The following is a 126,299-nucleotide window of genomic DNA, read 5'->3' on the forward strand; positions in this document are numbered from 1 at the left end:
GGAAGCTCACATTCAGAGCTGGGCTGGGTGTTGTACACAGAAGTCTTGTAGATCAGATGGAAGTCAGCTTTGCTCATCCTTTTTGGGTAGTAATGTTCTAGGCCTAGACGCTGGAGTAATTCTAGGAAGGCTCCATTTTCTGTGACCTCTGATTTGTTATTTTCATTATCATGTGGTTCATGGGGCTGTTTTGTTTCATGGAGGAGACTTGGCAATTGTTTTATCACCTCATCCATTTGGATTGAAGAGACAAAGCCTTCATAATTCCCATCAATGAGCAACCTCAAGTTTTCCTCTAGGTTTTCCCAACCATGATCTACTTCAGATTTGGTGAGGACATGTACAACTTCTTTAGACAAAGATTGTCCCATGTGTTGTCTTATTAATGCCAAGCGTTGTGTTTTGTGCTCTGGAGAAACAGCTGTGTCTCCAACGGTAGCTGTCAGACCTGTGAGCACCAGGAATGCTTGAGCCCTGTAGCTGCAAATATTTTTAAGCTCCTGGTATTTATCTTGGGCAGTTTGCATTTCAATCAGTAAGAAATCTAACTCATCACAGCCCAGGAGATACTGAAAAGTATTGTTTAGAACATGATATCCTGCCCCAGCAGCAATGGAAAGTAGCAAGAGCTGTGTGTCTGGCTGCTCTGTTACTTGGAGGTAATTCAAGAAGCAGCCAAGAGATAAGCTGACCTCATAAGTGGCCTTCCTTTGAGCTTCCTTCACTATTTCTGAGGACTTGTATTTGGCCTTCACTGCCATGAGGTCATTCTGGGTTTCTTCTAAGATTTTAGTTAATTCAGAAAATTGGGAGATGTTGATGTGCTCCTGGTCAGATGCTGATTGGAAGGTCCACTGTATGATGGAATGAGCCTGAGTTTGTCACGCTGTAGATGTGAGGATCCAGAAGGCTGCGCAACTGACATTTGATAAAAGTAGTTTCATAAATGGAAGACTTTTTGCAGAAGTTGACAATGTTTACCGGAAAATTCTGCAGACCCCAATCTGTGAGGCATATGTTAATCCAAGTGTCATGACTTTTTATTTTTTGACTCAACATTTGCATGAAATTTATCAGTTTTTTAAGCTGCTCTTCAGGATCAGATACCTCCCAGGATTTCACATCCTCTAGGAAAACCCTAGCCTCGTTCTCAATCCTCTGTAAGTCTTCTCCATCCTGGATGTGGGCTCTGAGGCCAGTCAGAGCAGTGTAGCTTTCTTTCAGGCAGTTAGCTACCTGAAGAGGATCCTTAAAGTCATTTCTGTGGCTGGAGAGAATGATATCCCAAACGGGCACCAGTTGAAGTCCCCGGTCAATGACACACCAGGTTTGATTACAGGCAACTAGGCCAGCTTTCCACTGCAAAAAGCCATTTGCTTCTGGTGGGCCACCTGTCTGGGCCACAGATAATTGGACTTTGGTTGGGAGATTTTTGAAAGTTGTGCTCTGAGAAGCTGCTTCTGAATGAGAGCCTAATATGTCCACATCTGCAGCAAATTTCACTCCAAAGCCACTGTAGGTGCCCTTTATGTAAATATCCAGGGCCTCTGCTGACTGCTGCTTCACTTCTGCCATCTGCTCATTTTGGAAACCCTGTGAAATGGCTTTCCACCAGTAGATTCCTCCCAGGTGCAGAGGGCCCTGGTTAGCATGAGAGCCAAACCAGTGGAAGAAGGCTTCAGTCTTGCACCTCAGCAAGGAGAGTCTGTCTGGACCTGCAGGCTGACCCAGAAGGTCTTCAATGCATTTCAGTTCCTGGAGAGCAGACTTGGAGATCTGGAGTTGATCAATGGGAAAGTGGCAGGAGGCCAGTGGGACATAGCTGAACTTGACTGAGCAGAAATAAGAGGTCTCAGAATGTGATTGTTGAGTTTCCATGGATGTTGAATGTTCACTGTGGTCCATACCAGCTTCCAGGCTAAATCCCCAACCTCTGCTCTTGGCTGAGGTAGTTACACTGGAGCCCAGCTTCTCTATAGTCTGAGTGAACATAGATTCTGCTTGAGAAGATGTAAAGTCCTTTGTTTCCATTTGTGTGCCCTGCTGAGGGCCAAAGAGTGAGAACTCCTTGGGGACACTGAGTAGCTCCTCTCTCTTCTCTATTAGGTCCCTTCGATATCTGGTTTTATAAATTCCCTGCAGGGCCAGCCCTCCAGATGCCCATCTCACCAGATCTCTATCTGGGAGGTATTGCCTATAAGACAGTGTCCCCTCCATGAGGTTGAGTTGTCTCTGTATATTTTCCACGACTTCCCTTAGGGACTCTTTGGGGGGTGACCAGTACACTTTTGGGATCTCCATTGCCTGCCTCAGCTCTGCCTCTTTTTTCCTCACTGCCTTTTTATGCTCCTGCGTCTCTTCAGACAGCAAGTCTCTTAGCTCCTGCAGTGCCTCCTCTGCTTGGTTAAGCTTTTTCTGTATCATTTCCACCTGAGACTCCTGTAACTCTGAAAGACTATTTGATTGTGACAGATTAAGCAGCTTCTCCAGGGCCCTTTTCTCCCAGGGATGTCGAGCCTGGGATTTCAGCTTCTGGAGGTCTTTTTCTTCTAGGAGTTGTAAAGCCTGGGTACAGGTCACACCCAGTTCTTCCTGCAGCTTGGGCAACCAGTACTCAACTTCCAGTCCTATTTCTCTCAGCATCTCTTGTAGATCTTGCCTCCTATTTCCTGTGAGGAAGGGCTCATCAGGGGTGAACTCTGCTGTGCTCATGGCTGTGGGAAGAAAAGACGCATAGTTATCCTGTGTCATGACCTTAGGGAGTGTCAGTCCCATGGACAAAAAGGTGAGTGTACTAAAGAGGCAAGTCGTCAAGACTTTCTCATCCCCTCCTTTCATTGTTCCAACAAATATATTTTATTAACACTGTTTTTAAATTTTTTGTGTGCAAGACATCTTTGCGGGTGTTCTCAGAATGGATTACCTTTTTAGTTGGCAGGGTGAGTTGCAACTTAGTAGCCTGGCTTTTTGGCACTTCCTATTACACAGAATCAGTTGCATGGAGAGCATTAAGCTGAGGGTCGGAGTTTGAAAGTATGCATGAGTTTGATCCCTTGATGTATGTTTAAAAAATAAGAGGGTACCACCAATTATCTTTCTGTAAAACTTGTGTTGAATGATTTCCTTTCTGTCTCTCTGTCACTTTTCCTTAGGCCATTTCATGATATTTATCTATTCTCCTGTCCTTTAAAATGCTCTTCTAGGGGCTGGCCCCGTGGCGTAGCAGTTAAGTGCATGCGCTCCACTGCTGGCGGCCCGGGTTTGGATCCTGGGCGCGCACTGACGTACCGCTTGTCAGGCCACGTTGTGGCGGCGTCCCATATAAAGTGGAGGAAGATGGGCACGGATATTAGCTCAGGGCTGATCTTCCTCACACACACACACAAAATGCCCTTCTAGGTGTCAGCATCTTGGTGACATAAGATATTCCTCCTTATTGTCCCCCTTTTCAAACAACTAATTAGACATCTGTCCATGAACAAAAGTGCCTCTGTGGGAGTTGTGCTGTCTAGTACAGCGATGTGGGAAGAGTCTGATCCACCTGTGCATCTGATAATAGGCAGAAGAACTCAGTACAAGCTGTGGAAGCTGTGTAGGCAATGCACCTGCCCCAATCCCGCCTGCCATGGTCAGAAAAAAATACCTGTAATGTTCTGACTTTGGAAGATATCCACAGATGGGAGGGAATTTCCAAAAGTCCAGCCTTCCCGATGGGAGATTCGAGCACAAGTTTGGTGACATTGCACAGGGCTAAACTATCTCATGGCTGTGACTTCTCCAGTGGGGAAAAAGGAGAGTGGTGAGTGAATGTCTGGCCACCTCTGTTGTTTGGGACATGGCTAGAAAAACCCATTTCTTTCCAGCAGCACCCAGAGTACTGAGGCAGGACCTCCATGACTGGGAGAAGCGAAGAGATGGGGAAAGAGGCAGATAAGAATATCAAAGGGCATTAAAGGGACACAGTTCCTGCTGATTGTACTCAGGACTTCAGCAGGAGGTCTTCCCATGAGCCTCTGCGAGAACCTATCCCAGGGACATCCCCACATGTCTGTGGGCACCCCAAATGCCCTGACTGCTAAACTTACATCTCCCCTCACTCTGTAGCTGGCTCCTTTTGTGCACTGCTGATTTCAGTTGTGAGAGCCCATCTGGTAAGTGCAGTGCTTACCAGACCAGGATCTTTGAGCAAGAGAGAAACCACACACTTGAGGTATAGTGCCACCTTGCCATGAGAGAGCAAGAAGAGTGGGGCAGGTGTACCCATACAAGGGAAGAGAAACCTCCAGCACTAACAAACAGAATACCCCATGTAAGGCCACTAGTGAAGATTTAAGGAGGTGTCTGCTACTTCAAATGTGAAAGCAGCAATGCAAAACCACAAGGGCATGAAAAATCAGGGAAACATGTCATCACCAAAAGATAGTGATAATTATCCAATAACCTAGCTCAAAGGCATGGAATTCTGTGATGTGACTGATAAAGAATTCAAAATAGCTGAAGAAACTCAATGACCTACAAGAAAACTCAGTAAGAGAATTCAGTGAAATGAGGGAAAAAATACATGAACAAAATGAGATATTTACCAAAGAGATAGAAATCAAAAAAGAAACAGAAATTATGGAGCTGAAGAATTTAATGAATGAAATGGAAAATGCAATAGAGAGCATCTGAATCTGAGTAGGGAAAATAGAAGACAGAATAAGTGAGTTACAGGACAAGAATTTTGAAATAACCCAATTTGAAGAGAATAAAGAAAAAAGATTGAAAAAGTTCCAAGAAAGCCTACATCATCTATGAGATGAAAAGAACAAAAATTAGAATCATCAGCTTTCCAGAAGAGGAGGAGGAGAAAGATACAAAAAGTTTATTTAAGGAAATAATAGCTGAGAATTTCCCAAACCTGAGGAGATACTTGGATATCCAAGTTCGCAAAGCTAAAAGATCACCCTACTATCTCAATGTAAAAAGAGTTTCTACAAGACACATTATAATGAAACTGTCAAAAATCAAAGATACAGAGAGAATCCTAAAAGCAGCCAGGGAAGAAAAGATTGTAACCTATAAAGGAACCTCCATTATGCTATCAGTGCATTTCTCAGCAGAGACCCTACTGTATGGGTGAGAGTGGAATGACATGTTCAAAGTGTTGAAAGAAAAACATTGCCAGCCAAGAATATTCCTTCTGGCAAAGTTATCCTTTAGATAGTAAGGAGAAATAAAGACTTTCCCAGACAAACAGAAGCTGAGGGAGTTCATCACCACTAAATGTGCTTTGCAAGAAATGCTAAAAGGAGTTCTTCAAGCTGAAGTGAAAAGATGTGATGTGAAAACATATGAAAGTATACAACACACTGGTAAAAGTAAGTATTAAAAAAACTCTAATTCTGTAGTAGAATGGTGTGTTAACCATTTAACTATAGTATAAAGGTTGCAAGAAAAGGGTATTAAAAATAACTATAGCTACTATCACAATGAATGCACAATATAAAAAGAAGTAAATTATGACATTAAAAATATAAGGATGGGACAGTAAAATGGTGGAGCTCTTGTAGGTGATGAAACTTAAGTTTCTATCAACTTAAAATGGATTGTTTTATCTGTGAGATATTTTATGTATGTCTCATGATAGCTACAGAGCAGAAACCTAGAATAGATTCACAAAAGATAAAGAAAGGGGAAATAGTGTATACCACCACTGAAAATCACCAATTTACAAAGGTAGGTAGAAAAAAAAATAAAAATAAACAATAGAAATACAAAAGAAATGGAAAGCAATTAAGAAAATTGCATTAGGAATTCTGTACACATTAATAATTAATCTAAATATAAATGGATTGAATTCACCAATCAAAAGACAGGGTGGTTAGATTGATTAAAAAAAAGAGTCAACTATGTGATGCCTTCACATCAGTTTTAAGGAGACACATAGGCTCAAATTGAGGGGATGGAAAAGATATTCCATGCAAGTGGAAACCAAAAGAAAGTGGGGTGAGCTACACTTATATCAGACAAAATAAGCTTTAAGCCAAAAATGGTAATAAAAGACAAAGAAGATCAATATATAATAATACAATAATAGTGGGACTGCAATATTCCACTTTCAGCAATGGATAGATCATCCGGACAGAAAATCAATAAGGAAGCATTGGATTTGAAACAGACATTAGACCAAATAGTCCAAACAGACATTTATAGAACATTCTATGCAATAGCAGCAGAATACACATTCCTCTCAAATGCATATGCAATATTCTCCAAGATAGATCATGTGATAGAACACAAAACAAATCTAAGCAAAATTTAAGATTGAAATTATACCAAATATCTTTTCTGACCACAGGGTATGAAACTAGAAATCAACAACAAGAGTAAAGCTGGAAAATCTACAAATGTGTGGAAATTAAGCAACATACTCCTGAACAACCAATAGGTCAAAGAAAAATCAAAAGGGAAAACAAAAAATAACTTAAAACAAATGAAGTGGAAACACAACATACCAAAACCTATGCTTCAAAAGCAGTTCTGAGAGAGAAGTTTATAGTGAGAAATACATATATGATGAAATTAGAAAAATTTCAAATAGACAAACTAACTTTACACCTTAAGGAACTACAAAAAAGAAGAACAAACTAAGCCCAAAGTTAGCAGAAGGAAGGAAATAACAAAAATCAGATTGGAAATAAATGAAATAGACATCAGAAAAACAAAAGAGAAAAATCAATGAAATGAATAGCTACTTTTCCAAAAAGATACACAGCTTTGACAAATCTTTAGCATGTCTAAGAAAAAAACCACAGAAGACTCACATAAATAAATCGGAAATGAAAGAGGAGACATTAAAGCTAGTACCACAGAATTACAAAGAATCATGAGAGACTACTATAAACAATTATATGCCAATAAACGGATAACCTAGAAGAAATGGATATATTCTTAGAAACACACAACCTTCCAAGATTGAATCAGAGAGAAATAGAAAATCTGAACAGACCAATAACAAGTAAGGATACTGAATTGGTAATCAGAAATCTCTCAACACAGCAAACCCAAAGACCAGATGACTTCACAGGTAAATTCTACCAAATATTAAAGAAGAATTAACAATAACCTTTTCAAATTCTTGCAAAAGTTTGAAAACGAGGGAATGCTCTCAAACTCATTTTATGAGAACAGCACTACCCTGATACCAAAGCCAGATAAGCGCTACAAGAAAACTATAGAATAACATCCCTGGTGAATATAGATGGAAACGTTCTCAACAAAATATTAGCAAACTGAATTCAAGAATACATTAAAAGGATTACACAATGTGACCAAGTGAGATTTACCTCTGGGATGCAAGGATGGTTCAACATATAGAAATCAGTAAATGTAATATATCACCTTAATGGAATGAAAGATAAAAATCACATAATTGTTGCAATAGATGCAGGAAGAGCATTTGACAAAATACAACATCCTTTCATGATAAAAATCCTAAACAAATTGGGTATAGAAGTAACATACCTCAACATAGTAAAAGTCATATATGACAAACCCATAGCCAACATTATACTCAAGTGTGAAAAACTGAAAGCCTTTCCTCTAAGATCAGGAACAAGACAAGGGTGCCCATGCTCACCACTCTTATACAACATAGTACTGGAAGTCTGAGCTAGTGCAATTAGACAAGACAAAGAAATAAAAGACATCCAAATTGGAAAGGAAGAAGTAAAACTGTCGTTATTGCAGATGATAGACTAACCAAAAAACTATTGGAACTAATCAATAAATTTAGTAAATTTGCAGGATATAAAATCAGCATACAGAAATCAATTGAATTGCTATACATTAACAATGAAACATCAGAAAGATAAATAAAACTATTCCATTCACAGTAGCATCAAAAACAGTAAAATACTTAGGAATAAATTTAACCAAGAAAGTGAAAGATGTTTACCATAAAAACTACTAGACTTTGATGAAAGAAATTGAAGAAGACACAAACAAATGGAAAGGTATCCCATGTTCAGGGACCAGAAGAATTGTTAAAATGTCTATACCATCCAGAGCTATCTATAGGCTAAACATAATCCTTATCATAATTCCAATGGCATTTTTCATAGAAATAGAGAAAAACAATCCTAAAATTTGTATGAACCACAAAAGACCCCAAATAGACAAAGCAATCCTGAGAAAGGATAACAAAGCCAGGGGCATTACATTTTCTGAGTTAAAACAGTTCTACAAAGTTATAGTAATTAGAACAGTATGATACCTGCATAAAAATAGAAACATAGACCAATGAAACAGAAGAGACAGCCCAGAACTTAACCCCTGAATATACAGTCAACTAGCATTTGACCAAGGAGCCAAGAACACTCAACACACTCAATGTGGTAAGGATAGTCTCTTCAACAAATGGTGTTGGTAAAACTGAATAACTACATGCAGAAAAATGAAATTGGGCCCCTATCTTATACTACCTTCAAAAATTAACTCAAAATGGACTAAAGATGTAAATATAATACCTGATACTGTAAAAATTCTAGAAGTAAATATAGGGAAGAAGCGTCTTGACATTGTTCTTAGTAATGATGTTTTTTTTAACATGACACCAAAACACAAAAAAGTAAAGCAAAAATCTATAAGTGGGGCTACATCAAATTAAAATGCCTCTGCATAGCAAAAGAAATAATAAAAAAAATGAAAAGGTAACTTTCAGAATGGGAGAATATATTTGCAATATATATATTGGATAAGAGGTTAATATCCAAAATATATAAAAAACTCAGACACCTCAGTAACAAAAACCCCAAACAATCCAATTAAAAAATGGGCAGTGGAACTTAAATAGACACTTTCGAAAGAAGACATCCAAATGGCCAACAGGTACATGAAAAGATGTTCAACATCGCTAATCACCAGGGATATGAAAAATCAAAACCACAGTGAGATGTCACCTCATACCTGTTAGAATGGCTGTCATTAAGAAGAAAAGACACAACTAGTGCTGGTGAGGTGGAGAAAAATGAACCCTCTGCCCTATTGGTAGGTATGTAAATTTGTTCTGCTACTATGGAAAACAGTATGAAGGTTCCTCAAAAGATTAAAAATAGAACTACCATATGATCCAGCAATTGTCCTTCTCGGTATATATCCAAAGGAAGTGAAAACAGGATATCTAAGAGATATATACCATGTTTAAACATGGGATACATGAGATATATCCCATGGTTATTGCAGCATTATTCACAATAGGCAAGATATGGAAGCAGCTTAAGTGTTAGTCAATGGCTAAATGGGTAAAAAAGATGTTATATATATATGTAGACACACACACACACACAACAACAGAATATTATTCAGCCACGAGAAAGAAGAAAATCCTGCCATTTCTGACAACATGGATGGACCTGGAAGGTATTAAATAAGTAAGATAAGACAGACAGAGAAACAGAAATACTGTATGATATCCCTTGTGTGTAGAATTTAAAGCTGAACTTGTAAAAACAGTAGAAAGATGGCTACTAGGGCTGGCAGGTGGGGGAATTAGGGAGATGTTGTTTAAGGCTACAAACTTGCAATCAGTAGATAAATAAGTCCCGGACATCTAATGCTTAGCATGGTGATTATAAACAACACTATTGTATTGTAAATTTCAAAGTTGTTAAGAGACTAGATCTTAATTGTTCCCACCACAAAAAAGAAATGATAATTATGTGACATGATAGAGGTGTTACCACTCTATGGTGGTAATCATGTTGCAATATGTAAATGTGTTAAATCAACCTGCTGTACACCTTAGCCTTATACAGTGTTATATGTCAATTATATCTCAATAAAAATAAGTAAATAAATTGCACTTCTAACCTGCTGTAAGCTTGTCACTCACTTCTAACTCTTCATCTGCCCCTAGTTAATATCCTTTGTATTATGAATAACTGTGTATGTATTATGAACTCTGTATGTATTATGAACAACTGTCTATGTACTGATGTCATGCTAATCTGTTTATATAGACCCAAATGCTCTCTTGTATTCAATGTTTCACAAATGTTATGTTTTTTTCCCCCACTGCCTTCAGGATATATCCTTGGACAGCAGATGAGATGAGATTTCAACTTCATGAGATGATTCTCAACTTCACACATTGTTCAGGTTTCCCTTCTTCCTGTAATTCCTGTCCTACTGAATGGCAGTACTATTCTTTGAGGCCAGTGGATGTACTACTCATTATTCTTCTTCCTAACATGAATATAATTCACTATGTCTTTTCAATTTACTCATTTAAATGTCTCTTCAATCTCACTTCTTTTTCATCCCTCACCAGCTTTACCTTTGATTTTGCCTTCATTGTGTTTTTATTGGATTGCTATAATGGACATCTCATCTTACAGTCATTTTCATCGTGTGCTTTCCATCTTCCCCAATGTTACTAACATTTGAAATAGACTTTGATAGCAGACTCAGAAATTCAGGCCAACCTTTCCAACTGAAGATATCTAAAATAAGTAAATATAATTTTAAGGCAAATTCTTTAAAGCTTCAAGTAATTGACTAGAGAATGAAAAATATCTGATATAAGAGGTCAATAATGTGAAGTAATAATGACTGAAACATTTCTATTACCAATTAAAGACAAAATGTAAGGCCTTGCCAAACACCAAGCAGGACAAATAAAAGAAATTCACATTCAGACATGCCATCATGAAAATGCAGAAAAACAACAACAAAAAACCCAACAAAAACAAAGCATCCAGAGAAAACAAGAGTTTATCTTCAAAGAACTAACAATTAGAGAGACAGGTGACATTTCAACAGCATTGATGGAAGCCAGAAGAAAGTGGAGTGGAATCTTTACTCTATTGATAGAAAATAGCTGAGAAATGGGATTCTATACAGAGTGAGATATCCTGAAAGAATTATGCTGGAGAAACCATAATTAAAAACAACAAATTGACAGAATTTGCTACTAGGAACTTCACACTGAAGAAATTACTAAAGTGTGTTTTTAATGAGAAGGAAATGTCACCAACTGAAGGTGAAAGATGCAGGCAGAAATGATGAGCAACAAAACAAATAAATACATAGATGAATCTAAATAAATGCATAAAAGAGTGGGGTTTAAAATATATAATAACAATTGCATTAAGGCTGGAGTTTGTGGCCAAATGGATTAAGTGCCCCCAGGTCCTTGCAATATTTGGAGGCTGTGTCAAATGTTCTATTTATTTTGGTATCTTTGGTTAGGTCAAGGATGTATGTCGCAATTTCTAGTATAATCTCTAAATAGAAGATTAAAAGAATGTGTAACTGTCAAACTAACAGAAGAAAAATGAAATAATAAAAACTTGATTATACAACTTATCAAAATTTGTGGAATACAGTGAAAGTGGTGCTTAGAGGGAAATTTATAGCATTGAATGCATATATTAGAAAAGAATAAATGTCTGAAATCAATAATCTATGGAAACAAAGAAAAAATTAAATCCAAATAAGCAAGAGAAGAAATAATGAAAATTTAAGAGGAAAGCAATAAAATTGAAAAGAAAAAATCGTAGAGAAAATAAATGAAAGAGAAATTTGGTTTTAAAAAGATCAATAAAACTGATAAGCACTACTAACTAAGAAAAAAGGAGAAAAGACACAAACTACAAATATCAGAACTAAAATAGGGGTTGTGAATATTGATCTTATAGACATTAAGAGAATAGGAAATGAGTACTATGAACAACTCTATGCTCACAAATTTGATAACCTAGATGAAATGGACCAATTCTTTGAAAGACACAATCTACCAAAGTTTGCATGAGAAGAAATAAATAATCTGAATAGGCCTATGTCTATTAAAATATTGAATCAATAATTAAAAATCTTCCAAAACAGAAAGCACCAGGCCCTGATGGGATCACTGGTAAATTCTATCAAACATTTAAGGAAGAAATTGTACCAATTATCTACAATCTCTTTCAGAGAACAAAAGAAGAGGGAATACTTCCTAACTCATTCTATGAGGTCAGCATTACCATAATACCAATACCAGACAAAGACATTACAAGGAAGGAGAACTATAAACCTATATCTCTCATGAACAAAATATTAGCAAATCGAATCCAAAAACATTTAAAAGAATTATACACCACAACCAAGTGGGATTTATCTCAGGTATGCAAAGCTGGTTCAACAATCAAAATGCAAATTAATGTAATACATCCTAACAGACTAAGAAGAAAAGTCACATGGTTATATCAATAGATGGAGAAAAAGCATTTTACAAAATCTAACAAACATTCATTATAAAATGTCTCTGCAAACTAGGAATAGATCTTCCTAAACTTGATAAAGGGTATTTAAAAATACCCTATAACTAACATACTAATGGTGAGAAACTAGAAGCTTTCCCCACTAAAATTAGAAGCAGGCAAGTATATCCTCTGTCACCACTCCTATTCAGCATCCTACTGGAAGTCCTAGCTGATGCGTTAAGATAAGAAAAGGAAATAAGGAATATACCAATTGGAAAGGAAGGAATAAAACTGTTTTTGTTTGTAGGTGACATGACTGTCTATGTAGAAACCCCCCCAAAATGAACAACAAATCTCTTGGAATTAATAAGTGAATATGGCAAGGCTGCAACATACAAGGGTTAACATACAAACATCATTGTTTCCATATACCAGCAATAAACAATTGGAATTTGAGGTTACAAACACAATGTAATTTACATTGGGACCCCAAAAATCAAATATTTAGGTATAAACCGAGCAAAATATGCGCATTACCTACATAAGGAAAACTACAAAACTCTAGTGGAAGAAATCCAAGAAGATCTACATAATCGGAGAGATATTTTATGATCAATATTGTTAAGACTTCAGTTCTTTGCAACTTGATTTAGAGAGTCAATGTAATCTCAATCAAAACTCCAGGAAGTATTGTGTGTATATCAACAACTTGATTCTAAAGTGTACAAGGAAAGACAAAAGACCCAGAATAGCCAACACAATATTGATGGTGAAGAACAAAGTCAGAGTACTGACACACCTAGACTTCAAGACTTAGTATAAAGCTCTAAAGTAATCAAGACAGTGTGGTAGTGTTGAAAGAATAGACAAAAAGAATTGATGAACAGAATAGAGGATCCAGAAATAGACTCTCAAATATAGACAACTGATCTTAAAAGGAGTAAAGGCAATCCAATTGGGGAAAGGACAGTCTCTTTAACAAATGATGCTGGAATAACTGGACATGCACATGCAAAAAAAATAAATCTAGGGGCTGGCCCGGTGGTGCAAGTGGTTAAGTGCGTGCGCTCCGCTGCGGCGGCCTAGAGTTCACCGGTTTGGATCCTGGGCACACACTGATGCACCGCGTGGCAAGCCATGCTGTGGCAGCGTCCTGTATAGAGTGGAGGAATATGGGCATGGATATTAGCCCAGGGCCAGTCTTCCTGAGCAAAAAAAGGAGGATTGACAGATGTTAGCTCAGGGCCAATCTTTCTCACAAATAAATAAACAAACAAACAAGTAAATCTAGACAGAGACCCTAGACCCTTCATGAACTTAATTCAAAATGGATCATAGACTAAATATGAAATGCAAAACTATAGAAGTCTTAGAAGATAACATAGGAGAAAGCATAAGTGACATTGGGATTGACCAGGACTCTCTAGATACAACATCAAAAGCATGATTCATGAAAGAAAAAATTGATAAGTGGACTTCATTAAAATTAAAAATTTGTGATTAACAGACCTAAAAGGAGATATTAACAACAACACAATAATAGGAGGGGATCTTAACACCCCACTTACATCAATGGATAGGTCATCCAGACACAAAGTCAATAAGGAAATAGTGGACTTAAACAAAAATTTTGTTGAGATGAACCTAATAGATATATATAGAGCACTCCATCCAAACAGAGCAGATTACACATTCTTCTCAAGTGTGCATGGAACATTCTCAAGAATAGATCATATGTTGGGAAAAAGGCATGCCTCTATAAATTTAAGAAGATTGAAATCATAACAAGCATCTTTTCTGACCATAGTGCCGTGAAGCTAGAAATCACCTACAAGAAAAAAACCGGGAAAGTGACAAAGATATGGTGACTAAACAACGTGCTTCTGAGCAACCAATGGATCACTGATGAAATTAAAGGAGAAATCAAAACATATCTGAACACAAGTGAAAATGAAAATACACCATACCAACTCATATGGGATGCAGCAAAAGCGGTCCTGAGAGGGAAACATATAGCAATACAGGCCCACCTTAACAAACAAGAAAAAGCCCAAATAAGCAACCTCAAACTATGCCTAAGAATCAGAAAAAAAACAACAAACAAAACCCAAAGTCAGCAGAAGGAGGGAAATAATAAAAATCAGATCAGAAATAAATGAAATCAAAACCAAAAAAACAGTAGAAAGGATCAATGAAACAAAGAGGTGGTTCTTTGAGAAGATAAACAAAATTGACAAACAGCCATACCCAGCAAAAAACAAAACAAAACAAAACAAAACAAAACAAAACAGAGAAGGTTCAAATAAATAAAATTAGAAATGAAAAAGGAGAAATTACAATGGATACCACAGAAATACAAAGGATCATCAGAGAATACTATGAAAAACTGTATGCCAATAAATTGGGCAATCTAGAAGAAATAGATAAATTCTTAGACTAATACAACCTTCCAAAACTGAATCAAGAAGAAACAGAGAATCTGAATAGACCAATCACAAGTAAAGAGATTGAAACAGTAATCAAAAAGCTCCGCAAAAATAAAAGTCCAGGACCAGATGGCTTCTCTGGAGAATTTTATCAGGCATTCAAAGAAGATTTAATACCTATCCTTCTGAAACTATTCCAAAAATAGAGGAAGGTGGAACACTTCCCAACACATTCTATGAGGCCAACATTACCCTGATACCAAAACAAGACGAGGACAATACCAATGAGGAATACTATGGGCCAATATCACTGATGAACATAGATGCAAAAATCCTCAACAAAATATTGGCAAACTGAATACAGCAATACATTAAAAAGATCATACACCACGATCAAGTGAGATTCATACCAAGGACACAGGGATGGTTCAACATCCACAAATCAATCAGTGTGATACACCACATTAACAAAACAAGGAATAAAAACCTCATGATCATCTCAATAGATGCAGATTTGACAAGATCCAACATCCATTTATGATAAAAACTCTCAACAAAATGGGTATAGAAGGAAAGTACCTGTAACATAATATAGGCCATATATGACAAACCCACAGCCAACATTATACTCAGTGGGCAAAAACTGAAAGCTCTCCCTCTGAAAACAGGAACAAGACAAGGGTGCCCACTCTCACCACTCTTATTCAGCATAGTGCTGGAGGTTTTGGCCAAAGCAATTAGGCAAGAAAAAGGAATAAAAGGAAGACAAATAGGCAACAAAGAAGTGAAACTCTCGCTGTTTGTAGATATGATCTTATGTATAGAAAACCCTAAAGAATCCATTGGAAAACTATTAGAAATAATTGACAATTACAGCAAAGTTGCAGGGTAGAAAATCAACTTATGGAAATCAGTTGCATTTCTATATGCCAATAATGAACTAACAGAAAGAGAACTCAAGAAGACAATCCCATTTACAATTGCAACAAAAAGAATAAAATATCTGTGGATAAATTTAACCAAGGAGGTGAAAAACCTATAAAATAAAAACTATAAGACATCATTGAGTGAAATTAATCATGACATAAAGAAATGGAAAAATATTCCATGCACATGGATTGGAAGAATAAACACAGTTAAAATGTCCATACTACCTAAAGCAATCTACAGATTCAATGCAATCCTAATCAGAATCCCAATGACATTCTTCAGGGAAATAGAACAAAGAATACTAAAATTCATATGGGCCAAAAAAGACCCCAAATAGGCAAACCAATCTTGAGAAAAAAGAACAAAGCTGGATGCATCACAATCCTCAACCTCAAAATATACCACAAAGTGATAGTAATCCAAACAGCATGGTACTGGTACAAAAACAGACACACAGATAAATGGAACAGACTTGAAAGCCCAGAAATAAAACCTCTCATCTATGGGCAGCTAATCTTTGACAAAGGAGGAAAGAACAAACAACGGAGAAAGGAAAGTCTCTTCAATAAAAGGTGCTGGGAAAACTGGACAGCCACAGGCAAAAGAATGAAAGTAGATCATCTTCTTTCACCATACACAAAAATTAACTCAAAATGAATCAAAGACCTGAATGAGAGACCGGAAAGTATATAACTCCTGGAAGAAAATATAGGCTGTACACTGTTCATCATTGGTCATAAAGGGATATTTTCAAATGTCATGTCTACTTGGACAAGGGAAACAAAAGAAAAAATAAACAAGTGGGACTTCATCTGATTAAAGAGCTTCTACAAGGCAAAGGAAACCAGGATCAAAATGAACAGGCAACCCACCAACTGGGAAAAAATATTTGCAAACCATATATCTGACAAGGGATTAATCTCCATAATATATAAAGAACTCACACAACTGAACAACAAAAATCAACCCAATCAGAAAATAAGCAGAGGATATGAACAGACACTTCTCCAAAGAAGATCTACAGATGGCCAATAGGCACATGAAAAGATGTCAACATCACTAATCATCAGGGAAATGAAAATCAAAACTACACTAAGATATCACCCTATTAGAATGGTTATAAGCACCAAGACAATAAACAACAAATACTGGAGAGGTTGTGGAGAAATGGGAACCCTCATTCGCTGCTGGTGGGAATGCAAACTGTTGCAGCCTCTATGGAAAACAGTATGGAGATTCCTTGAAAAATTAAAAATTGAAATACCCTATGATCCAGCTATCCCACTACTGGGTATCTTTCCAAAGAACCTGAAATCAACAATCCAAAGAGGCTTATGCACCCCTATGTTCATTGCAGCATTATTCACTATAGCCAAGATGTGGAAGCAACCCAAGTGTCCCTCGACTGATGAGTGCATAAAGAAGATGTGGTATATATATACACAATGGAATACTACTTAGCCATAAAAAGACAAAATCATCCCATTTGCAACAACATGGATGGACCAAGAGGGTATTATGTTAAGCAAAATAAGCCATAAGGAGAAAGAAAAACACCACATGATTTCACTCATAAGTGGAAGATAAACTAACACAATGACAGAGGGAACTGTTTGGTGGTTACCAGGGTTAAGGGAGTTGGGGGGTGGGCACAAGGGGTGAAGGGAGACATTTATATGGTGACTGACAGACAATAATTACAAGAAAAATTTCACAATAAAGAAAAATAAAGAACAAAATTAAAAACGTGTTGTGTGAAAGATATGGTGAAAAGAGTGAAAAAATAAACCAACGATTGGGAGAAAATCTTTGCAAAATACATATCTGATAAAGGACGGTATCCAGAATGTACAAATAACCCTTAAAACTCAACAATAATAAAAGAAACAACCCAATTAAAAACTGAGCAAATTTTCTGAACAGATACCTCACCAAAAGCGTATACAAATGGCAAATATATGAAAAATTGCTCATGAACTTTGTCATTAGAGATTTGCAAATTAAAACAAGCTACCACTGCATACCTACTAGAATGGCTAAAATCCAAAACACTGACACCACTAAATGTTGGTGAGGGTGCAGAGCAATAAGAACTCTCATTCATTACTGGTGGGAATGCAAATGTTACAGCCACTGTGGAAGACAGGTTGGCAGCTTCTTACAAAACAAAAATACTGTTATTGTTTCATCCAGCAACTGCAATACTTAGTATTTACTCAAATGAGTTTAAAACTTATATCCACGCAAAAACTCCACCATTATGTCTATAGAAGCTTCATTCATAATTGCAAAGTTGGATGCAAACAAGATGCCCTTGGTGAATGGATAAAAAAACAAGACAAACAAACTGCAGTACATCCATACAATGGATTATCATTTAGTAAAAAAAAAATAAATTAACTATCAGTCCATGAAAAGACATGGAGGAGCCTTAAAAACGTATTGCTAAATGAAAGAAGCCAGTCTGTAAATGCTACATATTTATGATTCCAACTGTATGACATTCTGGAAAAGGGAAAACTATGGAGACTTTAAAAAGATCAGTGGAATCCAGGGGTTGGGGTGAGGAAGGGGAGAATAGGTATTGACAGGGATTTTTAGGTTAGTGACACTATTTTTTATGATCCTGTAATGGTGGATCATGTCATTATTTATTTGTCAAAACCTACAGAATGCGTAATAGGTAGAGTTAACTCTAGCAAATATATGACACTAATGTAAGATGTTGATAATAGAGGAAACTTTGTGTGGGGTGGGGGTATATGGAACTTTCGTACTTTCCACTCAATTTTTTTTGTAAATATAAAACTGCTCTAAAAATAAAATCTATTAATTAATACTTTATTAATTACTACTTTTAATACTTTATTAATCCAAAAGTTGGCAAGCAAGGAACACAGAACTGGTGGTTCAAATAGAAATCACATAGTAAGATTGCAAACACAAATATATTAGTAATTATATATAAGCACAAGAAGCTAAAGAAGAAAAATCACATGGTCATATCAATAGACGGAAAAAAAGCACTTGAGAAAAATCTAACACATTCATTATGAAAACTCTCAGCAAATTTGAAATAGAGGGGAACTTCCCAAACTTGACAAAGAACATGTATAAAAGCCTACAGCTAACATCATACTTAATGGTGAGAAACTATAAGCTTTCTCCCTAAAATGAGGAAGAGGCAAAGATGTCCCCTCTCACCACTCCTATTCGACAATGCTACTGGAAGTCCTAGCTAATGGATTAAGGAACGAAAAGAAAAGAAAAGGCAGAGATTGCGAAGGAAGAAATAAAACTGTCTTCATTTGCAGATGACATGATTTTCTGTGTGGGAAATCCATGAGCATTAACAACAAAAAACCCTGAAACTAATAAATAATTATACAAGGTTACAGGGTACAAGGGTTAATATACAAAAGTCAATTGTTTTCTCATATACCAGCAATGAACAATTGGAATTTGAATTAAGAAGACAATGTCATTTGCATTAGCAACCCCCAAGTGAAATACTTAGGTATAAATCTAATAAAATATGTACAAGATCTGTGTGAGGAAAACTAGAAGACTCAGATGAAAGAAGTCAAAGAACTAAATAAGTGGAGCACTAGTCCTTGCTCATTGATGGGAAGACTCAATATTGTCAAGATGTCAGTTCTTCCCAACTTTCTCTATAGATTCAATGCAATCACAATTAAAAATTAAAGTTATTTTAAGGATATTGACAAACTGATTCTAAAGTTTGTATGGAGAGGCAAGAGACCCAGAATAGCTAACACAATATTGACGGAGAACAAAGTTGGAGGACTGACACTACCTAAATGCTGGTCTTAATATAAAGAAACAGTAATCAAGACAGTGTGTATTGGTGAATGAAGAGATAAATAGATCAATGGAACAGAAAAGAGAGCTCAGAAATAGACACAGATAAGTATAGTCAACTGACTTTTGACAAAGGGGCAAAGGCAGTACAATAGAGCAAAGATAATCTTTGCAAGAAATGGTGCTGGAACAACTGGACATCGACATGGAAAAACAATGAACCTAGACACATATCTTACACCTTTAACTAAAACTAACTTAAAATGGATCATAGTCCTCAATGTAAATGCAAAACTATCAAACTCGTAGAAGATAACAGGAGAAAATCTAGATGACCTTAGGTGTGCCAGTGATTTTTTAGATATAACACCAATGACATGATACGTGATAGAAAGTATAGATAAAGTGGACTTTGTTAATTGAAATGTAAAATTTCTTCTCTGCAAGAGATGTTGTCAAGAGAATGGAAAGACAAGCCATAGATTGGGAGGAAATATTTACAATATCTGATAAAGGACTATTATCCAAAATATCTGAAGAATCCTTAAAATCCAACAACAAAAAAATTGAGCAACCCTATTAAAAATGGGCCAAATACCTTAACATACATCTCACCAAAGAAGATATACAGATGGAAAATAGGTATATGAAAAGATGTTCCACATCATATGTCATTAGGGAAATGGAAATTGAAGCAACAATGAGGTACCAGTACGCACCTATTATAATGGCCAAAATCCAGATAATTGACAACACCAAATGCTGGCAAGGATGTGGGTCAACAGGAACTCTCTTTTATGGCTGCCTGGAGTTCAAAATGGTACAGCCACTGTGAAAGACAGTTTGGTTGGTTCTTACAAAACTAAACATACTTTTACTACACAATCCAGCAATTGTGCTCCTCCTTGATTTTTACTCAAATGATTTGACAGCTTATGTCATCAGAAAAACCTACACATAGATGTCTATAACACCTTTATTCATAATTTTGAAAACTTGGAAGCAATCAAGATGAGCTTCTATAGGCGAATGGATAAATAAACTGTGGTACATCCAGACAATGAAATATTCAGTTCCAAAAGGAAAATAATGAAAGAAATGAAATGAAAAGACATGGAGGACACTTAAATGAGTGTTACTAAGTGTAAAAAGCCAGACTAAAAAGGCTAAATACTGTATAATTCCAACTTTATGACATTCTGGAAATGTCTAAACTATGGAGACAGCAGAAAGATGAGTGATTGCCAAGGGGTAAGGGAAGGAAGGGATGAGTAGGCAGAGCACAGAGGATTTTTAGGACAGTGAACCTATTCCATATATTATAAGATCAGTAACACTTCATTACACCTTTGTCAAAACCCGTAGAATGTGCAAGACCAAGAGTGAATCCCAATGTAAACTATGTACTTTGGGTAATATTGATGTGTCAACGTAGGTTCATCAATTGTAACAAGTGTACCACTTTGGCAGAGGATGTTGATAATGGGGCAGACTATGCATGTGAGGGGGGAGGAGGTATATGGACAATCCGTATACCTTCTACTCAATTTTGTGTAAACCTAAAACTGCGTTAAAAAAGAAAGTCAATTAAAAAACTAAAGTAAATTTTACAGAATTACTTGGTGAAATTGATAATCTACAATTACTTTAGGAAATGTTTAGTATGTCTTTTAGTACCTGATAAAACAATCTGACAGAAAATCAGTAAATATAAGGAGCATTTGAACAATATTATTAACAACTCAACCTAATGTCCACATGTAGAACACTGCACACAACATTGTTGTCATTGTGTCTCTAATGATTTATAGAAAACCTTTAGGCTGGGCACAAAGGAACTGTGCATCTGGGCAGGGGACAGTCAAGTGTTTGGTGATTGTTTCTAGACAGCTGAGGAGTGGGGAGAAGAGAACTGAATATCTGGGGTGAGGGCAGGAATACATGCATTTGGAGAGCCAATCTAGGAATCAGCTTAAGACAGAGATATGGTCTTCACCAGCCAGAACTAACCATGAGGGTGGATCAAGACAGGGTGTCCCAAATGCAGTCATCACCTGCTTTCCAAACCTCTTGCTCTTTTTGCTTTTCCATCACACTCATCCTATTCCAACCTTTCAGTGTCTCAGGCTCCAAGTAATCATCCTTGACTTCTGTCTCTCTTTCACTCCCTACAATCAAACATCGTATTCTCAAAATTTTTCATCCAGTTTAAACACATGTATTTATCATAGACTATATGCCTATCTGCTTAATCTGTACACAGAACATAGCATATGAAAAACTAGGCTAGACTCAGATGAAGGAGGTATGAAAATTGGTGGATGAAATATCAACAATCTAAGATATGCAGATGACACCATCTTACTGGCAGAAAGCAGCAATGACTTGAAATGTCTTCTGACAAAAGTGAAAGAAGAAAATGCCAAAGCAGGAACTGCATTTGAACACTAAGAACACAAAAAGCACGACTATAGAAAAACTACACAACTTTAGTGTAGACGATGAAGACATTGAAATGGTTAAAGATTTTGTTTACCTTGGTTCAGTCATTGATTTAAATGGAGTCTTCAGCCAAGAAATCAAGAGAAGACTGAGACTTGGAAGGGCAGCAATGAAGGAATTAGGAATGATCATCAACTGTATGGAACTGTCATTAGAGACTAAGGCCAAGATTATCCACATCCTCGTATTTCCATTACTATGTATGGGTGTCAAAGCTGGACAGTGAAGAAGGCTGACCAGAAAAAAAGTGATTCTTTTGAAATATTGTACTGGAGGAGAGCCCTACAGATACCCTGGACTGCCCGAAAGATGAACAAGTGGGCCCTAGAGCAAATTAAGCCTGAACTATCACTGGAGGCAAAAATGATAAAACGGAGTTTGTCCTACTTTGGGCACCTAATGAGAAGGCAGGATTCTTTGGAAAAGACAATACTGGGAAGAGTAGAAGGAAGCAGGAAAGAGGAAGACCAAATATGAGATGATTTGACTCCATAAAGGAAGGAAGCCATAGGCATGAGTCTACAGAAGCATAACAGGGCTGCTGAGGACAGGACATTGAGGATATCACTCATTCATAGGATCACTGAGATTCAGAGCTGACTTCACAGCTCATAACAAAAATAACACGTGCCAGGTGCTCTGTTAGAAAGTGGGGTTACAGGTGTGAATAAGACATGGTGAGAGATGGCCCTGGGCCAGTCTAGGAGGAAGGAAACACATAAGAGTAGTCTGGGAGGAGGGAGAAACAAAGCTGTAATTGGAGCTCTTCTAATCCTCACTAGATGACTTCACTTCTTGATTCTCTAGAGAATGCAGAAGCTCCATCCACCTTTCTTGCTCCCTCACTTATCCTTTCTTCCTTTTCTTGCATTTATCTTGTTCCCTTGGTTGCTTCACACCAGCCTCCAAACATGCTCAGGTATCCCCATTCTAAATAAATGCAGGCTAGAGTTTGTCGCCTCATTAAGCTTCCAATCTCCTTATTCCCTTCAGTGGAAGATTTATAAAAAATTGAAACATTTGGCTCAATAAATATGATGCTATTACTATAGTTTATAGTTTATTTAGGTAATGAATTTTCACCGTCTCTATTTCTTCATGAATTTTCATTGTGCAGTATGACTTCTGTTTCCATCTTCTCTAAAATGGCTTTCCACAATCCTGTCCTTCAAGTTCTAGTTATCAAGTTAACTAGGCTTTTCTTGGTACTCTGACTTCATCTTTCTAATGCTAAGACCAATGCAACCCTTTCCTCTTTTCTTGTGTTTATCATCATCTAAGCTCATCTGATACACTTAAGTATCATAGACCAGAATTAGCAAAAATAAAGTAAGGAGGTTCAAGCATTTATTCCACAGTATTTACCAATACTTGCCTTGTGCCGGCTAGTGTTCTAGGTGCTATGAATTTCTTGCTGAATGAGACAGAGGTGTTTCATACAGGGTGGGGGAGACAGACAATGCACACCTAAATAAAGAGATAAATACAGAAAAGAATTTGTCTGTGATTCATTCTATGAAGGAAGTCAAAAGAGTGATATGATGGATAACAACTTGAGAGGGAACGTGGTCACTGTAGATTAAGTGGTTAGGGAATGCCTGTTCAAGAACATGACTTTGGAGTCATGACCTGTAGTTCTGGTGCTGATCATGGGAATCTTTTGAGGCCTTCCACGTTTTTTCTAACTTTTCTAGTTTCTATTAGAATTTTGTCTGGTTTTTGATGCCCATTTTCTATCTGTGCTCCTATTCTTTCACTTTGGACTTGGTGTTGGTATTTGGTCTTATTGGATTGACTACCTTGAGTAGGATTGTTACCAAACCAAGTGGGTTCGCCTCCTGGGAGAGTTAAAATCAGACTCTCAACCAGAAGTAGTTGTCACACAAAGTAGAACTTATTTGTCACAAATAGGAGGCCACGTGGAATCATTTCCAAAGTTGTGGCTGTCCCTGAACAAAGGGAAACAAGGGCCTTTTATTTCAGATGGGGAATGAGTATTCAAAAGGGAGAGGTGGGTATTCCCTTGTGCAGGCTCAGATGGAAAACATGCTTCCACATACACTGCAGGTTATGGTAATAAGGTCTAAGCTCCTCCAGGAGAGGAGACGGTAACATTAAAGTTGAGGCAAAGGTCATAGGTGTCCCTTTTGTGGTGGGGCTTGGTCTGGTTGAAGGTGGTTGGTGATTGCATCTCTGAAACAGTTAAATGCTTCCGAACCCACCTTTGAGTTCGTTGGGGCCATTAGTCAGTGACAGAATGATGGCTCACTCTAGTTAGAGACTCATTCTCAATTCTGGCTCTAGACTCTTGCACAGATTCTCTTCTAGGACTGCATATATCCCCAAATATAATGGGGGGATGGTGATACAGGCACATTTGTTTTCTGGACATCTTATTTCTTAGTTCAACATCTATAACTTTTCTTGTTGGGCATCTACTACCTATTAGAGATAAGTTCTCCTATATATTTGACCTTATCAATTTGTTCTTGAATCTGTTACTATTCTATATCCACACTCTCATTGGACCCTCATGTTTTCTGCTTTGGTGTATTGAGTAATTTTGCTTTTTCTCTCTTGTAATTCCTTTTCCACATTGCATCCAGAGTCATCCTTCTGACATCCAAATTTAAATCATTTATTGCCGTGTTTACAAAACTTTGAAAACTCTACATTGCCCTGTGATACAATTAAAACTACTTACTCTGGCATTCAAGACCCTTATAATTGAATGACAATCAATCTTTACAATTTCTTTCACAACTACTCCTTTTCCTTTTCCTAATATTTACCTCACTCTCTTCCCTTAGAAACTGCACTCTGCCATCTTCCTTCATTCTGATGGCATTTCTTGACTGTAAATATTACATTGCATGAGGCTTTCCCCACTTTCCCTACCAGGGGCTCTGTATTTCTTTTGGCCTAGGTCAAATCTCACCTTATTAATCTTCTAGGTTGAGTTAGTAGCTCTCTTGTCTGTGCTATCAATAGTACCTTGTGCTTATATATATTATAGATTTTCAAACTGTTTCTTAAATATATGTTTAGATCATATACTACCCTTCTTCTCATACTTGTAGCTATTATGGTCAATTACCATGTCATATTCATATTTTGTCCTTAACAAGACTTACAGTCTGTCCTGGTGTCTCTGTTTTGGTCTCTGTTCCTTTTGACTTTTTTCATCACTGTTTCTTTTTCAGGTCTCTGTGTCAGTTCTTATACCTCTTTCTCTTCCATTTTCCTTCTTTCTCATCTATTTTCCTCCTTCAGACTAAGCTCTGGTCTTCAGGTTGCTTCAGAGATATGTGGGCATAGTGCGGGTTCCTTACCTGAGTCTCTTAGAGTTATGGCTTATGGTTTTAGTCCAGGCTCTTGCTTCCTGTGTGGCAGAGGGCATGAATTTATAGTATGGTCAGGAAGTAAAAAAACTGGTTTCACTGTGTTTTAACACTTATTATTATCTTGTTAAGGCCCAAGGATCTTGAATTATGTCTTTAATAATGACTTTTAGGCCGGCCCCGTAGCTTACCAGTTAAGTGCGCGCACTCCGCTACTGGCAGCCCAGGTTCGGATCCTGGGCGCGCACCGACGCATCGCTTCTCTGGCCATGCTAAGGCCGCGTCCCACATACAGCAACTAGAGGGATGTGCAACTATGACATACAACTATCTACTGGGGCTTTGGGGAGAGAAAAAAAAATAATGACTCATTTAAAAATCATCATAGGAAGAAGACTACTAATTATAAAGTGGGTTGTCTTGTGTGTCTATGTGTGTGTCTGTGTATTTGTGCCTATGCTCCTGGATGGGGCATCACACGTATAAGCCCATTCCATCACCCAGCTGTCTGTAGCTCCCTCTCCTTCTCTTCTACCCACTGCTGTGGAAAGGCTTTCTGTTTTAGTTCTCTATATCTCTCTCATTTTCCAGAAATAATACTTTTTTCTTCTTTTTAAGTCAGCAGTGCTTTGGCAAGGATAGAAAACTTTTCTTGATAGGGAAATATGGCAGTGGATTATGGATCCTGTCTGGCCTTCATTGTTGGAACAGAATTTCAAAGTTGTCTCTCTAAGTTTCTTTTAAGTTCCTAGAAATAAACATTTTTTCTTGTTTAGTACTGTTTCTACATAATATGACCCTAATTATAGCTATAATGACTCATGTCTAACATTACAATAGAACCTATGAAATTTTTGTGCTTGCATTTTCTTCCACAAAAGTTTGGTTTAGGATATTTTTTGAAATCTATTGTGAGAACACTGAAATCCTCTATTACTTCGCCTGTTAAAGGTGCCTAAGAACTTTAGGAGCTCTGATAACTGGGAGTTAGGGTGGGTGTGGGTCCATCTTCTGTGAGAAGCTATCATCAAGTTCAGAAATGGGTTAGGTGCAGGAGAGGAGAATAGTTGATAAGAGGGTTAGAAAAGAATCCGAGAGCATTTTTAGGGAGGAATAAAATCTCAATTGTGGGTCATCTTATGTGGGCTGAGTTGGGGGACCTTTCCTGTAGACACCCTCTCAATGCTTTCTCAGTGACCTCTGCAAACCTCTGTTATGCCCTCAGTGACCATACATTTCTGTGGTATGCTGGAAGCAGCTTGTACTGGCTCATGAGAACCAATTGTTATATTTTCAGGAATTTTGTAAGGCATTTATTAAGCTTAGCCCTTATGAAAAATAAATTATATGAGTCACATCAGCAAATATAAAGGGATAAATAACTCCAAGGCCCGTCCTTCCACTGAAACAGTAAACAAGCAAGAGAAAAGCCATCAGAAACAACGTTGTTGGAACTTTGGAAAATAGTCAAAGTTTTATAGCAACCAAATGAATGCTGAATCAAGAAAAAGACAACTGAGAAATGGGAGAGGAGTATTGTGGCCTTTTTACTTGCCCTGGGCCCTCCCTCTTCCCCTGCTTGATAGAGGTCTTGAAGATATCGGCCCACATTCCTAATGTGGGACCCTGGTCCCTGCTTCCAAAGGGAGAAGAACAGGTCTTGTTCTCAAAGAGATGTGTTTGTTTGGATCCCTCTGAGAGCTCTCTGAAAGACTTTGAAAGGCAGTTTTGCCTTTGTTTTGCCTAGCACAGAGCTTTCTCATGGCAGAAAAGTGGAAGTGGAGGGATTGCTTGAAAACAATGAAAGGTAAATAAATGAACAATCCCTACCGCCTGGAGGAAGTGATTAAGGTTAAGACAAACAATAGACATGCTGAAAACCTGGGAGAAAGGCTTGGGGAGAATGATTTAGTGTGGAAGTAGAATGTTAAAAAGCTCCCTGTGTATAGGAATTTAGAAAGCCACATGAAAACTCAGGACAGGATATAAGCTTAGAAAAGTCCTGAGAAGACCCTGTCTTTACCTCTAACTGACCCTTGGCTCAAGATAAGCAGAAAATGATGGGTAAGGCAGAGTTGTGAAGGGCTTAACTAAGCATGGAAGGAATGCTAAATACCTAGCTAATATGCAAAGAGAGGTTTTTCTTTTTTTTTGTCTTCAAGCATTCAAGAAAATCTATCAACACATGAGCTGATCATAAACTAAAGGAACACACTTCAGAGACCACACGCCACAAATACACTCTTTACAGAAAAAAGTAGAAAAGTCACTAAACAAACATCAACAACCCACAACAACCAACAAAAACAAACTTTGAGCATGAGGAAGAATATGACTTCAAGAATTACAACATAATAATGTTCAGAATGTCCATTTCCACAAAAATTAAAGAGCATGCAAAGAAACAAGAAAATATGGTGCATTCCGAGAAAAATTAACAGAAACTGTCCATGAGGAAGCAAGTCATAGGACTTATTTGACAAGGACTTTAAGTCAACTGGCTTAAATATGCTCAAAGAGCTAAAGGCAACCAGAGGCAGAGTTGAAAAACGCTAGGAGAACAATGTCCCCCAAATACTGAACATCAACAAACAGATACAAATACAAAAAGGGACCAAACAAATTCTGGAGTTAAAAATTACTTTACAATAAGTGAAATGAAGAACTCACTAAGGATTTCAACATCAGATTTGAGCAGGCAGAACTAAAAATCAGAGAACTTGAAGATAGGTCAATTGAAATTCTCCAATCTGAGGAGCAGAGAGACAAAAGAATGAAAAAAAAAAAAATGAAGAGAGCCTATGATACCTGTGGGACACCATCAATCATACAACATACATGTAACGGGAGTCCTGGAGGGAGAGGAGAGAGTGAAAGGGATGTAAAAGAATTCTGAAGCAATAATGGCCAAAAAAGCCATAATTTGATGAAATATATGAATCTAAACATTGAAGAAGCTCATTGAACTGAAAAAGGACAAACCCAAGAGGTCCACACTGAGATATTATAATAAAATTTTAAAATCCAGAGACAAATAAAGAATCTTGACATCAGCAAAAGAGAAGTGAGTCATCAAGTACAAGGGATCCTCAATAAGAATAAGAGCAGATTTCTCGGGAGAAACCATACAGGCCAGAAAGCAGTGGGATGACATATTTAATGTACTGAAAGAAAAAGGCTGTCAGCCAATGGTCCTATACCTGACAAAACTATCATTCAAAAATAAAGGAGAACTTAAGACATTCCCAGATAAGCAAATGCTGGGAGGGTTCATCAGTAGTAAATATACCCAACAGGAAATGGTAACGGGAGTCCTTCAGGTGTAAATGAAAGGACACTAGACTTGAAGACACTAGACTTCTTCATATGGCAACTTGAAGGCTAGTGAAGAAGTAACACAGGTAAAGACAACTATTTAGGAAAATATACGCCTGTATTACTGTATTTTTGGTTTGTGACTCCATTTTCTTTTCCAATTTGATTGAAAAGACAGACGCACAAAACAATAATTATAAATCTGTGTTAAATGGGCAAATGATATATGAAGATGTGATTTGTGACACAATAAACGTGGAGACATGGAGCAGTGTAGGATCAGAATCTCTGTATACCTATGGAACTTAATGTGGGATTAATTCAAAATAGATTGTTATAAGTTAAAGAGGTTGATTGTAAGCTCTAGCACACCCAATGCTAAAATAAGTAAAAAATAAGTAAAATAAGTAAAAAAAAAATATAGGAAAGTGTGGGAGATCAGAATTAGCCAGTCCAAAATGTGTCTCTTTGTCTTGATTATTTTTAAAAACAAAAGACTCTGAAAGAAACTTTGACCTTCCCCCTAACTGCCTAAAAGAATTTAAGATAAAAGGCCTGTCCCCAGGACAAGCCATCACCATAGATAGCTCTGTATCGGTAAACTGTGAGGGTCCTTGCTAAGCCCATTCTTATCAAAGTTCTGTTTACCAAATGTTTGTTTTTCCATTTCCATGTGAATTGCTTTCTTCCCCTTTGAAGTCCAAAACCACTCCCAACACCCTCCTTTGTCTTTAGCTGAAAATGATATTTAAGTTGGTGGCTTCGGCCATTCTGGCTGAGTTGCTCAGTTTTCCTGGGTTTCTCCCATGTATACATGTTATAAAGCTTTGCTTTATTTCTCCTGTTATTCTGTCTCATGTCAATTTAATTCATAGACCAGCCAGAAGGACCTAGAGGGTAGAGAAATTCTCTTCTTCCCCTGCAGTTTGGTGACTTGGAGAGGATATAATTTGACTAGCTGGACACTGCTTTCTCCTGGACTACTGCAGCTGGGTGATCCTGGACCTTTGACAAGAGCCAGCAGGAGGTAAGAGTTCTTACCACATTAGTCTCCTGCATCTCTGCCTGCAGGGTCCAATGGAAGTGAGAGTGGTGAGTTTTTTTTCCTTTTCTAAGTTTAAATTAGCAGGAGAAAATATTGGTGAAGCTAGCTTCTTGGACTCAGTGACTCTAGGATTTGGTTTGAGTACTCATTGGCTTATTGATCCTTTTCCTCCCAGAGATGTCACTATTTTTCCTTGTTCTGTCTTTTGTGTCATTTGCCATAAAAAGGAAAAACCATAGAGCAAGACACAGGCTTCTCTATAAGCCTGTTGGCTGGGCTGGTCCTGCAGTAAACTTTGCCATGGGTTATGAGGTTTTTTCTTTTGTCTTGTTCTATGTCTTGAGAGCTTGGCTTTGTGACCTCCCTGGTCTCTGCCATCTGGAGGATGCATGTACCTGCATGCATCTTGGCAGCCGGTCGAGTAGGCTGGGGTTCTGGGACACACTCTCTTTGTCCAGCTGTGTCAGCTCTCAGGGGAGTTTGTCGTAAAGGGCCCCAATTGTTTTCATAAGGAACCTTTGTCATCTCAACTGTCATTGCTTATTGTGCAACAATGGCCTTTGCTTTCTTAGACTATTTTTGGGAGAGAATCTGGATTTTGTGAGGGGTGCTCCTTTTGCACTTTCTTTTGGAGATGACTTTTACATCCATGATTAAGCTGTAAAATGCTTTTTGGTATGAGCTGCTATTAAGATCCTCCTCGTCAATGTGGCCAGATGATGGAACGTTTAAATTGGGAAAACTTCTAAATTAGGGAAAAAACTTTTGACAACTCTCATCATAATTGTTTTATTGGTACCTATGAAAAAGCCAAATTTAAAAAAAAGAAAAATAATGACCAGCCTTAAGTCCCTGACTCAGGTGACAATTAAACTGAGAAAATGTAATAGTGTGAGTGTACACAAGATTATGAAGGTTGGAATGTTTGAGCTAATTTTATATAAAGAGGTTATATCAACTTTGCCTGAGTCTGTTATAAAATTGGACAATTATATTTGGCTGGGAATGCTTCCCCTATCCAATATTATAAGGTGAAGACCTATGGATAAAATCCTAATGAAAACTATAATTAGAGGTATAAGAGTTGATGAAATTCAGATGATATTTTATAAGAAATTGATATATTTATGGGCTTTTATGTGAAGTGATTGTATCTCTTTTTGTCTAATTGTATTATAGATTGTATTGTGGGGATAGATATTGTGTCTCACTGGGGAAAGGGAACATTTCCCCTGCCTGATTGTCAGCATATAAATCTCCCTTCAGACAACGTTAATTAAACTTACAAAAGGGAAGTCAATAATGTCTGAGCCCACACAGTTGAGATAAAAACTAGAGGCTAACATCAGGTGCTAATAAAAAAGATAATAAAAAGCCCTCCCACAGGTAAGTTGGTCTAGGGTTAAATTGTACAAAAAAAGGCCTTTGTTAAATGCTTTATGAAGACTTTTAAAGGTGTGGTACCTTGTCCCAAAGTTTTAAAACAATAGCTATGGAGTCTTTGTTGTACATGTGTCTATGTGTATGTTATATATGTGTAATATTTTACCTCCAGATGGTATGCCCAAAATTAAGAGCTCTGTTTAATTGGCTTAAAGTAAGCACTTACCTAAACTATTTCTAAATATAATAGAAACTAACCCAAATTTCTCTTAAGTTAATGTGGTATAAAATAATCTTTGGTGAATAAAAGCTTGTTTAAGTTTGTCAGTTTGATTAAAATAGACATGTCTTCAGAGTTATTAGCATTGGATATGATATAGACATGCAGCCTGGGTTTACTAGTGAAATAAGCTCATGTTATCCCTGTTACAAATTTGTCAGCATAATAACTTAAAATGATAGCTGATTTTGTCTAATGTCTCATGAAGTTTTCTTGGGTAATCTAAACATAATTATTGTGAATAAGTGATTTAGAGTTTATAGATAAACTGTTAGTGATAATTATATTTTATGACATGTATTTAAAATAGCTTCCAAAATCTCTTTGGTAACTTGAAACTTTGAAGTTTTGCTAGGTTGAATTAAATGATAAAAATTCGTTGAATATCTAAATCATTTTCAAATAAGATAAAATATTGGATATTAATTATTAAATATAGGTTTACCTACTTTTGGCTTCTTATTACAGGAAAACTAAAAGGTCTATTGGTAAACAAGTCTTTTGTTTTATTAAAAGATTATAATATAAAGTAACATGTTTCTAAAAATTATAAAAAGTGTTTATAAAATTGTCAAGCCACAGAATGCTAATGTAAAATAAGTTTATAATTGCTTACTTCATTTTTACTTAGAAATTAAGGTTTCTAAGGGTTAAAAATTCTAATACATGATTAAAGCTACTAAAAATTAAGGAAAATGTGTTTGTACTCAAAGAAAATAAAATGTATGTTTTCAGTAAAGCAGGTATAAATAATAGAGATATTTTGTTTGTCTGGTTAAGAAAGATAAATTTGTCCTAAAGTACTAGAAGGGAAGAGAGAAGGCATGGGACAAATCTGAATGTAAAAAGAAAATTATGAAAGGTTTGTGAAAAAGGAATTCTGAAAAAAGAATTTTGTTGGCTAAGATTAAAAAGAATTTAGTTAAGTACGTAAGTTTTAACATCAAAAGTAAGCTAATGCAAAATTAGATTTTCCCTCTCTCTTAAAAGGATAATTTTCCTGGACTTTTAGTCTGCTCTTGATAAAGAGATTATAAAAGATTTTTTCTTTTAATAGTCTACCAGAAGGGTGGGAATTTGATGTTTTATCAAAATAAATTTCCTGTATTGTTTTTATCAGATGCTAAAAGTTTTCTAACAGCTCTTTAATCTTCTGCATTCACATAAAAATCTTTAATTGTCAGTTATTCATATGGTTAAATGGATAACTAAAAATTGTTTCATAGGGACCTATGATATTGTGTGGGTAAATGTATTGATATAAGTGTTTTAAAAATTATCAGTCATAATTCTAGTTATTATCTTGAAGTGTTATATGTCACAAAATAACCAAGTTTCTTTGTCAATTGACATTTTTAAGTCTTTTGTCATTTACAGACAGTTATTGTTTTACTCTGCTTATACAAATGGTCTCATCTTCAGAGAGATTCATGGAAAGGACTCTGACATTTACTCTGGAATTTAGATTTCTGATAAACTTTCAGATCATAAAACTGAACTGGGTAAGAAATTACAGAACTCTAACAGAGAAACTGATGACTTCATGAAACTGCTAACAAAAGATCAAGATCAAGAGTTGATTACATGGAACTGAATGAACTAATAAGGATGATTATAATTTTTATGGCTTTTTGTTTAAAATATTGCTGATTTTTTAAAAATATTTTTTTCAGATTTAAGGAAAACTTTCTCTCTTTTCTCTTAAGGTAACTATGACATAGCAATTTGGTAAATTATACTTTTGTAAACAGAATTGAAACATTTATTGTGTTCTCCCTACCTGATCCCTCCAGAATTTGAAAACTCTTAGTGAGCAAGTGAGTGAGTATTGTTATTTTCATGGCAATATAGTTATTTGCAGAAGTTTAATAAGAATCTGTTCTCCTTATAACAGGACACTATTGGAGACATTGGTTATATTTTCAAAGCTTTGACTGGGATATCATATTTGAGAGAAACATACATGGACTCAGATATGACCAGACAGCTTTTGAGAAACAAAGATTGGACTTTATGGAATAAAGCCACTTGGAAATCTTAGCCTACTATGTTGTTTACAGGGTTCCCAGCAACCTTACCAGGTAAGTAAGGAAGGTCACTTATCTGGCAGGTGCCTGGAACCTCAATAATTTTGGGAACCTCAAAAGAAGAGAAGAATTCACCTAAATCTGTATGTATTACAGGCTTTGTCTGATAAGTCCTTGGCTTTCCTGGCCTTGAGAGGCCTTTAAAGTTCGATCTGAGATTCCTTATAAAAAGCTTCAGCAAGACAGTTTTAAAAGAGCCTGTATGATCAACTGCTATTCTTGCTGTACTTAGGTAGATAATTGGGCCAAATTTATTGAAACTAGACTTACTTTACAGCCAGTTAGTCTTAATTTGGCCATCTTTGGTAAAAATGAGGGTGATTTTAGAGAGAAAAATTATGTTTCAGTAGAAATTATAGTCCACATTTGTGGATATTACATTCCAGTCCTGTTAACTGTCTTTGAAGTTTCTGTTTTGTACCTGTATGCTGAACTGGATCCTGAATTCTTCTAGTCTCCTGAAATATCTGGCTACAAGTCTTCAAACCAACATTTTCAATTTTTTCCATCATTTTTATTTGAAATAATTGAGAACTGAAACCACCCTTCTTCCTGAAGCCCTACCAACTGATTCAGGACAACTTGATATAAACTGAAGAGAGATCACGACAATAACATACCTGTTGCTATGTAAGCCACTCAAAAGGATACCTGAACACACACTGACATCCTCAGAGACATTTCAAACTGCAAAAGATGCTTTGACCCTGACATCTAGAAATCTTCTTGACTGGTTGTCCCCTGGATTCAGAAACTGGTTTATAATTTGGTCCAACCATTAACCTTGTTTTTCTTTTTGTTTCCATATCAATACTTCTTATTAAATACCTGATTGCTTGATTACACAATATAGGCCTAGTTTTGGGAGCCCACCTGCATCACCACCTCCTGAAATGAATTTAACTGGACTGATCTATTATCAGGACTAGAAAAACATGTTCAGTGAGATGGAACAGTCTGCCAATTCAGCTTTTGAACTATGAAACTTCTTAAGGTTTCAAAAAGACTGTGAAACTTCTTATAGTTTCAAAGGCGGAACTGTGGGGGATCAGAATTAGTTACCCCAAAATGTGTCTCTTTGGCTTGATTATTTTTAAGAACAAAAGACTCTGAAAGAAACTTTGACCTCCCTGCTAACTACCTAAAAGAATTTAAGATAAAACGCTTCTCCCCAGGACAGGGCATCACTATAGATAACTCGGTATCAGTAGACTGTAAGGGTCCTTGCTAAGCCAATTCTTATCAAAGTTCTGTTTACCAAACATTTGGTTTTCCATTTCCATGTGAATTGCCTTCCTCCCCATTGAAGACCCAAACCACTGCCCCCAACACTCTCCTTTATCTTTAGCTGAAGATGATATTTAAGTTGGCAACTCAGCCATTTTGGTGAGTTACCCAGTTTTCCTTGGTTTCTCCTGTGTATACATAATATAAAGCTTTGTTTCATTTTCTCCTGTTATTCTATCTCATGTCAATTGAATTCATAGCCCAGCCAGGAGGGCCTAGAGTGAGTAAAGGATTTGTCTTCCTCCCCTACAGCATCCTATCCTAGATCTTATTATTCCTTTTGTATTTGAAACTGCTCTTTGGACTTACTGGATTAACTATGTAGAATGGCTTCTCCTAAATTCCTGGCTCTAGCCATTTGCGTATATCCATCCAATTTTGATGAAGAAATGGTGATGTGGGCACCTTTTCTGTCTTGGAAGCCCATTTTTCCCATTTCTTCCCCTAAATTGTGGTCCCTGTTGGATACCTATCAAATGTTGGGTGTTAGTTTGCCCTATGTATTTTGCTGCTCTGTATGAGAAGCTCTTTATCTGTGATCTGTCTCCCTATTGTGATCCACCTTTCACACTGCATCCTGAAACTCATATTTAAATCATTTACTTATCTACAAAACTTTGAAACCTTTTCATTATTTTATGATACGATCAAATTGTTTGACCCTGGCATTCAAGACTCCTCCTAATTTGGCAACAATCAACCTAATTCCTTTCACAACCACTCTTTTTCCTTTTCTTACATTCTACTTAACTCTCTTTCCTTAGAAACTACACTATGACATCTTTCTTCAACCTCATAGTTTTCTTAACCCTGTATATTGAGGAGGAGTAGAGTACGCCACTCCAAAATGTGCCACTTTGTCATGTGGATTGTTTGGAGCGGAAGACAATTAAGACCTAACAGACTCAGGAAAAGCTTTTTACTTCTCCCTTAACTGCCTAAAAGAATTTATATATGGGGCCTCTACCAGGAAAAGAGTTATTACTGGAGATAAATTTTTATACCAGAATGACTTAACTGCATGGCATGGCAAACATTTGTTTACCAAACATTTGCTCTTCTCATCTTCCTCCCTTTTGAAATCCTGACCCCTACGCCCTTCTCCTTAGCTCAGGTTGGCATATAAGCTTCAGTTGCCTGACTGCCTTTGAGTCTTCATGTCTTTGTTGGGCTCCCATATGTACATAACTAAATTTGTTTTCTCCTGTTAATCTGTTTTATGTCAGTTTAATTATTAGACCAGCCAATTATTGCTCCTGACCCAGTTCAAGTTTCTCCTTATTTGTGAAGCTTTCCATTAATGTTCCAGGTCGAGTTAGTGCTTCCATTCTCTGTGCTTACAATAACACCTATTACTTATGTAAATCATAATAATAATGGTAGGCTTTTCCTGACTCTTTTACTCATGGGAAACAGTCATGGTTAAAGAAATCCACCCACCCTTATGTGTTCTGAGTATTGGCTGACTGCAAAGAACCACGATTTTCCATATGGCTGACTTTGGTAAGACTCACTCTTGTCTCCTTTTTAACTTATAATAAGGCCAGACACAGACCCTTTAAATCCCATTCTTTGCCTCATAAAATATTAGCTGAGCTGTTTGTCTCATTAATCAATTGAAACGAAGTGCTTATGACTTGACTGAAAATTAGTTAAGCTTCTCCTTTCTCTGGGCACCCTCCTCCTGACCCAGCACACAACCCCCCTTAATGATCCCTCCTAAGAATCCGCAGACCTCAGGGAAAAACATTCCCTGATTATCCCACTCCCTTTGCCTGTTCTTTCTAGCTTTGATGACATTTTCCATAAAAGGAAATTCCTTTTATGGAGAATTAAGAGAATTTCACTGTTCTCTATCTTTTATTTTAGAGCTTTTTAGTAATGTTATTTCTGACAGTGTTCCTTCGAACCTAAATCCCCTGTAAAGCATTTTGTTTTGTTAATTATTATCTTTCTCCATGATCTAATTCATTATAACATTGGTTGGACATTGGTACCTCCTGCCTCATTATTTTTCTTCTATTTCCAGCTTTCTATGTCTGACACACACATATTCTTCCAGGTGAACTTCATACTCATTTTTTCCAGTTCCTCCCCAAATCCTACCCACATTGTCCCATATTTCCACCTCCTCCTCCCAGTACACCTGCATGCCTCTACCTGCGTGGACTATACTGAGCTCTTCTGGGCTGTGCTCTCACAGCACTTACTTCATACTCTTGTGATGCTCCTATCACATTGTGCTGCATTATAGCTGTTTGCTTCCTTATAGGAAGTCTCCCATCCCACAAACCTCAAACATCCCACCTCCTTGTGCTCCTTCCTGTTGTGACAGCTTCTGTGATATTCATCTTTACATTCCATTTCCAACACAGTGCATGAAATATATAGATGATGAAGAAATGTGTGATGTTTGAAAAATGAAATTAGCATATCTGTCTGAGTTTGTTTCCTCTGGTATATGTGAGGATATTCATAGCTATTTCAGTGAGTTGACACAAGGTACAAAGAAGACATAAGGGGGCTGGCATAGTGTCTCACCAGTAAGAATTACCTTTTCTTACTCTTTTCCCTTAGACTAGGACCATGTGTGTTTTCTAATGGGCAAGAGTTTTAATGTCAGAGACAAGTTTGAGTCCAGGATCTGAGAGTTACTAGCTATATTTACTTAAGTATTGGGTGTGAGGAGGGCGACCTTAGTGATGAGACGCAGCTGAGTGGTGGAATGGATTTCTGCAGTAGTAGTATCCATTGCACAGATCATTAATAAAAATAGAATGAGGTTAATCTACCCAGTGCTTGACCTGAAGTAGATATTCAAATATGAATTCTTTTCTCCCCAGCACATAGTTGGTTTGAAGATCAAATCTATCAGAACAATAGGCATCAAGGAGAATGTCTCCAGTTGCAGTGTTCCCTCAAGTCTTTAATTTGAACCTCTGAGCATTTCTATATGAGTGCCACCATCTTACTGTTCTTGGGGGATTTTTTTTGCTCTTATGCTGGGTCTTGTATCAATGTCTATGTCTCTCTACTGCTGTGCTCTGAGTCTACAGATGATAGAGTCTGTATCTTATCCCACTCAGATTCTCTCCTGTTGGGAGCACATTTTCTGTATATGGTAAGATCTCAGTCAATGTTGTATAAACTAATAAAGGGGGTAAAGCAATCCCATGACCTCAAAATCAGATGCACAAACCAGTTCATTCCACCACACAGCTGCTCCTATTACTCAGGTCATTTACCAATACTGAGAAAAGACTTTCAGGTTCATTTCTCCATCTGATTTCCATTCCAGAAATGTTTGGTTTTTAACACAAATGTTTCTTAAGTGATTAATGAAAGTTCTTTGTAAGCTGTTTCCTCTAAGCTTCCATGTTTCTCTTTTTCCTCACAGTTTCCTAAGTTCCATCTGAAACGTTTGAGTCTTATTCTGAATATACCAAGGGCAAAGTAATTCACACAGAACTACCCAGGGATACTAGAGTGAGCCAATCACCCTGGAGCCCAGCCAGGGCTATGAGTAGGGTGAGGCAAGAGAGGCAGCTAGAGAGCAAGGGAGCTTAAGAGTGAGGGAGTGCTTAAACTTTGCTCTCTAGGTGCCTCGCTTGCCTCACTCTAGTTCCAACTGTACTTGCAGATTTGAAAAAAGTCCTGTGGATTGGGCCAATCCATCTCTAACCCATTGATTAGAGAGAGATGGACAGCTCTGATCACTGGGTCTCTCTCCCCTGATTCTTTCCTCCAGTTGGTTCATCTTTGGCTAAGAGAATACATCTTTTAAGGGGCTCAGCCTCTTCTGAAATCTGCTGGGAGATACTTGCCAACAGAGAAAGAGAGGGAATAGAGGAAGAAAAGTCAGATTACACAGGGAAAGACACAGAAGCATGAGATCCTGCCCTCAGTGGGCTTCTCTCTTGACCTCTCAGGGCAGTGCTCAGCTGCAACTAGTAGGGCTTTCCTTGCCAGAGGAGGGAGAAAGAAAGAGTCTCCACCTTTTCTGCTGTGAACCCTGAGACTTTCCTGCTTCTGCTGTCTGATCATACCTCCATCCTACTCATGTCAAAAAAGATGAATTTATGAGCAGATTTTCAGGTGGCATTACCCTTGTAGATGCCAGGGCTATGAGAATTTGGGCTGCTTTGTACAGTTAAGAGGTAGCTATTGTTATTAGTCCCCTTAACGTCATGTATTTACATGGGAAGTGGACTCAAAGTCCTTTCTCATTACTTTCTAACTGTGTGATCTTGGGTCACTCATTTAATCTCTCAGTTTTTATTCTGTTACATTTCCTTATATCGATCAGAGATAATTCCAGTGCCTAACCTGAAGTATGGCATCAAAAATTTAGTTCTTTCCATGTCTTCTTCCCATTCAAGTCCTGCTTAAAGGACTCTTTAATGTAAACTGCATCTCAGCTTCATGTAGGGATGTTGAAACCAATTGTGCAAAACACAAGATGGTATCAAGGAAGCTTCCACCATCAAGCCTAAGGGAGAACCTCCTGCACCTTTCTAGACATTGTGACATTTCCTATAAGTGATGGTATTGAGCATCTAGGATCTAGGATAAATATCCATCGATGAGGATCTGGAAGAGTAAATGTAGAGAATTTGTAGTGGATGGGGATTTAAGGTGGCCCCCATTTCAGAGGATCCTGAGAAATTTTCAGCATTGTCAGATAGAACACAAAGGGCAATCAAGTCAGAAGCTTAACTCGGAAGAGTGACCATCCTGGAAGTGGTAGAGATGGGCTTAAGTAAAGAGCCACCATCAGTATGGCAGCAGTTGTGGACTTCACTGGCTCTGAAGGGGATTCAACTGCATTCTAGTACCACTGGTGCATATTGAGAGCATTAGAAGAGATTACTAATCACTAAAAGTACCCTTGGTGTTTGGGGTCATATTTGATGAGGAGGCTGATCCAGGATTTTTGCCCCTTGGTGACTGATTGCATTGACTTGGTCTGTGGTCTAAAGTTTACAATGTGTTGCCAATTTATTTATTTGGAAGATTAGCCCTGAGCTAATGTCTCTTGCCAATCCTCCTCTTTTAACATCCATGCCTACCTTCCTCCACTTTATATGCAGGATGCCTCCACAGTGTGGTTTATGAGTGGTGTATGGGTCCGTAACCGGGATCCAAACCCTTGAACCCAGGGCCGCCGAAGCAGAGAGTGAGAATTTAACCACTATGCCACTGGGCCAGCCCTGCCAATTTATTTTTAAAGTGTGCCCCAAAGCAGTATTCACAATATGATTCTATTTTTTTTGCTTCCTTCTTTGTGCTTTCATTTTTTGTATGTGTATTTTCCAGGTTTTATGCAATGAATGTGCATTCTTTTAGATGTCAAATATTATGTTTAAGTTGTCCTCCACATTCTCTCTCTTTCATTTATTTCTTAGGGTATTTAATTTACTTTGTTGTTTTAAATACCACTTGATTGCTGATGACTTGCAAATCTTTATTTCAAGATTCTGCAATCAGCTCCTTAATATTATTTCCAAGGTCCTTCAAATTCAAGTAATCCCAGAGCACTTTTTCTCCCACTCCTGAAAACATTGCTCTCTTTCTACTGTGCTGCAGTAATTTCATGGTGCTTATAATATAATAAAGGTTTAAAATATTTTTCTTGAAGTGATGACTAAGTGATGAAGTAGATTGAAGCATCAAATGAAACAAATGCAGAAATAGATTTCCTTTTAGAACAAGAGATATGAGAATCCAGTTTCATTCTGTGGCCATCAACCAAACTTTGGGGTGTTTTGCTTGGTTCTGATCACTCCATATTAATAGGACCATGCATGGAAGTGTTCTAGGGAGAGTAAATAGTGTATGTAGGGAATGAAAAATCACATCCCATGAGAAACAGTTGAAGAAACTGGGGATTATTAGAACACAGGAATTAAGACTGTATGGGAGTTAGCCCAGGTGTTTTTTTCATTTTTTTAAGAATCATAGAGATTCTCATATAATTATATATTTTGATTATTTAGATAGATTTTAGATTAATATTAAATGATTAGATGAACATGTTTGTGCAGGGTTCCAGGACCACATTATGATGTTTGTAGGGCCTAGGCACTTTTGCCTTCTTGGGCCCCTTCCACCATAAAAAGCATTAAAAATTTTATTTTGCCACTGAATTGGTATATAGACAAATATAATCCAAGCTGGATTCTGGATTATATATTCATCATTATTATATCATTTTTCCTATACCATTTTTCATCTTTAATTAAAATTAAAACATTTTCATGGGTCCCTAAAAGTTTTGTAAGCTCTAAACACTGTACCTACTTATTCTCATGGGTAAGCCAACCCTGTACTTGCACAACCCTGAGAGTGAGTGCCTCCTCGCATTTTGAGCTCTAGATCCCTCACTTCCTTCACCCTGACCCTGGCCCTGTGTGTGTCAGGTGTGGGTGAGGAGTGTTAAGATTTAAAGGACTAATGACATAAGTTTGTGTAGTGTTGGGCTTCCCACCTAGCATATGAGTTTTGGTAGGTTGAGGGAAAGTTAAAACAAAAGAGAGTGGTTTTATTTTATTTTTAAGCCAGGAGAGAGGATTGTGAGAAAATGCTTCAAAAAACAGGGTACCCATCAAGAAAAGCCCTGAAAAATAGATGCCCACTTGATGTCAGGGAAGTTCCAAAATAGGCTAAAGTTTCCACATATTCTTCACCCTAGCAACATATTTAGGTCTAAGTTCTTTCTGTTGTTGAATGCAGTGCATAAGGACTATTGCTGACTTCCCTTCCAGGGGATGAGGAACAGAAGGTAACCCTCAGGGCTTCTAGTACTACCCCCAGGGGAGTTAGGTTCTGTAGGGATGAGACCTTAACTGCTTGAATCCTTAGATGTTCTGGTTACTCAGAACAGTTCTTAGGTTTCTTTGTGCCTTGAACTGTCTCACAGCAGCATATCCTTTCAGTTAAAACTGCCTGTCCTGAGGGTCTAAAACTGGCTTGTAAGAGGCAGTCCTATGAGTGGAAGGCTCAGGAAAAAGGTGGGTTGTGGAGGTGGCAAGGGCTGAGAGAGGCAGTCTAGTATTTTGTCTGTTTGCCAGAAGATTTAATGAGGCAGGAACCTGAGCATATTACCAAGAAAATTTTCTATTCCTCTCATGAAGGTTGGTGGTGAGAGGGAATGATAAAATGGTCTCCTCCCTCAGAGCTCCTCAGCAGGACCTTGTACTCTCCAGGTTTAGCTAAGCCTGCACACTTCTTCATTATTGCTCCATTTTAGCTTGGGGCAGCTCCTAACACCTGGTCAATAAATTGAGCGTAGAGGTGAAAGTTCAGGAAAGTTCAGGAAAATTCCAGTCCATATGACATGAGAACACCCCCTGGGCAGATTTCCCATTGTCTTCCAGAAAAACCACCTTGAACCAGAAAGTTGAAAAAATGACAAGTGGTATGAATAGCATTGCACAGATATATGGCCAATAAAGGTGCTCAGCTTCACAGTGATCAGGAAGATGCAAATCAAGACCACACTGAGATTTTATTTGATTCTTATCTGATTGGCAAAATTAAGAAATATGAAACTAATGAGTGTTGAAGAGCATGTTGATCTTGCATGTATTTTGCTGGTGGGAGTGTAAATTGGCACAATCTCTTTGGAAAATGTTTGGCTTTATCTTGTAAAGTTGAACATTTACATGCCCTAGAATTACACTCCTAGGCATGTGTTCAAGAAAAACTCTGGCAGCAGAGAATGGTAGTGTAGGCAGACTCTGAACTCATCTCCTCCCATGGACACAGCCAACTTACGTCACTCTTGGAAAAATTACCCCTGAGAGAGAACTGAAAACTGGATAAGAGGAACCCCTGGAACAAATGACAGTCCTAATTGAGGTGGAAGAGGCAGAAATTCCCCTCTGGAGAGAAAAAACACCACAAGTCGCAATGCTTCACAACTTCCTGGGAGCAATCCAAAGGTATGCAGCCTTCCCTGGAGGAGTGGGGGACCTGAGCCAGGGAGCTTCCCCACTTTAGGCATTTTTTGGACCCAGCACATATTTCCCTAAGAGGGGAATTTATACAATACAGGCCTATCTCAACAAACAAGAAAAATCTCAAATAAACAGTCCAATAGTGCACCTAAAGGAAGTACAAAAAGAAGAATAAACAAAGCCCAAAATCAGTAGAAGGAGGGAAATAATAAAAATCAGAGCAGAAATAAATGAAATAGAGACTAAAAAAACAATAGAAAAAATTAATGAAACCAAGAGCTGGTTCTTTGAAATGATAAACAAAATTGACAAACCTATAGATAGACTCACCAAGACAAAAAGAGAGAAGGCTCAAATAAGTAAAACCAGAAATGAAGGAGGACAAATTACAACAGACACCTTAGAAATACAGAAGATTATAAGAGAATACTACAAAAAGGTATATGCGAACAAATTGGATAATCTACAAGAAATGGATAAATTCTTAGAATCATACAACCTTCTAAAACTGTATCAAGAAGAAATAGAGAATTTGAATAGATCCATCACAGGTAAGGAGATTGAAACAGTAATCAAAAACCTCCCCAAAAATAAAAGTCCAGGACCAGATGGCTTCTCTGGTGAATTCTACCAAACATTCACGGAAGACTTAATGCCTATCCTTCTCAAACTCTTCCAAAAACTTGAAGAGGAGGCAAAGCTTCCTAACTCATTCTACGAAGCCAACATTACTCTAATACCAAAAACGGACGAAGACTACACAAAAAAAGAAAATTATAGGCTAATATCAAGGATGAACATTGAAGAAAAAATCCTCAAAAAAATACTAGCAAATCACATACAGCAATACATTAAAAAGATCATACAGCATAATCAAGTGGGATTTATTCCAGGGATGCAGGGATGGTTCAACGTCTGCAAATCAATCAATGTGATACACCACATTAACAAAATGAAGAATAAAAATCACATGATCATCTCAATAGATGCAGAGAAAGCATTTGACAAGATACAGCATCCATTTATGATAAAAACTCTGAATAAAATGGATATAGAAGGAAAGTACCTCAATGTAATAAAGGCTATATATGACAAACCCACAGCTAATATCATACACAGTGTTGAAAAACTGAAAGCTATCCCTCTAAGAACAGGAACCAGACAAGGATGCCCACTCTCACCACTCCTATTTAACATAGTATTGGAAGTCCAAGCCAGAGCATTTAGGCAAGAAAAAGAATTAAAAGGGATCCCAATTGGAAATGAAGAAGTGAAACTGTTACTATTTGCAGATGACATGATTTTATATATAGAAAACCCTAAAGAATCCATCAAAAAACTTTTAGAAATAATAAATGAATACAGTAAAGTTGCAGGATACAAAATCAACATACAAAAATCAGTTGCATTTCTATACACTAACAATGAAGCAGCAGAAAGAGAAATTAAGAATACAATCCCATTTACAATTGCAACAAAAAGAATAAAATACCTAGGAACAAACTTAACCAAAGAGGTGAAAGCTCTGTACACGGAAAACTATAAACATTGGTGAAAGAAATTGAAGAAGACACAAAGAAATGGAAAGATATTCTGTGCTCTTGCATTGGAAGAATTAACATATTTAAGATGTCCATACTTCCTAAAGCAATCTATAGATTCAATGCAATCCCTATCAAAGTTCCAACAATGTTTTTCACAGAAATAGAACAAAGAATCCTAAAATTATATGTAACAACAAAAGACCCTGAATAGCCAAAGGAATCCTGAGACAAAACAACAAAGCTGGAGGTATCACTATCCCTGATTTCAAAATATAATACAAAGCTATAGTAACAAAAACAGCATGGTACTAGTACAAAAACAGACACACAGATCAATGGAATAGAATTGAAAGCCCAGAAATAATCCCACACATCTATGGACAGGTGATTTTCGACAAAGTAGCCAAGAACATACAGTGTAGAAAGGAGAGTCTCTTCAACAAATGATGTTGGGAAAACTGGACAACACATGCCAAAAAATGAAAGTAGACCATTATCTTACACCATACACAAAAATTAACTCAAAATGGATTAAAAACTTGAATGTAAGACCTGAAACCATGAAACTTCTGGAAGAAAACATAGGAAGTACACTCTTCCACATTGGTCTTAGCAGCATATCGTCAAGTACCGTGTCTGACCTGGCAAGAGAAACAATAGAAAAAGCAAACAAATGGGACTACATCAAACTAAAAAGCTTCTGCAAGGCAAAGGAAACCATCAACAAAATGAAAAGACAACCTAACAATTGGCAGGAGATATTTGCAAACCTTATGTCTGATAAGGGCTTAATCTCCAAAATATATAAAGAACTCACACATCTCAACAACAAAAAAACTAACAACCTAATTAAAAAATGGGCAAAAGACCTGAACAGACATTTCTCCAAAGAAGATATACAGATGGCCAATAGGCACATGAAAAGATATTCAAGATCATTAACTATCAGGGAAATGCAAATCAAAACTACAATGAAATATCACCTCACGCCCGTCAGAATGGCTATAATTAACAAGACAGGAAACAAGTCTTGGAGAGGATGTAGAGAGAAGAAAACTCTCATACACTGCTTGTGGGAGTGCAAACTGGTGCAGCCACTAGGGAAAACAGTATGGAGATTCCTCAAAAAATTAAGGATAGAACTACCGTATGATCCAGCTATTCCACTGCTGGGTATTTATCCAAAGAACATGAAAACACGAATGCATAAAGATACGTGCACTGTTTATTGCAGCATTATTCATAATAGCCAAGACACGGAAGCAAGCTAAGTGCCCATCAAGGGACGAATGGATAAAGAAGATGTGATATATATACACAATGGAATACTATTCAGTGATAAGAAACGATGAAATCCAGCCATTTGTGACAACATGGGTGAACATTGTGGTTATTATGCTAAGCTAAATAAGTCAGAGAGAGAAGGTCACATACCATATGATCTCATTCATAAGTAGAAGATAAACAAAAACAACAAACAAACACATAGAGACAGAGATTGGATTGGTGGTTACCAGAGGGGAAGGAGGGAGAGAGGAGGGCAAAAGGGATGATTAGGCCCATGTATGTAGTGATGGATTGTAATTAGTACCTGGGTGGTGAACATGATGTAATCTATGCAGAACTAGAAGTATAATGATGTACACCTGAAATTTATACAATGTTATAAACCAATGTTACTGCAGTAAAAACAAACAAACAACAAAGTTAAAAAAAAAAAGAAAAACTCTGGCATATGTTCACCAGAAGATATGTCCAAAGATGTCTATAGCAATATTGTTCATAAAAGCAAAAAGCTGGGGAAACAAAACAAAGGTTTGGGACAATAGATACATTCTAGCATATTTACATAATGCAATATTATTACACAATGGTGCAAAAATGAACTGGAGCTACACATGAAAATATTGGTGAATCTTAGCAATAATGTCCTAAGTTAAAAATATAAATCCACAATTATAGAGCACTTAAGACCCTTTATAAAATGTTTAAGGGAGAAAAACTCAAGAATCAGGCTGATGGTTAACTCAGGTGTTGAGGGCAGGGGAATCAATAGGGAAGAAGGACAGTAGTAAATGTGAGTCATTGTCAATAGTCTAGTTCTCAGGTTGGGTGGTGAGCTAACAGATGTGTATTATGTTAAAGCCACCATCCAACCCACAAACCTGAGTTCCTGAGGCAGTCCTTCTAACTCTCAGGACTTTTTATCTCTACAGTGTTTCATACTTATTCTTTAATTCTCCTTTTTAATGTTTTCTAAATTGTCTATATAGTGGTACTTTAATAATGTAAATATAGAAAAGTTTTTAATAAAAAAACTCAGTTTTGAATAACTTCCATAAGTTTCTCTAATTACATTCCCATTTTCTGTCTATGGTAAGATCTCAGTCAATGTTGTCTACATTAATAAGGGAGTAAAGCAATCCCATGGCCTCAAAATCAGATGCACAAATAAGTTCATGCCGCCACAGACCTGCTCCTGTTACTCAGACAGTCAAGCCCCAATACTGAGAAAAGACTTCTGGCTTCATATTGCAAGTCTCAACTCAATTTCCAGAAATGTTTGTTTTTAACACAAATGTTTGTTAAGTGATCACTGAAAGTTCTTTGTAAGCTGTTTTCTCTAGGCTTCCATGTTTCTTTCTGTCCTGAAAGTTTCCTAACTTAAGTTCCACTTGAAAATTTCTAGTCTTATTCTGAATAAACAGAGGGAAAAGGAGTTCACCCAGAGCTCCGCAAGGATAGTAAGGAGAGCCAGTCACCTAGGTGTTCACCCAGGGATGGGACTAGGGTGAGACAAGAGAGGCAGCTAGGGTGCCAGGGAGCTTGAGAGTGAGGGAGTGCTTAAACTTTGCTCTCTAGCTGCCTCACTTGCCTCACCCTCATTCCAGCCCTAATCCAGCTTTGACTAAAGTCCTGTGGAGTGGGCCAATCTGTCATCCACTGATTAGAGAGAGAAGGGCTGCTAAGAACACTGGGTCTCTCCTACCAGCATTTCCCCTTGATCCTCTCTTCCAGCTGGCTCATCTTTGGCTAAGAGAACATATCTTTTAAGGGACTCCATTAACCTCTTCTGAAATCTGGTGGGAGAAACTTGCCAACCAAGAAAGAGAGTGAGAAGAGGAATAAAAAATCAGATAACCCAGGGAAAGACATGACACAGAGGCATCAGATCCTGCCCTCAGTTGTCTTCTCTCCCTCCCTCTCAGAGCAGTGTCCAGCTGGGACCAGTAGGGCTCTGCTTGCCAGAGGAGGGAGAGAGGAAGACCCCCCTCATTTTCTCCTGTGAACCCCGAGTTCTTCCTGCTTCTGCTGTCTGATCATACCTCTGTCCAACTCACTTTGGAAAATATGAATTTCGGAGCAAATTATTAAGCGGCATTATCCTTGCAGATGACAGGGATTTGAGAATTTGGGCTGACTTGTCCAGTTAAGAGATAGCTATTGTCATTAGTCCCCTTCAAGTCACGTATTTACATGGAAAGTAGACTCAGAGTCGTTTCTTACTACTTTGTAACTGTGTGATCTTGGGTCACTCTTTTAATCTCTCATCTTACCACTTTTCCTTGTGTTGATCAAATGAGAGAATTCTAGTGCCTGACCTGAAGTATGGGCTCAAAAAATTAATTCTTTCCATCTCTTATTCCCATTCAAGTCCTGCTTAAAGGACCCTTTAGTGTAAACTCCATCTCAGCCTCATGTGGGGATGTTACAACCGATTACAGAAAATACAAGATGGACTTCAAAGTAGCCTCCACCATCAAACCAAGGGAAGAACCTCCTGTACCTCTCTAGACATTATGACATTTCCTATAAGCGATAGTACTGAACGTCTAGGATCCAGGATAAATATACACCAATGGGGATCTGGAAGAGTAAATGTAGAGAATTTGTATTGGATGGGGATTTTGGGTGAACCCCATTGTTGAGGATCCTGAGGGATTTTCAGCATGGGCAGGTTGAGTATAAAGGGCAATCAAGTCAAAAGCTTAACTCGTAAGAGTGACCACACGGAAATAGTAAAGATGGGTTAAGGTAAGAGCCTCCAGCAATATGGCAGCAATTGTGGACTTTGCTGGCCCTGAAGGGGATTCAACTGCATTCTAGTATCACTGGTGAGTATGTGAGAGCATTAGAAGAGATTACTAATCACTAAAAGTACCCCTGGGGTTTGGGGTCATATTTGGGGAGGAAGCTGGTCAAGAATTTTTGTTAGTGTAGTCCAATGGAGACTTGGAGTTGATGTAATTTGGGCTGCCATTTTAGGGGAATATATTTGAACCCTCAAACTGGTTAACCCAGACATATTATTACATATACAATTCAAGCGAACTCTGTTGGTTCTACCACCAAAATATATCCTGAATCAGGGCACTTTTGACCATGTACAGCACTAACCACCATCCTAATCCAAGCTACTATCATCTCTTTTCCCAGATTGTTCTAATAGTTTTCTAACTCTTTCCCCTGTAAGGTCATTGTCATTGTACTCTTCCCCACTCCTCTCTCAGTCTACTCTCCACACAGCAATCTTTTATATTAAAAGTAGAATGTCACTCCTCAGCTAAGAAATCTTCAAGAGCTTCTCAATTCACTCTTAGTGAAAGTAACAATCCTGACAGTGTCCCACAAGGCCCTCCATGATCTTCATCTCTGGTCCCTCTCGCCCTTGCTTATTCTGCTACAGCTGTACTGGCCTCCTTGATGGTTCTCAGTCACCTCAGGCATCCTCCCACCTTGGGGCCTTTGCTCTTGTTCCCTGTGTTCAAAAAATTCTTTCCCCAGCCATACCCACCGTTCACTCCCTCACTTTCTCAGAATTCTCTTCATTTTTCACTCTGTATGGAAAAGTCTTCCCTGATGACCCTATATTAAATAACAATCCTCTATGCCCACCACTCGTTATCCCCTTTACTTTGCCATATATTTTTTTCTTCTTAGCACTTGCCACCATCTAACATACTATTTATTTACTTGTTTAGTTTTTGTCTCTTCCCACTAGAATGTAAGTTTTATGAAAATAAGGACTTTCTTTTTTTTAACTCTTGGATCCCCAACTTTTAGAACAGTAGCTCGAACATAGTAGGGGCTCAATAAATATTTTTGGAATAATTAAATGAACATGTAAAATAGTAAATTTTTTTTTATTTTACCAAAATTGGATCATATTACATACACCTGTTTGTAACTTACATTTTTACTTACTATGTTTTCACATCTGTCTGTTTAGACATGCAAGGAATTACCTCATTTTTCTTAATTTTTGTATTAAATCCTCTTGAAGAGATAGACCACTTTTCTTCTTAGCAACCTCCAAGCAATGGATGTTAAAATGGTTTCTAAATTTTCCTTTTATTTGCAATTCTATGATGTTGACCTTATACAGTTATCTTGTTCGTATTTATACATTTACTTAGGATAAATTCCTGGAAGTGGAATTGTTAGGTCATGCTCTCTATTAAGGCTTTTGACACACATTATGAAATTGCCCTTCTACATACTAAATTTATATTTCTACCAAGAATACATAAACCTTTCCATTTACACATATGCTGGCTAATGTTGGCATTATTATTTATTTTAATCTTTTGTCTATTTTTATTGTGTTTCATGTTATGCTTATTTGGATATTAATGACATTTAAGATTTATTCATGTATTTATTTACATTTTGTATTTAGCTGTTTGGATATGCATTTTAATATGCTACCCATTTTCCTTTGCTCTGCTTGTTTTTTCATATTCATTTAAAAATTTTGATAAACTCTTTACATATTAAGGATAGCAAAATTTTGTCTTTATTATATATTGCACATATTTTTTCCTTTCTGTCATATTTTTAAACTTGATTTTTGTTTTTGTTTTGTTTTGTTTTTGCTATATAAAAGTTTTAAATTTACGTGAAATCAAATATATCAACATTTTCCTTAATACTATCTGACTTTGTTTTTATTACAAGGTCCTTCTCACTGAAAGATTATAAAGTACTCCAAATAGTTTTCACTTCTATGGGATTTTTGTTCATTTGGATTTTTATTTTATATAAGGTTTGTGGTAATGATCTAACAAATATTTTTCTGACTGATATACTATTTTTTTCCAGCCACATTCATTGAATAACTGTCTTCTCTGTACTTACTTGAAATGCTGCCTTTATCTTTTACCAAATTTCTGGTTTTGGTCTTTTTCATTAATTCCTTTGATGTTTCTATTTCTGCTCTAGTAGCATACCATTTTAATTGCTGGTGCTCCATAAATAAATGTGAGATAGCATAAAATATGGGCAATTTTCCATCATTATTAATTTTTAATTGCTATTTAATGACATTTTGTTTCTTGTCTTCTAATCCTTAGTGCTGTAATTTTTATCTTGTCTTACTATGATTACTACAGCTGTAATTCAGTGTGGAACAGAAATGTGATATGGGCATATTTTAATGTCCTTGACTTTAAAGAGAATATTTTTAACATTTCACCATTAAATGTGATGTTTGCTGTATGTTCATGGGAGATATTCTTTATTAAACACCTTTTACTGTGTTCTCAGTGTGTTAATTTTATTATGAATCTGTATAGAATTTTTTTTTTCCTTGTTGAACAGTGATTTTATCACTTGAGTGCATAGAAGAATTTATGCAACCAGGGCAGAGGCTGTGGATGACTCATATTTCTGGGGAGGAGGACTTGTTTGGCTTTATGGTATTGAGCTAATCAGTGACTACAGCTCTTGATCAGACTCAGAAAAACATGGAACGCTTCACGAATTTGCATATCATCATCCTTGCACAGTGGCCATATTAATCTTCTCTGTATCGTTGCAATGTTAGTATATTTGCTGCTGAAGCGAGCGCTGTGTTGAATTTTTATCAAATATTTTTCTGTGTATAACCTTATGTCTTGGCTTCTACTGCATGGATCAAAATTTTCTTATAACCCTTTTTATCACTACTAACTTGAAAGTACAAACTCTATATCTGTTCGTTTAATCTTCATGCTTATATCTTTAAACATAGCTATTTGTTTCACTAAAGATGAAAATTAATATTTCCATTCTATTCTTTAATGGCACAAGGCCTTAGAAAATTTTAACTGCAATTTACCTCTCTCACCTTTTGATTTTATCTGATCTTTTTTTTTTTGATATGTCCACGGAGTCAAGGGAAGAGAGAGTTTTTTCTTTTTTGAAGAAGATTGGCCCTTAGCTAACATCTGTTGCCAATCTTCCCCTTTTTTTCCTTTTTTCTCCCCAAAGCACCAGTACATAGTTGTATATCCTAGTTGTAGGTCCTTCTATTTCTTCTAATGGGGTGCCACCTCAGCAAGGCTTGATGAGTGGTGTGTAGGTCCGCACCTAGAATCCGAGCCCGGGAACTCTGGGCTGCTACAGCAGAGTGCGTGAACTTAACTGTTACACCACTAGGCCGGCCCCGTATCTGATCTTGTTTTTAATTCTCTACAATAAAATTAATCATTGTCATTTTTAATAGTCTATGCATATGTATACTACACATATAGTAATATCTTTGCTCACCATTGCTTCTTGCCTGTCCCTTACATTTCCTTTTTACTGAGGTATATCCTTAATAGTTCTTTTGGTGAGAGTTGAAAATATTTTATTTTTCCCATCAGATAGACTAGGGTGTAGATTTGTAGGTTGATATCTCCCTTACTTCAGTACTTTAAGACATTATTCATTGTCCTTGGCTTTCAGGTTTTTTTTTTTTGTGAGGAGATGAGCCCTGTGCTAACATCTGCCAATCCTCCTCTTTTTTTTCTGAAGAAGACTGGCCCTGGGCTAACATCTATGCCCATCGTCCCCCACTTGATATGGGATGCTGCCACAGCATGGCTTGCCAAGCAGTGCATCAGTGCGCACCCGGGATCCGAACTGCAAACCCTGGGCCACCCCAGTGGAGCGCGCGCACTTAACCGCTTGCGCCACTGGCCGGCCTCCGCTTTCAGGTTTTCTCAGGGGAAGTCTGCCTTCAGCCTAATTTTCATTACTTTGGAGAGAATCTTTCTTTTCTTTTTGTATACACAGATTTTTCTCTGTCTTCAACACATTGCAGGTTATCCTTTAGCAACCATACTTCCTGATGTTGGAGAAGTTACTTAAACTCTCTGTGGCTCAGTTTCTTCATCTGTAAATGGAGATAATGACAGCCTTACTTCATAAATTGTTGCCAGTATTAAATTACTCAAATGTATGCAGAACTTAGAACAATTCTTGAGTGACAGAAAATGATTAAAAATGTTAGATAGTAGTACTACAATCACTACTACTACTTCAACTACTACTAAAATGTTTCTAGGTTATAATTGCTTTAGTTTTCTAATTTACCCCCAGCAGGTTTTTGAACTATTAGAAATTCTGTTTTCTTTAATTTTGGAAAATTCTCCATAATTATCACTTCACTTACTGGCTGCTTCTCATACTCTCTACCCCTGCGCATTGATTCATTAGTAATATTTTCATTTTACAGTCATGTACTGCATCACAATGTTTTAGTCAACAAGGGACTGCATATACGACAGTGGTCCCATAATACTATACTGGAGTGAAAATCCCCATCATCTAGTGACCTTATAGCTGTCATGACATGGTAGCACAACACATTGCTCGTGTTTGTGGTGATGCTGGTGTAACAAACCCACTGCACTGCCAGTCGTATAAAGTACAGCACATACAATTATGTACAGTACATAATACTTCATAATGATAAGAAATGACTATGTTACTGGTTTATGTTTTTACTGTACTATAGTTTCTTTTGTTGGTTTGGTTTTGTTTTTATTCTCTTTCTGTTAGTTCATTATTAGCATACAGAAATGCAACTGATTTTTGTAGATTGATTTTGTACCCTGCAATTTTGCTGTAGTTGTTGATTGTTTCTAATATTTTTACAACAGATTCTTTAGGGTTTTCTATATATACAATCATGTCATCTGCAAATAGTGAGTTTCACTTCTTCGTTACGTATTTGGATTCCTTTCCTTCCTTTTTCTTGCCTAATTGCTCTGGCCAAAACCTCCAGTACTATGTTGAACAGGAGTGGTGAGAGTGGGCAGCCCTGCCTCGATCCTGTTCTCAGAGGAATGGCTTTCAGTCTTTCCCCGTTGAGTATGATGTTGGCTGTGGGTTTGTCATAAATGGCCTTTATTGTGTTGAGGTACTTTCCTTCTATTCCCATTTTATTGAGAGTTTTTATCATAAAAGGATGTTGTATCTTGTCAAATGCCTTCTCTGCATCTATTGAGATGATCACGTGGTTTTTATTCTTTGTTTTGTTGATGTGATGTATCACGTTGATTGATTTGCGGATGTTGAACCATCCCTGCGTCCCTGGTATAAATCCCACTTGATCATGGTGTATGATCTTTTTTTTTTTTTTTTTTTTTTTTTTTTTTTGTGAGGAGATCAGCCCTGAGCTAACATCCGCCAATCCTCCTCTTTTTTTGCTGAGGAAGACGGCCCTGGGCTAACATCCGTACCCATCTTCCTCCACTTTATATGGGACGCCGCCACAGCATGGCTTACCAAGCAGTGCGTCGGTGCGCGCCCGGGATCCGAACCAGCGAACCCCGGGCCGCCGCAGCGGAGCGCGCGCACTTAACCGCTTGCGCCACCGGGCCGGCCCCGGTGTATGATCTTTTTAATGTATTGTTGTATTCGGTTTGCCAATATTTTGTTGAGGATTTTTGCATCAATGTTCATCAGCGATATTGGCCTGTAATTTTCTTTCTTTGTATTGTCTTTGTCTGGTTTTGGTATCAGGGTGATGTTGGCCTCGTAGAATGATTTAGGAAGTGTTCCATCTTCCTCTATTTTTCGGAATAGTTTGAGAAGGATGGGTATTAAATCTTCTTTGAATGTTTGGTAAAATTCACTGGAGAAGCCATCTGGTCCTGGACTTTTATTTTTTGGGAAGTTTTTGATTACTATTTCAATCTCTTTACTTGTTATTGGTCTATTCAGATTCTCCATTTCTTCTTGGTTCAATTTTGGGAGGTTGTATAAGTCTAAGAATTTATCCATTTCTTCTAGATTGTCCAATTTGTTGACATATAATTTCTCATAGTATTCTCTTATAATCCTCTGTATTTCCGTGGTATCCGTTGTAATTTCTCCTCTTTCATTTCTAATTTTATTTACTTGAGCCTTTTCTCTTTTTTTCTTAGTAAGCCTGGCTAAGGGTTTGTCGATTTTGTTTATCTTCTCGAAGAACCAACTCTTTGTTTCATTAATCCTTTCTACTGTTTTTTTGGTCTCAATTTCATTTATTTATGCTCTGATTTTTATTATTTCTCTCCTTCTGCTGGCTTTGGGCTTTGTTTGTTCTTCTTTTTCTAGTTCTGTTAGGTGTAATTTAAGGTTGCCTATTAGGGCTTTTTCTTGTTTGTTAAGGTGGGCTTGTATCACTATGAGTTTCCCTCTCAGGACCGCTTTTGCTGCATCCCATATGGTTTGATATGGCATATTATCATTTTCGTTTGTTTCCAGATAGTTTTTGATTTCTCCTTTAATGTCATCAATGATCCATTGGTTGTTCAGTAGCATGTTGTTTAATCTCCACATTTTTGTCACTTTCCCAGTTTTTTTTTCATGGTTCATTTCCAGTTTCATAGCCTTATGGTCTGAAAAGATGCTTGTTATGATTTCAATCTTCTTAAATTTATTGAGGCTTGCTTTGTTTCCCAACATATGACCTATCCTAGAGAATGTTCCATGCGTGCTTGAGAAGAATGTGTAGTCAGCTGTTTTTGGATGGAGTGCTCTGTATATGTCTACTAGGTCCATCTCGTCCAGTTTTTCATTTAAGTCTACTATTTCTTTATTGACTTTTTGTCTGGATGATCTATCCATTGTTGTAAGTGGGGTGTTAAGATCCCCTACTATTATTGTGTTGTTGTTGATGTCTCCTTTTAGGTTTGTTAATAGTTGCTTTATGTACATTGGTGCTGCTATGTTGGGTGCATATATATTTATAAGTGATATGTCTTCTTGATGGAGTGTCCCTTTTATCATTATATATTTCCCTTCTTTGTCTTTCTTAACCTGTTTTATCTTGAAGTCTACTTTGTCTGATATGAGTATGGCAACACCTGCTTTCTTTTGTTTGCCATTAGCTTGGAGTATTGTCTTCCATCCTTTCACTCTGAGCCTGTGCTTGTCTTTAGTGCTAAGATGTGTTTCCTGAAGGCAGCATATTGTTGGGTCTTGCTTTTTAATCCATCCTGCCACTCTGTATCTTTTGATTGGAGAGTTCAATCCATTTACATTTAGGGTAATTATTGATATATGAGGGCTTAATGTTGCTGTTTTGTCACTTATTTTCTGGTTCTTTTACATTTCCTTTGTTTCTTGTCCCATTTGTTTCGGACTGCCAATTCAGTTTGGTTGTTCTGTCTTATGACTCTTCTAGTTTTCTCTTTGTTTATCATATGTGGTTTTGTTTTGATTATTTGTTTAGTGGTTATTGTTTTTATTCTTTTGGTGAGGAAAATTTGCCCTGAGCTAACATCTGTTGGCAATCTTCCTCTTCTTACTTAGGGAAAATTTGCCCTGAGCTAAAATCTGTGCCAGTCTTCCTCTCTTTTGTATGCGTTTGCCATTACAGCATGACTGACGAGTGATGTAGGTCTGCGCCCAGGATCTGAACCCACGAACCTGGACCGCTGAAGTGGACCATGCCAAACTTAACCACTAGGCCATGGGGCTGACCCCTATACTATAGTTTTTATCATTATTTTAGAGTGTGCTCTTCGTACTTATTTTTAAAAAGTTTACTGTAAAACAATATGCCATATTATGCTGGCAGCAGCCTCATACATGTTGTGGTTACTTCATCTCTTGATTGAGTCATTTCCTCTTGTGCTTGATTTAATCTCATATTGTTTTGTTCATCATGGCCCCTTAGTGTACAAAGTCCACTGCTAATGTTGCCAGTAAGAGGCCACATTGAGTGATTGACCTGGAAATGAAATTAAAATTGATTAAGGACTATGAAGGTGGAAAATCTGTGGTGGTTATTGCTCACCAGGTAGACATGTCTCATTCCACCATAGCTATGATCTTGAAGAACAAGAACAACGTGACAGAAGCTGTTGATCTGCTTTGCTGAAGGCAACTAGACTAACAAAAATTTGAGAAGGGCCTATGTCAGACATGGAGAAACTTCTAATGACCTGGATCAAAGACCAAAAACAGAAGTGTATCCTTCTCAGCACCATAATAGTCATGGCCAAAGCAAAAAGTTTGTCTGTGATGTTGAAAGAAAAGGCTGGGCCTGACTACAATGTTGAATTTACTGCTAGCTCTGGGTGCTTGAAATGATTCAAGAATTATTATTCATTACATATTGTGAAAATGGCCAGTGAGTCTGTGAGTGCTGATGTGAAGGAAGCTGAAGAATTTTTGGAAACTCTAGATAAGCTGATTGTGGAGTAAAATTACTTGCAAATTTCTAAAATTTAAATATTTTAGAGCAAATATTCAATATAGTTGAAACCTCCCTATTCTGGAAATAAATGCCTGAAAGGACTTTCATCCATAAGGAGGCCAAGTCAATATGAGGTTTCAAGGATTTTAAGGACAGGATAACAGTCTTGCTTGGGGGCAGTGTTGCAGACTACGAATTGAAACCTTTTGTGATCTGGCACAGTGAAAATCCCAGGGCCTTCAAGTATATCAATAAGCACGCACTGCCAGTGTACTACAAGAGCAATAAGAAGTCATGGATGACCCAGCTCCTCTTCCAAGATGCCCTCCTGGATTTCTATGCCAGAGAAATGGAGAAGTACTGTTTGGAGAATAACATACCTTTCAAGATTTTGCTTATTGTGGATGGATAATGCTCCCAGCATCCTCCTGTTATTGGTGATGTTCATCCCAATATCCAAGTGATGTTTTTCCCTCCAAACACCGCCTCTTTGATCCAACAAATGGATCAAGAAGTTATAGCAGCTTTTAAGGCCTGTTATCTGAGGAGGAACTTTGCCCAGGTTATTGTGGCAACTGAGGAAGATACTGAGAAGACATTTATGCAATTTTGGAAGGATTACATCTATGACTGCATCAAGAACCTTACTTGGGCTTGGGGTGGTGTCACCAAGGAGTGTATGAACGGCATCTGGAAGAATTCGCTCAAGAGATTCATCCATGACTTCAAAGGATTTGCCAAGGATGAGAAGGTTGCAAAAATCAAGACTGTGGTTGAGATAACAAACAACTTTAACATGGGTGTGGATAAGGATGACATTGAGGAGCCCCTAGAAGTGGTTCCTAAGGAACCGACTAATGAAGAGTTGTTGGAACTGGAACAGGAACACATAGCTGAAGAAGAGGGAACAGAATAGGAAACTGCAGGAGAAAAAAAGAAGACCCCACCAGGAAAATTTACAGTGAAAGGTTTAGCAGAAGCTTTTGCAGACCTCAACAAGCTCCTTAAAAAGTTTGAAAACATGGACCCCCGATACGAAAAGATTTTCACTAACAGGGAGGAATTTTCATGGTGCATTATCTGCTTACAAGCAAATCTAGGATGAAAAAAGAAACAAACCAAGCAAACCACCATGGACATATTTCTGAAGAGAGTGACACCTTCTCAAGAAGAGCCGCAGGCAGCTTCCTGAAGAAGACATTGTTGTCACAGGAGATGACAGCTCCGTGCGTGTTATTGCCCCTGAAGACCTTCCAGTGGGACAAGATGTGGAGGTGGAAGACAGTGATATTGATGACCCTGAACCTGTGTAGGCATAGGCTTATGTGTGTGTCTGTGTCTTAGTTTTTAACAAAAAAGTTTAAAAAGTATATAAAAATAAAAATTTTAAAAATTGACAAAAGCTTATAGAATAAGGATATAAAAAATAAAATATTTTTGTACAGCTCTACAATGTATTTGTGTTCTAAGTGTTATTACAAAAGAGTCAGAGTTAAAAAAATTTTAAAGTTTATAAAGCAAAAAAGTTACAGTAAGCTAAGGTTAATTTTTTAGTGGAGAAAGAAGAAACTTTTTATAAATTTAGTGCAGCCTAAGTGTGCAGTGTCTATAAAGTCTACAGTAGTGTACAGTAATGTCCTAGGCCTTCACATTCACTCACCACTCACTTACTGACTGCCCTAGAGCAACTTCCATTCCTGCAAGCTCCATTCATGGTAAGTACCCTTTACAGGTGTGCTATTTTTTATCTTTTATACTGTATTTTTACTGTACCTTTTCTATGTTTATGTACAAAAATACTTACCATTGTGTTATAATTGCCTATAGTATTCAGCACAGTAACATGCTGTACAGGTTTATAGCCTAGTAGCAATAGGTTATACCATAAAGCCTAGGTGTGTAGTAGGTTATACCATCTAGGTTTGTGTAAGTACACTCTATAATGTTTGCACAATGACAAAATGGCCTAAGGACATATGCCTGTTGTTAAGCCTTGCATGACTCTATTTAGTTCTTTTTTAAAATCATTTTGCTTTCATTTTTTAATTTTATTTTATTTAAAAAAAAATTTTTTTTATTGCAGTAACATTGGTTTATAACATTGTATAAATTTCAGGTGTACATCATTATACTTCTATTTCTGCATAGATTACATCATGTTCACCACCCAAATACTAATTACAACCCATCACCACACACATGTGCCGAATTATCCCTTTCGCCCTCCTCCCTCCCCCCTTCCTCTTTGGTAACCACCAATCCAATCTCTGTCTCTATGTGTTTCTTTATTGTTGTTATTATCTACCACTTAATGAAGGAAATCATATGGTATTTGACCTTCTCCCTCTGACTTATTTCACTTTGCATAATACCCTCAGTGTCCATCCATGTTGTCACAAATGGCTGGATTTCATCGTTTCTTAAGGGTGAGTAGTATTCCATTGTGTATATATACCACATCTTTATCCATTCGTCCCTTGATGGGCACTTAGGTTGCTTCCAAGTCTTGGCTATTGTGAATAACGCTGCAATGAACACAGAGGTGCATGTATCTTTACGCGTTGGTGTTTTCAAGTTCTTTGGATAAATACCCAGCAGTGGAATAGCTGGATCATATGGTAGTTCTATCCTTAATTTTTTGAGGAATCTCCATACTGTTTTCCATAGTGGCTGCACCAGTTTGCACCCCCACCAGCAGTGTATGAGAGTTCCCTTCTCTCCACATCCTCTCCAACACATGTTGTTTCCTGTCTTGTTAATTATAGCCATTCTGAGGGGCGTGAGGTGATATCTCATTGTAGTTTTGATTTGCCTTTCCCTGATAGTTAATGATCTTGAACATCTTTTCATGTGTCTGTTGGCCATCTGGATATCTTCTTTGGAGAAATGTCTGTTCAGATCTTTTGCCCATTTTTTAATTGGGTTGTTAGTTTTTTTGTTGTTGAGATACATCAGTTCTTTATAGATTTTGGAGATTAAGCCCTTACCAGATGTATAGTTTGCAAATATCTTCTCCCAATTGTTAGGTTGTCTTTTTGATTTGTTGATGGTTTCCTTTGCTGTGCAGAAGCTTTTTAGTTTGATGTAGTCCCATTTGTTTATTTTTTCTATTGTTTCTCTTGCCTGGTCAGACATGGTAATTGAAAATATGTTGCTAAGGCCGATGTCAAAGAGCATACCGCCTATGTTTTCTTCTAGAAGTTTCATAGTTTCAAGTCTTACATTCAAGTCTTTAATCCATTTGGAGTTAATTTTTGTGTATGGTGTAAGGTAAGGGTCTACTTTCATTTGTTTGCATGTGGCTATCCAGTTTTCCCAACACCATTTGTTGAAAAGACTTTCTTTTCTCCATTGTATGTTCTTGGCTCCTCTGTCAAAGATGAGCTGTCCATAGATGTGTGGGTTTATTTCTGGGCTTTGGGTTTATTCCATTGATCTGTGTGTCTGTTTTTGTGCCAGTACCATGCTGTTTTGGTTCCTATAGCTTTGTAGTATATTTTGAAATCAGGGAGTGTGATACCTCCAGTTTTGTTCTTTTTTCTCAGGATTCCTTTAGCTATTCGGGGTCTTTTGTTGTTCCATATAAATTTTAGGATTCTTTGTTCTATTTCTGTGAAAAATGTTGTTGGGACTTTGATAGGGATTGCATTGAATCTATAGATTGCTTTAGGAAGTATGGACATCTTAACTATGTTAGTTCTTCTGATCCAAGAGCACGGAATATCTTTCCATTTCTTTGTGTCTTCTTCAATTTCTTTCAGCAATGTTTTATAGTGTTGCGTGTACAGATCTTTTACCTCTTTGGTTAAGTGTATTCCTAGGTATTTTATTCTTTTTGTTGCAATTGTAAATGGGATGATATTCTTAATTTCTCTTTCTGCTACTTCGTTGTTAGCGTATAGAAATGCAACTGATTTTTGTATGTTGATTTTGTATCCTGCAACTTGACCATATTCGTTTATTACTTCTAAAAGTTTTTTGGTGGATTCTTTAGGGTTTTCTATATATAAAATCATGTCATCTGCAAATAGTGACAGTTTCACTTCTTCCTTTCCAATTTGGATCCCTTTTATTTCTTTCTCTTGCCTGATGGCTCTGGCTAGGACTTCCAGTACTATGTTAAATAGGAGTGGTGATAGTGGGCATCCTTGTCTGGTTCCTGTTCTTAGTGGGATAGCTTTCAGTTTTTCACCATTGAGGATGATATTAGCTTTGGGTTTCTCATATATGGCCTTTATTATGTTGAGGTACTTTCCTTCTATCACCATTTTATTCAGAGTTTTTATCATAAATGGATGCTGTATCTTGTCAAATGCTTTCTCTGCATCTATTGAGATGATCATGTGATTTTTATTCTTCATTTTATTAATGTGGTGTATTACATTGATTGATTTGCGAATGTTGAACCATCCCTGCACACCTGGAATAAATCCCACTTGATCATGGTGTATAATCTTTTTAAGGTATTGTTGTATGCGATTTGCTAGTATTTTGTTGAGGATTTTTGCATCGATGTTCATCAGTGATATTGGCCTGTAATTTTCTTTTTTAATGTTGTCCTTGTCTGGTTTTGGTATCAGGGTAATGTCGGCTTCGTAGAATGAGTTAGGGAGCTTCCCTCCCTCCTCAATTTTTTGGAAGAGTTTGAGAAGGATAGGTATTAAGTCTTCTTTGAATGTTTGGTAGAATTCACCAGGGAAGTCGTCTGGTCCTGGACTTTTATTTTTGGGGAGGTTTTTGATTACTGTTTCAATCTCCTTACTGGTGATTGGTCTACTCAAATTCTCTACTTCTTCTTGATCCAGTTTTGGAAGATTGTATGATTCTAAGAATTTATCCATTTTTTCCAGATTGTCGAATTGATTGGCATATAGCTTTTCATAGTATTCTCTTATAATCTTTTGTATTTCTGAGGTGTCTGTTGTAATTTCTCCGCTCTCATTTCTGATTTTACTTATTTGTGCCTTCTCTCTTTTTTTCTTGGTGAGTCTAGCTAAAGGTTTGTCAATTTTGTTGATCTTTTCAAAGAACCAGCTCTTGGTTTTATTAATTTTTTCTGTTGTTTTTTTGGTCTCATTTCATTTATTTCTGCTTTGATTTTTATTATTTCCCTTCTTCTACTGAGTTTGGGCTTTGTTTGTTCTACTTTTTCCAATTCCTTTAGGTGTATTGTTATATTGTTTATTTGAGATTTTTCTTGTTTGTTGAGATAGGCCTGTATTGCTATAAACTTCTCTCTTAGAACAGCTTTTGCTGTATCCCATAAATTCTGGCATGTCGTATTTTCATTTTCATTTGTCTCCAGGTATTTTTTGATTTCTTCTTTGATTTCTTCGTTGACCCAGTCGTTGTTCAGTAGCATTTTGTTTAATCTCCACGTATTTGTGGCTTTTCTCATTTTCTTCCTATAGTTGATTTCTAGTTTCATACTGTTGTGGTCAGAAAAGATGCTTGGTATTATTTCAATCTTCTTAAATTTATGGAGACTTGTTTTGTGGCCTAATATATAATCAATCCTGGAGAATGTTCTATGTGCATTTGAAAAGAACGTGTATTCTTAGGTTTTTGGATGGATTGCTTGTATATATCTACTAGGTCCATCTATTCTAGTGTGTCATTTAAGGCCAATGTTTCCTTATTGATCATCTGTTTAGATGATCTATCCGTTGGTGTCAGTGGAGTGTTAAAGTCCCCTACTATTATTGTGTTACTGTCTGTTTCTCTTTTTATGTCTGTTAATAATTGCTTTATATATTTAGGTGCACCTACATTGGGTGCGTAGATATTTACAAGTGTTATATCCTCTTGTTGGATTGTTCCCTTGATCATTATGTAATGCCCTTCTTTGTCTCTTTTTACAATTTTTGTTTTAAAGTCTATTTTGTCTGATATGAGTACTGCTACCCCAGCTTTCTTTTCATTGCCGTTTGCGTGGAGTATCTTTTTCCATCCCTTCACTTTCAGTTTGTAAGTGTCTTTAGGTCTGAAGTGTATCTCTTGTATGCAGCATATATATGGGTCTTGCTTTTTTATCCAATCAGCCACCCTATGCCTTTTAATTGTAGCATTTAGTCCATTGACGTTTAAAGTAGCTATTGATAATTATGCACTTACTGCTATTTTTAAACTTTTTTTTTCTCAGTGTTTTAGTTGTCCTTCTCTGTTCCTTTCTTCTTCTATACAGAATTGATGGTCTCTTTAGTTTGACCTCTGTCTGAAAGCTGTACTCTTTAACTCCCCTTCTCCCTGCTTTTATGTTTTTGATATCATATCTAACCTCTTTTTTTGTGCTTTTGTATCCATTACCCTCTTATCATGGAAAAAGATAATTTTTCCTATTTGTGGTCTTCTCTTTTCCCCTTAAATCAGTCCCTTTAACATTTCTTGTAGCACTGGTTTCTTGGTGACAAACTCCTTTAATTTTTGCTTGTCTGGGAAAATTTTGATCTCTCCTTCCATTTTGAATGATAACCTTGGGTAGAATATTCTTGGCTGTAAGTTTTTTTCCTTTTAGCACTTTAAATATATCGTGCCACTCTCTTCTAGCCTGTAACGTTTCTGCTGAAAAGTCAGCTGATAGCCTTATGGGATTTCTTTTGTATGTAACTTGACTTTCTCTTGCAGCTTTTAGGATTCTCTCTTTATCTTTAATTCTGGACATTTTGATTATGATGTGTCCTGTTGTGGGCCTCTTTGGGTTTATCTTGTTTGGGGCTCTCTGTGCTTCCTGTACCTGGATGTCTGTCTCCTTCCTTAGGTTAGGGAAGTTTTCATCTATTATTTCTTGAAATAGATTCTTTGCCCCTTTGTCTCACTCTTCTCCTCTCGGGACACCTATAACACGGATGTTAGTGTGCTTGATGTTGTCCCAGAGGTCCCTTAGACTGTCCTCACTCTTTTTAATTCTTTTCTGTTTTACCTCTTCAGCTTGGGTAATTTCATCTAGTCTTTTGTCCAGCTCGCAGATCCGTTCTTCTGTATCCTCTACTCTGCTTTTGAGTCCCTCCAGTGAATTTTTCATTTCCAGTATTGTATTCTTCATTTCTGAGTGGTTCTTTTTTATATCTTCCATTTCTTTGTTGACATTCTCACTGAGTCCATCTATTCTTCTCCCTAGATCAGTGAGCATCCTTAACACTCTTAGTTTGAACTCTCTCTCCGGTAGGTTGCTCATTTCTTTTTTGCTTAGTTCCTTTTCTGGGGTTTTGTCCTGTTCCCTTACTTGGAATGTATTCCTTTCCTCCTCATTTTGCCTCTTTCCCTGTGCTTGTGTCTACGTATTAGGTAGGTCAGCTACGTCTCCTGCTCTTGGATAGGTGACCTTATGTAAGTGATGCCTTAGGAGGCTTCCAGTGTGCTTCCCTCAGTTCTCAATGTTCCAGGGGTGACCCCTATGTGGGCTACGTGTGTCCTTCTGTTGTGGCCTGTTTGCTTTCCCTGTAGGCACCCAGGGAGGCCGAGTTATGCTCCTGGCCAGCTGTTGTAATGCTCTGCTGCTTGTAGTTGTTGTGGGCCTTTCAGTATCTTTATCAGGTGTGGGGAGCCCCAGCACAGTTGGCTGTAAGTTCTAATAGCACATTTGTGTTGCAGTATTTCTTTTAAGTGAGTAGGCCCCCAGCGTGGCATGTTGTTAGGCTCAGGGGCTTACAGTTGCTATAAGCCTCCAGCCTTTAGGTCTCTTGTCAGCTCTCTGAGGATTGCAGCTGGGTGGGGCTGGCCTCAGTCACAGGAGCACCCAATTGTTTCAGGCTTTGGAAGGTGGGGCAAACCCCTATGTGGGCCTTTGAGAAGCACAAGTCTTCTGCAGCTGACAAGCCCTGCCACCCATAGGTCCACACACACAGTCAACACAGTCCTGCCCCGTGTGCACGCCCCAACCTCCTGAAGCAGACCCAGTTTCTCCATGGCTGGAGCCCCACACACTCCGCCACCGCCCCACACTCTCCACCCGCTCCTTGTGCACGCCCTGCCCCACTGAAGTCGGCTCAGTTGCCAGGCTGCAGAGAATCCAGTCACCAATCTATGCAGGCCCACAAGTTGCCTGAGGGCTTGTTGTTGTGTGGGGCCAGTCTCTTGGGTGGGCTGCCTGCCCTGGCTGAGCTGGATTAAATTGATGCTCTAGTGGGTGGGGCAGACCCTGGGCTAGCAGGCCTCAGGGAGAACTCCAATGGCGCCTGTGTCAGCATGCCCACACCAGGCCACAACAATGTCCGCCGCCAATGTCCCAGTCCCTGGAGAGGTCTCATTTCTCACCGAGATGCACTCAGGGCCTATTAAGTGAGTCTCTTTTCACCACAGCACTGTGCACCTTTCTTTCTGGTGATTTTAGGTTGCTTTCTGAAACGGGTGAGTTTGCGTGTGGGCCCTTTAATAGTCGGTTTTAATTTCTTTGTGAACCAGCTTTTCTGGGGGTACTCCCCAATGTTTTAGTAGCAGGCAAAGTCAGATATTATGTCACTCCTCTCGATTGTGCTGGGTCCACAAAATGCCCACAGCGGGGGCACTCCCCAGCTTGGGGCCCCGCTCCTCCAGGGAGGCTGAGTACCTGTGGGCTGCTCCCAGGCGGCCGTGAGGCGCTGCTGCTTGTGAAGGCGGCGTTTTTCCTCTCCAGAAGGGAGTTTCTGCCTCTTCTACCTCAATTAGGATTGTTCTTTGTTATAGGAGTTCCTCTTATCCAGTTTTCAGTGCTGTCTCAGGGGTAATTTTTCCACGAGTAGTTGTAAATTGGCTGTGTCCGCGGGAGGAGGTGAGTTCAGAGTCTGCCTACACTGCCATCTTGACTTCGTCCTCAGAGCCTGAACTTTAGTAATCTCATTTTGCTTTCATACTTTCTTTTTTTATTCATTATTGTTTACATTTTTACCTTGATATTTTTGATAATTTTAAGCATGTTTGTTTACAATCAATTTTAGACTGTTCTCTTATTTCCAGTAGATGTGTTTTGCCTTTTCATCGCGTGGCTAATTCTCCCTTCATGGTAGTTCATTTATGTATACAGTTTGGAATTTTTCTTTTCAATTTGTGCTCATCTCCAGCTGTGGTTACTTTATTTTGTAGATTTTCTTTTTTTTTTTTTGATGAAGGAGCTTGGCCCTGAGCTAACATCTGTTGCCAATCTTCCTCTTTTTGCTTGAGGTAGATTGTCCCTGAGCTAACACCTGTGCCAGTCTTCCTCTATTTTATATGTGGGACACCGCCACAGCATGGCTTGATGAGCGGTGTATAGGTCTGTGCCCAGGATCTGAACCTGCAGACCCCAGGCCACCGAAGCAGAGTGTGTGAACTTAACTACTACACCACTGGGCTGGCCCCTATTTTGTAGATTTTAATCGTGGGATTTCTGAGATTCATTGGTTGTAACTATCCTTATATGTTGGTTTTGTGTTTTGCACCTGCTGGAGTCCCAGAGGATTCAATGTACAAGGACATTTTCTATTTTAATATATCAGCTTTGAGTTAAACCAACAAGAAGGTAGTTTAAGACCATATATCTGTAAGTGGCACAAGCCTGATGTTTCAGCTCCTGAGAGGTGACCTCATTACCATCCATGGTCCCAGAAAATCAAAATGTATCTTCATTTCTTTGCCATCCCAGGGAGTATTACTTCTTAATTCCTTTCAAAGTGGGATGAAGAGAGCATTCTTGAAGGCATTGGTCTTCTTGTAGGGAATCAAATCTAGCTTTCACAATTTGTAATGGTCTGAGGACCCACCTCCATTCTTACATTGGCGTTATGATCTTGGCTCCAGGCTTCTAGTACTTATGTCTGGGCGAAAGTCTCATGAGTTATGGAATCAATAACTCATAGTTGTCACTGTCTATTTGATTTTCTTATTCTGTTTCTGGGATTAAGAGTTTCACATTTTTTTCCTTACTGCTCAATTCTGTAGTTTTCTGATATTTTATACAGAATTTCCACTCCTTTGATTTGGACAGGGTGGTAACCACATCATCTCAGTCCACTTTACTAACTTGCTACAGATTCCCTTAAATAGTATTTCAATTAACAAAAAAAAAAAGAGCCTCACCATTCAAACCTGTGTACTCACCACCTAACTTAAGAAAAAATATTACCAATATACTTGATGCACCCGTATATGTACTTGGTCCTCCCTGCCCCTTTCTTCCTCACCCTCAAAGGACTAGTTAGTCTCTATTCTGTTGTTTTGATGTATTTGTCCATTTCAGTGACAAAATCACACTGTTTTAATTACTATAGCTTTATAATAAAATGTTATAGATGATAGGCTAAATCATCCCACCTTTTTCTTTTTAATAATTGCGTTGGTAATTCTAAGACAGAGTTTTTCGTCCTCGACACTATTGACATTTGGGCCCAGATCATTCCTTATAGTGGGGGGAAGGGCTGTTTTGTGTATTGTATGATGTGTAGCAGCATCTCTGGCTTCTGCCCACCAGAAGTCAGTAGTAACCCCTCTCCCTGGCTCCACCAGTTGTTACAGTAAAAAATGTCTCTAGATATTGCCAAATATCCCCTGAGGAGCAAAATTGCCCCTGGTTGAGAACTATTCTTCTAGGGTCCTTTTCCTCCCATAGATGTTATGGAAATAGCTTGTTCAGTATCACAAAAATCTTGTTAGAATTTTGATTGCAATTGAATTAATTTAGTGAATCAATTTGCAGAAAAGTGAAGCTTCTTATTTAAAAATGTGGTATGTCTCTCCATTTATTATATTTATTCTAACATCTATCAATAAATATTATAGCTTTCTCCATAATGGTCATGAATATATTTTTCTAGATTTATTTCTAGATACCTTACTGTTTTTGAAACTATTCTTAAAAATAACTTTTAATAATAAGTTTTCTATTTGTGGTTGGTTACAGAAATGCAATTAATTTTTGTATGTTGCTCTTACATCTAGCAACAATGCTAAGCACTTATTAATTCTACTATTGATGTTTTCTACATATAACACACATATCTACAAATAAAGAAAGCTTTTTTACTCTTTTTCATATACTTAATTTTTTTCTTTTTCTTTTCATTCTCAGCTGTTGAGTGCTTAAGTACAATAATGAGTAGAAGCAATGATAGTAGGCATCTTTCTTTGCCTGATTTTAAAATAAATATCTGTAATATTTTATCAGTATGATAACTTGTTTAAGTTTCATTTTAAATTAACTCTATTGAGACATAATGTAAAAACAATTGAATGCAGATTTTAAGTGTATAGCATAAGTTTTGACAAATGTATGTGCCCGTAAACCAAATAACTAAATAAAAACTAAAACACTTTGATCATTTAAGAAAGTTTTAGTACTTCTTTAATTTTTCTCAGCAAAGTTTTGTAGTTTTTGATCTACAGCTCTTAATATCTATTTTTTTTTCCTTTGGTGAGGAAGAGTGGCTGTGAGCTAACATCTGTGCCAATCTTCCTCTGTTTTGTATGTGGTTCTCTACCACAACATGGCTTGATGAGTGCTGTAGGTTTGCACCCTAGATCTGAACCTGAAAACCCGGGCTGCTGAAGTGGAGTGTACTGAACTTAACCACTATACCACTGAGATGGCCCCAATATCTTTTGATAAATTTGTTTCTAAGTATTTTATTATTTTAATTTTATTTAAATGATAATATTTAAAATTTTTATTTTCCAATTGTTTGTTGCTGGACTACAAAAATATAGTTGATTTTTATGTATTGACTTTGTATCCTTTGACCTTTCTAAATCCAATTATTATTTCTAGCATAGGTTTTTTTGGTGGATTTTTTTAAGAATTTATTTTGTAGATAAACATGTCATCTGCAAATATATACTGCTTTGCTTCATTATTTCCAATCTATGTAACTTTTATTTCTTCATCTTGCCCTGCTACACTTGCTAGAACTTCCAGAATGATGTTGAACAGCAGTGATGAAAGCAGATATATTTGCCTTCTTACTGATTTTAAGAAAAACATTCAATGGTTAAACATTACGTATGATGTTGGCTGTGGTTTTTTAGTAGATGACTTTTATCAGATTGAAGAAGTGCACTTTTACTTCTAATTTGTTGAGAGTTTTTATCATGAGTGAGTTGAATTTTGTCCAAAGTTGAATTTTATCAAAATGTTTTTCCACCTATTGAGATGATCACATGAATTTTCTTCATTCTTTTATTAATGTGGTAAATTACATTGTTTGACTTTTTAACCTCACGTGGGCATAATGTATTATACTTATATACATTGTTGGATTTGATTTGCTAATACTCTGTTGAGGATTTTTGTGTCTATATTTATGAGAGATATTAGTCTGTAGTTTTCTCGTACTGCCTTTGCCTGGCTTTGGTATCAGGGTAACATTGTCCTCACAAAATGAGTAGAAGTTTCCTCGTCTATTTTCTGACATTGTGTGTAATTAGAATTACTTCATACTTTTTGGTAGAATTTGCCAATGAAACCATCTGGGCATAGGATTTTCTTTGTTGAAGACTTTCGTACACATATTTCAAGAGATGCATTTGTTTGTAATTTTCTCTTCTTGTGATGTCTTTTTCAGGTTTTGGAATCAGAGTTATGGTGGTCTTATAAAACAATTTGTGTTGTATTTTCTGCTCTGGTAGTTTCTGAAAAAGTTTGAGTAAGATTGATATTATTTCCTTCTTAAATGTTTGATAGAATTTATCTGTGAAGCCATCTTGGCCTTGGATTATCTTCTTGGAGAGATTTTTAAAACGACAAATTCATTTTCTTTAATAGATATAGGGCAATCCACATGTCCTATTTCTTTTGGGGTTAATTTTAGTAAGTTAGGATTTCTAAGGAATTTGTCAATTTTTTCTTAGGTCAAGGGCATGCCTTGCTGTCCTGCTCACCCTGACTGCAACCAGTCTTCCCCATGATCCAGTAGCACCTAAAGGGCTAATTCTGGGCACTGCAGAGAGCCAGACCCCACCCAGACCAGTCAGTGCTGCTACCTTTCCATCTTTAAAAATTATGACCACCACTTCTAAATAGCAATATTTTACAAATGAAGGAAAGAACAGGCACAGAGAGGTTTAAATGACTTGTCCTGACCACACAGCCAGGATTCAGCTCAGGAAATCCTAGTTCCCCTGCTGTGCTGTTAATCACTCTCATGTAATATGCAGTCTGGGAATGTACATTGAATAAATTGGCATACTCAAGGTTGTAACCTTTTTTCCTGAAATGAAGGAGAAGGAAGTTTGGAAAGAGAGAAAGATGCCTCCGTGAGTCCTGGAGCCAGAGGAAATGGATTTTCCCAGAGTGCTTGTAACAGTTTTCAGCAGAGGTAGAGGACCTCCTCCCAAAATTTGGTTTGATCTCAAAACTGATGATGCTATTCCCCACCCCCGCCAAGGTGATGAAAATGTTTATTACTTATAATGATTGAGGTCTCTGCAGAGAGCAGGGAAGGCCTTTCATGCAGATCTGAAATGGCTTGAGAGAGCAAGGAAAGGAGACTGGCCTGGGCTTTTATCATGGTTGGGGGAGGGGCCAGGATGAGAGTTCTCACAGGTGGGCGGGGGCTTGTGTGGTTTGAATCTCCTCCTGGCACCAAAGGATGGAGCACCTGGGCTTTCTCATCAGCTTACCCAGATGTGGGCACAAGAGGAAGAAGAAAGGGTGAGGCTTAAAAGTTGTTAGCAGTCAAACATCAAAAAAAAAAAAATGGAGTCATACTCCTCATTTCAGTGCTTTATTCCAGTGTCCTTCTCCTTCCCAGCCTAGAGTTAGTGCAGAGTATTAGAAAGAGCACAGGCTTTTATGTCTGAGTCTTTAGATGCCATGTCTTAAGGAATAAATCTGTGAGGGCTGGCAAAAATGAAGCTCACAGTCAGTTCTACTCGCTGGATTTATGAAGCATTCAAAAGGATAAGAAAATTGCAAAGACAAAAGCTATATTTGAGTTAGCTTGGCTGCTTGGCATCCCTCTTAGCTTTCTTATGGGGAATGTGTCCAAGGTGGTGAGGATGACTGGCAGTCAGTGCCATGTGAGGAATTTGCCAGGTATAAAGTGAGCCCAAGAAAGAGTACACCAGGTTATTTATGGCACTTAGCAACCCTTGGTCCCAGCCACTCCTTGAAACAACTTCCTGATAGAAGAAAAACCGTAATTCTGCCACTCAGTAAGCCACATCATCCGGGTTCAAAGATCTGAAATTTTTGCTACATCATACTTCTACAATCTTCCTGGCATCTGCACTATAGATAATTCAACATCACCTCACTTGCATTTGCATTGTAGGTCCTAGGAGTTTTCCTTTCTGTCCAATTTATATCTAGTTCCTTGGGCAAGATTGGCTATGGTTCACCTTTGCCTGAAAGAACTAACTTTAGCCTGAAAGAACTAACTTTAGATTTTTGCTGTGAAACTTATTAGGGAATTGGATGATGATGAGTTTAGGGTGGAGTTTAGAAATGGGAACCACCTAAGTCTTAGAGTTCAGTGACCAAATGGACTTTCCTCGAGGACATCTCTTCCCTTCTCATGTCTTTCCTCCAGCCTCTCAGACTAGTCAACTGGAAGAAAGAGAAAGGAGAAGGGAATACTGTAGCCATGTTCTCTCCAGAGGCATGAATGAAGGTCAGGCTTGTAGAAACCAACTTCCACTTCCCCTAAAGTCATTCCGTCTGTTTTTCTCTTATCATTATCTGGACATTCATTCCTTCTCAGTCTCCTATTTGTCTCTGGACCTTCATGCCTAGAATAGGGAGATTCCCCCATCTCCCAAATAGTTTACGAGATAGGCATTTGTTTTCAAATATCTAGTTATCCTATAAAAATGGGTCTGGAGTCTTTCAGGGATGAAGAATTGGGAAACAAATTCTGGTCCAGTTGGCTTTACTTTCTAAAGTGATTGTGCCATTTTGCATTCTCACTAACAGTGTATGTGAATTCCAGTTGCTCCACATCCTTGTCAACACTGGTATGGTCTGTCGTTTGAGTGGGTATGTAGTGGTGTCACATTATAGTTTTAATTTGCATTTCTCTGGTAACTAGTTACATTGAACATTTTTTTTCATGTGCTTATTGACCTTTTGTATATCTTCTTTTGTGAAATGTCTGTTCAAATCTTCTGCCTGTTCTCTTTTTGGGTTGGTTTCTTATTTTGAATTTTAAGTGTTCTTTATATATTCTGGATGCCAGTCTTTTGTTAGATATATGCCTTGCAAAATTTCCCCCCATTCTGTGACTTGACATTTTGTTTTATTAACTTACTCTTTCAAAGAGCAAGAGTTTTTAGTCTTGATGAAGTTCATTTTGCCAATTTGTTGTTTAATAGGTTGTGCTTTGTGTGTCCTGTTTAAGAAACTCTTACCTAACCCAGTGTCACAAAGATTTTTTTCCTATGTTTTCTTCCCAAAATTTAGTAGTTTTAAATCTTACATTTAGTTCTGTGATCCATTTTCTGTTAACCTTTGTTTACACTGTGAGACAAAGGTCAAGGTTCATTTTTCCCCCATACAAATGTCCAATTGTTCTGGCATCATTTCTTAGAAACATTATCTTTTTCCATCTTAATTTAGTGGTTAACTTGGTCAAAAATTAAGTATATAAGTGTCAGTCTATTTTTGGACTCTATTCTACTATAAATCATTGCAAAGAGAAACTAAAGATCTAAATAAATGAAGAGATATAACACGTTCATGAATTGAAAGACTCAGTGTTTTATTAACCATAGATTCAACTATCTATAGATTGAATGCAATCCCAATCAAAATCCTAAAAGGCTTTTTTGAAGAAATTGGCAAGTGGATTTTAAAATTTATATAGAAAGGCAAAGGACTTAGAATAGCCAAAACAATTTGAAAAAGGAAAATAAAATTAGAGGAATGAAATTACTTGTATTCAAGACTTACTGTAAAGCTACAACAATCAAGAATACAATTTTACTTTTAAAGAAAAGTTGTAAAGATAGTACAGAGAGTTTCTGCCTACCCTTTAGTCAGTTTCCCCTAATGTTAACATCTGCCATAACTATAGTACATGTGTCAAACTAAGAGATTAACGTTGGTAATTATCATTAACTGAAATACAGACTTCATTTGAATTTCACCAGTTTTCCACTTATATCTTTTTCTGTTTCGGGACAACATTGCATTTAGTTGTCATGTACCCTTATTTTCCTCTTGTCTGTGACAGTTTCTCAGTCTGTCTTTGTTTTTCATGGCCTATATAACATGGCGCCTACCTTCCTGTCTAATTTAATCTCCTATCAGGCCCCACGTACAACTTGTGCTCTAAGCATATCAGTGGGCTTCTACTTCCTCAGAGTCTCCAAGCTCTTCCCACTGCCTAAATTTTTTACCTTTGCTTGACAGTTTTCATTCTTCTAGATTGGGCTCAGGCTTCATCTCCCTTATCTTCAAACCGTTTCCTGATGGTTCACCCAACTTAGGCTAAGCTAAGCCTTACTCTCTCTGTGTCCTCATATCTTTCCTTAAGTCCTTCAATAATAGAAAATCCTATAATTTGTTGTAGTCAATAATATTTACTTCTTCCTCTCAAGCAGTCATTGAATAAAACATGTGTAACTTTTGTGTAGGAGGTTTGAGGGATTTCAGGGCTGATCAAGGAAAAAAACATGACCACGGCAGTAGCACATTAGCTTTATTTGGGTGACTGACAGGTTTGTGTGCAGGATAAGCCCCCCACAGGAGGGGACCGTGGAGGGGTGGGGCCACCACTCAGAAGGGAAGGAGGACAAGGGAATTCCCAGGGGCTCAGAGAAGGGCCTACATGTCCAGGTGACATACTCAACAGTTCCGTGGGCCGTCTCTGAATCAGAGAGCTCCAAAGGGCAGCAGCAGCTTGGGGGCTTTATAGCCACGGAGTTTGTCTTTCTATGGTTAACAGATATTGGGGTAAGTTTTGCAAGGTATGCAAAGCAGGCAGGCACTAACTGGCTAAAATATATTTATTTGGGCTATAGCAAAAACAACTGTGTAAAATTTTGAGTGTGGCACCAGTGGGCTTTTGAGCTAATGGGTCCCAGACTACAGTGAAGAAATAAACAACCTAAGAGACAACATAAAGAGGCTGTCTTTGGCTCATTTATATAACAACCAGAGGCCGTGTCTTATATTGCTCTATATCCACAACATGTAGCAAAATTCCTGGCTCATAGCAGGGACTCCATTGATAATCAAGTGAAGGGAGGAAGGAAGAAAGGAAGGAGGGAAGGAGGGAAGGAAGGAATATTGGTAAGGTTGTGGAGAAATTGGGCCCCCACACATTGCTGTTGGGAATGTAAAATGGTGCAGCCACTGTGAGAGACAGCTTGACCATTCCTCAATAAGTTAAGTATAGAATTTCCATCTGACTCAACAATTCCACTCCTAGGTATATACCCAAGAGAATGGAAAATAAGTGTTCAAACAAATGCTGGTACGTGAATGTTCATAGCAGCACTATTCACAATAGCCTAAAGATGGAGACAACCCAAATGTCCCTCAACTGAGGAATGAATAAACAAAATGTGGTATACCCATACAACAAATATTATTCAATCATAAAAAGAAATGAAGTGCTGATATATGCTACAACATAGAAGAACTCTGAAAACATGCTGAGTGGAAGAAGCAAGACACTAAAAGCCACATACTGTATTATTCTATTTACATGGAATACCTAAAATGAGCAAATACATAGAGATAGAAATACATAGCGATAGAAAGCAGATTAGTGGCAGATAGTAGCTGGAGAGGGTGATGATACCATACAGTGAATGGCATAGGGATTCCTTTCAGGGTGATGAAATGTTCTAGAACTAGATAGTGGTGACAATTTCATAACATCATGAATGTACTAAATGTCACTGAATTGTACATTTTAATGGTAAATTTTATGATATATGTATTTTACCACAATTGAGTAAATGAATAGTAGAAGAAACACACGAAATAATGACAACACTAGGGACCCAAATGTATTTATTAAAATGCAGGACAAAAGTGCTCTGAAGATTTTGTTGCTTCTCGAGTAACACAACTCCAAACCATTGCATTTCCTGCAAATTATGTGGAGCAATATTTTTCTCTTATGATGCATTATTTAAGGAAAAAAATGAGAGTCATGACTTTTGTTTGAAAAAAAAAGAGTGACTTTTTAGAGAGAGAGAAAATGCAAATCAACAAAATACAGAATAACAGAAAAATAACTACAGATAAAACTTTTGTTAAATGAAAGACTATTATGAACAACTATATGGCAATAAATTTTAAAATAGATGAAATGAATAAATTTGTAGAAAACATAAAATGCAAAACTGATGTACAAAAGAATTGCAGGAGAACTTGAAATGACCAATACCACTGAAAATAAAACCACAAAGACCTCCCCCCTCAGTATACTCCAGGTCTGGATAGTCTTACAGTTCTCTTCTACCAGCCTTTCATGAAACAGTCCATTACTTTCTTTATACATTTTTCCCTAAAAGGGAAAAAAGTTAATGCTTCCTGTCTTATTTTATAAAACTTGTGTAAATTTGAGTAGTACAAAACTATGTAATAGTGTATATGAGAAAAGAAAAATATAGATTCATTTCACCTACGAATGTAGATGCAAAAATCCTAACTAAAATTGGAGCTAATAAATTCAAAAATGTGTTTAAAAATAAAACAGCATGATCAAACATAAATTGTCTCTGGAATGCAAATATGTTTCAACATCAGAAACCCTACAAGGAAATTCACAAATTATTATACTGCAGAATAAACATCAGATAATAATCTCAGTAATGTAGGAAGAATATTTGTTAAAGAAAAACACCTATTTATTATTTTTTTAATCTTTATAAGCTAGGATTACAATAAAGATTCTTTTACCTGATTGATTATACACCAAAACCCAATACTACGTCTCATATTTAATGTAGAAATTTTAGGTGCAGTCTCTAAGATCATGTACAAGAGAAGAATGCTGCTATCACCATCAGGTTTAGCACGGCACTGAGAGTCACTGAAAACACCAGGAAGAAAAAAAAGATATAAGAATTGGAAGGAAAGAAATAAAACTGTACTTTTTGCTGATCCTATGATTACCCACCTAGAAAAAAACAAAAACAGAAATCTTCAGTGAACAAGCTGTTAGAAGTAATAAAGGAAGATTTGCAAGTTTCGTAGATCAGAGCTCAAACCTAAAAAAAAAAAAAGAAAAATTTCTCTACCAGCAGTAATCAACTGGAAAATATAATTTTTAAAATATGGAGCAATTTCACAATAGCAACAAAAATTATAAAGTGTGTAGAAACGAGACCTTTATGGGGAAAAACATAGCTCTAGTAAAGTAGAAGATGATCTGAGTAAATGCATGAATACTTTATTTTGTGGATCAGATGGCTTTAATATTATAAAGATTTCATTTCTCCCAAATTGATCTATTAATTTAGAGTAATGCCAAAAACATTTTCAGATGGACTTTTTGAGTAACTCAATAGATTTATTCTCAAATTTATGTGGATAAATAACAATTCACACTTAGTCAGAATATTAAAAGGGTGGGGTAGGAATACCCTACCAGATTTTAAGACAAGTTGCCAAGCCACAAAAATAAAAACCAGGTGGTATTGGTGCAAAAAAAGACTAATAAACAAACAGAATTGAGAGCTCATAGATAAACCCAAGAGGAAATTTAATGTATGACAAAGTTATTCCAAAACTCATTAGGGAGAGGACAAATAGTTTAGTAAATAGTGTTGGTAAAATTAGCTTACTCCATAGAGAAAATTAAAGCTGGATCCTTACCTAACATGATACAAGAAGGTAGCCTCTAAATGAATTAAATATCTAAACGTTAAAATAGGGCAATGGCATTATAGAAGAAAACATAGGAGAACATCTTTCTGACCTACAAAGGCAGAAATTATAGTGAAAAACGTGATGCATTTGATTTCATCAAAATCTAAGATTTGTCTTCAGTAAAGAATAAGGCAATACTCAAATTTATTAGTAACCAAAGGTATACAAATTAGAACAAAGAGATATTTTTTTAAACTTGTAATAGATATGCAGAAATTAGAAAGTCAAATTCTATAAAGTGTTGGCAAAAAAGTAGAAAATAGAGGAACTCTCATTCACATTTGGGAAGAATGTAGAGAGGTACAGCCATTCTGGGAAGGAATCCAGTATTACTTGGTCATCTTATGCTTATGTATATTCTATGACATAAGAATTATTGCTAAATATAAAGCCAAAAAAAATTCTCACACAGACTCATATGGTACATTGCTGAGATATTTGTGGTTCTCTTACCTGTGTTGGCCAGGTGTTGTGTAATTTGGATATCCCTCAGTGGGACAGGAGATAAATGAAAATGCAGTGGATGAACACCAAGGATATTCCACAGCAGTTAGAAAGAAGAGAGTTTATGCACACGTGGGAATATGAATGATCTAAAAGACTTAGAGCTGAGTTAAAAAGATAATAAACAAAGGGGTATATAACATATCATTTATATCAATTAAAAATACATGCACAAACAAAAAATTATTTTTTGAGAATGAAATCAAAGCATTGCAGACATTGGAATGGTTATGAAGTCAATGAGACTGAAGGATGGGTATATATTAAGCAAACAATAAATAAAGTAAATGAATAAGTAAGCAAACAAGAGATGGGCTTTGAAATCACAAATCAGAGTAGTCTGTGAAACACTGAGGAATGTAATTAATTCACTTCTCTATATCTGAGAATCAGAAAAATAAACAAACAAAAAACATGAGAAATTAAGATTTCCTGGCACTTATACAGAAATAGAAAGTCAGAAAAGGAACAGACTAGAGAGTGTAAAAATAGACCAAATCTAGCAGGAATTTAGTCTCTCATATAAAAGACATTTTAAACTGTTGGGAAATTTTTCCATAAATGGTGCTGAGTGACCATTTGGGGAAAGAAGTGTGGATCCCTACCTCACTCCTTATATAAAAATAAATTCTAGATACATCAAGATGTAACTGAAGCCACATATGTAAGGAAACACATGAAAATCTTAGAAGAAAAAATGTGTGATTTTTAAAAAGCATAATCTTTTAGTAACAGAGGCCTTTCAAATATTAACACAAAAATCAGAAGTCATAAGGAAAAAGACTGATTGATTTGCCTAGATTACATTATAAAATACTCGTGTGATACAAAAATCCATAAAGAAAGTCAACCGGCAAAGTGGAAAAAGATTTCCTTCTGAGGCAAAATCAAGGAGCCAATTTTTCATAATATTCAAAGATTTTACAAAGCAGTAAAAGAAAGTTAAACAGCTTAATAAAAGAAAATTAACAAAGAAAATAAATGGTCCCTTCACAGAAAAAAGAAAAATGATCAAGAACATTTTGCTGATCCTCAAGTATAAAGTATCATATAATAAAATAACAGTGAAATTTTTTTTTTTACCTAACAGATTCAAAAAATTGAAGAGTTTGACAATACCAAATGTTAGTAAAGGTGTAACTAAATAGGAACTTTCATGCAATTTTGATGGGAGTGTAAATTAATGTAACTGACAATATCTATTGATATTTTAAAGGCATATGCCTTTAGACAGCAATCAAGCCTCAGAAAACTTACTATTCAAATGTATTGGACAAGGACACAAAGATATATGTTCAGTGATGTTCACTGTGGCACTGTTTTAATGTCCAAAGATTGGAAATAACCCAAATGTCCATTAATATGGATACGGTTAAATAAATCATGGCATATTTATACCATAGAACATAATCCATTTATTTTTAATTTTTTTATTATTATTTTTTTTTGTGAGGAAGATCAGCCCTCAGCTAACATCCGTGCTAATCCTCCTCTTTTTGCTGAGAAAGACCGGCTCTGAGCTAACATCTATTGCCAATCCTCCTCCTTTTTTTCCCCCAAAGCCCCAGTAGATAGTTGTGTGTCATAGTTGCACATCCTTCTAGTTGCTGTATGTGGGACGCGGCCTCAGCATGGCCGGAGAAGTGGTACGTCTGTGCGCGCCGGGATCCGAACCCCGGCCGCCAGTAGCGGAGCGCGCACACTTAACCGCTAAGCCACGGGGCCAGCCCCATAATCCATTTATTTTTAATGATTTAGATTCATATATGCTATGAAACCAAAACTAAACTACAAAAAATGTGTAAGCCAAGCCACAAAATGAGTGAAACAAGAGAATTCAAATTAATAGCATTTTCTCAATGTGATAGATAATGTTTTGCTGACACTAAATTGCCACTTGAAACGTGATTCGGGGACTAACAGCTTCCGGGGCATTTCCTTGAATCTTACAGGCCTGTACTTCCATCTGATCACTTGATTCTTACACCATTTTTATCTTATATCGTTTGGCCTTCAGATGATATGGATGTGTCATTAAACTTGCTTTAAGAATTTTTTTCATCAGCTTGAGAGTATTATATGAGTAGTTCCATTTTCATGTGGTCAGACCAAAGTCTTAATTGAACAGTTTAAGAAACTAAATTCTCATTCCACAGAGCTGTCCTTTGACTGTGAATTATCCCCACAAATGAAAAGCTTTGATTTTATGTCCAGTACAGTATACAACTTTAATGTAACAGCACACTCAGAACCCCTGTTGTCGTATTGATATCAGGACAGTGCTAACCAAATTAAACTCTACCACTTAAGGTCATCATGTGGCACCAAAACCACCATAAACCAAAAGGAAAGTGCAAGCCCTGCAATCTAATTGCATTACTCAGTGAGAAAGCTGGCATTCAGACAATCCAACAGAGTAGTCCCCCCTTATCCGTGGTTTTGCTTTCTGCAGTTTCAGTTACCCGCAGTCACTGCAGTCTGAAAACACTAAATGGAAAAGTCCAGAAATAAATAGTTCATGATTTTTGAATCACATGCCATTCTGAGTATGGTGATGAAATCTCACACCATCCTGCTCCATCCTGCCAGGACATGGATCCTCCCTTTGTCCAGTGTATCCTCACTGTATCAGCTACCCGCCCTCAGTCACTTAGAAGCCATCTCTGTTATCAGGTCATCTGTCCCAGTATCATGGTGCTTGTGTTCAAGTCACCTTTATTTTACTTAAGAATGGCCCCAAAGGGCAAGAGTAGTGATGCTGGCAATTTGGATATGCCACAAAGAAGCAATAAAGTGCTTCTTTTAAGTGAAAATGTGAAAGTTTTCTACTAAATAAAGTAAGAAAAAAAATCATATGCTGAGATTGCTAAGATCTACAGTAAGAATGAATCTTCTATCTGTGAAATTGTGAAGAAGGAAAAAGAAATTTGTGCTAGTTTTGCTTGCATCTCAAATATGTATGTATAGGAAAAACATGATACATATAGGGTCGCTACTATCTTCCATTTCAGGCATCCACTAGGGGTTGGGAACTTATCCCCTGGATAAAGAGGGACAGTATCTGTTCATTTTTATTTCTATTTAATTATCATATAAGTGAAAACACAAGTTTAATAACTTATGAACCTCTGAGAATACATCCACTGATGCAATTTTGAATGACATTGGTGTAAGGTTTGAAAGAGGGGTGACCATGATTTGGAGACTTCAGTCTGTGATTCAAACATAACACAGAGTGCCCTAGGGTGTCTCAGAGGATGAAAGATAATGAAGTTGAGGGCTCTTAAAGCTCCAGGGAATGCCCTGTTTACATCACTCCCAGGACCTCACCTTTAAATATTTCCTCAAAGGAAAATCCTCTGTACAGAAGGGACCTGGGAGAATTGGAGTTTGTACCTTGAATCAGGTAAGGCAGAAAGGCTTGGAATGGAGGCACACTCGTAGGATGACTCTAGAGCAGGCCTTGGGAGGCATTGCTCAGGAGCCAGCCTACATTTGTTGCTGTCCTTCAAGAGTGGATCTGCAGACTACAGAAATCACTCCCTCCACACTTGATACTCCATTCCTTCACCAATGACCCCTCAGAACAATTTCTGCCTCTCCTGGGCCCTTAGGTGAGAGTTGGAAGGAGCTGGTGGCCCTCAGTCTGTAGGATCCTGCAATACTGGTTCGGAGTTGGGAGGTGGGCATGGTGTTGGGAAAGATCATATTCCTTATGATAAGGAAAGATGATCTTTGTCATTTACTCTCTGACACATCAGTGTTTTCCTTGCCAGAATCCCAGAGACAACAATTCTATTCCTACTCTTCTCCCCAGAATCCCACCCCAAAAATCGTCTTCCAGACTCTCCTTCAGGGATGAGGCTGTTTCCAGACAGATCACAGAGACAGCACCCTCTCACATTACTTTCCTCTTGCCGATGAAAAGCAACTCTGCCTGATTCTCCCCTGCCCTCTGCTGTCAGCCCTTCAGTCTTCATTGTTTCCCTCAGCTTGCATTTGTTTCACCATCTGGAACAGCCAGGGAGCTGGAAGGAAACTAGGAATCTTGCTTTAAGGAACCCCACCAAGAGCTTCTTGCTCTTGAGCGTGCTCTGGGTCTAGGAGATGTGAAGGGACCAGGACTATATGTTACACTGTCCTGTGAATGCTGTCACCCCTGGTGCATTAGGGCAGATGGAGGAGAGTGGATTCAGTTACAATTAGTGCTGTCCTTCTAGTCCAGAGGAGGATACTAGCCCCCACTGCTGATGCCATCACACATATACCCCATACTCCAACATCCTTCCCCTACAAGTCAGGCATGGTGGGTTCCCATATGACCCAGCCTCAGTCAGTATCCAAGTGGCTCAGTACCTACTCTGTGACTCCTTTTGTTGTCCTGCAAGATTTGTTGGCCATGAGGGTATGTATATAAGAATGTGAAATACTTATATGTATATATGTATGTATGTATGTATGTATATAAGAATGTGAGTATATCTGGGACGTGTGGACCGCATGTTTGAGTGAGATATTGTTTGTAAGCTGAGTGAGTAGGTCTATGTAGCAGGGGGGTGTGTGTATGATAAGGAATAATCCTGAGGGATGCAGTTGTGTACATGTGAGACAGAGTCATTAAGAGAAGATATCTGGAAAGGCCGTATTAGTTACAATGTTGTTAGGGCCTCAGAGGCCCTCAGAGGGATAAGATTCATTGCCCATCCTTTCAGTTTGAGGAAACAGCCTAATTTACCAGAGCTCTTCCTGTCTTCCCTTCTTCCTTCTGCTTTTTCTCCACATCTCTGGATTTGTGTCCTCTGTGTTCAGCTTCCCTTCCCTGCTTTCTTCTAACTTCTATTCTCTTTATTCTATTTTCCCACTCATTTATTTCTTACTAATTTTCTTTTCATATTAGAAAAAAGAGACATCATTGTTGAATTAATTAGCAGCGTGGACAGTGATATTAAATCTTTAGAATGTGAAAGAATAATTATTCCTGGCCTTCCTTGGAGTATAAACGCTAGGACATTTCATCTCATTTAGCTCCTTTTTCACTCATTTATTACTTTCCTTTCCTGTTTGGAGATTAAACTACATTCTTTCCCAATCTACATATGCACACATCTGTACATAAATCTACAAATCCTACCTTTGAGAGAGAGAGAGAGATAACCGTTCTTTATATATACTGTACAGTCTCTACCTGGGTTCTAAGTTTTGTTGTGTGTTGAGTTTATCAGTGTGGTAAGGGTATTATCTGTGGAATCAAGGAAGGACACACACACCCACACCCCATATATATGAATCATACTTCTACATGTTATTTTGCAACCCACTTTTTAACTCAACAGTGTCTCAGACATCTTTTTATGGAAAATATAGTCTACTTATCTTTTAATGGCTTAACTTTATTGCATCATCATTATTATCTTAGCAGCCATTTCTTGAATGTAGTAGCCAGACATTGTGCAAAATACTTCCCTTAAGTGCTTAATTTAATCTTTGCATCCATACAATGAAGTTGTGACATTATATCCATTTTATATTAAGAAACTGAGGCATAAAGGAGCTAAATAAATTGTCAGGGCACAGAGCTAAGAAATGGGGGTACAAGGATCCAACCCATGTCTGTGGGACTCAGACATCTTCCCTCTTACCCATTTCTCTATCCTGTATAGACTGTGTTATAGAGGAAAACTATAAATTACTTCACACTTCACCTACTGTTAGACTGTAGGTTGTTTTATTCTGGAAACAATTCTATATGTGAACATTCTTTAAACAAAGCTATGCATACCTATAATTATTTCCAAAATATAAAGTCCTGAAAATAGTGTTGTTCAGAAAATAAGATCAGATAGCCTTCCAGAGAGATTTTATAAATGTCCATGCCTACATTTTTCATGTCTGTTTGCCCCCTCACATCAAAAATACAGTGGGTGATTTCAGTCTATTTCATTTTTGGTAATCTAATGTGAGGGAAATAATAACTATTATTTTATTTTACATTTTTCCAATTCCAAATGAGGATGAACATTCTTTACACGGTCAGTTTTGAGGCATTTGCATTTCTTCTGTGAATTGCCTATTGAATGTCCTGTTTCTATCATTTCCATTGGAATTCTTTTTGTTGTTTTTTTTTAAATTTTTTATTTATTGCCATAACATTGGTTTATAACATTGTATAAATTTCAGGTGTACATCATTATACTTCTATTTCTGCACAGATTACATCATGTTCACCACCCAAATACTAATTACAACCCATCACCACACACATGTGCCGAATTATCCCTTTTGCCCTCCCCCCTCTCCCCTTCCCCTCTGGTAACCACCAATCCAATGTCTGTCTCTATGTGTTTGTTTATTGTTATTATTATCTACTACTTAATGAAGGAAATCATACGGTATTTGACCTTCTCCCTCTGACTTATTTCACTTTGCATAATACCCTCAGTGTCCATCCATGTTGTCACAAATGGCTGGATTTCATCGTTTCTTATGGCTGAGTAGTATTCCATTGTGTATATATACCACATCTTTATCCATTCGTCCCTTGATGGGCACTTAGGTTGCTTCCAAGTCTTGGCTATTGTGAATAACGCTGCAATGAACACAGAGGTGCATGTATCTTTACGCGTTGGTGTTTTCAAGTTCTTTGGATAAATACCCAGCAGTGGAATAGCTGGATCATATGGTAGTTCTATCCTTGATTTTTTGAGGAATCTCCATACTGTTTTCCATAGTGGCTGCCCCAGTTTGCACTCCCACCAGCAGTGTATGAGAGTTCCCTTCTCTCCACATCCTCTCCAACACATGTTGTTTCTTGCTTTGTTAATTATAGCCATTCTGATGGGCGTGAGGTGATATCTCATTGTAGTTTTGATTTGCATTTCCCTGATAGTTAATGATTTTGAACATCTTTTCATGTGTCTGTTGGCCATCTGGATATTTTCTTTGGAGAAATGTCTGTTCAGGTCTTCTGCCCATTTTTTAATTGGGTTGTTAGTTTTTTTGTTGTTGAGATGCATCAGTTCTTTATATATTTTGGAGATTAACCCCTTATCAGATGTATGGTTTGCAAATATCTTCTCCCAATTGTTAGGTTGTCTTTTTGTTTTGTTGATGGTTTCCTTTGCTGTGCAGAAGCCTTTTAGTTTGATGTAGTCCCATTTGTTTATTTTTTCTATTGTTTCTCTTGCCCAGTCAGACATGGTGCTTGAAAATATGTTGCTAAGACCGATGTCAAAGAGCGTACCGCCTATGTTTTCTTCTAGAAGTTTCATAGTTTCAAGTCTTATATTCAAGTCTTTCATCATTTGGAGTTAATTTTTGTGTATGGTGTAAGGTAAGGGTCTACTTTCATTTTTTTGCATGTGGCTATCCAGTTTTCCCAACACCATTTGTTGAAGAGACTTTCTTTTCTCCATTGTATGTTCTTGGCTCCTCTGTCAAAGATGAGCTGTCCATAGATGTGTGGGTTTATTTCTGGGTTTTCAATTCTATTCCATTGGTCTGTGTGTCTGTTTTTGTGCCAGTACCATGCTGTTTTGGTTCCTATAGCTTTGTAGTATATTTTGAAATCAGGGAGTGTGATACCTCCAGCTTTGTTCTTTTTTCTCAGGATTCCTTTAGCTATTCTGGGTCTTTTGTTGTTCCATATAAATTTTAGGATTCCTTGTTCTATTTCTGTGAAAAATGTTGTTGGAACTTTGATAGTGATTGCATTGAATCTATAGATTGCCATAGGAAGTATGGACATCTTAACTATGTTAATTCTTCCAATCCAAGAGCACTGAATATCTTTCCATTTCTTCGTGTCTTCTTCATGCAATTGCCTTCTAATTTATATTTCTACCAGCAATATATAACCTTTTCCATTTCCACATATGCTGGCTAATGTTGACATTATTATTTATTTTAGTCTTTGTCAACTTTGTTTTTATTGTGTTTCTTTTACACTTATTTGGATATTAATGACATTTAAGGTTTATTTACATTTTGTATTTCAGGTGTTTGTATATGCATTTTAATATTCTACTGATTTTCCTTTTCATGTGTTTATTTTTTTCATGTTTATGTGTACATTTTGATAAACTCTTTACATATTAAAGATGACAAATTTTTGTCTTTGTTATATGTTGCAAATATTTTTCCCTTTCTGTCTATCTTTAAACTTGATATTTGTTTTTGTTTTGCTATATAAAAGTTTTAAATTTATATCAAATCAAGTCTATCAATGTTTTCCTTAATATTGCCTGACTTTGCTTTTATTGCAGAGTCTTTCTCACTGAAAGAGTATAAATTACTCAAAATAGTTCTCACATCTATAAAACTTTTGTACATTTTGATTTTTATTTTATGCAAAATATGTGGTAATGATCTAACAAGTATTTTTCTGAATGATATACTATTTTTTTCATCCACGTTTATTGAACATTCATCTTCTCTCTACTTACTTGAAATGCTACCTTCATCTTATATCAAATTTCTGCTTGGTCTTTTTCATTGATTCCTTTGATCTTTCTATTTGTACTCTAGTAGCAAACGATTTTAATGGCTGGTGCTCTATAAATAGGTGTAATATACCATAAAATATGGTCAATTTTCACATCATTATTAATTTTTAATTAATTTAATTGCTACATATTCTTATAAAACTATTCTTTTGGGTTATCTCTACAATTATTTGGTCGAATTTGCCTATTTTTTTTTTTTTTTGTGAGGAAGATCAGCCCTGAGCTAACATCCGTGCTAATCCTCCTCTTTTTGCTGAGGAAGACCGGCTCTGAGCTAACATCTATTGCCAATCCTCCTCCTTTTTTTTTCCCCCCAAAGCCCAAGTAGATAGTTGTATGTCATAGTTGCACATCCTTCTGGTTGCTGTATATGGGACGCAGCCTCAGCATGGCCAGAGAAGCGGTGCATCGGTGTGCGCCCGGGATCCGAACCCAGGCCGCCAGTAGCGGAGCGCGCGCACTTAACCGCTAAGCCACGGGCCGGCCCTGCCTATGAGTTTTAAATATAGTTTTTAGTATCTCATCAACCAAAGACCCACCTGTAGGGAACTACTTGTATTCTCTCTCTTTCCCTTTCTGATCTCACATCATCTGTTTAATAACTTTATAAGTGGCCACATGACCTTTTTGGCAACTTTTGTTTGTCTGTCTTCCCTTGGTCACTCCCACTGAGGGTGAGGTGCTCTCATATTCATTTTCATTCTGCTGGAAGTTGGCAGAGTTCTTGGACTATAATAGATGGTCAGGAAATAATTGCTGAATGGATTAATGATTTTTCTCTCCATCCTTCTCTGAATTGAAGTTTCTGCAGCTGTACATGGGAGTAGTAGTGCCCAAATTGTTTCACTAAGGAAACAAATAGAATAACCTGTTTAATGGCCTTCGCACATAGCCTCACCAAACAGGCTTTGCTTTTTGTTTCTTTTTGTCTCCCTCTTAATTAGTGTGACATCATCAATAGTAAGAAAAAAAAATAAGGATTTTTAAGTCACACACGTTTAGGATACATTGTGAGAAGTGCATCATCGGGTTATTTCATTGTTGTGCAAAGATCATAGGGTGTACTTACACAAACCTGGATGGTATAGCCTACTACACACCTAGGCTATATGTTACTAATCTTATGGGGCCACTGTTGTATATGTGGTCCATCATTGACCAAAACATCATTATGCGGTGCATGACTGTAATCCATGAGATGAGCTGAAAAGTCTGTTGGTCTCTTACCACCTCCAATCATCTAATCCTCCAGCTTTGATGATGCAGGTGATCTGCAAATGAAGCTGGTGCTGTTTCTCATAATGATACACTCCCACCTAGCCCAAGAGTCGGAGAAGATGAAGGAGGAGATCTGGGTGGGAGCTGAAGGAGTTGTCGGCTGAACTACTGCCCCACATCTGCAAGACAAGTAATTGAAAATCTCTGTGAACTGCAATTGTGCCCCTTATCAGCTTTCTACATGTAAAAAGAATACACCTACTGCTTCACCTCTGCCTTCCAAATCTCACACAAAATATCTCTTGTGTACACTAACCTTGAACTATACAGAGAAGGAAATTCTAGGAAAGGTAGTTTCAGCTTAACTAATTGGACATAGGACACAGCCACTAAAGTCTTGAGTTCCAGACCCATATAACTGGTGTGACCACATAATTTGCTTTTAAAATGGGGGCACTTTTGAGAGTGCAAGATGGTGAGGCAAATGCTGAAATCCTTGAGATCCTAAGATAAGAAGCACAGATCTGGACTGTTTTGTGAAAACTAGGATGTATCGGTGACCAATTTATTAGCAACTCCATACTTGACATGTCTTATATATCTCAATATGTCCAAAACAAAAATCACGATCTTTATCCTCAAACTTGGTTCCTTTTTGTGTTTCCTAGCTTAATGAGAGAGGCACATCCAGGATTCATTTACTTATCCCTTCAATATTTATTGTGTACTCTATGCTGGGTACTTTACTGAAAACTGGGATTACAGTGATGAAGACCCTAGAGGTCACCTTAGATCCCATTGGAGCATACTATTTAGTGATAGAGATGAACATTAAATAACACTAAGGATTTTATAATAACAGGATGACATGTTTGAAATTTTATTCATAATCCCTGACTGCCAAATGTTCACTTTAAAATTTTCACTAAATCAACTTAAATTTAGTCTGAGCTAATTTAAATACTACACAGCCTTGTTCCAGCAGGCTGTGTAGTATTTTAATCTCAGGCATCATTGGGACCAACCAAGATACAGAATGTTTATTCAAATTCAGGATAAAGGGTAAAGGACCACTAATCTTCAATTCATCAGGAGCATTTTAAAATCTCCAATTGTCCAAGGTCTATGGCCTCTGAATTCTGAGATTTTGGATCTCTTGAATCTAGTAGGATTAATCATCCTCGTACAGGTTGGGAGCCCAGCGCTTAGCATCTGGCATCTTTTGCTCATAAAGAGCTATGTCCTCTAAGGTTTATTACCACCTCAGTATACTGCCACAGTAATTTTTAGAGCCCCTGAATCTTTAGTCTGTTTCTATTTTCCCTCAAAAGTTTGCCTCATCTTTCTTCTCCCTCAATGTTAACTAGCCTAACTTCTTCAATGACTTTAGGCCTTTATTTTGTTTTATTTACTCTTTTTATTATGATGAATTTCAAACTTATACAAAAGTAGACAAAATAATAGAATGGCCACCACCTGCCCATTGTAGCAGAGGCTATTGGTGCCCCATCTCTAACCCCTAGACATACACTTTCTTCCCCTACACATGTTGACATCTTTCAATTGCAAGCACCAGTGATCTCAACTTGGGCGTGCTCAGCCAGGATGTGGAGCAGGCTGGAAGTGCTGGGAGTTCCATACACATTGCTTCAGGTAATAAAAGTTCAGCTAGTGAGGGATACCTGTATGTAAGGGTCTCAGTGGTAATTGATATAATTAAGAAAAGGATAGTAGAGAAGAAAGCTGATTATGGAAAATCTTGGTTTGGTTTTGGTACAAGGAATGAATGAGGTGATAAAAGCAGGCTGTAGTAGAAAACAGGACAACCATAACCTGAGGATTCATGCTTTTCTTATGTTGACTATGTTTCTGTCAGAACCTTGTCTTGTACTGTTTCTTAAAGAAATTATGTTTTTTTTTCTTTTTTTGGAATTAATTATTGTCTCAGTCCATGTGAGCCGCTATAACAATATTCCATAAACAGAGTGGCTTTAAACAACGGAAATTTATTTCTCTCTGTTCTGGAGGCAGAGAAGTCCAAGATCAAGATCCTGGCAGATTTGGTGTCAGTTGAAGGCCCACTTCTTAGAGGGCTGTCTTTTCACTGTAACCCCACATGGTGGAAAGTGATGGAGTTCAGGACACGCTACCCCAAAAATATAGCACCTTGGCATATTCAATATTTTAAGCTGAAGGAGTTTGAGAAGCAGGGAGGTCACTTTGACATTCTCCCCACCCTTCTCCCCTGAAACAGGTCATAAAACCTTCATGTGAGATGTGTCCTCCCTATACTTGGAGGAAAGGAGCATTCTTTTCTCTGAGGACAAGAGAAGGATCTGAAGAAACAGGGCTTGCTAAATGTCCCCAAGTTTACTGCATTTACCTCATTCTACTTGACCTGTCATATTTCTCTACAACTGTCCACTCTTCATCAAAACTAGCAGAAAAATACTCAGGTCTGACTGTTTGTTTGGGTCTTTATTTGCTTATGTAGGCTCCCTTGTCACGTAAAACTTGTATTAAATAAATTTGTATGCTTTTCTCCTGTTAATCTCTCTTTGTCAGCTTAATTTTCAGACCTGGCCAGGAAACTTTTTCCTCCCCTACAATGGGCAAGGAAGCTTTCTAGGGCTTCTTTTATAATGGCACTAATCCCGTTCATGAGGACTCTGTTACCTAATCACTTCCCAAACACCAGAGTCCTAATGCCATCAACTTGGGAGTTGGGATTTCAACACATGGGTTTTGGGGGGACACATGCAGACCATAGTCATTGTATTTTAATCACTTGTTAATATAATGAAACTTAAAGATATAAAAACTGGAAAAACTACTATTACTTTTAACCCTAATAAAAGTATAACAACTATTTATATAAAGTAAAAACATTAGAGTGATTTATAGTTTTCCATGACAACTGAGTATACGTATAGCTTTAAAATTAAAACTTACATAAGAGACAACATTCATTGAAATCTGAATTTTTGTTGGGAGGGAGAGATTTCATTCAAAATTGTCAAGTAGACTTTTTCGATGACAGGAAATGTATCAGGATGTTTATACAATGTAAAACAGACAAAAAGTGTCTTTTGTAGATATTCCAAGATCTTGTTTTCGTTTATCAGGCTGATCATTCTTACATAGCTTAAAATCTTGTTTCCTAGCAGCACCATGAATCTAATATCTCTTATCTTTCCAAAGTTTTTCTGAACAATTTATATTTAGATGCTCAGTTCACAAATGACTTCATTAGACAGAGAAATAAGGAGTATATAGAACATTAAGTCAAGAATTGAATCAAATATCATAGGAGTTTACATATTTGTCTCCACGTTGTGAAAAAATAATTAGAAGAAGGGCTTACCTCTGACATGAGCTTTTAGGGAAGGTTTCCTGGAAGATGGAATGAGAACTGAAAGATAAAAGGAAATCTTCCAATGAAGGGAAGGAAGAGGGGACAAAGGCTCAACAGAAGTAACTGCACTTGTGAAGAAAATATTCCTCATTTGAGGAAATGAATAAAATTCAGCATCACTGGAGTACGTTGGTTGATGTGGAAAGTGAATAGAAATGAACTTTAAGGGTGTGAGTTTACAGTGAGTAGTAAATCAGCCCTGGAGATCAATGCATAGTACAGTGAATGTAGATGACAATATAGTCTTATAATCAGCAAACCTGCTAAGAGACTAGAACTAAATTATTCTAAACACTAATATAATAATTATGTAATGTTATAGAAGTGATAATTATTGCTAAAGCAGCAACCATATTACAATATATAAATGTAATAAATTGGCGTTTTACACCTTAAAATCACACAATGTTGTATGCCAAATATAAATTGTAGAGACTCTATGCAAAACCAAGCAGTGTAACTTGAACTTGGAGATCTAACTCGTGTTCTTCATTACAATTGCAAGCTGGCATTCCCTAACGCTGAAAACTTAACTTAGACCTACTAATTTATTCCCTCACCTTAAATTACCTTCCACTTATTGCTTCCCCTTATTTGTTTTCACTGGGATAACTTTTCTAATAAATCACATGCGTGAGATTGTATGTCCTAGACCTGCTTCTGAGGAACCTGAGACATATTATCTTCTGCACTGCTAAAGAATTATGGCAGTGACTTCTCTACATCTTTGATCGGTTGATTAGTGTTTGAAATAGTTGTAACTACTGATAAAATACCAAAGGACATCAATGTCTTGAGATGCATTTTGAGCTATATGTTATGATCACATTTATTGAGAACATACTGTGCTCTCCACTGTAAATTCCCAAGGAGTCCTTATTGAATGTTCCTGCCAACGAACCTGAGATGAGACTATCTCAACCTATTGATGTAGTTCTAATAAAGTGTTATTCAAAAACAAAGGAATAAGGAACGTGAGAGAGGCAGGATAATATCATAATAATTTATATTTATAGAGAACTTATTCTGTGTATGGCACTGTCATAAATGCCTTATATATAGCAATTCATTTATTCTTCCCAACAACAGCTGAGAAATGTACTATTTTACAGATAGGGCACTTGAGCACAGAGAGGTTAAATTACATGCCCAGGGTCTCACAGGCACCACTACTACAAAGATAGCAGTATTAGTAATTATCGTGACAGTATCATGTGTAATATGCACACTTTCTCACTGCCTTGTCTACTCATGCACAGCAGCACTACCATAAAGGGCCGACTGGATTTTTCAGACCTTACTGAAGGGTTAGACTGATTAAAGAGAATTACGATTTTGAGGGAAGGGGAAAAAACAAAAAATTGTATGTTTCATATGTCTTTCCTCATGGTCCAAGGGAAGAGCATGCCAAAACTTAAGGGGGTCAGTTTGTAGACACACGGTGTCTTAGCTCAGGGTGCCATAACAAAATACCGTAGACTGGGGGTCTTAGATAACACAAATTTATTTCTCACAGTTCTGGAGCATCTAAGATCAAGGTGCTGGCTGATTCAGTTCCTAGTGAGGGTTCTCTTCCTGGCTTGCAGATGGCCACCTTCTTGCCTTTCCTTGGCCACACATGGCCTTTCCTTGGTTCATGCACATAGAGACAGAGCGACCTCTCTGGTGTTTCTTCTTATAGGGCCACTAATCTGATCATGAGGGCCCTACCCTCATAAACTTATCTCACCTTAATGATCTCCTAAGGCCTCCTCTCTAAATTGACAGTTATGGAGTTAGAGCTTCAACACATTGGGATTTAGGTCTTCAACATATGAATTTTGGAGGGGTCACAAACATTATTCCATAACACATCCCATTCCCTAGACTTTCTCATATTTATATCTTCTCTCTCTGAGAGAGAGACCTACTTCAAAACTTCTCAGTGCAAATTTCCATCTTCACTTAAGTCACACACACCTTACTCATGTGGTTTGATTTTGTCTTGGAATCCACCACCCTCCTGGCCCCATACCTACAGGCCTTGTGACTCCTTCTTTCCCACTGCACTTGGGATCTCTTACTTAACTTACTCTGGAAATCCCCTAAATCTATTGATATGGTGACCCCTGATTCCTGTGTTTCTATGTTTCCCACTTTTGCTGACTCTGAGAGAGCAATTCCACTGACCACATGAACCTTACCTCTACTGACCTTACAACTCTGGCCAACTCCAATCCTGTGACCTACAGCTGGGACAAGTGTCTCCCACTCTTGGTGATCATGTGATTCTCATCCCTACTGACTCCATTCCTCCCTACTCCACAGTTCTGGAGGTCTCCTCCCTCAGTGACCGCAACCCACTGACAGCACAATCCCCTTCATCCTGACCCCACCTTGATGGCAGTATTTCTCTCTCCACTACTATCACAGAAAACCCCCTTCCTACATAGTCTTTTTCTCTCTATCCCAATTTACTTCTTGCCAGTTTTTTTTGGATCTATTGGGCACAGCCTCTGAATCTCATTTAGTGATCAGACTGCTTAAATAACCGAGGAATTTATCAAAGCTCTTTTTAATTTATTTTGGCTTGAAAATTTTGGCTTGAAAATCAAAGTTAATTTATGATATTTCTTATTTAAAGGACATTATAGTTAAAGGACATTACCGATTCATTAAACAAATACAAAAAGCACTCAGCAAATGTTAACTGAACATTGCAGTTTTCAAGGATGCAGTGATGTGAGAAGCGGGCACCATGCTGTGCACAGGTTCTATTTCCATTTCAAATTTATCTTATTAGAAAGTCATTCCACAACTTACTGAGAGTATTTTCCAGAGAAAAAAAGGAAAACCATACTGTTCAGGAACACGTTTCCATCATAATTTTTCTGTTTCAGGATTTTTTCTGGAGACATGGGTCATTTGACCTGAAACTGAGAGTGTGCTTGAAGCCCTTTAAGGAGACAAGGGCAGCAGAGCCAGCACTCCTGTATCCAAGCTCTGAAGATCCAAATCCTTGGACTGCTCTTCCCTGGACTGTCTGTTTTAACTGGCTATGGAGGGGTAGAGAGTGTGTCTGTAAATGGAAGCCAATGGATGCCCTTATGTCCAAAATGAAGAAATTTTCTTCTTTGTATCAGAATTCCCTTAGATCATCAGCTTTGAGAACCTAGCATAAGTCATTGTTTCAGAAGATGTAGATTTGAAGAATGACAATTTCTTTCTTCTTCCAGTTCCTTGGTTGTTTTCAGAATGTTCTTCATTTTTATTCTGATCGTGACCCTATGGCTCAAATAGTGTGAAAAGTCACAAGGGTGACTGATTTGAAGATAAGCATTTCCTTACATTTTAATACACAAAAAAGAATCTCATTAAAATATCAGAACCTAAAAACTACATGCTTTTTGATGTTTTATTCTTGGAGGAATAGTTTTTTCATCATTAATGGCTTAGTCACATTTGAACTTGTCCACAGCCTTGATTAAAATGGCTCTTTTTACCTGGTCATAAATTTCGTTCCAAAAGCCAGTCCTTTTCAGACTTATACATAGCACTAGGCTTTGAATACCTAACCTCTTGTGAACTTTTTTTTTTTGGTGAGGAAGATTGGCCATGAGCTAACATCTGTTGCCAATCTTCCTCTTTTTGCTTTAGGAAGACTGTCCCTGAGCTAACATCCATGCCAATCCTCCTCTATTTTGTATGTGGGTCACCCCCACAGCATGGCTTGATGAGTAGTATATGTCTGTCCCCGGGATTTGAACCCATGAACCTCTGGCCACCATAGCAAAGCATGCAAACCTAACCACTATGCAATCTGGCCAGCATCCTTTTTTTTGTTTTAATATGCACAGGCAACTGCCAAGATGTCAGAGAAGAAGGGAGTGATGGTTAAATGAGAAAAACAGTTATTTGATTTGTGTTTTCCGTATTTCCTTGATAATGTTTCTTGAACTCATGCAGCCTCTATCCTGGCCAAGTTTCTCTTGTATTGTTTCCCAGAACAGACTATGCCAAAATATCACTATGCTTGAGATTCAGAAACTTTCCATGAATGTTTTTTTGTTCAAGGGTTAGTAACTTTTCCTCACAATTTCAGATGTTGAAGAAATACACTTAAAAAAAGTCAATTTTTAGCTCCAGCTAAGAACTGTATATTGGTTGAATATCCATATAGTTATTCTATAGAAGTTTGTAGCAGTCTTCAATGATTTTCATTTTCCTCTATGAAAATGACTTTCTCTGAGTCTTTATATAACATTATATATTTTCAATTAAAAAACAACATTTGGAATAATAGTTTAAAATATGAAGTTATTATTTTAAGTGAATTCTATTTGATTTCATTATATCTTCATAGATTTTAGTAATTTGTTTTTAAACCAGAAAGAATTGAGGCAAAGAAAAATGAAGTCCTTTCACAGGAAATCTTCAACTCTTGAAATGTTGATTGATATATTTTTAGATGTGTTATTTGAAAAATGGAAATAATGAGGATTCCCATTTTGAGGAGGGGGTGTTTTAGGATTGTTCAGGTGCGGTGATTTTTTTTCAGATACTGGGGCTCTTTTGTGGTCATTGAATATTATTTATTGTTTTTTCGAGTTATCAAGCACATTCTGCTTTGTGATTTTGGTCCATGCATCGGGGATTTCACCTTTATCTATAAATTTTTTTATGATACTTTTCTTCTAGCTTTAGTTTGAAGTGACAGACAAACCATTTTCCTCAAGCACATTCTGCTTTGTGATTTTGGTCCATGCATCGGGTATTTCACCTTTATCTATAAATTTTTTCTGATACTTTTCTTCTAGCTTTACTCTGAAGTGACAGACCAACCATTTCCAGTATGGTTGGGTGGATGAGTCTGAGGTGATGTGCCATGTGGCATACACCCCTCTGGCCTGTCAATAGTTCTTATATGGGAATTTCTGGCCATCTTCCAAAACAAGAAGATAATCACTTGCTACCACACTAAGACAGCACTCAATGAGAAAGTGGTCTGTTTCGTGCCATCCCTGTCCATTGACAGCCTGAGGATGGTGGAAGAGAACACTGAGGTCTCCCTCATGTGTATGGAATGTCTTTGTACATACTGCTTTACAGAAGGGACATTGTTTCCAGCAGCCAGAGAGATGTTCAAAGAGCATTTTTTTGATTTGAGGAGGCATTTTTTCTATAGACATACTCAAATAGTTCTGTTCTGTTCTCTGCATTGCAGGATCCAAAGCTTCACTCATGGCTTCTTTGAGAAATTCAACATCTTTTATCTCCTGGTGTTCAATGCTTACCAAGTCTTTTCATGGAAAGATCACATCCCGCCCCGGGTGATCACAGAACAAATCCAACCACTTACACATAGTGTTTCTTTTATCTTTAGCTATTGCTGTGGATTCACACATAGTTGAGAGGATGGCAATCTTGATGTAATCGAAACTTATTTGTAAAAAAGTCTTCATTTTTTCACTTCCTTTGTCTGAATAATATCTTTCAATATGGTTTTTAGTGTAATTCCTAAAAAATAATTCTGAATAATGAATGTATTGCCAGTAATTATTAAAATTTTGTTCTTCTGCCAGAGAGATGAGAATGTGTTTCTCCAGGTGACCCCTATTTCCATTGAATGCAGGGCAGGTGGATTGTATGTTCCCAGCAACGTTAGAGGCCAGTTTCTCTCATATGGTGGCAGAAACAGCAGGAGTGAGTTTTTGCCACAGAAAATCAACAAATGTTTTGATTGAGGTTGCTCCTTGACAAGAGATCTTGAAACTAATGAAAAATCATCTTTCTTGCTTTCCAGATAGTTTATGGGATCACTAGCTCTCTCAAATGCCATGTGCATCTCCTTAAGTTTCTCTGATGCTCTTTGAAATAAACACAAAGATAAGTCAATTTTAAAGATTTTATTTATTTATTTTTCCCCCAAAGCCCCAGTAGATAGCTGTCTGTCATAGCTGCACATCCTTCTAGTTGCTGTATGTGGGACGCGGCCTCAGCATGGCTGGAGAAGTGGTGCGTCGGTGCGCGCCCGGGATCCGAACCCGGGCCGCCAGCAGCGGAGCGCGCGCACTTAACCGCTAAGCCACGGGGCCAGCCCAAGTCAATTTTATATTTACTTGTAAATGTGTATCTTTCCCCAGTGGGTGCAGATTTCACCTTCTCATCTATTATTCTCAGGATTCCATGGAAATAACTTGGATTGTAATCACACTGTTGATTCCAAATGTTATTAGTAGTTTCAGTAAATCTTGAAATAATGTGGTCAGTAGTCATAATTATGGACTGTTTATCACAGATGTCTAAATGCCTTGTAAATAGGAGGTATTTCTCAGTGGTTTTGACATTGTTGTCCTAGTTGAATTGAAACTTTTCTCCAGAATTTCTCCTCAGTATGTCCACCATGTTTTTCACCTGTTAGAAATAATTCAAAAGGATTTTTCAGAATAAACATCAATATTATGCTCTGTGATTGGAGGCAGCCTTGAGGATGCAGCACAGATCCATTTTTTCCAAAGTTGTTTTAACTTCTCATGTAGCTCTTCGTTACTCAGTTCTTTGCCCTTTAGAGTTAAAGCCAATTTTCGGCTTCTTTCCAATAATTCCTTTTCATAACCTGACTTTTGGTTATCCAGTGTTTCTTGACATTTTTTAAAACTAAGAAGTTCATTGGCTTTTCTTTGGCTGTGTGAAATAAGTGCCTCTTTAAGGATTATCAGCTTATTTTCAAAATTTGCTTTCCACTGAACCAGTATTTCACTATCTGGATCTTCATCAAAATATTTCTCCAATTCTTGCTTGATGGCTTCATATTTTTCTGTAACTGGAGCCTCAAATGTGCTTGTTCTGAATGTCTGGATTTTCTCATTCTGAATCTGGTTGATCAGCTTGTTCTGCAAGCCCAACACATGACTCTTCAGTTCCCAGGTCCATGTGTTATACAAAGTTTCCAATTTTCTCATGGCCATGACCTCTTGGGTGTTCCTGAAATTGAAAATAAAGTTCTCATTCAACAGGGCTCTCCACAACTTTTGAACTTGGAATTTTACATTTGATATCTTCATGATACTTCCCCTAGATTCCTCTTTGGCAGCCACAAGAATTCTACTTTCCAGTTCCAGGACGTTGTGACTGTAGCGAGGATTGGGAGGGGCCATTGGGGGATTGCCATCCCAGAGGTGAGACGTGAGTACTGGCATCAAACTTGATGACATCACAAAAGTGAGTTACATCTGAGCAGTGTTCTTGTTCAGCTGCTGTTGCTGTCATTTCATCTAGTTTCTGCTCTAGCCGCCTTCGTCCTTCCATAGTTTGGTCTTTAGCTGTAACTTCCCCCAAATTCTGTTGGATAAAGAGGCAACTTGGGGAGATTTTTACTTGTTTCATCCTCAGAAAGGCTTGGGCAGCTATTTGTAGAATATCTTGATTTTCTGATGGATTTTCCCCAAAAATATTGATCAGAGTCAAGTTTCCAAGTCCAATGACAAAGGATTCCAACTCGTTGTCATGATTCTGGGATTTGTTGCTGAGTTCTGGGGCCTGAAGTCCATCTGTGTCCAGAATAAGCATAAAGTCAAAGCCAAGTTCCTCTGTGAATGTCTCTTGAACCTTCAGGAGCTGCATGTAGGACCCCCGTGTGCACCTCCCAGCCCTGACAGTGAACTGCAGCCCTAAAAGGACATTAAGCAGGGTGGACTTCCTTAAGCTCTGCAGGCTAAGGACAGAGAGAACAAACAGCCGTTTGTCTCCAAGTTTTGCAGTGTCTTTGTCAAAAACAGCAGCCACCCACTTTAGAGGCACATAGGAAGCATCCCCATCCATGAGCTCAATGGGAACACCAGATATCATCAGATCTGCAGCAATCTGGGGAAGGGAGAGAAAAAGGAGATCTTTGGTAAAGGAAGCTTCTTCCAGAGCTTCATAGATCTGGCCAACTTCTCTGAGAAGTTGCTCAATTCCCAAGGTACAGTTAGTAGTCTCTGCAGAGATAGCTTCTATCTCCTTTTGCCAGTCTTTCAGGTTGTTGCTCTTTGATGCCTGTTGCTTTTCAGTTTGTACCAGTTTGTATAAAGACTTTTTCTTTTCATTCAGCTTTTCCAAGTGTCCTGCAGTCAGGTTGTCCAAAAACACACTCAGCCATTGCAAGAAGCACAGTTTTGTGTTCGTTTCTGAATGTTTTTTGAGAATTTCGAGGACAGATTGCATTAAATCATTGAGAGGAAAGGCTCTGGTGAACTGTTCATGCCGTATTATTTGTTTATCTGTCTCAGTCTCACTCTTGTGTTGTTCAATGCTCCGATTTCCCTTTTCTCTCAGATGGTAGAGTTCTTTGTCCTTTTTACACCAAAGGTGCCACAGTTGTCCTTGAAGGGGTAGTAAGTTTTCTGTCATCTGAGATATCTTCGTTTCTTTTAGTAGGGCCATTAGAATCTCTGCCTTTTCTTTGGCTTCCTTGCAATCTCTCTGGTCTTTATCAACAAGGAGTCCTTGCTTCCAAGCTGACTGGGCACAGTCCTGTCAGCTGAGAGCAGTGCCAGAGAGCTCTAGCAAACGTCGGATTGTAGTTGTGAGCTCCTCTGTTAATTCTGCCTCATTTCTGTTCCTGATCCCAATTCTCACTTTTAGGCCAGAATTATTGGCCAGGGTTTTTTCTTTGTCATCAAGTAAACAGGTCAAAGGTTTTGATGACTGACACAGGTCACGGACTACTTTTCGCTTTTCATTGTTGTCATCGGAACTTGACATGGGGATCACAATGAGAGAAGAGACCTCCTGCAGGAAGGTGAGTTGCTTCTTGTGTTCCTTTGCGTCTCCATGAACATTGGTGAAGGTCAAGTAGGTATCAAATCTGTCCTCATCCTCCCCCGCAGGACAGAACCAGCAGACCTCCACCACACCCTCCATCAAGAGACAGTCTTTGTTGCTCTCTCTGCAGTGTTGGTGAAAAAAGACATCATTTTTATGTTTACTGAGAAGACAGTTCATGATCTGAGATTTGGAAGCAGAGAAGCCATTTCCAGCTCTACTAAAGGACACAGTGGGGGTAGAGACATGACACATCTGCTGATTGTTGTAATTGTCCTTCTCTTCTTTGGTGATTTCTTTGCTTGCTGCCAGCTTCTTCTAATTTGACTGAGAGACCAGAGAGAGAATTCAATTTGAGAATTACAGGGATTAGGTATGAGAAGGGGGAGGGCAAACTGACAAATGGAAAGTTTGGTCAAAATATATTGTCTGGCAAAATCATCTGCACAGTGAAGTACTGCCATCTGAATGTTATAGGGTGAATATGGGGCCTGGATTTTGTGGCTAAAGGATTAGTGGGACTATCACTGTCTTTAAAAATGTCTTCATTTGGATCAAAAGCCTCATTTTCCTGATTTGAGGTTCTTGAACAGACTTGATTCTCTGTGTTTCCATCATCTTTGAAGACCAAGTATCTCAGCCCATAATCCAGCATCAGTAGTTACTGGATAAAATAGAAGGGAAGCTCACATTCAGAGCTAGGCTGGGTGTTGTACACAGAAGTCTTGTAGATCAGATGGAAGTCAGCTTTGCTCATCCTTTTTGGGTAGTAATGTTCTAGGCCTAGACGCTGGAGTAATTCTAGGAAATCTCTATTTTCTATGACCGCCTCTTTGCTATTTTCTTTATCATGTGGTTTATGGACATGTTTCTTTTCATGCAAGAGACTTTGTAATTGTTTTCTCACATCATCCATTTGCAATGAAGACATGGTGGCTTCATAATTCCCGTCAATGAGGAATCTCAAATATTTCTCTAGCTTTTCCCAATCGTGACCGGCTCCAAGTTTGATGAGGATATGCACAACTTCTTTAGACAAAGATTGTCCCATGTGATGTCTTATTAATGCCAAGCATTGTGTTTTCTCCTCTGGAGAAACAGCTGTGACTCCAGCAGTAGCTGTCAGAACTGTGAGCACCATAAATGCTTGAGCCCTGTAGCTGCAAATATTTTTGAGCCTCTGGTATTTATCTTGGGCAGTTTGCGTTTCATCCAGTAGGAAGTCTAACTCATCACACCCCAGGAGATAATGAAAAGTATTGTTTCCCACATGATATCCTGCACCAGCAGCAATGGAAAGTAGCAAGATCTGTGTGTCTGGCTGCTCGGTTACTTGGAGGTATTTCAAGAAGCAGCCAAGAGACAAGCTGACCTCATAAGTGGCTTTCCTTTGAGCTTCATCCACTGTTTCTGGGGACTCAGATTTGGCCTTCACTGCCATGAGGTCATTCTGGGTTTCTTTTAAGATTTTAATTAATTCAGAAAAGTGGGAGATGTTGATGTGCTCTGGGCCTGACTCTGTTTGGAAGATCCACTGTGTGATGGAATGAGCCTGAGGAAAGTTTGTCACTGTGTAAATGTGAGGATCCAGAAGGCTGTGCAACTGAGATTTAATATGTTTAGTTTTATAAATGGAAGACTTTTTGTAAAAGTTGACAGTGTTTACCAGAAAATTCTGCAGACTCCAATCTGTGAGGCATACATTAATCCAAGTGTCATGACTTTCTATTTTTTGCTTCAACATTTGCATGAAATTTATTAGTTTTGTAGGCTGCTCTTCTGGATCAGATACATTCCAGGATTTCACATCCTCTGGAAAAACCCCAACCTCCTCCCCGACACTCAATAATTCTTCTCCATATTGGATCTGGGCAGTGAGGCCAGTCAGAGCAGTGTAGCTGTCTTTCAGGTGGTTAGCTACCAGAAAAGGATCCTTAAAATTGCTTCTGTGTCTGGAGAGGATGATGTTCCAAATGAGCACCAGCTGAAATCCCAGGTCAATGACACACCAGGTTTTATTACAGGCAACTAGGCCTGCTTTGCACTGCAAAAAGCCATTTGCTTCTGGTGGGCCACCTGTCTGGGCCACAGATAATTGGACTTTGGTTTGGAGACTTTGGAAGGTTGTGCTCTGAGAGGCTGCTTCTGAATGAGAGTCTGACACATCCACACCTGTAGCAACTTTCACTCCAAAGCCATTGTAGCTACCCCTTATGTAAATATCCAAGGCCTCTGCTGTCTGCTGCTTCACTTCTGCCAGCTGCTTACTTCGGAGGCCCTCTGAAATGGCTTTCTGCCAATAGATTCCCCCCAGGTGCAGAGGGCCTTGGTTAGCATGAAAGCCAAACCTTTGGAAGAAGGCTTCAGTCCTGCCCCTCAGCAAGGGGAGTCTGTCTGGGCCTGCAGGCTGACCCAGAAGGTCTTCAATGCATTTCAATTCCTGGAGAGCAGCCTTGGAGAGCTGGAGCTGATCAACTGGAAAGTTGCAGGAGGCCAGCGGGACATAGCTGAACTTGATTGAGCAGAAATAAGAGGTGTCAGAATGTGATTGTTGGGCTTCTTTGGATTCTGAATGTTTGCTGTGATCCATACCAGCTTCCAGGCTGAATCCTCAACCTCTGCCCTTGGTGAAGTAGTTACACTGAAGCCCAGCTTCTCTATAGTCTGGGTGGACATAGATTCTGCTTGAGAAGATGTGAAATCCTTTGTTTCCATCTGTGTGCCCTGCTCAGGGCCAAAGAGTGAGAACTGCTTGGGGACACTGAGTAGCTCCTCTCTCTTCTCTATCAGGTCTCTTTGGTAGCTGGTTTTGTAAATTCCTTGCAGGGCCAGCCCTCCAGATGCCCATCTCACTAGAGATCTAACTGGGAGGGTTTGCCTGTGAGACAGTGTCCACTCCATGAGGTTGAGTTGTCTCTGCATGTTTTCCATGACTTTTCTTAGGGATTTTTTTGGGGATGGCCAGTACTCTTTGGGGATCTCCATTGCCTGCCTCAGCTCTGCCTCTTTTTTCCTCACTGCCTCTTCTGTCACTGCCTCCCTTCAGACAGCAAGTCTCTTAGTTCCTGCAGTGCCTGCTCTGTCTGCTTCTGATTTTTCTTTATCATATTCTCCTGTGTGTCCTGTAACTCTGAAATACTATTTGAGTGTGACAGGTTAAGCAGCTTCTCCAGGGCTCTTTTCTCTCAGGGATGTTGTGCCTGAGATTTCAGTTTCTGGAGGTCATTTTCTTCTAGGTGTTGTAAGGCCTGGGCACAGGTCACACCCAGGTGTTCCTGCAGCTTGGGTAACCAGTACTCAACTTCCAGTCCTACTTCTCTCAACATCTCTTGGAGATCTTGCCTCCTTTTACCTTGGAGCAGGGACTCATCAGGAGTGGACTCTTGTGGCCATGGCTATGGGAAGAAAAGAAATGTAGCTGGCCTGTGTCATGACCCTAGGAAGTGGCAGCCTCATGGTTGAAAGGGTGAGTGTACTAAAGAAGCGAGTCTTCAAAGCTTTCTCCTCCCCTCCTTTCATTGTTCCAACAAATATATTTTGTTAGTACCATTTTTAAATTTTTTGTGTGCAAGACATCTTTGTGGGTGTTCTCAGCATGGATTGACTTTTTATTTGCCACGATGAGTTGCAACTTAATAGCCTGGCTTTTTGGCACTTCCTATTACACAGAATCAATTGCCTGGAGAGCATTAAGCTGATAGTTCGAGTTGAAAATATGCATACGTTTGATAGCTTGATGTTTATTTTAAAAATATGGTACCACCAATTAAGTTTCCTCTATTATTTTCTGTCAAATCTGTGTTGAATGATTTCCTCCTGTCTCTCTTTCACCTCTTCTTAGGCCATTTCATGATATTTATTTATACTCTGTCCTTTAAAATGCTCTTCTAGATGTCAGCATCATGGTGGTATAAGATATTCCTCCTTTTTGTCCCCCTTTTTAAGCAACTAATTAGATATCCATCCATGAGCAAAAGTGCCTCTGTGGGAGTTGTGATATCTAGCACCACAGGCCAAGGGATGTTGGAGGAGTCTGACCTACCTGTGCAGCTGGTAATAGACAGAAGACCTCAGTATGGGTTGGGGACAAGCGGATCCAATGAACATGACCCAACCCCTCCTGCCGTGGTGGAAAAAACCCTGGAATATGCTTACCTGGGCACATATTAACAGATAGGGGAGAATTTGCAAAAGTCCAGCCTTCTGAAGGGAGATTCCAGCACAAGTCTGGTGATATTGCACGAGGCTAAACTATCCTGTGGCTGTGACCTCTCCAGTGTGGAAAAAGGAGAGTGGTGAGTGAGTGCCTGGCTCACTGCTGAGTTGTTTGGGATGTAACTAGAGAAACCCATTTCTTTCCAGCAGCACTCAGAGTAGGAGGCAAGACCTCCATGACTGGGAGGAGGGAAGAGACTGGGAAAGAGGCAGATAAGAATATCAAAGCGCATTAAAGGGAGACAGTTCCTGCCCATTGTATTCAAGATTTCTGCAAGAAGTCCTCCCATGTGCTTCTGGGGTACCTTACCCACAGATCTCCCCACCAGGTCTGCAGGCACCCCCATCATCCCTAGTACTAAACCCACAACTCCCCTCACTCTGTGGCTGGCTCCTTGTGCACATTGCTGATTTTGATGATGAGAGCTGGTCTGGTAAATAGCATGTATCAGAAAAACAGACCAGGATCTGTGCGCAAAGGAGAAACCACACACTTGAAGTATAGCACCACCTTCTGGAAAACAAAAGAGAAGCTTCCAGTGGCCAGCCTGTTGAGTTGTAGAACCAGAGAAGACATAAAATCTTAAGAATTCTGCCACAGGAGAGAGCAAGATGAGTGAAGCGGATGCACCCATACAAAGGCAGAGAAAATCCCAGCACCAACAAACAGAATACCCTTTCTAATGGCCACTAGTAAAGATTTAAGGAGGCATCTGCTACTTCAAATGTGAAAGCAGCAATGCAAAACTACAAGGGCATGAAAAATCAGGGAAACATGTCATCACCAAAAGATGATAATAATTCTTCAATAACCTCACTCAAAGGCATGGAATTTTGTTACCTGGTTGATAAAGAATTCAACATAGCTGTTTTGAGGAAACTCAATGAATTACAAGAAAACTCAGAGAGCGAATTCAATGAAATTAGGAAAAAATATGTGAACAAAATGAGATATTTACCAAATTGATAGAAATCAAAAAAGAAAGAGAAATTCTGGAGATGAAGAATTTAATGAATGAAATGGAAAAATGGAATACAGAGTATCTGTGCCTTCTAGGGCAGATGGAAAACTGAATAAGTGAGTTAGAATACAGGAATTTTGAAATAACCCAATTAGGAGAATAAGAAAAAGGATTGAAAAAGAATGAACAAAGCCTACATGATCTATGGGATTCCATATAAAGAACAAAAATTAGAATAATCAGAATTCCAGAAGGTGAAGAGGAGGAGAAGGGTGCAGAAAGTTTATTTAAAGAAATAATGGCTGAGAACGTCACAGACCTGGGGAGAGACTTGAACGTCCAAGATCACAAAGCTAATAGATCACCCTATTATCTCAATGCAAAAAGACCAATTCCAAGACACTGTCTTGGAATGAAACTGTCAAAAATCAAATATAAGGAGAGAATCTTAAAACCAACGAGGGAATAGAAGATTGTAACTTATTAAGGAACTCCCATTAGGCTATCAGTGGATTTCTCAGTAGAAACCCTACAGTCCAGGTGAGAGTGGAATGACATGTTCACAGTGGTTTTTTTTTTGGCAGTAACATTGGTTTATAACAGTGTATAAATTACAGGTGTACATCATTATACTTCTATTACTGCATGGATTACATCATGTTCTCACGTTTACCACCCAAATACTAATTACAATCCTTCGCCACACACATGTGCCTGGTTATCCCTTTCCCTCTCTTCCCTCCCCCCTTCCCCTCTGGTAACCACCAATCCAATCTCTGTCTCTATGTGTTTGTTTGTTGTTGTTATTATCTACTTCTTAATGAGTGAGATCATATGGTATTTGATGTTCTCCCTCTGACTTATTTCACTTTGCATAATACCCTCAAGGTCCATCCATGTTGTCACAAATGGCTGGATTTCATCGTTTCTTATGGCTGAGTAGTATTCCATCGTGTATATATACCATATCTTCTTTATCCATTCGTCCCTTGTTGGGCACTTAGGTTGCTTTCGCGTCTTGGCTATTGTGAATAACACTGCAATGAACACAGAGGTGCATGTATCTTTATGCATTGGTGTTTTCAAGTTCTTTGGATGAATTTGCAGCAGTGGAATAGCTGGATCATATGGTAGTTCTATACTTAATTTTTTGAGGAAACTCCATACTGTTTCCATAGTGGCTGCAGCAGTTTGCACTCCCACCAGCAGTGTATGAGAGTTCTCTTCTCTCCCCATTCTCTCCAACACGTGTTGTTTCCTGTCTTGTTAATTATAGTCATTTTGACGGGTATGAGGTGATATCTCATTGTAGTTTTGATTTGCATTTCCCTGATAGTTAATGATCTTGAACATCTTTTCATGTGCCTCTTGGCCTTCTGTATGTCTTCTTTGGAGAAATGTCTATTCAGGTCTTTTGCCCATTTTTTAATTGTGTTGTTAGATTTTTGTTGTTGAGATGCATGAGTTCTATATATTTTTTGGAGATTAAGCCCTTATCAGATGTATGGTTTGCAAATATCTTCTCCCAATTTTTAGGTTGTCTTTTCATTTTGTTGATGGTTTCCTTTGCTGTGCAGCAGGTTTTTAGTTTAATGTAGTCCCATCAGTTGATTTTTGCTATTGTTTCTCTTGCCCAGTCAGGTGTGGTGCTTGAAAATATGTTACTAAGACCGATGTCGAAGAGCGTACTGCCTATGTTTTCTTCTAGAAGTTTCACAGTTTCAGGTCTTACATTCAAGTCTTTAATCCATTTGGAGGTAATTTTTGTGTATGGTGTAAGGTAAGGTTCTACTTTCATTTTTTTGCATGTGGCTATCCAGTTTTCCCAGCACCATTTGTTGAAGAGACTTTCTTTTCCCCATTGTATGTTCTTGACTCTTTTGTCAAAGATTAGCTGTCCATAGATGTGTGGGTTTATTTCTGGGTTTTCAATTCTATTCCATTGATTTGTGTGTCTGTTTTTGTGCCAGTACCATGCTGTTTTGGTTACTATAGCTTTGTAGTAAATTTTGAAACCAGGGAGTGTGACACCTCCAGCTTTGTTCTTTTTTCTCAGGATTCCTTTAGCTATTCGGGGTCTTTTGTTGTTCCATATAAATTTTAGGACTCTTTGTTCTAATTCTGTGAAAAATGTTGTTGGAACTTTGATAGTGATTGCATTGAATCTATAGATTGCTTTAGGAAGTATGAACATCTTAACTATGTTAATGCTTCCAAGCCAAGAGCACGGAATATCTTTCCATTTCTTTGTGTATTCTTCAATTTCTTTCAGAAATGTTTTATAGTTTTTGGTGTACAGATCTTTCACCTCTTTGGTTAAGTTTATTCCTAGGTGTTTTATTCTTTTTGTTGCAATTGTAAATGGGATGGTATTCTTAACTTCTCTTTCTGCTACTTCGTTGTTAGCATATAGAAACGCAACTGATTTTTGTATGTTGATTTTGTATCCTGCAACTTGACCATATTCGTTTATTACTTCTAAAAGTTTTCTGGTGGATTCTTTAGGGTTTTCTATATATAAAATCATGTCATCTGCAAATAGTGACAGTTTCACTTCTTCCTTTCCAATTTGGATCCCTTTTATTTCTTTCTCTTGCCTGATTGCTCTGGCTAGGACTTCCAGTACTATGTTAAATAGGAGTGGTGACAGTGGGCATCCTCGTCTGGTTCCTGTTCTTAGAGGGATAGCTTTCAGTTTTTCACCATTGAGGATGATATTAGCTGTGGGTTTGTCATATATGGTCTTTATTATGTTTAGGTACTTTCCTTCTATCCCCATTTTATTCAGAGTTTTTATCATAAATGGATGCTGTATCTTGTCAAATGCTTTCTCTGCATCTATTGAGATGATCGTGTGATTTTTATTCTTCATTTTATTAATGTGGTGTATTACATTGATTGATTTGCGAATGTTAAACCATCCCTGCATACCTGGAATAAATCCCACTTGATCATGGTGTATAATCTTTTTAAGGTATTGTTGTATGCGATTTGCTAGTATTTTGTTGAGGATTTTTGCATCGATGTTCATCAGTGATATTGGCCTGTAATTTTCTTTTTTAATGTTGTCCTTGTCTGGTTTTGGTATCAGGGTAATGTCAGCTTCATAGAATGAGTTAGGGAGCTTCCCCCACTCCTCAATTTCTTAGAAGAGTTTGAGAAGGATAGGTATTAAGTCTTCTTTGAATGTTTGGTAGAATTCACCAGGGAAGTCGTCTGGTCCTGGACTTTTATTTTTGGGGAGGTTTTTGATTACTATTTCGATCTCCTTACTGGTGATTGGTCTATTCAAATTCTCTACTTCTTCTTGATCCAGTTTTGGAAGGTTGTATGATTCTAAGAATTTATCCATTTCTTCCAGATTGTCGAATTGGTTGGCATATAGCTTTTCATAGTATTCTCTTATAATCTTTTGTATTTCTGAGGTGTCTGTTGTAACCTCTCCTCTTTCATTTCTGATTTTACTTATTTGTGCCTTCTCTCTTTTTTTCTTGGTGAGTCTAGCTAAAGGTTTGTCAATTTTGTTGATCTTTTCAAAGAACCAGCTCTTGGTTTTATTAATTTTTTCTGTTGTTTTTTTGGTCTCATTTCATTTATTTCTGCTCTGATTTTTATTATTTCCCTTCTTCTACTGATTTTGGGCTTTGTTTGTTCTTCTTTTTCCAGTTCCTTTATGTGCATTATTAGATGGTTTATTTGAGATTTCTCTTGTTTGTTGAGATAGGCCTGTATCGCTATAAACTTCCCTCTTAGAACCGCTTTTGCTGTATCCCATAAATTCTGGCATGTCTTATTTTCATTTTCATTTGTCTGCAGGTACTTTTTGATTTCTTCTTTGATTTCTTCGTTAACCCAGTCGTTGTTCAGTAACATTTTGTTTAATCTCCACGTATTTGTGGCTTTTCTGATTTTCTTCCTATAGTTGATTTCTAGTTTCATACCGTTGTGGTCAGAAAAGATGCTTGGTATTATTTCAATCTTCTTAAATTTATGGAGACTTGTTTTGTGGCCTAATATGTGATCAATCCTGGAGAATGTTCCATGTGCATTTGAAAAGAACGTGTATTCTTCGGTTTTTGGATGGAATGCTCTGTACATATCTACTAGGTCCATCTGTTCTAGTGTGTCATTTAAGGCCAATGTTTCCTTATTGATCTTCTGTTTGGATGATCTATCCATTGGTGTAAGTGGAGTGTTCAAGTCCCCTACTATTATTGTGTTACTGTCTATTTCTCTTTTTATGTCTGTTAATAATTGCTTTATATATTTATGTGCACCTACATTGGGTGCATAGATATTTACAAGTGTTATATCCTCTTGTTGGATTGTTCCCCTGATCATTATGTAATGCCCTTCTTTGTCTCTTTTTACAGTTTTTGTTTTAAAGTCTATTTTGTCTGATATGAGTACTGCTACCCCAGCTTTCTTTTCATTGCCATTTGCGTGGAGTATCTTTTTCCTTCCCTTCACTTTCAGTTTGTGAGTGTCTTTAGGTCTGAAGTGTGTCTCTTGTATGCAGCATATATGTGGGTCTTGTTTTTTTATCCAGTCAGCCACTCTATGCCTTTTAATTGGAGCATTTAGTCCATTGGTGTTTAAAGTAGCTATTGATAAGTATGTACTTACTGCCATTTTTTAACTTTTTTTTTTTTTAGTAGTCCTTCTCTGTTCCTTTCTTCTTCTATACAGAATTGATGGTCACTTTAGTTTGACCTCTGTCTGAAAGCTGTACTCTTTAACTCCCCTCCTCCCTCCTTTTATGTTTTTGATATCATATCTATCCTCTTTCTCGTGCATTTGTATCCATTACGTTCTTATCATGGAAATAGATAACCTTTCCTGTTTGTGGTCTTCCCTTTCCCCTTAAATCAGTCCCTTTAACATTTCTTGTAGCACTGGTTTCTTGGTGACAAACTCCTTTAATTTTGCTTGTCTGGGAAAATTTTGATCTCTCCTTCCATTTTGAATGATAACCTTGCTGGGTAGAGTATTCTTGGCTGTACGTTTTTTCCTTTTAGCACTTTAAATATATCGTGCCACTCTCTTCTAGCCTGTAAGGTTTCTGCTGAGAAGTCAGCTGATAGCCTTATGGGGTTTCCTTTGTATGTAACTTGCCATTCTCTTGCAGCTTTTAGGATTCTCTCTTTATCTTTAATTCTGGACATTTTGATTATGATGTGTCTTGGTGTGGGCCTCTTTGGGTTTATCTTGTTTGGGGCTCTCTGTGCTTCCTGTACCTGGATGTCTGTTTCCTTCCTTAGGTTAGGGAAGTTTTCTTCTATTATTTCTTGAAATAGATTCTCTCATCCCTTGTCTCACTCTACTCCTTCCAGGACACCTATAACACGGATGTTAGTGTGCTTGATGTTGTCCCAGAGGTCCCTTAGACTGTCCTCACTCTTTTTAATTCTTTTCTCTTTTAGCTGTTCACCTTGGGTAATTTCTTCTAGTCTTTCATCCAGCTCACAGATCCGTTCTTCTGTATCCTCTACTCTGCTTTTGAGTCCCTCTAATGAATTTTTCATTTCCAGTATTGTATTCTTCATTTCTGAGTGGTTTTTTTAATATCTTCCATTTCTTTGTTGACATTCTCACTGAGTTCCTCTATTCTTCTCCCCAGATCAGTGAGCATCCTTAACACTCTTAGTTTGAACTCTCTGTCAGGTAGGTTGCTCATTTCTTTTTCGCTTAGTTCCTTTTCTGGAGTTTTGTCCTGTTCCCTTACTTGGAATGTATTCTTTTGCCTCCTCATTTTGCCTCTTTCCCTGTGCTAGTGTCTATGTATTAGGTATGTCAGCTACGTCTCCTGCTCTTGGATAGGTGACCTTATGTAAGTGATGCCTTAGGAGGCTTCCAGTGTGCTTCCCTCAGTTCTCAATGTTCCAGGGGTGACCCCTATGTGGGCTACATGTGTCCTTCTGTTGTGGCCTGTTTGCTCTCCCTGTAGGCACCCAGGGAGGCCAAGTTATGCTCCTGGCCAGCTGTTGTAATGCTCTGCTGCTTGTATTTGTTGTGGGCCCTTCAGTCTCTTTATCAGGTATTGGAGCCCCAGCACAGTTGGCTGCAAGTTCTAATAGCACATTTGTGTTGCAGTATTTCTTTTAAGTGAGTAGGCCCCCAGTGTGGCAGGTTGTTAGGCTCAGGACCTTACAATTGCTGTAAGCCTCTAGCCTATTAGGTCTCTTGTCAGCTCTCTGAGGATTGCAGCTGGGTGGGGCTGGCCTCAGGCTCAGGAGCACCCAATTGTTTCAGGCTTTGGAAGGTGGGGCAAACCCCCTATGTGGGTCTTTGAGAAGCACAAGTCTTCTGCAGCTGACAAGCCCTGCCACCCACAAGTCCACACACACAGTCAACACAGTCCTGCCCCGTGTGCACGCCCCAACCTCCCCAAGTGGACCCAGTTTCTCCACTGTGGGAGCCCCACACACTCCGCCACCGCCCCACACTCTCCACCCACTCCTTGTGCACACCCTGCCCCGCTAAACTCGGCTCAGTTGCCAGGCTGCAGAGTATCCAGTCACCTATCTGTGCAGGCCCACATGTTGCCTGAGTGCTTGTTGTTTGCTGGGGCCCGTCTCTAGGGTGGGCTGCCTGCCCTGGCTGAGCTGGATTAAATAGGTGTTCTAGTGGGTGGGGCAGACCCTAGGCTAGCTGGCCTCAGGGAGAACTCCAATGGCGTCTGTGTCAGCACGCCCACACCAGGCCACAACAATGGTCGCTACCAATGTCCCAGTCCCTGGAGAGGTCTCATTTCTCACCGAGATGCACTCAGGGCCTATTAGGTGAGTCTCTTTTCACCACAGCACTGTGCACTTTTCTTTCTGGTGATTTTAGGTTGATTTCTGAAACGGGTGAGTTTGCGCAGTCCCTTTAAGAGCCAGTTTTAGTTTCTTTGTGAACTGGGTTTTCTGGGGGTACTCCCCAATGTTTTAGTAGCAGGCACAGTCAGATATTGTGCCACTCGTCTCGATTGTGCTGGGTCCACAAAATGCCCACAGCAGGGGCGCTCCCCGGCTCAGGGGCCCGCGCCTCCAGGGAGGGCTTCGTACCTGTGAGCTGCTCCCGGCAGCTGTGAAGCTGGCTGCTTGTGAAGGTGGCGTTTTTTTCTCTCCAGAAGATAGTCTCTGCCTCTTCTACCTCAGTTAGGATTGTCCGTTGTTGCAGAAGTTCCTCTGATCCAGTTGCAGTTCTGTCTCAGGGGTAATTTTTCCACGAGTAGTTGTAAATTGGCTGTGTCCACGGGAGGAGGTGAATTCCGAGTCTGCTTACGCTGTCATCTTGACTGGAGATCTTGGAAGAAGTATTACTTGGTTAATTCTATTTACTCCTTGACTTTGAAACTCCTCCTTATTATGGGCACTGCCTGAGGACAAATTGCCTAAGGAGCTGCCTTGGGAGTGGGGAGTTAGGAAATGCAACAGCTCAGAGGGTTCTGAGTTTCCCAGGATACAACAGGATCTGAGGACAGAACTGAAATTTAAAAACACTTTCCTTCACAAATGCGGATAGAAGAAAAAGAGAATTAAAGATAAAAGTTGGCTTGAGACTATAAATAAAATTATTCTAAAAAGCTCCTTTTCAAGGAGACCAATAGAGATGATCTAGAAAAAGAAATGCAGAATTAAGGGAATTGGACATAAGAACAAGAAGTGGAATTTCCTAGATAATTAGTAATTATTTCTGATAATTAGTGATTATTTCTGATATGCTAATTAAGTATTTCATGCACTTAATGGCCTAATACCCCCAGATCCACAATAAAGTAGTTGGGTATGTGTATTGGAAAAATGACCACAGTGAAATAGAACTCAAATTTGACTGCTTTCTCCACTAAAAAGAAATAGCCTTTAATTAATTTTAACAACTCTCTCAGGGAGGTGATTTTTACCCAAGAAGTGTGAAGCAATGTGGAAGCACACAGCCTAAATCTGAACAATTACAGAACAAGGTTGTGAAGGAATTTTCATATGTGAATGCACACTGACCCATGTCTGCTATTTCAGGAATCATAGAAAAACAAAAGAGTTACATAACAAGAGACTCAACATGGACAAAAGAAGCCCCAATATTCAGAATGCACTAAAGCCTTAAAGAAACTACAGAGCAGTGGGACAAATAATTGGAAGACCTGAATTCTAGTCCATGATTTATCTCTAACTAACTTCTGAATGTGAAGCAAACCTCAATTTATCTAAACTTCAGTTCCCTTAAGAGTGAAAAAAAGACTCTAATACTAAAAAAATTCAGCAAATCATGGATGCAGACAATGTATAGCATTGTTAGTGGGTAAGATAAGGAGCTATTGAGTACTTATCGGGGGCCTAGCCCCACACTGCATATTGAAATTATACAGATGAAAAAGTCAGCTTTCGGGCTGGCCCCGTGACTTAGCGGTTAAGTGTGCGTGCTCCACTACTGGCGGCCTGGGTTCTGATCTCGGGCACGCACCGATGCACCCCTTCTCCGGCCATACTGAGGCCGTGTCCCACAAACAGCAACTAGAAGGATGTGCGACTATGACATACAACTATTTACTGGGTCTTTGGGGGAAAAAAAGGATGAGGATTGGCAGTGGATGTTAGCTCAGAACTGGTCTTCCTCAGCAAAAAGAGGAGGATTAGCATGGATGTTAGCTCAGGGCTGATCTTCCTCACACACACACGAAAAATGTCAGATTTCTCCATCCAAAGTCTTGAGAAGGAGATAAAACAAGTCAACAAGTCATTACAGTCCAATGTGTTACAGCCATAAGAAAGATACATGTTCCAATATCCCTAGGAAGGTCCTAACACTGTCTTCAGAGGTGGCCTTCCAAGAAAACAATGGGGCTTTCTTCTTATCTGTGCCTGGGCATCTGAGCCCATATTTTGCTGGAGAAAAATCACAAACGAGAATAGATGATACCATCATAAATTAATGCTCATGGAGCTCAACTGGGTCACAAACAATGGCTGGCTATCCTACGCTATATTTTAAATCAATTCACTCTCCATTTTTCTTAGAGACTCCCACCTCTGATTTCCAATCTGCCACTCCACTTCCTCCTCCAACTCTGAGCAGACAATTTTACTTCTTATTTTACAAAGTCAAATGAAGCTATCAGATGTGTATTTATTCAACTTCCCACTACTAAATAATTATACTCACCTTCTGGCATCTCTGCTTATTCCTTCCTTACTTCTTATCTAACATGCTTCCTCTATCTGCTCTACAACCCATGAGTTTTCTCAGGAAACTCATCTATCAGAAATCTGGTCTCTTTCTGTGTATTAAGATCATTCTCTTCACAAATATTCACTGAGCACCTCCTATGTGACAGGTGCTATTCTAGGTGCTTGCTATAGTTCACTGAACAAAACAGACAAAAACAGGCCCAAAGCCCTCATCTTAAGAAGCTACATCCTAGTGGAGGGGTACAGGTAGTAAATCAGTCCTTCTCAAGACTTTGAATAAATACAATAAAGATTTAAATGTGGGAACTGATAAGTTCTATGGAGACAATAGATAGAGCAAGTTAAGTAAAATCAGGAGTGTGTGGAGTAGTGGCAGGTTTATATTTTAAGTAGAACGGTTGGGATTAGTCTCACTGAGCAGAGTCAGGAAGAAAGTAAAGGCATTAGCAAACGTGGTCATCTGGTGGAGGAGCTTTCCAGACAAAGGGGATAGGTAGTTGAAAGACCCTAAGGTGAGGCACAATGTGAGGAACAGCAAGGAGTCTAGTATGGTTGGAGCAGAGTGAGTGGAAGAGAGAAATGAAGTCAGAGAAGTAAGAGTTAGGGGAGCTGATGATGAGCTTATCACCATGGTCCTTTTAAGCAGTTGTAATCATATTGGCTTTTGCGCTGAGTGGATCGGGGCCACTTTGGAAGGTCTTGAGCAGTTGAGTGACCTGATCTTATCAATGTTTCAAGAATTCTTCTGACAGGTTCTTCTTATTTGAATAATTTCCTATAACTGTTAAGGTTGATCAATCAGTTATCTTTGTTCCTAAAAATAATCCTTCTTTACTAGCCATAATTTTGTATCTGTTTCAGAATACCATTCCATCAATTAACCCCTCTTTTTTCTTGCCTTTGACTGCTTACTTTCTACTGCTACTACCTCTCTGGTAATATCCAGGTCTTTCCTATCTTAAAAATACTAGTTTTAGTTTCCCAATCCATGACCCCTCCCCTCATCCCAGCCCCCACACCTTTATGCCTACCATGGGCCTGGTAGTTCCAGGCACTGAAAACACCAAGACAGACAGACACTGGAGCTATCTAGTAAAGGAGAGAGAAAGGGACAGAGAATTAGACTATAATGTAATAAGCATTGCAATAGAATATTGGGTATTCTAATACTCAATAGAATACTGAGTATTGGGAAGCCAGGGTAGAGAATAATTCTTCGTCAGAGAAGCCCAGAAAACCTTCACCAAGGAGATGCCATGTGAATGTAAATGTAGCATTGTAGAGTTTCGGAGGGAAAGAGAAATATCAAGGAGAGAAAAATAGCAAATGCAAAGGCACAGAGTAAAGAGATAAAAAGTTAATGATAGAATGATTTGCATTTTGATTAGAAAGAATTGGTGGCATGGAGGAAAGAAATGGCTCAAGACAAGGCTAGAGAATGAGGTTATATACGGTTAGTCCTAATACTTCACACTTTTTCCTATAACTTTTTACTAATTCTCCCCATTTCCAACACACTGGGTCATGCAACATCTGATGGAATACTTCTTGTCACAGTGACCACATGTGGAAAACAAGATGAGTCTCATTTACATATTCTTTAATATTAGCCTGAGCTCTCTCGATTTTTAAGGTTCATATTTTATTCTTGAAACTTAGAGTAAGTTGATAGTATTGTATTGCCTCAGACACGACCTAGATCTCTGCACATACCCACCATTCTGGATACATGAATGAGGGCCACACGTCCTACACTTGCTCTCTGCTGAATGCTCACCCTGTTTTGCTACTTGAATTTCATCATCTTCACTCCTCATCTCTGTTTTTCCCTGTATAATCTGTCCGAGAATAAAAATACTCATCATTTACTGGGTATCTATCATATGGCAGAATTGGTACTAAGTCCTTTCCGTACTGTATCTCACTTAATTCTCACAACAACCAAATAAGGCAGATATTATTGGTCCCACATTACAGGTAATAAGGGAAACAATTGGCTAAATTCATACACGTAAAAAGTGGCAGACATGGAATTATAACCTAAGACTGTCAATCTCTATACTCTTTCAACTATGCAATAATCCTCCTTCTCTAGGTATTGCTTCCCACCTCTGTCTCTTCCCACTGCCACACTCCCAATTCACACCCCAAATATTGTAGATCCATAGTCTGTTCTTTTCTTATTTCTTTACCATCTTGTCCACTCTCTTTATGCCTGGCTTTACCCTCGTACTGAAACCAATTTTCCTTTTCATTCAAGTCTTGCATGTCCAAACCGTTCACTCCTGAATTTAGACTTTACACCCTATCTGAGCCTTTATTATCAATCTGAAATTCCAAAGCCTGATTTGTCTAGTTGTTTTCCATGAGCAACTTGCCCTCCAGGTTTATGTAACATTCAAGACCCCCTAATATTTGAGATACTTTTCACCGCACCTCTAGTTAGACCCCCAAATGTCTTTAAAGTCTGAATCTACATGACCTCCCCCACCGTACATTGACCTCTGATCCAGCCCCTGCCCTGGTGTGTTCCACCTCATTACTGCCCATTTCCTAACTTGGAGATCTTTGTTAAATAGTGCAAATACCAGGAAGGTAGGATGGAAAGGAAAATGAAAATTTCAAGTCTCAGCAGAGATAGAGTAGGCATGCCTTGCAAGACACATAGAGGCAGGTAAAAGGGCTATTTTCCATGTAAGACAGCATTTGTAGATACTATATAGTGTTCCTGTCTCCAGACTGAGTGATCTTGACAAAATATAAATATGAACATGTGACTCTGCAGTTTAAATCCTTCAGTGGCTACTGTACGTCTGAATTCCTTACACTCCGCAGCAGGTCTCTCATGATATGACCCCCATGTTTCTCATATCCTAATCTTATTCCTTTGTCATATACTCAACCCAGGCTTGAGCCACATTTGCATATACCCTGTCTTCTACCCGAAATTCTTTCTAACTCTTGCCACCTGGCGAATGCCTACTCAGATTCATCCTCTCAAACCATCCCTAACAGCCCTCCCACTATCTCCACTGCCTGCCCATCACCCCAGCTATCTGGTTTTGTAACATTTTAGACCTTAGAGCATCATATCATGATAACATGTATCATTTTGCTTACCAGTCACCATTACCAGATTGTGAACTCCTTGGAAAATAACAATTTTATCCTATTTTCAACTTGTTCATCTTTTTATCTCTAGTGTCTAGCACAGTTCCTGATGCATGGTTGGCACTCAATAAGAAAATAATTTGTAATGTTTAATTAAGACCAGATATCTAACCATAGTGCATTCTATTTACGTCTCTTTAGGGACCTGGGTGAGGTAGGTCATCTTGGTTGAGTCTGGCTTAGAGAGGTGTCCAGTGGTCAGATCAATGGAGAGGTGTTCTGGAGAATATGGCCTGTGCCGCCCCTGTGAGTCCTTGCCTCTCCACCTGAAGGGAGTTGCAGATAGGTGACAGAAAGGAAAAGGGAAAAGAAGGGGAAAAGGAAATAAAGGAGAGTCTTTTGAATAGCCTGATCTAAATCCTAGATAATTGCTTCTCTATGAAACTCAAGAGTTCCATGACTTTGTGATTCTTCTTTCCTTGGAAAGATTCTGGGGTCTAGAAAGATTATAGGGAAATGAAAAATTATTCTACTATTGACTCAAAGAAAATGCAAAATCACTTCAATTCATATTTGTGGTAAGACTTTTAAATCTAGAATTAAAACATTACTTCTGGGCCTGTTGGATGCCCCTGTTGGGTGATAAGAGCCCAAGATGCGAGAGATGTTTGTTTCATATGTTTTTTCTCTGTATCTGTTCAGTGTGTGTCTCTTCTCACTCCTCTCTTTCTTTCTCTCAATCTCATTCTCTGTTCTGCCACTGAACTTGGGCTGGCTTTGTATGTTGACTCCTCCCACAGTCCTCACCCAGACAGAACCAAGAGCTGGACAGGTCCAGGATGCAGTGAGCCCACTGCTCAGCAAAGAAAACTGTTCTTTAAAAGACACAGCCTTGGGGATCTGATTCACAAATTCTATAGGAGTTTCAAGAACAACAATAACAAAGAAGTTAGAGAAATTTCCCTAGTGACTTCAAAAGGTCAACAAACAGAGAAGATGCTAGATGATCATCAGATAGAGAAACAGAGAAGAACAGCAACAGGTTCATGGCAAATCAGCCTGATGACTGATCCTAACCCTAGTCCCAAACTTTGATTTTCCTTCCTTTCCGTGGTTGTCTGGGAGGTAACTATTATTGGTGACCCATTATTTTAAGGCATTAATATTATTCAGAGGGGGTGCTGGTGAGAGGATCATAATTACAAAAGATGACTTAACGGTGTTAAGAGTACATACTAAGCTCTAGGTAGAAGCACAAGTTTCCCTCCCATCCCTCGCCTCAGGAGAAGGGTGTTCCCCAGCATCAATACACATGATTGCACATAAGGCTAGGAAATCAAGCTTTGGTGGGTAAAGCAAATTTAGAAGTAGCCTGTTTGAGTTCTTTTATCTTTTAAGGAAACTTCTCTTGTCTTGGATCTTCCTTTTGGATTGTTTTACTTTGCTCTTCTCTTTCCTGCTTATGTAAATAGTTATTGAGGTTTAGAAGGAAGAGGTTTAGAAGGAAGAATAGCCATTCTCAGAGATCCAAGAAGAAAATAAGCCAGGATCCAAAGCAAAAGAGGACAGGAGACCAGGCAAAGGACACATGGAACAGGCAGCTGATGGCAAGTCTGCTCTGCACCTTAGATTGCAGCAATATCTTTCCTCCAAATAAAATGAGATGAAATAATTGCAAAATTCAACAAAAAATTGTCATTACTACACTTACCTAGTTACTATTATGATGCAACAAATGTAGGAGTTTATATGATATATTTCCATGTACACTTATAAAGAACTCTGCTTCACAATATTCATAACATTTACTTATTTGGCTGATTTGATTATCAATAGCTGAAAGATTGAAGTTCTAGGATAATTCCAGATACTTTAGGTCAAAATCACTAACTATCAGGGAAATGCAAATCAAAACCACAATGAGATATCATCTCATGCCCGTCAGAATGGCTATAATTAACAAGACAGGAAACAAGATATGTTGGAGAGGATGTGGAAAGAAGGGAACTCTCATATACTGCTGGTGGGAGTGCAAACTGGTGCAGCCACTATGGAAAACAGTACGGAGATTCCTCAAAAAATCAAGGATAGAACTACCATATGATCCAGCTATTCCACTGCTGGGTATTTATCCAAAGAACTTGAAAACACCAATTTGTAGAGGTACATGCACCCGTGTGTTCATTGCAGCGTTATTCACAATAGCCAAGACTTGGAAGCAACCTAAGTGCCCATCAAGGGACGAATGGATAAAGAAGATGTGGTATATATACACAATGGAATACTACTCAGCCATAAGAAACGATGAAATCCAGCCATTTGTGACAACATGGATTGACATTGAGGGTATAATGCAAAGTGAAATAAGTCAGAGGGAGAAGGTCAAATACCGTATGATTTCCTTCATTAAGTAGTAGATGATAACAACAATAAACAGACACATAGGGACAGAGATTGGATTGGTGGTTACCAGAGGGGAAGGGGGGAGGGAGGAGGGTGAACTGGATAATTCGGTACATGTGTGTGGTGATGGGTTGTAATTAGTATTTTGGTGGTGAACATGATGTAATCTGTGCAGAAATAGCAGTATAATGATGTACACCTGAAATTTTTACAATGTTATAAACCAATGTTACTGCAATAAACAAAAAATTAAAGGAAAAAAAAAAAAAAAAGAAAATCCACTGTTCAGGCCCTTGGAGAATTTAGGTTTGCGTCTTTAAGACAAGTGGTTGGCCTAGATTTAATATGCAGAAATATTCTGTGTGTCTAGGAATAAAAATCCAGTGAGAACTGCCAAGTAGGATTCAAATCTTCAGATTTCACCATCAGCAGAGTTCACCATCCTGTACTCAGCCCTTGACCCCCTCATCAGTGACTCTACTGCTCTGTGCTTATCTCAGCTGAGCCCAGCAAGTGAGAGTAGAGAATGGGTCAAGGGGGCTGCGTCTCTTCAGGAGCTTCTGCAGGGTTTGTAAAGAATTAGCCTTTCCTTTTTGTTTTTTTTTTTTGAGGGAGGGCTTATCTTTAATTCTCCTTGCATGGAAGTCAGTATAGAAATCTGGCTCTAAGGTGCCTGCAGAAATCAAATTCCACACAGAAGAAAAAAAAAATCTAGGATTTTTACCCTAAAATCTCTAGGGTAATAACCTCCCGCATTGACCTCATCTTCTGACAGCTGGACTCTGCCAGATACCCTGCTGCCCTTTGCTGACTCTGTGTTCCCATCCCCTTGTTCTTTCCCCATTACCACATGCAGAAGACTCCACAGAAACCTGGTCTTTTGATTTTGAAAATCCCTGGGTCTAGAAAGTGACATAAATATGGCAGCTATTTGAGGACTAATGTTACTGTAAGACCCAATACCCTGCTCTATCATCTCTGTCACCACTCATATGGAAGGTAAAGTTTGTTCAATTTATAATCTTTGTTTCTTCTTGAGCTCAAGGTAGGAAGAAAAAAAACCTATTGTTTTTGCAACTGACCCTACTCCCCGAGCAGGTGAGCAAGCCTCCTTTTTCCTGCTGGTCATTTCTGTGGGTACCAATGCTAATAGATATTGTGTCTCTGTACTTAATTCACGCTTTGTTATTCCTGGTTGTATAAGTGTTTGTGTTTGGGTATATGTGTGAAAATATGTATGAATTTGTATGTGTGATAATATGTGCAGGGGATATACATTTATTGATTCGTTCAACAGATATTTATTGAAAAAATTGTCTGTGTCAAGTGACATGGATAAGATTACTGGCAGTCTTTATCTTCAAAGAATTTATAAAACATAAAAAACAAAGTAACTTGGAAGTAAATGTATATTATATAACAGAAAAGATATGGTAATAGTAGTAGATATAACACCTAGAGAAGTGGAGACATGGAAGATAACAACTTAGCTTAACGATGTCAGTGAAAGCTTGGGTGAGGAAGTGACATTAGAAGCGAGTATTGGAGGATGACTAGGAGTTTATCCAATTGATAAAGCAGGGAGTGAACTTCTGTAGAGGAAATGGTATAGGCAAAAGCATGGGTTCATGTACCTGTAAGTACGACAGGGGCATGAGTTAGGAGTTAGGAAGTAGAGAGAGATCGCCTTGCAGAGATGCTTTAGGACCTGATCATGCATTTGGATTTAAGTCTACAAACAATGGAGAGCTATTGATTTGGTTTAGTGGGGAATTGAAAATGATACAATTATATAGATTGTTCTGTTATTTGAAAGAACAATATGGGAGGCAGAGAGATCATAGAGGTATAACAAGTAGAAACTATGGGGTCAGAATATAGGTTTATGATACTGAGAATAGAGAGGAGAAGAGAGATTTGAGATAAATCCAGTGGCTATTTAAACTGTCCAGTAGGTGGAAAAGGAAGGAAGAGAAAATGGCTCCCATTTTCATCTGAGAGATTGACTTAGTAGTTACGTCAATAGAAGAAAAAAAAGGAACATTTGTGTAGAACATAAACTATAGAAAAAAACAGAGAAGGAGTATAATAGTTTCAATTTTGGTTGTCTTAAATTGGAAGTTAAATGAGAAAATACATGTAAAGTGACTGTCCCGTATGCGTGCATTAAGTAACACGTGTTTATTATTATTCTAGATAATTAAAACTTATTATGTACCAAATAATAGCTGTGTTTATGTAAATTATTTCGTTTAATCGTTGCAGGAAATGGGAAAATTAGATACTAATATTCTCATTTTATGGATGTAGAAACTGAGGCTTATGTAACTCAAATGACTTATTCAAGATGGTCTATTTATTAATTCACAGCCCTCAGACTCAAACCAAGCTGTCCTGGATCAGCAGGGCGTTTGCATGTTCAGTGGACAGTGTATTTACACTGCGTCTCCCCTACCAGGGACAGAATGTTATTAATCATTATTTAGGTGAACCTCCTGTACTCCTGAAGCTGGCTTCAGCAGACACCAACAATGCTGAGATGGTGCTCTTTTCAATGAGTGTGATTATCCTCTTAGTACCTTTCTCCCTCATCCTTGTCTCCTACTGGCATATTGTCTCCACTGTGTTTCAGATGCGGTCAGGAGAGGGGAGGCTCAAGTTGTTCTCTACCTGTGGCTCCCACATCACTGTTGTGGTTCTCTACTATGGCTCTGGAATATTTGCCTACATGAGACCCAATTCCAAGGCAATGAATGAAAAGGATAAGGTCATCTCTGAGTTCTATTCATTTATGACTTCCATGTTGAACCCCATCATTTACAGCCTTAGGAACAAGGATGTGAAGGGCGCTCTCGGGAAGCTGGCTGGAAGATAGTCCACCTTCAGATGCAGTGATTTCTGACAGTTTTCTTAAGTACTTGGAACACTGTGATTAACAGTGGCTCTACTATCCTCATCCTTTCCTTCCCTTGCTTTATTTGCCTCGGTTGATTTTCTTCTCCACAAATATTCATTAAATGCCTACTCTGTGCAAAAACTGTGCCAGAACCTCTCAATACGAGTATAACTTAGTGCCTTCCTTAAAAGATTTCGTTACGTCTGGGACAACAGAGAGCTGTGCTCTGTCCTAAGGGGAGGTTGCACTCTTCTGTTATCTTATGGTCTCTATCTGCATTTCTTCCTGCATTTCTGCCACAAGGAAGTGCCCTTGCAGCAGAGTAAACTCACCCTTGAAATGTTGGCCCAAGGGAAAAAATTTGATTAATCTCCCTGAGCATTTTTCTAGCATCCTTCACCCACTAAATGAGCTGGAAGCCCAAGTTGTCATACAGCCACCTATGGGCTTGCTGAGGTTTTGTTTCCACATTCCTGACTAAATCAACAGTGACTGGCCAGAAAGCCAGCATTCAGTCCAGACATAAGAGTGTCGTATGGCACCTATGGAATGGTACCCATTGGTGTTCTACCTCCAATTGCCTTATTTCCAGTTAAAAGTGATTGAATCCTATAGTGTTTCTGTGATGAATTTAGCTGTGGTGCATCATGACCCTTCCTAAGGCACCCCTTTCCTCTCTCTCCTTTCTCTTGCCTCCATTTTTTTGTGGGTGTTTTTATGTATAGTGTGTGCAGATGTGAAAGAGTATGTGAGTATGTACAATTGTCTGTGTGTATGTGTGCCTGTCTGTGACAAGTAAGTTTAACTATATAGAATTCTCTGCCAATAGTCCTGAATCTGACACCTTCTCACTCCTTGGCTAAATGCAACTTTATCTCAGGCCAATCTCATCTGTTACCCAATTGTTTTCCATATCTTCCTCATCCTTCTAGCTGTCTGCATTTCCCGCAATAAATGTGAGAGTGCTTTCAAATTTATCATTCTTTTTTTTTTTGGAGGAGAGAGAGAAGGAAGGTGAATTCAACTCAGAAAATAAAAACTAAATGTTTCCTTTTCTGATTATGAAAGAAATAAGGTGAAAAGTATTAAAAAATAAACACATATAAAACAAAAAAACACTCTCTCCAGAAATAACTGTTGCCAATGTTTCAATTTTTATCCTTTCAGGATTATCTATCTCTCTCTTTCACAAGAAAGCATGCAGTGATGGTGAGATAATAAGAATTGAAATTGTTCCATGTACATGAAGAACTAGAATAAGGCTCATTGCTTAGAGTAGGGCTTTTTCTGTACATATTCCACCAAACCCTCAGTAAAACGAATCTGAACAAAATTGCTGCCAACCTGCTTCCTAGTACTATGGATCTATAAAAAGCTGTCAGCCCAAGAAGGTTGGAGGAAAGTAACATAATATTTAGACCAAATATAGGAAATTTTAGGATTGGTGACAAGGACAGGAGCTCCAAAATGCCATTATAAGATTTGATATTGAAAGTGGCTGGTATAAAGAACCGCCAAGAATATTTTGAGAAGGAAAAAGTAATCACCTATTGGGGTGAAGTAGGAAGAGAGAGAAAGAGAGAGAGAATGAGGAGGAGGAGGAGAAGGAGGAGGAGGAGAGCAGAAAGAGAGGAAAAGAGCTAAGTCCATGATCAAGGTTTTGGCAGGTTTGGTTTCTCCTGAGTCCTCTCCTTGGCTTGTAGATGACCATCTTCTCACTGAGTTCTCACGTGGTCTATCCTCTATGCACATGCACCCCTGGTGTCTCTTTGTATGTCCAAATTTCCTCTTCATATGAGGACACCAGTCAGATTGAATTTAGGGCCCACCCTAATAGCCTCATTTTAATGTAACCAGCTCTTCAAAGACCTTATCTCCAAATACAGTCATTTTCTGAGATTTTGGGTGTTAGGGCTTCAACATATGAATTTTGGGAGGGCACAATTCAGCCCATAACACAGGAGATCCTCTATCAAGAGTAATTTGGCATGTGCAAAGCCTCCATCAGCTAGTCACATATGATTCCCCCTTAATTAATAGTTTATCCCTCCATTGGTAGTCACCTCAACCTGCCAGGTGGTTCTATTGGCCCTTTTACAAAGAGCCCTGGCTAATTCTCTTCCACAGGATCCACATATGGCCGAGTGCAGTCATACATGTACCCTGTCTTGCTAAATTCTGGGAGTGTGGAATGCTGTGTCCCTTCTCCTCAACCAGGGACACCATGCCAGTCCATAATTGACCTTTGGATATTTTATGTGTGAGGAAAGTACTTGTTCTATCATTTTTCAAATTCCAGATAAGACACATGAAGTTCTCTGGCAGGGCTTTTGAAGCTCTTGTCACTTAACTTAAGATGAGGGGAAGCACCTTATTTTCTTATGGAGGGAGGAGTAAAAGACTATTCTGAAAAATATCTTCAAAGTATTCCTCTCCACCAGCTTCCAACTATCTCTTTTTTACACCTTAGAAAGGTTGAAGGTTTAATGTTTTTAAATCATCTACTGATCACCTCCATGTAAGTCCCTCCCTAATGTTGTAGCACCTCAGTTTAGAATTTGGAGGTACATGGAAAATATTGTTTTATTTTTGGATTTTAGATAATATTTCTATTCTATTACGTTAGCATAGAAGCAATAAGCTAACTGAAATTCTAGGAAATTGAGTCAAGGAGTATAATTAAAAAATAATGTGCCATAATATTTTTAGTTATTCTTCATTAGACTCATCATTCCATCATTTCCCTTATCTCTTCATCTTTTTGTACATTCTAGCAAATTTGAGACTACACCTCTGAGCAGTCATTATTATAAACCTTATTGTCTTACAATATAGCAAATGAGGGCAAAGCCCTGCGCATCTCCTTTTGCTCCTTATCGTCTCAGGGCATGCTGACTTCCATCAGCTAGTATCTGCATCTTTTGCATGAGGACTTTCTTTGGCTGACATGCCAGTTCTGCCCCCATGCCCAGGAAGCTAGAATGGCCCAAGGAGTTAATGTCCTCTGCAGCAACCAGGCCTTAATTGATGATTGAGGAGAGCTGGCATGTAAATACCCCACATCCCTCACACCTTAGGTGTGATATGCCTCTGAGATATATGATCAACTCTGTTTCTCAGAGCTCGCCAAGACTGTTAAGATCCAGTTGCCCACGGTAACTTGTTAGATGACACACCCTTTATTGACTCTTTTGCTTTTCTGTCCCACTTCCCTATCTGACTAATTTTTTCTGAGATGTCTTCCCAAATAAACTTTTTGCACTCAAATCATTGTTCAGGGTCAACTTTTGAGAGACGCTAAACTGAGATACACTCACTGTTTGTAATTGTTTTCCCTTTGCTGCAAATTGTTTCAGAATGCAAGCTATCTCTGCCTAATCCTTTAACATTTTTTTTTTTCCGTGAGAAAGATCAGCCTTGAGCTAACATCCACGCCAATCCGCCTCTTTTTGCTGAGGAAGACTGGCCCTGAGCTAACATCTATTGCCAATCCTCTTTTTCTTCCCAAAGCCCTGGTAGATAGTTGTATGTCATAGTTGCACATCCTTCTAGTTGCTGTATGTGGGACGCTGCCACAGCATGGTCGGACAAGCGGTGCGTCTGTGCGCCCCCGGATCCGAACCTCAGCCGCCAGTAGTGCTGCGTGCACACTTAACTGCTAAGCCACGGGGCCGGCCCCCTAATCCTTTAATAGTCATTGAAAACTGTGTTCCCTGCATGTTCTGAGTGAAGGAGGTAGAGAAGAGAAAACATGGGGAGGGCTCTGACGTGGCCTAGCTCCTGCATCATTAGTTGATATTTCTCCATTTTCTGGTCTGCAGAGTCCCTTTATACTAGAATTAGACATAAATAAAACTTAGCCTAAATTCTTTGGATATCTCAAACTTTAAATGCTCCCAAGTTTGAAGTAAAAACTATGTTTTTAATATAACTCTATTATTATTGTTATTATAGAGTTGATAGTGATTTATTCTAAACCTTGTTCTATAACCCTTTCTTTTCTCTGGTTTACTGACCTGAAGTCAGCTTTTAAAAATATTTTTATCTTCGTGGATATTTTAGTTGGAATTTGAGAGGAACTGTGAAAGACACTTTCACACATTTATTAATTCAGCAAACATTTATTGAGTACCAACCCTCCGCCGGTTACATGCTAGAAGCTAGAGATGTGATTGGAAACAAAACAGGTCCAGTTTCTGCCTTTCTGGGGCTTAGATGCTAGTGCTACCAGATAACCCTGAGATCAGAAGGAAGAAAGTATTGGGGCTAGCATGAAACAAACAAAGTGTTAGTCTTTTTTGCACAAAAGGAAGGAGGAATATGGGAATTTAATGAGTTTAAAACAAACCCAGTAGCATAAAACAGTACACACTACTGGATTTTGCAAAGAGGACACTGGTGATCTTGGGACAAAGAATGTCAGTTCAGCTCACGTTGGACGCTTGGCAGGAGGTGATACAAACAGGCTGAGGAGTGCAGTGCAGAAGTGAAGTGTGCCACAAAGTGTGCTATAAAGTGAAGTCGGAGCCACAGAAAACACCTACACTTGACACCTCAGGATCTCTTTTTTTTCAGGCTACACAGAATGGAGATGACTCTTGTTGTCAACCTGGGAAGCACATATTGAAGAAATTGCCTTCACCAAATGGAAAAGCTTGGGTCCTCAAAGCACCTCTTAGAGGAAAGCAGTTAAGGACAGCTCCCTAACCAAGAAATCTGCATTGAACTGTTACACGAGTGAGAAATACAATTTTATTGGG

General features: G+C 38.2%; 1 protein-coding gene, 1 non-coding gene and 1 pseudogene across 2 annotated transcripts in view; all 3 read right to left on the bottom strand.

The window, feature by feature from the left end:
- LOC131409130 (interferon-induced very large GTPase 1-like) overlaps positions 1–2,729 on the bottom strand; it is a 7,305-nt gene extending 4,576 nt beyond the window's left edge. The window contains 2 exon segments of the mRNA XM_058546293.1: positions 1–876; positions 878–2,729. The exon segment at positions 1–876 is cut by the window's left edge and continues 4,576 nt beyond it. Of these exon segments, the coding sequence (XP_058402276.1) occupies positions 1–876; positions 878–2,712 (2,711 nt within the window). The 5' untranslated portion in view covers positions 2,713–2,729.
- Positions 2,730–50,887: 48,158 nt separating this feature from the next.
- On the bottom strand, positions 50,888–50,993 carry LOC131409175 (U6 spliceosomal RNA). The gene has a single exon (XR_009220855.1). It is a non-coding gene; the product is annotated as a U6 spliceosomal RNA (small nuclear RNA).
- Positions 50,994–94,674: 43,681 nt separating this feature from the next.
- Positions 94,675–119,487, bottom strand: LOC131409131 (interferon-induced very large GTPase 1-like; annotated as a pseudogene).
- Between the last annotated feature and the right edge of the window lie 6,812 nt (positions 119,488–126,299).

Source organism: Diceros bicornis, chromosome 7 (assembly GCF_020826845.1).
Source record: "Diceros bicornis minor isolate mBicDic1 chromosome 7, mDicBic1.mat.cur, whole genome shotgun sequence".
NCBI lineage: Eukaryota > Metazoa > Chordata > Mammalia > Perissodactyla > Rhinocerotidae > Diceros > Diceros bicornis.